Raw genomic sequence first — 124,765 nt, forward strand, 5'->3', positions numbered from 1 at the left:
CATTACAAAACATATTTCTGACAAGTTGAAGCAGATGGCCCTAAGCTGGAGCACTGCTACGGCCAAAGATGCAACAACGCAGCAACTATGGCTGGACACATTAGTGGTGTACAGAAACGTATTTTAGATATGAATTCCAAAGCAGTGTTTGTGCCATGCAACAATCACTCACTCAGTCTTGCTGGTGTGCATGCAAATGGTGTTGGGACACAGTCTGTGACTTTTTTTGGCACTGTGGAAAAGGTGTTCACATTCTTCTCAAGCTCCACCCGTAGGTGGGATGTTCTTAAGGATCATGTACCAATTCATATAAAGCGATCGTTTGACACAAGATGGAGTTCAAAGCATGAAGCTGTACACGTACTTGCTGAGCACACCGAGGAAATAATAGAAGCTTTGGAAGTGTTGAGAGATGGGCCAGAAGAAACCTCTGAAACCAAGGGTGATGCAGGAAGTCTGTTAGTTTGCATCATGACCTATCCTTTTTTCTCATTCTTGCATTTTTGGAGTCCAGTACCAACCGAAGTGAATGATGCTCAGATCTACCTGCAGCAAGAAGGACTTGCACATGATCAGTGCGTGCAAATGTTGAAAGCATTGGCTCTATTTTGCCAGGAAAAACAAGACTGTCTAATGTCAAAGGCAACTGAGAAAGCTCTGCAGATGTGCAAAATGTACGGCATTTCTACAGAGAAAAGAGTTGGAAGATGTAAGAAGATGCCTGGTGAACAGTGTTGTGATGCAGGCTTGACCTTAGCACAAGAAACACGCAGAGAACAACTGGAAGCAGTTGATCAACTTAAGGCAGATATTACAAAACGCACAATATAGATGAATACACTTCACCATACTGAAAAAGATGATTTTATGAATGAAAAAATTGACCACACAGATGAGTGCTGCAGCTATGATCGTCAAAATGAATTGCCTTTTAGCGCCACATTGTGTTGTATGAGGAAGTCAATCCCGATGAGCAGATTGCTAACTGGACGACTTTGGATTTGCTTTGGTGGGTGTACAAGTGGAAGCTGCAAGGGAGTTTGACTAACTTTGTTGTAACATTAAGAATCTTTACAACTATCACTGATTCAACTGCCAGTTGTGAAAGGTTTCTCAAACCTTAAATTAATCAAAATGTATCAGAGATCTACAATGAGCCAAGATAGACTGAGTAACCTAGCATTACTCTTAAGTGGGAGAGATTTCAGTGTAGATTTCAATACTGTTATTGAAGAATTTGCACAAATTAAAACCAGGCAGTTTTAAATATGAGTATACTAGAGTTAAAATCATTTTACTTTAATTACATCAGTATTTTCTTAAAATATAATACATGTGCTTGGAAGGATAAGGGGTTCAGTACTGGACTGATGGAAGTAACAAAGAGAATGTTAACGGTCCATGGGATAGAGGGCGCAATACTTGCCTTTCCATGGGCGCTGACTACCCACACTACGCCATTGCACACACACACACACACACACACACACACTGATTGACAGAAAAATGCACTCCATAATGCTCATGAGAAAGGTACCATTCCGTTGACTACCAACTTGATAAATGATGTAAAAACATTGTCATGTAGCTACACAATTCCATATAAACCTCCTTCGTTCATTTCTGTCCTTTGTCAGTTTCTTCGCTTCCTCAACTTTATACCTCGCTTACTGACGTATAGGCCTGCTTACATTATCCTTCGAACTGAGTCTTAGATATCCTGTAGGTAATCTTTACTCCTTCACCACTGAGGTGCTTTCCCTAGGAAAATGAGGATATTGTGGTAGGATGTATAACAGATTTACAAAAACTTGAAAATACTGAATTGAGACACTTTGCCTCACTTACGGTGATTCGCCAGAGAAATCGTGTTAAAATACTTGCTATGAATAGCAAGACGCGTGTGTTCGCATTCAAAACCCGGGTGGTTACAGAAACCCAACATATTTTGGTCAGGGTAAAGTGAAATTATTTTCAAAGTTAAAACCTTAAGGTATGATTGTGAGGTCGAACATTTTTTAGTTGTATCTCTGTAACATTAACCCATTTTCACAAGAACGTATATTATGTATGCAGGAGCATCTCTTGGAGCGGCCCATTAAGTTAAGCAAGCGCTAAGGATTTTCAGATGCAAAGTACCTCACTCCAGCAGACTTTTAGCGACGCCTCATAGTACCGTCAACATTATCCCTAATTCATCTAGTACTTGTATTCTTGTACGAGCATGTTTTTGCTACTGCTACTCGATTTTGTCTAGCACAAAAGGGCACCATGGTAGTGAAGTGGTTAGTAGGAGCTATATCGGACCCCTCCAATCTGTAAAATCACTATCTGTTGAACTATACGAAATCCTCTAGAGGTGGAAATTATAAAACTGTCAAATGCTTAATTACACTGAACATGTTAAATAATGTTCATGCAAGCTAATGGGTCGATATTTACACGTAGTACTGGAACCAATAAACATATAAATGCAATAATTTTTGTCACTCTTCAGCGAGCTACAATCACAGAGAATTAAGCAACTTGGTAAGAGATAAGGCTACATTATTTTCGTGACCCATTTCACCAGGGTAACTGTTTTTGTCATAATCTCTCCATCGTTTCTCCTTTCTTTAGGGGAGAATATTGGTGTTGCCTGAATCTGTTGGTGGCAGGGGCCGCCCTACTATTGCACTAGTCTCATTGTAACCAGAGAGAAATGAGCCAGACTGAATCCCCCAGGATATCTCCAGAAATCTTCCCTGTATTACCCACGGCTGGGTAATGTTTCCAAGTGATGTGAGTCATATTCACACAAAAAATATGAGCAGAGAATTTTTATAAATACGTTATGAACATGAATTTAGAGTTATCAAATGACCTCCTTTAATTCGTCTTAGGCAATTTTGTTCATTTTTCTCTCAAGAGTCCTCAAAGGTGCGGCAGCAAACGACATTGCTTTTCTATATGATGATGAGGATGAGAATGGAACTCTTCATTTTTAGTCAGTTTTAATCCGACGTATCAAGAAGTTTTCCATAGCATATTAACTTTAGAATGGCATGCCAGGTACTGTATAATGGCACCTATGGATCTGTAATTGATTTTTTTCTTGTATAATTTAATGGACCTATTATCTCCTGTCTGAGTACGACGATTTGAATATTTTCTTGCTATATCCTAACAGTTGTATTCAGCTTTGGATAAACCTCTCTTAGTAGGGAAATTACAAAAAGCCTTCATGAGTTCATAGCTACCAGGCTATTTCCTAAGTTCAGTTACATGTCATGGGGGGGGGGAGAATAAAATACAAATTACCGGTACGCCAGCAAATTGAACGAGTATTAGCCTAAAATGTTGAGTCATGACAAAGAATTACTGCAGCCAGCAAAGAAGAATTTTACATAGGTGTGAGAGACCTTTAGGTAGGCTAAATATAAAGCAAAATATAAGGTCTGTGAGAAAATTTAAAATGGTCTCGGAATAACTAAAATGTTCATCATTTTACTGCCCACTCACACGATATACTCGTATAAGCAATGCAGGCTATGCATACACACCACAATATTACATGTACTGTAGCTATATACGGTACATTAGTTGTCATATACACGACGGGAAGCATGCACGATTACATACGTGCTTCCTCCCTCCCTCCTCGTCCTCTCTCTCTCTCTCTCTCTCTCTCTCTCTCTCTCGACAAAAACTGCTGAGTCGGTGGGAGTAGAAAACCACTGAGTCCTCGGCCGGAAGTCTGCCCAGAATAATATGAGGTTTAGCTTTCGATGTTGGTCCTTGTGTGGGCTGAGATTGAGAGGATTGGACGGGGAAGTAGGGATTATATCAGAGGGGTAGGGAGAACGGAGGGGGTGGAGGGACAGGTGGAAGACAGACGGCAAGCGGGCAGAAGCAGGAGTGTGGGATGGGGGTTTTAAGGTTACGGAGACAGTGGGACAGAGACAGAAAGAGAGACGGATATAGGGTCAGAGAGGAATGGGACAGAAATAGAAAGAGGGATGGAGAAAGAATTCAGGAGAAGGAAAGGGACAGTAATATAAAGGAGGGAGAGAGACGTGGGAAAAAAGAATAGATCGTAGGAAAGGGTTATAGAGATTAGGGTCTAAGAAAGGGAAATGGATAAGATCAGAGATGTAGGGGAGGACAGGGTCAGAGATAGGGACAAGGATAGGGTTAGAAAGAGGCAGGAGGACAGTGTCAGAGAGGGGGAGAAGATTTGGTCAGATACAGGAGGGGTTAAGAAAAAGGGGGAAGGATAGGTTCAGAAAGGGGAAGATTGAATGGGACTGAGAGAGGAGAAGGGCAGGTTCAAAGAGAGTTACGAGAAGAGCGTCGAAGACAGGCAGAGAATAATGTCAGAGAGAGGAACGAGGATAGGGTCAGAGTTAGGAGGAGGATAAGGTTAGAGGATAAGGTTATAGAGAGGGGGGAGGGCATGGAAGGGGGGAAGAGGGCACTGAAGACAGGGGTGGGGGCAGTGTCCGAGAAACAGGGCTTTGAATTAGGGACAGAAATGGAAGAGGAGTTTAGCGAAGACATAAAGGGTAGGGAAGGCAGACGAGGCAAAGCAAAGAGGGGTGGTTGTGAAGATAGATGAATTGGAGGCTAGACAATAGGAACAGAGACGAGCGGGGGGGGGGGGGCAGTGAAGACAGATATGAGGGGAGAGAGAGGCGACTGGGTAGGCGAGAGGTACAATCGCAGAAAGAAGTGATGGCCCGATCCCTAATACCTTTCCCTCAGAAAGTGGTGTCTGGCAACTGCCACTGCTTAGTTATGTACCGTATCTATTATTGATAACAGGAAAGAGCTTCATTAAGATAAATAACACCAAAGGGCAATATATATGTGTTGTTACCGTGTACAGTATATCTCTCATTACATGATCGGGAACCACAGTATCCTTAAGTTGAGGCTAAGCCAAATGAAAGAATGTGAAACGTACTGCCTATCACTCGACGATTTCAGGGTTAAAATAAACAATTCTAAGGGAGAAATATAGCAAAAAATCTGATCTGCAATTGAAAGTCATATCCAAGTCCCCCCTGTGGGTAGGGTTTTTTTTTTTCAAGAATACTCCCCCAGTATCCTGCTTGTTGTAAAAGGCAACTAAAAGGGTTGGCGGAGGGTTAGTGCCCCTCCCCGGAAAACAACTAACTAAAAAGACAAACAAGAAGCCTCGGACAAGGACTGACCAAACGATGATGACCCAGGACCGGACAAAGGACTTGGTAATGGCAACATGGAATGTAAGAGAAGCGAATAATGAGGTGAAAGAGAAAGAGATTGTCCAGGTGCTTGAGGGTGCGAAAGTGGATGTATGTGGAATAACTGAAACAAAATGGAGAGGAGAAAGTGTGAGAGAATGGGAGTATGGATGGGGTATATGTGCAGGAGTAGGTGAGAATGAGAGGGCAAAGGAAGGAGTATGTATAGTTGTGAGTAAAAGATGGAAGAAGAGCATAAGACAGTACGGATCACTTGGGTCAAGGATTGTGTGGGTAAGATTGAAAGTTGGACTACAAATGTGGGCGATTGTGTGCGTGTGCCAATGCAAGATCATGCTAGCAGAGTGAGAGGAGAGTTCTGGACAAATGTGGAAGTGTGAATGGAAAAGTTTGGAAGGAATGAGTGTTTTTGATCGGTGATATGAATGGTAAAGTAGGGAATGTGAAGGTGGTTGGAATAGTTGGTGAGTGGGGTGTGCCTGCTGAGATAGATGAGAATGGAAGTGTGTTAGTGGACATTTGTGCTGGGAGGGGGTTGGTGATAGCCAATACCCTCTTCAGGCATAAAATGATCCACAAGTATACATGGCGAGTGATGAGAAGGGTGGGTGGTGAACTGAATGAAAGGAAGGCAATGATTGATTATGTCTGTGTGGATGAAAGGATGCGAAGATGTGCAATGGATGCAAGAGCTTATAGAGGTTGGGGGAGTGGACTTTCTGACCACTACTTGGTGGTGGCCAGAATCAAGATCCAAATAAGATGGAGAAATAGAAGAAGGAAAGGACGGGAAGAAGGAGTATTTGCAAGGTGAGTGGAAAGATTACAAGAGGATGAGAAAAAGGCAGAATATAAGAGAGAAGTGGAGGAACGATTGGACAAATACGAATTGGAGCAGATGGGGGACGTAGAAGGTGTGTGCAGGATATTCACAGAAGAAATATGTGTGGCATGTGATGTGGTGTGTGGGATGAAGAGAAGACGGAGGGGGGTGCAAGGAAAAACGTGGTGGAATGATGAGGTGGGACAGGCTGTGGCACAATAGAAGAAAGCATACAATGAATGGATGAGAAATAGGGACATGGAAGAAGTTGAGAGGTGGTATTGAGAGTTATATGTAGAAAGAAAGAGAGAGGTGAAAAGATTTGTAAGAGAGACTGAGATGAGAGTGGATGAGGAATTTGGAAGGAATTTGAGTGTAAAGTGGAGGGACTGTAAGAAAATGTTCTGGAAAGAGGTGAAGAGAGTAAGACAGGGTGGAAGTGAAGTTAGTAGGGGAGTGAAAGATAAAAATGGTAGATTACTAGTGGAGAAGGGAGAAAAAGTGAGCAGATGGAGAGAACACTTTAAGGAATTGTTGAACATACAGGATGGAAGTAATGCAAGTACAAGTGGCTGGGAAATGCCTGGGAGAAGGAGGGAGGTGAGAAGACAGGAAGAAATCAGTAGGATAGAAGTTGTGGAAGCAATGAAGAAAGTTAAATTGGGGAAAGCCCCAGGAATTGATGGAGTGTGTGGTGAAATGCTGAAGCATGGGGGAGAGATTGTAGTAGAATGGATGTGGAAGATGTGTAGTTTGGCCTGGGAGGAAGGTAGAGTCCCGGAGGATTGGAAGTCAGGTATAATTATTCCCTTGTACAAAGGGAAAGGGGAAAAAGAAGTGTGTGGTAATCATAGGGTCATTTGTCTTCTTAGTATAATAGGAAAAGTGTATGGTAGGATACTTATTGACAGAGTTAGAGAAAGAATAGAAGAATTAGTTGGAGAAGAACAGGGAGGCTTTAGGAAGGGAAGAGGTTGTCTAGATCAGATATTCATTCTTAGATCTTTAGTGGAAAAGTTTCTAGAGAAGGGAAAGAAGTTGTATGCAGCTTTCATGGATTTGGAGAAAGCATATGACAGGGTGGATAGACAAGGATTGTGGAAAGTATTAAGAATATATGGAGTAGATGCGAAGTTGCTGAATGCTGTGAAGAGTATGAACGATGGTGCTAAGTCTGCAGTGCGTGTGGATGGTGAACTATGTGAATTTTTCTCTTTGAAGTTTGGGTTGAAACAGGGATGTGTCATGTCTCCATGGTTGTTCAATCAGTACATGGATGGGGTAATAAAAGAGGTACAAGGTAGGGTAGTGGATGCTGGAGTGGCCCTGGTGAGAGAGGATAATGTTTGGAAACTCCCTTTACTGTTCTTTGCAGATGATACTGTGTTGTTGAGTGAAGACGAAGGGGAGCTGCAAGGCTTGGTGGATGAGTTTGGGAGAGTGTGTAAGAAACGGAATCTAAAGGTGAATGTAGGGAAGAGTAAAGTGATGGTCTTTGAGAGAGGTGAAGTCAGTGAATATACAGCGAGGTTGGATTGTGAGGAATTGGAAAATGTGAGTACGTGAAAGTAGTTGGGTAGTGTGATGAGTACGGATAGAGATTTGGAAGGTGAAGTGCTTGAAAGGGTACAGCAGGAAAGAAAGGTTGCTGGTTCTTTGAAAGCAGTGATAAGAAACAAGGAAGTGAGCATGGAAGTGAAAAAGTTACTACATGACAGTATTGTGATACCAACAATAACGTATGGAAGTGAAGCTTGGACGTTGATGGAAAGACACAAGTCAAGAGTGGAAATGAGTTATTTAAGAGGAGCCTGTGGGGTCACATGGAGAGACAGGCTGACGAATGAGGATATAAAGGAGCGTTGTGGTGTGGATGTGGATGTGATAGGAAGCGTTATGAGGAACACACTGAGGTAGTTTGGCCATGTGGAGAGGATGGAGGGTGAAAGACTGACGAAGAGAGTGTATGTGAGTGAGATGGAGGGGGGACGAGGGAAGGGGAGGCCGAGGATGAGATGCAGGGATGGGGTGGAGAGGTATATGAGAGAGGGGTGTGTGAGTTGGGAGCAGGGCAGTGAAATGGCGGGGGACAGGGCGACGTGTAGGGACTTAGGCGTCTGGCAATAGATAGATAGATAAAGTATATTCATATCCAGATTTAAAATTCAACGCGGGATGAAATTCAGGTGGGAAAATAGCAAAGAAGAGCACCCACTTAATTTAGTGAAAATTCCCTTCTAGTAAATTGCTCCGCCCTCCTCTCTCTCTCTCTGCCATTATTTTTAGTCTTCTCCTCATGTCCTTCCTTTCTCCCTCCGTGTCCCTGCTCTTCTTCAGTCTATTGGTTTCACCTTTCCACCCATTCTTTCCTTTCGTCCTGTTTCTTTCCTCCCTTGGCTTTTCCCTCCTCATTCTTGCTCTCTGCTTTCTCCTGTCGCTTTCCACTCCATTTTTCTTGAACAGACGTCTTCTCATTCTTCTGCTAATCCTTTCTTTACCGATGGTTCCAAAACCCTTCGTGGTGTTGGTTTTGCCGTAGTCTCCCCTGAGTCTTCTTTGTACAGTTCCTTTCCTTCTGTTGTGTGTGTTCTCACAGTGGAACTTAATGCTATTCTTTTCACTCTGTAGTCTTTGTTTCATTCCTCTTTCTCCTCTTTTGTTATCTTCTCCAATTCCCATAGTGTGTTTTCTTCTCCATGGACTTCTTCTTTCGTCTCATCCCCTTGTCACCCAAATTCCAGAGTAGCTCTTTCATTTTTCTGTGTGTAAGAAGTTGATTAAATTTTGCTGGTCCATGGTCATGTTGGAAATGCCAGTAATGAACGTGCAGACTCACTGGCTTTTTCTTCTGTTCTGTCTCTCAAGTCTTCTCCTCGGCCCATTCCTGATCTTGATTCTTACCTGCTCTTACTCGCCTCTTCCAAGGCCTATGGCAAACTTCCTGGTACTCCCAGGTCACCAATAAGCTTCATCTCGTCAAACTTTCTGTTCTTGTTCTTCCTTGGTCTATTCCACTCATCCTGGTCGTCGATGGGAGACTGTCTTTGTTCGTCTTCGCTTGGGTCACACTTTCCTCACTCATGGTCACTTAATAAGTGGTGGCCAACCTCCACTTTATTCATGATGTAACTGTCCCTTGACTATCAGATATCTTTTTCTCGACCGCCTGTTCATACATCTTGACCGTCGCTCTGCTTTTCCCTTCCTCTCATTATTACCCCGCCCCTCAATGCTTGCTGATTTCCTTGGTGATGCTCCTACTTTTTCTATTTCTAATATATATTCTTTTCTTTCTGCTCTGCGTATTTTGCATCTAATTTACTTATCCTTCATTCTTTGCTGCCTTATTGCCACATGGCCTCTCTTGGCTTTATGCTAGTATCCTAGATTTTCGTCCTTTAGCAGCTTATTTTACGTAGTCTATCTATCTATTGCCAGACGCCTCAATTCCGTTTGGGGTGGCCACAAATAAATCGCCTCCACGCCGCCCTATCCCCCACCATTTCACTGCCTTGCTCCCAACTCATACACCCCTCTCTCATATACCTCTCCACCCCATCCCTCCATCTCATCCTCGGCCTCCCCCTCCCTCTTACCCCCTCCACCTCACTCACATACACTCTCTTCGTCAGTCTCTCACCCTCCATCCTCTCCACATGGCCAAACCACCTCAGTGTGTTCCTCATAACGCTTCCTATCACATCCACATCCACACCACAACGCTCCTTTATATCCTAACATTCGTCAGCCTGTCTCTCCACGTGACTCCACAGGCTCCTCTTAAATAACTCATTTTCACTGCTCTCACTCTTGACTTGTGTCCTTCCAACAACGTCCAAGCTTCACTTCCATACGTTAGAGTTGGTATCACAATACTGTCATGTAGTAACTTTTTCACTTCCATGCTCACTTCCCTGTTTCATATCACTGTTTAAAAATAAACAGCAACCTTTCTTCCCTGCTGTACCATTTCAAGCACTTCACCCTCCAAACCTCCATCCTTACTCATCATAGTACCCAAGTACTTAAATGTACTCACATTTTCCAATTCCTCACCATCCAACCTCGATGTACATTCACTGACTTCACCTCTCTCAAAGACCATCACTTTACTCTTCCCTACATTCACCTTTAGATTCCATTTCTTACACACTTTCCCAAACTCATCAACCAAGCCTTGCAGCTCCCCTTCGTCTTCACTCAACAACACAGTATCATCTGCAAACAACAGTACAGGAAGTTTCCAAACACTATCCTCTCTCACCAGGGCCACTCCAACATCCACTGCCCTAACTTGTACCTCTTTTATTACCCCATCCATGTACAGATTGAACAACCATGGAGACATGACACATCCCTGTTTCATCCCAAACTTCAAAGAGAAAAATTCACTTAGTTCACCATCCACACTCACTGCAGCCTTAGCACCATCATTCATACTCTTCACAGCATTCAGCAACTTCCCATCTACTCCATATATTCTTAACTTTCCACATTCCTTGTCTATCCACCCTGTCATATGCTTTCTCCAAATCCATGAAAGCCCCATACAACTTCTTTCCCTTCTCTAGAAACTTTTCTGCTAAAGATCTAAGAATGAATATCTGATCTACACAACCTCTTCCCTTCCTAAAGCCTCCCTGTTCTTCTCCAACTAATTCCTCTGTTCTTTTTCTAACTCTGTCAATAAGTATCCTACCATACACTTTTCCTATTATACTAAGAAGACAAATGCCCCTATGATTACCACACACTTCTTTTTCCCCTTTTCCTTTATACAAAGGAATAATTACACCTGACTTCCAATCCTGCAGGACTTTACTTTCCTCCCAGGCCAATCGGCACATCTTCCACATCCATTCTACTACTATCTCTCCCCCATGCTTCAGCATTTCACCACACATTCCATCAATTCCTGGGACTTTTCCCATATTTAACTCTCTTCATTGCTTCCACAACTTCTGTCCTACTGATTTCTTCCTGTCTTCTCACCTCCCTCCTTCTCCCAGCCATTCCCCAGCCACTTATACTCGCATTACTTCCATCCTGTATGTTCAACAATTCCTTAAAGTGTTCTCTCCATGGGCTCACTTTTTCTACCTTCTCCACTAGTAATCTACCATTTTTATCTTTCACTCCCCTGCTAACCTCACTTCCACCCTGTCTTACTCTCTTCACCTTTTTCCAGAACATTTTCTTACAGTCCCTCCACTTTACACTCAAATTCCTTCCAAATTCCTCATCCGCTCTCTTCTTACTCTCTCTTACTAATATTTTCACCTCTCTCTTTCTTTCTGCATGTAACTCTCTCTTCCGCCTCTCAACTTCTTCCACGCCCCTATTTCTCATCCATTCATTGTATGCTTTCTTCTTTTGTGCCACAGCATGTCTCACCTCTTCAGTCCACCACACTGTTCCTTGCAACCCCCTCCGTCTTCTCTACCTCCCACACACCGCATCACATGCTGCACATATTTCTTCTGTAAATATCCTGCACACACCTTCCACGTCCCCCATCTGCTCCAATTCATGTTTGCCCAATCGTTCCTCCACTTCTCTCTTATAATCTGCCTTTTTCTCATCCTCTTGTAACCTTTCCACTTTCCTTGCAACTACTCCTTCCTCTCGTCTTTCCCTTTTTCTATTCCTCCATCTTACTTGGATCCTAATTCTGGCCACCACCAAGTAGTGGTCAGAAAGTCCACTCCCCCAACCTCTATAAGCTCTTGCATCCATTACACATCTTTGCATCCTTTCATCCACACACACATAATCAATCATTGTCTTCCTGTCATTCAGTTCACCACACACCCTTCTCATCACTCGCCATGTATACCTGTGGATCATTTTATGCCTGAAGAGGGTATTGGATATCACCAACCCCCTCGCAGCACAAATGACCACTAACGCACCGCCATTCTCATCTATTTCAACAGGCACATCCCACTCACCAACTATTCCATCCACCTTCACATTCCCTACTTTACCATTCATATCATCGATCAAAAACACTCTCTCATTCCTTCCAAACTTTTCCATGGACATTTCCACATTTGTCCAAAACTCTTCTCTCACTCTGGTAGCACGATCTTGCGTTGGCGCATACACACACCCAATCGCCCACATTTCTATTCCGACTTTCAACTTTACCCACACAATCCTTGACCCAAGTGATCCATACTGTCTTATGCTCTTCTTCCATCTTTTACTCACAACTATACATACTCCTTCCTTTGCCCTCTCATTCTCACCTACTCCTGCACATATACCCCATCCATACTCCCATTCTCTCACACTTTCTCCTCACCATTTTGTTTCAGTTATTCCACATACATCCACTTTCGCACCCTGAAGCACCTGGACAATCTCTCTCTCTTTCACCTCATCATTCGGTCCTCTTACATTCCATGTTGCCATTACCAAGTCCTTTGTCCGGTCCTGGGTCATCATCATTTGGTCAGTCCTTGTCTGAGGCTTCTTGTTTTTGTTTTTTTTAGTTAGTTGTTTTCCGGGGAGGGGCACTAACCCTCCGCTAACCCTTTTAGTCGCCTTTTACGACAAGCAGGGATACTGGGGGAGTATTCTTGAAAAATCCCCCTACCCCCTTGGGGGTAGGACACTACTTCGGTTCCATAGTATTTCTATGGCACTTCCTTCTGACTAGCATCATAGTTTAGTTTTACAACTAGGCATTCAAGATGGAGATGAGGGAATTTTAGATCATTAAAGAAAAAACGGCTAGTCATTTTTTTTGGTGATGAAATTTTAACATTTAATGGAATCTATATGGCAGTACCAAGAGGGAAGGAGTGGTAATCAGAAGCATGAGAGACATTGATGAGAAGTACAGACTAATATGTTGATAAAGAGAGAGAGAGAGAGAGAGAGAGAGAGAGCAAGCAAGCATGACATTGAAGGCCAGAAGAGATACTCTTCCTTCATAGCATGCTCATGACTAACAGCCATTCTTGAGCTGCTTGGGCGCTACTGGAAAGGTGCCAGATATTGCATACTGTTTATTTATGTATTGTTTTTAAAACAGTAAAAAAGAATCTTACATTTTTGCAGCAGTAGGTTTCTTCTATTTTCATCAACACCACAACTTAGGTTTGACGGGCAACCAAGTTATGAGAGACACCCCCCCAAAAAGGAAAGAATATTGCTGCCTTGGACTCCCTATCAAGTTAAAGGTTGCCAGATCCAGGGAGTTTTAGTAGAAACTTAAAGACAGCGAGTCATCACTTCCTTTGGCGAGTGCAATGTCAATGTTGCAAACCTCTTAAATTTCTTCGCCCTGCACAGACACTGAACATGCCCTACATTTCCCTTTATCGCTCTATGGCTCAGTATGAAAATATTACACTACAAGTTGGTCCCCCCCAGGGGGGGGGACCATAAATGCCCCCACCATCTGCCTCTCTCCCGGTGACGACTCAAGGTGCCTGGAACCACTGTCTGACTCTCTTCTTCTTCATTTCTGCAACATTCGCGGCCTTTCCTCTAACTTTCGCTCTGTTGAGCACCACCTCTCCTCCTCTAAACCTCACCTTCTTTTTCTAACGGAGACTCAGCTGTCTGAGGCAACACAGCAAACCCTTTTCTGTATCCTCCTACTTTCTCTATACTCATTTCAAAGCCAAAGGTGGCTGTTGTGTATATATACGCAACGACTTATCTTGCCCTCATGTTCCTGAACTTGATTCTTCTGAATTCTCCACACTCTGGCTTCGGCTTTCCTGTCATTCTCTGACTAAATATATCTGTGCTGTTTACTTATCCCCTAATTCTACTATCAAAAATTCTTCGACTATCTTACTTCTACGATGGAACACATTCTATCCATTTCTCCGTTCTCTGAAATCTCCATTCTTGGAGATTTCAATGTTCACCACCACCTTTGGCTCTCCTCTCCTTTCACGGATCCACCTGGTGAAGAAGCCTGCATCTTTTCTATCCTTAATGACCTGGAGCAGCTTGTACAGCACCCTACCCGTATCCCTGACTGCCTTGGGGAGAGCTCCAACATACTTGACCTCTTCCTCACAACTAATCCTTCTGCTTACTCTGTTAATCTTTTCTCTCCGTTGGGCTCCTCTGATCACAACCTTATTACCTTAACCTGTCCTATCACTCCGGTACGGCCTGTGGACCCTCCAGGGAAACGTCGTCTGTGGCATTTTGGAGCCGCGGACTGGGGGGCCCTCAGGCAGTACTTCTTTGATTTTCCCTGGAATGATTATTGCTTCCATGGCCGTGAGCCATCTGAGTGTGCCTTGCGCATTACGGAGGTTATTCTCTCGGGCATGTAAGCATACATTCCTTTCTCATATCCTTTGACTAATGCAAGTAAGCCTTGGTTTAATCATGCTTGTTCTAATGCTGTCCGCAACAAGGAGAGGGCCTACAAAAGGTACCGGAGCCAACCCACCCCTGAATCACATCATCTTTACGTTTCTGCCCGGAATCGTGCTAAGTCTGTTCTTCGCTCTACTAAAAATAATTTCATCCATTCTGAATGCTCTCAACTCTCCAACTCGAATTCTTCCCGCTCCTTCTGGCACCTTGCCAAAAATCTTTCTAACAACTTTACCTCATCATCCTTCCCTCCTCTTTTCTACTCTGATGGTTCTGTAGCTATTTCTTCTACTGATAAAGCAGATCTCTTCGCACAGACTTTCTCCTCCAATTCTACCTTAGACGATTCCGGTGCTGTTCCTCCATCACTTCCCCCCTCTGACTTCCTCATGGCCGACATTAAAATTTCTTCAGCTGATGTATTCTCTGCCATCACTGGCCTCAGTACTAACAAGGCATATGGGCCTGATGGGGTCCCTCCTGTTGTTCTCAAGAACTGTGCTTCTGTGCTTACACCCTGCCTAGGCAAACTCTTTCACCTTTGTCTGTCAACTTGCACCTTTCCTTCTTGCTGGAAGTTTGCTCTCATTCAGCCAGTCCCAAAGAAGGGTGACCACTCCCAACCCTCGAACTATCGTCCAATTGCTTTAACGTCCTGTATTTCAAAAGTTTTCGAGTCAATTCTTAATAGAAAAATTTTAAGGCATCTTTTCTATCACAACCTTCTTTCCGGTCGTCAGTATGGGTTCCGTCAGGGACGCTCCACTGGCGATCTTCTCACCTACCTTTCAGACTCCTGGTCATCCTCCTTTCGGGACCTTGGCGAAAGCTTTGCCATTGTACTTGACATCTCAAAGGCTTTCGATCGAATCTGGCATAAATCTTTAATTTCCAAACTGCCCTCCTACGGTTTCTATCCTTCTATCTGTGCCTTCATTGCTAGCTTCCCTTCTGGTCGTTCTATAGCCGCTGTTGTAGACGGCCATCGTTCTTCTCCTAGATCTATCAACAGTGGTGTTCCTCAGGGCTCTGTCCTATCACCAACTCTCTTCCTTTTATTCATCAATGATCTTCTAAGCTGTACATCTAACCCTATCCACTCATATGCTGATGACTCCACCCTTCACCTTTCCATTCGGTTCCCGCAACGCCCATCTCAACAGTTATTTCAACAAACAAGGGATGAGGCTATGGCACACCTAATGTCTGACTTGGCTCGTATCTCTGACTGGGGTAAAAATAATATGGTTGTCTTTAATGCATCTAAGACTCAGTTCTTATACCTATCAACCCAACAAAATCTTCCACAGGTATTCCCACAAATGTTTAATAATATTCAGCTTAATCCTGCATCATCTTTGAACATGCTTGGGGTTTCATTTACTCGGGACTTATCTTGGAAAGATCATATTACATCTCTTGTAAAATCTGCTTCCAGGAGATTGGATGTGCTAAGCCGACTCCGCTCTTTCTTTACCCCTGCACAGTTGTTGACTCTTTACAGGGGTTTTATCTGCCCCTGTGTGGAGTACAACTCTCATGTGTGGGAAGGCTTCCCACATACAGCTCTTCTCAATAGGGTGGAGTCAAAGGCTTTTCATCTCATTAACTCTCCTCCTCTTACTGACTCTCTTCAACCTCTGTCTCTTCGCCGCACTGTTGCATCTTTATCTCTTTTCTATCGCTACTTTAATGGTCACTGCTCCTCTGAACTGTCTGCTTGCATTCCTCCACCTCTACGACGGATGCGTAGCACCCGTCTGGCAGGAAACTCTCATCCTTTTTCTGTCCAACTCTCTAATGCAAGAGTTAACCGTTACTCCCAGTCTTTCATTTATGCAACAGGTCAGCTCTGGAACTGTCTCCCTCTGTCTGTATTTCCTGCTGCCTATGATCTCCAGTCTTTCAAATGCAGTGTGTCCAGGCATCTCAAAATGATCGGATCTTGAATTTGGCTCTATATTGTATTTTGTTTTTCTCTTGGAGGGAACTGTTACTGCGGGCTCATGGCCTTTGGTTCCTTCTTCCTCGCATTAAAATATATATATATATATATATATATATATATATATATATATATATATATATATATATATATATATATATATATATATATATATATATATTTATATATTCAATGGCATACAGCTATTATGGTTTCTGTTGTTTAGTGCAGGACTAGACCTACACCTTATTTTCCTGTAAAAATAATTTTAATATGTAATGACTGTGTGCACTGTGTGAGCAACTTGTGGCTACCCCCGTCTTGGTGAAGTCAGCTAGGTATATGTATATGTATGTAATCACAACCTGTTGTATTCCTGTTCACTTTACAGTCACATCAGTGGCTCAGCAGCTGATGCACTGTCAACTGCCAGATTCACTCATTAGTTATCATTTAACCAGTTTTTCTAGAGGGTAATAGGGATTATTAAAAACTACTTCCTTTTTTTTAAACTGCCCCATCACGGCCGATTTTCCACCACTGCCCCTCCCCCCCCTAAAATGACAGATTTTGGATTTTTTTTTTTTTTTTGCTCAAACCTCCACTTATGATGAGAAACATCGAAAATTCATAGAGAAATTGCTCACCTGAGGTTTAAAATATCAGATACAGGTACCAGTACCCCTTACCTTACTGTGTTTTATATGAGGCAGGCTCCAGAGACGAGTTCTATGGGAGGGGTAACTATTCCACACCACTTATAAATGGTATTGATTTATTTGGTACGAGTGTATATGTAGTACAAGAGTATATTGGTTTTCACACAGTAATAGAGGTGATATAAGCATTGTTTCACTGACCAAACACATCAATATACCACACCTTTTTTGGTGACATTACCTGATCATCATTTTTGACTGTTTCTTCCTCTAATGGTACGTAAAGTTTGTCCTCCACGTTGTCATCGATTGGGGAATCATTCTGGCCTTGAATTTCGTACTATGGCGCGACATGTCTTTACTGGCCAGGTCACTGGTAACAGATGAATTGCTGAGACAATGGCGTGCAGGGGAGGGTGAGGTCATGTGGGGTAAGGTATTGTCCCTGCCTGGCATCTGGTAGAGGAAGGTTTCCAGTGTATTCTTACCAGAAATCACGCATGAAATTTGAAACAAATGTGCAAATGACGGACCTTGCAATTGCAGCGCGTTTATATACGTCAACAGGAGTCACAGTGACAAAATGTTCGGACGTATATACACATCAATGGAAGTCAGCGGGTTAACATATTTCCTTTCAGCTTATATAATTTATCTTTTCTTGCAAAGTAAATATAACTCATACCAAAAATTTAAAATCACTCTACGTTTGGCTCAGTTTCAGTAAAATCGCCCTATGACCCTACAATCCATGATATGATATTTAATCACCCTAAGCATACGGCAATCGCCTTATGGTTGGCAACACTGTGCAATGTTTGCTGAATACAATCGTATGGAGACAGCAAAGGAAATAGGAAGAGTTCTCATAGTGAAGAACTTATCATTAACTCCTTGGCTGCATTTTTTTCTCTCTGTGAAAAGAAAAGAAAAACATATGGAAGTAGATAGAATCCATTACATAAAATATATATGGTACCATAAAAATATCACCGCTGAAATAGATAATTATAATTAATCAATTTCAGTTGGATTCTCTGACGTAGAAAATACTGACGGGCATTAACAGTCATGACATGGACATATCTCTATTCTCAATCAAGTTGATGGTCAAGACATTTTTAGCAGCATCCTTCAGAGACTTATCTTACTTTCTGTTCTTCCTGCCACCAGACACTTTTAGTTAGCATTCAGCAGAATTTGTACATGAACAGTCATTTTTCTATCCATCTATCTATCTATCGCCCGATGCCCTAATCCCGCAAAGGGTGGCCACAGACAAAACGCCTCCAAGTCACTCTGTCACCCACCATTTGACTACCCTCCCCCCAACTCACCCCCCCTCCCTCATATACCTCAACTCCATCCCTCCACCTCGTCCTCGGTCTACCCCTCCCTCTCCCTCCCTCCACCTCACCTACATACACCCTCTTAGTCAGTCTTTCATTCTCCATTCTCTTCACATGTCCAAACCACCTCAGTGTATTTCTCCTAATCTTCTCAACCACATCCACATCCACCCCACAACGTTCCTTCACTTCTTCATTCGTCAACCTGTCCCTGCATGTCACTCCACATGCTCCTCCCAAGTAACTCATTCCCACTGCTCTCACTCTTGACTTGTTCCCCTCTTGCAAGGTCCATGCCTCGCTTCCATACGTCAGGGTAGGGATCACAATACTATCATGCAGTGACTTCTAAACTTCCATACTCACCTCCCTATGTCTCATCACTGCTTTCAGTGTACCAACAACCTTCCTTCCCTGCTGTACCCTTTCACGCACTTCATCCCCCAAAGTTCCATACTTACTCATCACACTACCCAAATACTTGAATGCACTCACATTCTCCATATCCTCACCATCCAACCTCACTGCACATCTGTGACTTCATTCCTCTCAAACACCATAACTTTACTTTTGTTTACATTAACTTTCAGATTCCTCCTCCTACACACTTTCCCAAATTCATCCACCAAACCTTGCAACTCCCATTCATCTTCACTCAACAATATTGTATCATCAGCAAACAGCAACACCGGAATCTTCCAAATCTCACCCTCATTCATTAGAGCCACCCCCACATCTACTGTCCTACCTTGCACCTCCTTTACAACCCCATCCATGTATATATTAAACAACCATGGAGACATCACACAACACTGTTTCAGTCCCACATTGAGACCAAAGAACTCACTCAGCTCACCATCCACTCGCATCGTAGCCCTAGCTCCCTCGTACATACTCTTCACAGCACTCAACAACTTCCTCCATTCCATATATTCTTAATACCTTCCACATACCTTGCCTATCTATTGTCATAAGCTTTCTCCAAGTCCATGAAGGCAGCATACACTTTCTTTCCCTTCTCTAGATACTTCTCCACTAAACATCTTTGAACAAATATCTGATCTACACACCCTTTTCCCTTCCTAAATCCCCCTTGTTCTTCTCCAACTAGCTCCTCTGTCATATGCCTAACCCTATCAATGAGTATTCTACCATATATTTTTCCAGTCACACTAAGAAGGCAAATACCCCTATAGTTACCACATACTTCTCTCTCCCCTTTTCCTTTGTATAAAGGAACAATTATACCTGATTTCCAGTCCTCTGGAACCCTTCCCTCTTCCCATGCCAATCTACACAACTTCCATATCCACTCCACAACAATCTCACCCCCATACCTAAGCATTTCACCACACACTCCATCGATTCCTGGGGCCTTTCCCAACTTAATCTTCTTCATCGCTTCCACTACTTCCGCCCTATTGATCTATTCCTCCCTTCTCTCATCTCTTCTTCTCCCAGCCATTCCCCAACCACTTATACTCACACTGCTCTCACTCTCTACATTCAACAAATCCTCAAAGTGCTCCTTGCATCTCCTCAATTTCTCTCTCTTCTCCACTAACAATCTATTATTCCTATCTTTCACTCCCCTACTATTTCCCCTTTCACACTGCCTTACTTTCTTTACCTCCTTCCAAAACAAGTTCTTACTCTCCCTCCATTTCACATTCAGATTCCTCCCAAACTCTTCATCCACTTTCTTCTTACTCTCCTTCACCAGTCTCTTCACTTCCCTTCTCCTGCTCACATATACCTCTCTCTTCTCTCTCTCATCTTCTCCCCTACCTCTACTCGCTAACCATTCACTATATGCCTTTTTCTTTTGTTCCACAGCTCGTTTCACCTCATCATTCCACCATGCTGTCCCTTGCACACCCTTGCATCTCCTCCTCACTCCACAAACCACCTCACACGCTGCGCCTATCTCTTCCGTGAATATCTTACATACGTCTTCCATTTTTACCTGTTACCTGTTTTTAATTCCTTCACTTCTAGAGGTCTGTCCTAAGTTTAAAAAATAGCTTGAATATAGTTAGAATAAAATAAAAATATACATTACCGGAGTGAAGAAGTAATTGACCCATTCTGCTAAAGAGATGTGCTTGTCGTTATCGGGAATAAAAATACTATTTTAGTAAACTACACATTTCCCAACTGGTGGTTTAACTTAATCATCACTGTTTATTATATTTTTGATGGTGTCAGTTGTTATTCAAGTTAGAAGAACCCTTAAGAAATGAAGGTGTTAACCCGTAAGCTTCGAAACACACGTATCTGGACATTCCTGAGTGCGTGCGATACACCCACATCTGGCCCAGACCTACTTCCCAAAGTGGGATGGATTGTAGGTCACAGCAACACCTGTCAACCCCTTCTCACCGTCTCCCTGGTCAGTCACCTGGCAGTCACGATGAAGGGTGGATGTAGCAAGCAGTCACTGGAGTATTCTACATCCAACCATACTGTTGCAATACATGCTATATTCTATGTTATATTTTTATGGCTGGGAGAGTCTAAGTGTATAAAAAATAAATAAATAATAACTAAGAAATTATATATATATATATATATATATATATATATATATATATATATATATATATATATATAAAACCATTTCAGGTTCTTCACTCTCGTGTGATTTTCCCGAGGAAAATGAACTCGTGTCATTTTCCTCAGGTAAATGACACGAGTTTGTGAAACAAAAAAAAATTATATCAATCATAAAACAAAATGATAAAAAACCCTCGATGCACTTCCATAACAAATCACCTCTCTGTCATCATTCAGTCGTTAACCACTGAGCTACCACGGCTCTTGGAAATGAAAGACATTTAAACCATAGTTTCCCTTATGCCTTTCAGTGAAAAAAAAAAAAAAAAGTATAATGAGACTCTTCAACCATTTTGCGATTTACAGCTGGCTATTATCCCATGTACAGTTATGTGTCTATATGACTTGACCACAACCCTGTAATCCACATCCATGCTTATTACATTCAGTACTGTACAGTTTGAAATGAATGTGAGGACAGCAGGATAATTTACCTGAACCTTGACCCCGCTTTATTGAAACCACCCTTATATAAGCCACCACAGTATAATAATGACAGTATTTTAGCCAGCTGTTATCCCATCCATATGTATGTGTGCCTAAATGACTTGAACATAACTCTTTCATCCATATCCATGTCTTCCATACCATACAATGTCAAAGGAATGCGAGAAAAAAATGGGAGAAATGGAGTTCCCCCGAGCTAAGCCCTGTATTGGACTATATAGCCCCGCTAGGGTAACAGGAGCGAGCTACCACTCCCGGCACGGCAGCCCGGGCGAGGCTCGAACTCGCAATCCCCCGATTACGAGTCCGGCGCGCTACCACTTTGCTACCGCGCCCCCCTAAAAGGAATGCGAGGAATGCAGGAAATCTGAAACTTAACCCCGCTAAAGTGACAACCCCGATACATCACCCACAGAATTTAAATATTAGGCTTCCTCGACCTCATTCGACCACAGATTGTTAGTCATCTTCTATAATCACATATCATGAGTATGGAAATAGATTTATTACACAAAGGAAATAGGCGGAATTCACTCTGCACACTTTATTTCCGGCCCCGCCTTCGTCTGTGTATCCCTTACCCTCACCTGCCATGTGGTGACTGAGCGAGCCCCATCTTTTTCTCCAATCTCTCTCTCTCTCTCTCTCTCTTCATCAGTACACCCCTTTTTTCCCGCTATGATTTGTTTCCATACCCATATCCACATATTTTTCTTGTGTGTGTGTGTGTGTGTGTGTGTGTGTGTGTCAGAGAACGGGCGTCTTGTATGAGGGGCGTGGTGTAGCCTGTGGACTTTTTTCTTGTTTTTCACAGTACACATGAACTTTTTCATTAGCACTCCCCCTTTTCCCCCAATGGTTTGTGTTTGCACCGACTTACACACGTTAGAGGCTGGTCAGGACACACACACACACACACACACACACACAGGGATTCAATCGAGGCGGACGTTCGACATCGGCGCTCCGTACCGAACCAACACGGCCTGTGGCATTACCTAAAGTAGTATCTTTGTATGAGTCAAGCTCTGTACCAGGTTAGACTAAATGATTTTTCATTATTAAAAGGAAAAAATAATAAGTTTAAACAAGACTTGTTCAAACATGAAAAAGAACCAAGAGAAAGAATACACTGAGTCATCTGAGGGTTGTTTAGACTACAACAACACGAGGATTGTAAGTACATGCTCTGCACTTTTAGTATTGCAAAATGGATACATACTTTAGTAAAGCAATTTGGAAAAGAAAGGGGATAAAGGTAAAAAGCAAAATGATGATTTCTACCAAGAACTGGTTGAAGTGGAGACTCACAATAGACTGGTTGAACGTGTAAACAAACTAGAAATTGCTTTCAAAAATGAAATTGATGAAATAAAGAAGCAGATGCACTTGCAAAAGGAAGAAATAGAAAAACTAGGAAGGGAGGCCAATAAGAAAGACACAACCATCAGTGAACTAACAGTGGATTGAGTACACTTAGGAAGAAAATGAGTGACATGGCAAGTACAGTAATCAATCACAAGAGTGTTATGGAAGAGTTCAAAAATGACACAGAGACAATTAGGCAAGTAAGCAGTCTTATAGACCAGAGCAGTGATATTGAGGAGAAGATAACACAGGTGAATGAAGCTGTGTAAAGCTACAAAAATGATTTGGAAACCACGTATGCTGAAAAGGTGAAAGTAAAGAAAGACTTAGAAACAAGGATGGAGGAAAAAAGCATTAAAAACGAGGTGAAAAGAATAATCCAAAACAACCAAAGTTAGTTAGAGATTCAGTACATATAAACAAATCTATAGTAATCACTGGTATAGAAGAGGAAGAAGTAAAAAACAAGATCACAAGAGACAAAAAGGAGATGGCAAATGTAATGAGCTTACTGCAAGAAGTATCAGAACAAATCTGGAGTAAAGACATAGAGGAACACAAAAGGTTAGGGAAATATGAGAAAAGCAAGACAAGACCTCTAAAGGTGACTTTCCAGAGTGTAAACACTGTGGAAGAGATACTAAAAAATGCAAAGAATCTTATGGAAAAAGAGGAGTTCAAAAATGTATGGATAAAAATATGCCTAACACAAGAGGAACTGGAATTACTGAAAGAGAAAAGGGAGGAAGCAAAAACAAAAAATGAGGATTTTTTTTTTTTTACAAAGTAATAGGATTGCAGGTACGAAAGTGTACACAAACAGGATGGAATAAAAAGGAGGAAGGTAGTAGAACCATGTCATGACAAGTATATAAACAAGATGATAAAGTTGATGTACTCAAATGTGGATGGAATGGTATCTAAATTACTAAAGATGAATGATTATGTCAGAGAAAATGAACCACAAATAATATGCCTAACTGAAACAAAATTAACACCAAGGATATCCAATGACATACTAAAGTTAGAGGAATACAATATATGGAGAAGAGACAGAAATTTAAAAAAAGGAGGAGGAATTATAATATTAACTAAGAAAAATCTAAAAGTAAATGAAATAAAACTAGATATACCATCACAAGTAGAACTGATTGCAGTAGAGATCAACACATCTGAAGGTAAAGTAATTGTAGGCAATTTGTACATGCCACCCAGATCAAACACATGGGAAAGAGATGAATATGAGGACCTGGCAGAGAGTACAATTCAGAGTTTAAGATCATTACTACATAAAATGGAAGAGAAATCAGAAAGAATTATACTAACTGGGGATTTCAATACAAATATAAATTGGAATACTCTAGATATAATTAGCCAAGAAAGCTGTTGGGACCAAAAGCTCCTGGATCTCGTACAAGAGTTCTTCCTAACGCAACATGTGAGGGAAACCACCAGAAAAAGAGGACTTGATGTACCTTCAGTGCTAGATCTAATATTTACTAGGCAAGAAAATGATATTGACAGTTTAATATATCACCCTCCACTCGGCAAAAGCGATCATGCAGTACTAAATTATAACTTCAGGATAGCATATGACATAGTAAACAGCAATGACAGTCACAAAAAGAGCCTAAACTATAAAAAGGGACATTATCAAGACCTAAAGAAGTATTTCTTAGAAGTTGATTGGGAAAATGAGCTTAGAGGACAAGATTTAAATGCTGTATATAAAAAATTCTGTGAATTTTATGAAATAGGAGTCCAGAAATACATCCCACAGCACAAAGAAGCAGATAAGAAAATACAGAAATGGTTCAATACAGAATGTAAAAAATCAAAAGAAAAAGAGATATGTTGTGGAATAGATACAGAAGACATAATAGTGAAAGGGCGTATAATAATTACAAACAGGCAAGAAACGATTATACAAGAATAAGGAGGGAAGCCCAAAAACAGTTTGAGGAGGATATAATAAATAAAAGTAGTGATCAACCAAAGCTGTTTTACAGCTATATCAAAAGCAAAACCAAAGTAAAAAATATAATACAATCAATTACGGACGAGGGAATCACTTATACACAAGAGAAAGATATTTGTGAAGCACTAAATAAGAATTTCCAATTAGTTTTTACAGAAGAAAAAAATTTTGAGACGGACTATGTGGAACATGCATGTCCACACATACTACCAGATATACAAGTAGCAGAAAAAGTAATACAGGAGGAATTAAGTAGATTAGACAGAGGAAAAGCAAGTGGTCCTGATGAAATTTCATGTTGGGTACTACGAGAATGTGCAAAGGAGTTAAGTAAACCATTATTTTTAATTTTCAAGAAATCCTTGAGTCAAAGTAAACTACCTGATATTTGGAAAAAAGCAAATATTGTCCCCTTATTCAAGAAAGGAAATAGACAAAATCCACTCAACTACCGACCAGTATCACTGACCAGTGTTGTAAGCAAGGTATTAGAAAGCTTATAAGAAAAGCTTGGGTAAATCATCTAGAAGAACACAGTATGATAACAGAAAGACAGTTTGGTTTCAGAAAAGGAAAATCATGTGTTACTAATCTGTCGAGCTACTATGACAGAGTAACAACCACAATACTGGAAAGGGAAGGATGGGTGGACAATATCTATTTAGATTTCAAGAAAGCTTTTGACGCAGTACCACTCCAAAGACTTTTATGGAAACTGTACCATCAAGGAGGAATTCGAGGCAAACTGTTTTGTTGGATGCAAGACTTTCTCATGAAAAGAGTAATGAGAACAGTACTAAGAGGAAACTACTCATCATGGAAAGAAGTGACTAGTGGAGTACCACAGGGTTCAGTGCTGGCACCAATCATGTTTTTAGTGTATATAAATGATATAAACAGTAACACTGGAAATGAGAGCTATCTGGATATGTTTGCAGATGATGCAAAAATACAAAGGAGAATTACTAACACAGACTCTTGTAAAGAGCTACAAGAAGAATGAAATAAACTTCATGAATGGAGTAGTACATGGGAAATGGAATTCAGTGTGGACAAGTGTCATGTAATCAAGTTTGGTAAAAGTGGAAAAAGACCTGATTGGGATTATAAGTTGGGAAATAAAACCCTATACACATCAGAAAGAGAGAAAGACCTAGGTGTGACTATCAATAACAGACTATCTCCGGCTGACCACATCAACGAGAAGGTACGGAACATGTATACACTGCTTGCAAATATGAGAATAGCATTCACATACATAAATGAAAACATGCTAAGAAGGATAATAACATCATTCATTAGACCAACCCTGGAATATGCATCAGTAGTCTGGACTCCTCATCTCAAAAAGCACATAGACAAGATTGAAAAAGTTCAAAGGGCCGCTACAAGATGGATACCAAGCTTAAGGGACCTAAGCTACGAAGAAAGACTAAATAAACTGAATCTACCAACACTACAGGAGAGAAGGAAGAGGTGACATGATAATGCTATAAAAGTGCATATCAGGGAAGGAGAAAATACACATAAATGATTACTTAACATATGGAGAAGCATCAAGAGGACACTGCAAAAAACTGCATAAGAAGAGAGGTGATAAAGACGTAAGGAAATTCAGTTTCCCAAATAGAGCAATTGATCAATGGAATGCACTACCAAATGAAATAGTGTGTGCCAAAACAATTCACAAATTTAAGGATATGTACGATAAATATGGTTTAAGACACGGGACAGTACGAGCTTGACTCATTCCTGTAAAGATACAATTAGGTAAGAACAATTAGGTAGGTAAGAACACCAAATTCTTCGTGTCACTAACTAGCTAACTTGTGAACATACCAGGGCATTTTAGCGAGCTATTATCAGGTGTACAGTTATGTCGGTGTGACTAGAACATCACCCTATCACTCATATCCATGCCATATCCATATCCACATATTTTTCTATTCCACGGTCCACATCAGCCACGTACTTTATCAGTACACCCATTTCCCAACGTGGTTTACATTTGTATCGGTGTATTCAGTTTACTTTAGGGTCTGCTCTGATACTCCATTTTCTTTCACACTCGGTAAATGTAGGATGCTTTGTGTCATCAACTTCTCTAACTTCTATTCACAACTTCGCCATTACCGCAGCGTTTTAGAAAAAAAAAAAAAAGGTTTACCAGAGAATACACAGATACCTGTATATGGCGATTACACCGATATATATTTCATGTTGTTTTGCGAGAGCTCAGTTTTGGCGAGATAGCCGCACAGGCGAAGGGTTCTTTTCAACTAAATACCACAGCCAGCGGCTTAATGAATGCTTAACTCAAGGATTCACAAAGCCAGTTGAGAGAGAGAGAGAGAGAGAGAGAGAGAGAGAGAGAGAGAGAGAGAGAACAAAATAATAATCGGACATGAAATAACAATGAGAGTACGTAACATTCTAAATTGAATCGGTAAACAAAGAAAATTATTTTAAAAACTAAAAGAGAATAAGAGGTAAAAATAATGTGTGAAGTTAAGGCAAACCCTGAAATATTTTTCCAACATGCAAGGAGAAAAAAAAAAGGTAAAAGATAGCCCTGAGCCTTCACTAAACTCAGAATATCTCGTTCACGAAAATCTTGCAATAACAATACTGAACATATCCTTTAAAAGCGCTATCTCAAATGAAAATGTCGTAAGAATACCCGTTCAGTAGCCGGTCATTTTAGACTCAAAGGACTATAAATTAATTATCGATCAGTGAAGTGACTGACCAAGAAGTATTTAAATATCTTGAGAGAATGAGCGCAAAGAAATCAACTGGGCTTGGTCGTATCTCTCCACGAGTAGTTCGAGAATGCTTTTGCCAATAAAACGTTCCTATAATTAACACCTTTAATAATCAGTTGATTGTAAAATACCGAGGCAGTGGAAACTCAGTAATAGATATCTTGAAAGAGGCAGATAAAAAATAAAAAGTGCTATAATACCGCTCTAACTGGCATAACTTCAGTACTTAGCAAAATTTTATATATATATGTATATATATATATATATATATATATATATATATATATATATAATAGATAAGCATAATTCTATAACAGAGGCCTAGCATGGGTTAAGAACAACAGAGCATGTTACCAAAAAAATAAAAAGGAATAAAAACAATATATATATATATATATATATATATATATATATATATATATATATATATATATATATATATATATATGGCAGTGGGTCGCAAAACCAACCAATGGGTCTTGTCCATTTTGATTTAACCCCTTAATTTGGGGATGTTGGGAGTGTGCCGTCCCGTCCCGTGAGGATAATTGCGCTCCGACTGACTTTAAAAATATTTACCAAAAATCAGTTACTAGTCCTAGAATATTATAATTATATAAGCTTATGGCACATACCTTCAGCTTTCTTCTGGGATGTTTGTTGAGCCTTCGTCGACTGCCGTAGGACTTGTGGAGACTTCTGAAGTTGGGTAATGAAGTCTCCACTTTACACTTCTCGATACCCCATAATATGGTTACCACTGCTTGATATTATAACTACAAACACTATTCTATGAATTCAAGTAGTTTGGAATCCATATTCCAAAAAAAAAAAAAACACTGTGAAAACAATGTAAATTGCAAGCGCATACGAGCTTTCTGCCTACGCTCGTTCCCCGATGGTATTTTGATGCGGAGCTGTCACTTATTATTCATAAAGACACTTACACTTTATATTCCTAGTACTTTTTTACACTTATTTAGATATACAATATTTATCCATAAGTTTCTTTCAGTACTATGGTCCGTCTATTTTATGAAGAGCGTTTGGGCGTTGTCCCTCTTGGGGAGTCCCCGTCCCACAGTGTTGCCATACTTTGTGGTGGGCAACTTAATCGGATTAGAGACAACTCGCCATCCCAGCACACCACTCTCTCTCCTCTCTCTCTCTCTCTGCATATAGAAATTGCATTATTTATAGTTTTATTTATATAAAAAGTCTATACACTTTTATGAGTTTTTAGAATTTGAGGAAAAGCCTCTAGACTGATTGTCTGTCTGTCTTGTTGCGCTCGTATTCATTCCCTTTCTCCATGATCTATCCCTCGACTCTCTGTTTCTGTCTGTCTGTCTGTCTCTGTCTCTGTCTGTGTGTCTGTCTGTCTGCCTGTCTCTCTCTCTCATTATTTTTTATTATGACTGATTTTCTCCTTAAAGTGTGATGTTTATTTGTGGTTTATAACAGCTTTTGAGGGGACAATTATAGGTCCTCTGTTTCCCTTCTCTTGTAAAAAATACTTATTTACGTTGTAAATAAGTTCTTTTTCTCTATTGTGGAGCATACTAGAGCATGTAGCAGGAGTAAGAACATCCATCTCAGGTGGCGGCCAGCGTGGAAATTACCTGGATTAACACGGTCACTCTACCCTTACAAGCGTGGCAACGTTGGAAAGCAACGGTGCCAAGTGTTGTGGTATTTATAAAAAAGGAATTGTTATTAAAAGAAAAAAAGGAGGCATTTGTAACACTATATAGCCTTATTAAAGAATTATATATATATATATATATATATATATATATATATATATATATATATATATATATATATATATATATATATATATATACTGTAAATAAACTTCATTTAGAAGTAGTAAATAGCTGACATGAGACAGGGAGGTGTACACGTTTGGCAGAGAGGCGGCCTAGGAAATTCCCAAGAGGGACAACGCCCAAACGCTCTTCATAAAATAGACGGACCATAGTCCTGTGTACAGTACAGGTTTCTCTCTTCACGGACCATAGTAGTTTATTTTCACTCCAGGCATTCACTTTCTCGTTCAGTAAACTAGCGTAGAGAGTGAAGTGTTCACTTTCACTTTCATTAATCCAAGTATTTATACAAGCTAGAGCAAAAATTTCATTTTCACTTTCATTACTCCAAGTATTTATACTTGTATTCTTATATTACTAACTACTTACATTTCTATTTACATTCTCTATTTTATTTACATTATTTACATTTCTATTTTATTTACATTGTGTTATGCACTGTCACTTGCAGTAACTTATAAAACTATTTTCCACTGTTCAGTTATATTTACATTTATTCTTAGATCTTTAGTGGAAAAGTTTCTAGAGAAGGGAAAGAAGTTGTATGCGGCTTTCATTGATTTGGAGAAAGCATATGACAGGGTGGATAGACAAGGATTGTGGAAAGTGTTAAGAATATATGGAGTAGATGGGAAGTTGTTGAACGCTGTGAAGAGTATGTACGATGGTGCTAAGGCTGCAGTGCGTATGGATGGTGAACTAAGTGAATTTTTCTCTTTGAAAGTTGGGTTGAAACAGGGATGTGTCATGTCTCCATGGTTGTTCAATCTGTACATGGATGGGGTAATAAATGAGGTACAAGGTAGGGTAGTGGATGTTGGAGTGGCCCTGGTGAGAGAGGATAGTGTTTGGAAACTCCCTGTACTGTTGTTTGCAGATGATACTGTGTTGTTGAGTGAAGACGAAGGAGAGCTGCAAGGCTTGGTGGATGAGTTTGGGAGAGTGTGTAAGAAACGGAATCTAAAGGTGAATGTAGGGAAGAGTAAAGTGATGGTCTTTGAGAGAGGTGAAGTCAGTGAATGTACAGCGAGGTTGGATGGTGAGGAATTGGAAAATGTGAGTACGTTTAAGTACTTGGGTAGTGTGATGAGTAAGGATGGAGGTTTGGAGGGTGAAGTGCTTGAAAAGGTACAGCAGGGAAGAAAGGTTGCTGGTTCTTTGAAAGCAGTGATAAGAAACAGGGAAGTGAGCATGGAAGTGAAAAAATTACTACATGACAGTATTGTGATACCAACTCTAACGTATGGAAGTGAAGCTTGGACGTTGTTGGAAGGACACAAGTCAAGAGTGAGAGCAGTGGAAATGAGTTATTTAAGAGGAGCCTGTGGAGTCACATGGAGAGACAGGCTGACGAATGAGAATATAAAGGAGTGTTGTGGTGTTGATGTGGATGTGATAGGAAGCGTTATGAGGAACACACTGAGGTGGTTTGGCCATGTTGAGAGGATGGAGGGTGAAAGACTGACGAAGAGAGTGTATGTGAGTGAGGTGGAGGGGGGAAGAGGGAGGGTGAGGCCGAGGATGAGATGGAGGGATGGGGTGGAGAGGTATATGAGAGAGGGGGGGGGTGAGTTGGGAGCAGGGCAGTGAAATGGTGGGGGACAGGGCGACTTGGAGGCCATTTGTTTGTGACCACCCCAAACTGGATTGAGGCGTCTGGCAATAGATAGATAGATAGATAGCTTTCACTTGCTAGTTACACATTATTTACATTTCCACTTGCACTGTTTTAGAGTCACCAGAAAGATCGTAGTCACTGTCCATCATTATCATTGATAAATTAGCCAGTTCATGTTCCACAGCAGAGTCACTTAGCCCTTTACCCCTTCCCACACGAGGTTTAGTAGGGGTAGAGATCACAGGGCCCTTGGCAGGAGGGTAAGGACAGGGGCGAATCAGATGTGGTTTCATCTTGAAAGATGACAGTAAACTGAATGATGTGGCCTAGGGGCCGGAAAGGTGTGTGATGACAGCTGCTAATTTATATGTTATGAAATGATTGGTAGGAAATCTAGACAATACATAATAAATTAGGTAGTTCCAGGTGAATGTAAATATCACTTAGGCTTCTCCCTTCCTTATATACATTTTTGTTATGAGAATAGGTCATACGGCATATTTCAAGGGTAAATTAACAGGGAAAATTAGTGAACGACTGTACATGGGGTGTTGCCAGGTGATAATTATCCCATTCCAGACACATGACAGTATCAATTACCTTTTCTCTTTCTTTTATATATCATTGTTTATAAGAATAGGGCATAGGGCACATTTCAATGGATAAAATGAGTGAACAAATCCGTCCAGGATTTGTGTGGTGCAGCGCAGCTCGGCAGACAGGAGGAGAGGGTAATGGAGGGGAGGTAAGGAGGGGAGTCAAGGACAGGGGGAAAACTGGCTAAATTGTCAACAGTTGATGGGAGTGCAGATAACATTAGCAGAACTGAGTATAGCTGGACACCGGTAGTACTGATAGATGATACAAGCCACCACTTCAAAGCCCGGGTTAATTCAAAATAACACAGAATCACAAAAGTGACGCCCCGTGGTATGATCCCTTGCTCCCAAGTGTCACGAAAGTGACTCTTTGCAGTTAAGGGGTTAAAGAAAGTGATTGATATCCCCCACATAAAATTATTAGGAAAATTAAATATTTTGTTAATAGGTCGGTTACCAGCTACCGAACTTCATGGAATGGGTAGGTATTAAGGGTGAATTAACAAATTAGATTGGACTTCCACAAGGCCCAGTTCATGGTCCAATTGCATTCACTCTTCATTTCTGTAATTTTGAAAATTCGCTTCTCTCTATCATAGCAAAATTTGCAGATGACAAGAAAGTCGAAGGCAAAGTAATTCAGAAAAATGACTGCACTAGCGTAAGTGACCTATATATGTCAATAAGTTGGAGCGAAGAATGACTGATGAAATAATGGTTGATGATGTAGATAATTATGAAGTGATATATATATATATATATATATATATATATATATATATATATATATATAAGGGTGTTCAGCACTTATAGGGGAAAACAATCAAAATTGGATATTTTAGTGGGCAAAGTATGCAATCGATTCCACTTTACAAACAAAGGATTCAAGCAAAAATTTATGTTGTTTTATCAATGCAAAGTCGGACCTCACTACCCCTGCATTCTGTTAATCTAACTGATCTGACTACGTTAAAGGTATGGTGAAGAAAGGTAAAAATAAACAATGTGGTACTGTACAACAATATATTTGAGCTATACAACAAGCATAATCAGTTTATTACATGTGAAATTTTTTGATCGAGTTGTAGAGGGCTGTGTGGTGCTGCACAACATGGAAGATCAGCTGTTGTTCTTCTTCATTCTTTTTCAGACCACTGTCGTACTCCATTGCCAGCCTGAGTGGTCGCTCAGCAGCGTCAGTGACCACTTTGAGGTTGGCCATGACATCAGGAATAAGGCAGAGGTCATTGATGCTTGTCAGTGTATCCAGCTTCAAACACTGGAAGAGGTTTTTCGACTTCTGGATGACAAACTTAGATATTTTTAGATGTGATGCCTAATCAATCGTCATGTTCAAACGGCGCAGACCCTTCTTCCTTGGCAGTGCTGTGGTCATATTTTTCAGCTTTTCCTGTTTTTCCTCAGCAGAGACTGTCAGAAAACATGGCTAGTGGAGCCAGGTCTTCACTGAGGTACCAGAGGTGGCTTTTGACTTTGTCCAATACATTCTTTGCTACAACAGGATCCATCTCTTTTAATTCTTCAATCTTCTTCAGGAGACTGAGGTCATTGATTGGAGTGTCGACAGCATTTGGGGCTTCAAACCAGTGCATCACATAAATGGTGACAAGGAAGATGCAGATGTGTTTGATGGCCTCCTTTTGATGCAATGTGAAGGGGAGGGAGGCTGCATCCTTCAGTTGACTTTTGAGAAGGAAGATCTTGAGGTAGTAAAGGCCTTTGGCTATCCAACGTGCTCTGTGATAGGCACCTGGATGGTGAAAGGTCATCCGTGCTGGCTTCTTGCCGAGGAAAGCCAAAGACAGCTGGAGGAACTCAAGGAAGTCATCACGGGGTTGTGCACAATCCATGTGGCTAATTATGAAGTGTTCAATGTCCTTAGCTGTGTTGGCAATCCACGACTGAGATTTTTCATCTAGGTCATCATAGTAGGGATTGAAGAAATCTGTGTCAGTTTTGTTCCAGAACTCTTTGAATTGACGGAGGAGAGGAATTTCAGGACTAGAAGAGACAAAGAAGTCAAAGATCCCTGCTGCTATGAGTTCACACATGTGGTGCCTGCATACCAAGAACAATAGCGGGACTTGGAGACCTCTTTCAATGACAAAGCAAGCTCCACAGTGAACCCCAGTGTTAGATGCTGTAATATCAAAACAAAGTCCTGCAGTCCAGGGCTTCCCTTCCGGCCATTCATGTAGAGTCCTTAGCAATGCCACTCCCATTGCTTCACCCGTTCCAGCAGGGATCTTAGGGATCACCAGGCGATCACTGCGGCTGCTACCTTCGATGTTGGGCAAGAGCTTTCCATCAAAATGAAGACTCAAGGGTGTTTGTGGCTGGAATTCTTTTTGATATTTTCAGCGATCTCAGTCCTTGATTCCTTCCAAACAGAGTCGAGAGATCCAACAGACAATGTCAGTTCCCCCACGTCAATCCCTGCTGTGATCAAGGTGGGAGTTACCACTTGCATATCAACTTGCGTTGAAATGCTTGTCCAATCACGTGACAAGAATTACAGGGTCATCAATAACCCGCCTTCACCTTGGATCCAAACGTGGAACTTTCAGAGTGGATGAAATTGACAGCCCTGGAACTTCTTCACTGTCACCTTCATCCTCAGAATTACTTGATGATATGGACGTTTCTGCCTCTCCTATTCCTCCATTCTCCAGCATATTCTTTACTTCCTCCTTGAACTTCAGATGTCTCTTGTCTTCTTCTTTCTTTTGTCCTTGGACTTCACTCTGGTCTTGTACACTTTGTCTTCAGTACCAATGTACATTTTCCTTCTAGTACGCTGATCGATCAGGAACTCCTTGTCCCCTTGTATTTTCAGCACCGCCAATACGTTACCTTTGGTCAAGTCAAATAGACTTTTCAAGTGGACATCCCTGTAGCGGGCTTCTTTTTGTTTTTGAGTCTTCCCACCTCGAGATGTATTCCGTACCATGTTATAGTATTTCTCATACTCCTTTTTCAACTTTTGTACAGCGTGCCACATTTCAACCATGGGAATGGATGCTTTGACCCATACTGCCTTTGTTTCTTTAACAACCAGTGACAATGATGTTGGTAGATCCTTCTTCCCCACCTTCAGAAAGTAGAGAAGTCGTTGTAGGACGTTTCCAATCGTTGGCAACTGGCTCAAATTCAACAAACTGTCTTTTCGAGCAGCACCGAGCAGGAATACAATGATCATGGACCTTGTACTAGCCATCTGAAAAGAAACAACATGGAGGTGTGGGAGAAAGTATAAATATATATATATATATATATATATATATATATATATATATATATATATATATATATTATAAATTATATAGATAGATAGATATTTATTTATTCAGTGACTTCAGTTCTCTTGACGCCCAAAACTTATCTCTACATTCACCTTTCAATCTCGTTTCCCACACCCTCTCCCAAACTCGTTCACCAAGTCTTGCACTTCCCCATCATCTTCACTTAACAATACAGTATCACCTGCAAACTACAGAATAGGAAGTTTCCAAGCATTGCCCTCCCTCATTAGGACCACCCCAACAATCAGTGCACTACCTTGTATCTCTTTTATAATCCCAGCCATATACAGATCGACCAACCATGGCGACATGACACAGCCCTGTTTCAGTTCAACATTCAGGTAGAAAAATTCACTCAGTTCACTATCCACATGCACTGTAGGCTAAGTTAGCACCCTCATACATACTACTCACGCCATTCAAATACTTTCCATTTCCCCCACATATTCTTATTATTTTCCAGATTCCTTGTCTATCCACTCTGTTATAGGCTTTCTCCAAATCCGTGAAGCCAGTATACAACTTCGTTCCCATCTCTAGAAACTTTTCCATTAAGCTACTGATCCAAGGATGAGTAGCTATTCTACACAAACTCTTCCCATCCTTAAACCTCCCTGTTCTTATCCAAGTAATTCCTCTTTTATATCTCTCTGTCAATAAGTATCCTACCATATATTTTGCCTATTACACTAAGAAGACAAATGCCTCTATGATTACCACACACTTCTTTTTCTCCTTTTCTTTTGTGCAGGAGAATAATAATACCTGATTTCCGATCCTCCTGGACTCTACCTTCCTCCCAGGCCAATCTGCACATATTCCATGTCCATTCTTCTACTATGTCCCCCACATGCTTCTGAATTTCGTCACACACTTCATCATTTCCTGGGGCTTTCCCCATTTTGACTTTATTGCTTCAACTACTTCCATTCAACTGATCTCTTCCTCCCTTCCCTCCACCCTCCTTCTCTCAGCCCTTCCCCAGCCACGTATTCTCGCATTGCTTTCATTCTCTATGTTTAACAGTTCTTTAAAGTGCTCCCTCCATCTGCTCATTTTTTTTGTCTTCTTCACAATCAATCTACCATTTTTATCTTTCATTCTCCTGCTAACTTATTTATCATCCTGTCTAACTCCCTTTACCTCCTTCCAGAACATTTTCTTACATTCCCTCCACTTTACACTCAAATTCCCTCCCAAGTCCTCATCCACTCTTTTCTTACTCTCTCTTACTAATCTTTTCTCCTCTCTCTTCCTCTCTGCATATAACTTTCTTCCATCCTGCAACTTCCGTCATGCCCCTGCTTACAGTCCACTCACTATATGCTTTCTTCTTTTGCACCACAATTTTCTCACCTCTTCCTTCCACCATGATGTTTCTTGCGCCCCCTCTCATCATCTCTTCACCCAACACACCACCTTTCATGCTGCACAGGCTTCCTCTATGAAAATCTTGCACATACCTTCCACCTCCCCCATTCACTCCTAGTCATATTTACCCAATAGCTCATCTACTTCTCTCTTATATTCTGCCTTATGTTTCCATCCTCGTGCAATCTTTCTACTCTCTTTGTATGGCTTACTTCCTCCTGTTTTTCCCTTCTTCTATTCCTCGATTGCACTTGAATCTTGGCTTTCACACCACAAAGTGGTGGTCAGAAAGACCAATCCCTCAATCTCTTTATGCTCAGGCATCCATTACATACCTTCTTCTGTTATCCACATACACATAATCAATCACTGCCTTCCGTTCATCCATTTCATCACCCACCGTTCTCATCATTCATCCTGTGTACCTGTAGATCATTTTGTGCCTAAAGAGGTTATTGGCTGTCACCAACCCCTTCCCCACACAGATGTCCACTAAAGCACTGCCATTCTCATCCATTTCTGCAGGCACACCCTACTTACCAACTACGCCATCCACTTTCACATTCCCAACTTTTCCATTTACATCTCCAGTCAAAATCATTTTCTCAATCTTCTTAAACCTTTCCATGCATGCTTCCAAATTTTTGCAGATATCTTTCACTCTGCATGCACGATCTTTTTATGACGCATTCACATCCACAATCCCCCACGTTTGTATTCCCAAGTTAATCATTACCCACACAATCCTTGAACCAACTGATCCATACTCGGTTACATTTTCCTTCCATATCTTGCACACAGCAATACATAGACACTCATTTGCCCTCTCATTTCCATCTACTCTTTTCGCATATACACCATCCATACTCTCACTCACACTCTAACGTCACCATTTAGTCTTAAATAATCCACATATGTCCACTTTCGCACCCTTAAGCACCTGGACAATAACTGTCTCACCCCATCAATTTGCACCCTTTAGGCCTATATTCCGTACTGCAATCTGAACTATGCCCTTTGTCCTGTCCTTAGTCGTCACCTGTTTGTTAGTCCTAATCTGAGGCTTCATGTATATATTTTTAGTTAGTTGTTTTCCAGGGAGGGGCACTAACCCAGTGCCAACGCACTTGCTGACACATAGGGAAAACATGTTGGTTGGTTATAAGGTTACCACCCAGCTTATCCAATGATTTCTGGATCTGTCTCTGTCTGTCTGTCTGTCTGTCTGTCTGTCTCTCTCTCTCTCTCTCTCTCTCTCTCTCTCTCTCTCTCCCTATATATATACCGTATATGTGGAGCCTCTGTGGTACAGTGATAGAGAGTGCATTTAGCATGCTGGTGGACGTGAGTTAGCCTCCCATCAGAGTTGTAAAAACTTTGGGAAGCATTCACTGAGCCACTGACTACTTTGGCAGCCATAGTGCGGCCAGATTGTGTCCCTCCCTGTGGCGGGGGGGACACAATCTGGCCGCACTATGGGGTGGTACTACTACTCTGCGGCCAGGTTGTGTTAGGAAGAATACTGCCACCGTATTCCCTGCGTGCCGTACAAGGCGACTAAAAGGGGCGGGGTGAGGGGACTAGGGACCCCCTCCTCTGTTTTTTAGTTCCTAAAAAGAGACAGGCCAGAGAAAGGGATGGGGGATGGAGTTATCCCCGTATCCTGAAGATTGGGTCTATGAATGTGCGTGGATGTAGTACAATTGAGGCTAAAAAGGAGGAGATTGGGAGAATGTTTGTGAGAAGAAAGTTGGATGTGTTAGCTTTGAGTGAAACGAAGATGAAAGGGAAGGGTGAGTCTATGTTTGGAAGTCTGAATGGAAGATTGTCAGGTGTTGATAGAGGAAGGGCAAGAGAAGGTGTGGCCTTGTTAGTGAGTCCGGAAGTACAGCAGTGTGTGATTGAATGGAAGGAGGTGTCATCGAGACTGATGTGGGTGAAAGCGAAATTTGAACGTGAGTTGTGAGTGTTTGTGAATGCATATGAGCCTGGTAGTGAAAGGGATGAAGAAGAGAGGGAGTCTTTCTGGAATGATGTTGATGAGTGTCTGCGGAGTTTTAGAGCGAATATGAATATGGTAATGATGGGAGATCTGAATGCTAGAGTGGGAAATGTAGCAGTTGAAGGTGTAGTTGGTTTGCATGGTGTGCCTGGAAGAAATGAAAATGGGGAGCGAATGATAGAGATGTGTGTTGGGCGAGAGATGGTGATTGGAAATACGCTGTTTGAGAAGAAAGATATAAGTATACATGGGTGAGACAGGAGGGTGGAAGGGTTGTTGATAGAGCTTTGATGGACTATGTGGTTGTGTCTAGGAATGTAATAGGAAGATTGTTGGATGTGAGAGTTCTGAGAGGGGAGGGTGGAGGCATGTCTGACCACTACCTGGTGGAGGAAAAGTTAAGAGTAGGTAAGAGATTGGTGAGAGCTAGGAGGGTTAGGTGTGCCAGGGAGGTTTTGAAAGTGAGTGAGTTGGATAAAAGAGAGAAAAAGATAGAGTATCAGGAGAAATTGAAAGATGAGTGGAACGCAGTGAAAGATCGGGAAAATGGCAGTGTGGAGGAGGAATGGCAGTTATTTAAGAGTGCTGTGGTGGGGTATGCAGAAGAGGTGTGTGGTGTGAGACGTGTGGGTGGTGGTGTAAGAAAAGGAAGTGAATGGTGGTGCGAGGAAGTAAGTATGGCTGTGGCTGAGAAGAGACGTGCATATGAAGTGTGGCTGCAGAGGAAGGATGAGATGTCATATGAGAGGTATAAGGAAAAGAGGAATACGGCGAGAAGGGCTGTGCGTGATGCTAAAGTGGCAGCAGATGAGAGATGGGGTAGGCGGCTGACAGAGAATTTTCAACAGAATAAGAAAATGTTTTGGAAGGAGGTGAAAAGGGTGCGAAAGGGAGAGTCTGGGAAGGAAGAACGAGTAAAAGCAGAGGATGGAAGGATGTTAATTGAGATGGATGCAGTAAGGAAGAGATGGGCAGAGTATTTTGAAAGATTGTTAAATGTAGAGGAGGAAAGGGTGGCTGAGATTGTGGCGGATGGAAGGGTGCAAGGAATAAATGCGTTGGGAGAGTTGAATGATTGTTTGATCACGAAGGAGGACGTGGAGAAGGCAATAAAGGAGATGAAAACAGGGAAAGCTGCAGGTATGGATGGGTGTGCTGTGGAATGCCTGAAAGGTGGTGGAGTGACTATTGTTGACTGGTTAGTAAGATTGTTGAATGTGTGCTTTGTGAAAGGTATGGTGCCAGTTGACTGGGCAAGTGCTTGTGTGGTCCTGTTGTATAAAGGCAAGGGTGATAAGTATGAATGTACTAGCTTTAGGGGTATAAGTCTGTTGAGTGTTGTAGGTAAGGTGTATGGTAGAGTGTTAATTATGAGAGTTAGAGAGGGTACAGAGGGAGTGATTGGTGATGAGCAGTGTGGCTTTAGGAGAGGGAGGGGATGCGTGGATCAGGTGTTTGCGGTGAGACAAGTGTGTGAAAAGTATTTAGCGAAAGGCAAGGATGTGTTCTGGGCATTTATGGATGTAGAGAAAGCGTATGATAGGACTGATAGGGAGACTTTGTGGACTGTTTTAAGATTGTATGGACTTGATGGTAGGTTACTAAGAGGGGTGAAAAGTTTTTATGTAAATAGTAGAGCGTGTGTAAGAGTGGGAAATGCTGTGAGTGTTTGGTTTCCTGTGAGAGTGGGGCTGCGACAGGGATGTGTGATATCCCCTTGGTTGTTTAATATTTACATGGATGGTGTTGTAAGGGAGGTGAATGCAAGAGTTTTAGGTGGAGGTCTGAGTCTGGTGAATGTTGATGGTGGAGAGTGGACTCTGAAGCAGCTGCTGTTTGCAGATGATACTGCACTGGTGGCTGATTCAGAGGAGAGATTGAGACAGTTGGTAGACGAGTTTGGAAGGGTATGTGAAAGGAGGAAACTGAAAGTAAATGAGAATAAGAGTAAAGTGATGAAGTGTACGAGGTTGGTAGATGGTAGGGGGATGAATATAGTTTTGAATGGTGAGTTGCTTGAGGAGGTAGAGTGTTTTAAATATCTAGGGTCACATGTTGCTGTGGACGGAAGAATAGATGCAGAAGTGAAGTTTAGAATAAATGAAGTAGGAAAGGTGCTGGGAGGAATGAAAAAAGTGTTTAGATGTCGTTTGCTTAGAATGGATGTAAAGAGATGGCTGTATGATGATGTTGTGGTAACAACTGCATTATATGGGGCTGAAACATGGAATATGGGTGTAGCAGAGAGGAATAATTTGAATGTAATGGAGATGAGGTGTCTGAGGAGTATGTGTGGAGTGACACGTATAGATCGGGTGCAGAATGATGAAGTGCGAGGGAGAACTGGAGTTGTTCGAGAGATGGCTGGTAGAGTTGAGCAGAGGGTGTTGCGATGGTTTGGGCATATGGAGAGAATGGATAATGAGCGATTGGTGAAAAAGATAACTAGATCTGATGTGAGAGGTGTAAGGCTGAGAGGAAGACCACGAATAGGATGGATGGACAATGTGAAGAGAGCGCTGCATGCGAGAGGGATGTCTGTTGAACAAGGAAGAGTGGCTGTGCATGACAGAAATAAATGGAGAGAAATTGTGAATGAATAAGTGATGACACAGCCCTGAGGGAATATTCTCCCACATTTGGTCTGATCAGCTATTTCAGGTCAGGTGCGGGTAAGGGGATGAGTCTGTTATGATGTGGCAGGGGTAAACCAGCTCTGCTGTCGGGCCCTGCTGCGGATGTCACTGATTGCATTGCACAGTTGACCCTTGTGCGGTGTGGTGCGGTGAGGATCTGTCCGTTCTCCCCTTTGGGGCTAAGATGCGAAAGAATGTGTTTGACTGGATGAGTAAATGGGGAGTGTGTCGTCCTGTCTCGGCTACCTCCCTTTCCTTGGGGGAAGCAGCCTAGGTATATATATATATATATATATATATATATATATATATATACCTATAGGCCTTGGGAAACTTAAGCAGTGAATATCAGCGATGAAAAAAAAAAAATTGTCCGTTGAAAAAAAAAAAAAAATCTTTCGAAGTATTATTTCTGCCACACTTAGAATACTGTATACAAAGCAGGTCACCCAAGACAAACTTGAGTGCTGCGAAGAGGCAGTAAAAATTTTTCCGTCTTGGTGAAATTTGTCGTGCCAAGAAAGACTAAAGAGACGGTGTAGTTCAAGTATTTAAAGTATTAGAAAGCCCGATGACACCAAGTACCAAAATTTGTTAGACATGCAAAACGAAGCTGCCACGAGAAATTATGGGAAGAAACTCAGAGACTGAACTCTCATATACAGAAATATTCTTTAATGTAAAGTCACAAGAAAAACTATCGTTACCCATCAGAGTTATGCACTATGACACAACGACGAAGTGTTGTGGAATGATGAGACAGGAAAGTTTGTACCGCAAACCCGTCAATATCAGTTATGTGAGACAGATAATAGAATTTGAGCTAGAGGTTATAAAAGCTAATTAGATCGTTTGGCCTCTGTGCATAGAGACAATACGTTTTATTATCCGGCACTGCCTTCATTAAATAAAAGTATAACGGAATGATGCTGAGTTGGCAACACACATGCAGATGGGCAATGAGTATGTGCACCCATGCCAGACTGCTGATAGTAATCCAGCCGATACAAGCCAAGTTTGTAAATTTCAGTGTAACAGTGATATGTATTGCTTGCTACATATAAGAAATGTTGAGTAGAAGGAAAAAATATAATAAATGTTGAGCAGAAGGAAAGTAATAATACGCGTTCAGTCTCATTGCTTTAATATTTGTATACCCACCCCCATGCTTCCAAAACAGCCTCTAGACGCGATGCATGGATGCCACTAACTGAAGCATCCGTCTGATGCATTTAACCACCCATCTAAAGCAAACAAATGAACTCGTGCACCCCTGCTACACTGTCATAAAAAACAGTCGATGCCTATAGATTTAATACTCTTCAGAATAATTTATTTGATATATTCTATTGATAATAAGTGTTGAATAGTGGGAAAATAATAAACGTGCCGAGTTTCATTATTCCTTGGCGGGGCGCTCAGGGTAAAGCAAACACGTCCTACATATTTCCCCGGCCCGCCATATGGCTCATTCTTGCTCATTATTCCAACTCTTGTAATGGGATTGTGATATGGCAAAACTAGCAGGGGCGAACAGCAAGGATCCACCCACATAGCCCAGCTAACGTTCGTTTTGCATCGAACATAATTGGGGTAATGATAGTTTTTCGTATGACTGTACGAGAAGTGAAACAATGCATAAAATTATCAACAGGCGATAATGCAGATCTATAGTTATATTTAAAACTCAGCTAGATTACAAGTTTAGGAGCATAATATAAGGATTATCAAACAGACTGTTTATTTCCAGGTTGGTGGGTATCCTACGTGAAAGAAACACTTATATCAACATTGTGTGATTATATAGAGTCCCATATCTTCAGGAGAGTTTATCTGAAACTGCAGAGCACATACTATTTCATTTTCTGTCTTTCCTATGGAAATATTTTGCTTATTTTTTTTCCCATAATCTTAGTTTTTCCTATATTTCTAATGCTTTAAATGGGGTGTAGTGGGACGGGGGAGGGGGGAAACTTTCCTGTTTCCCCTCCATACCTCACACACGAGGATTAGATTCATAGTTGAAGCAGTCGTTTCCTGAACAGATAACCCCGTTATTGGTCAGTAGGCCTCCTGTGACATGAAGCTTTTGTTGTTGTTGTTGTTGTCCCCTTATTCAGTGTGTGTGTGTGTGTGTGTGTGTGTGTGTGTGTGTGTGTGTGTGTGTTTCACCTTAGTTTCCTTAAGTTGTGGAGATATCTTTTATACTGAAAAGGTTAATGAAGGCTCGCAAATTGTCCTTAATAAAATCATCACGAGGTAGTCTATCAATCTACAGTATTGCCAGACGCCTCAATCCCGTTTGGGGTGGCCACAAACAAATCACTTCCAAGTCGCCCTGTCCCCCGCCATTTCACTGCCCTGCTCCCAACTCACTCCCCCCTCTCTCATATACCTCTCCACCCCATCCCTCCATCTCATCCTCGGCCTCACCCTCCCTCTTCCCCCCACCACCTCACTCACATACACTCTCTTCATCAGTCTTTCACCCTCCATCCTCTCAACATGGCCAAACCACCTCAGTGTGTTCCTTACAACGCTTCCTATCACATCCACATCCACAACACAACGCTTCTATATATCCTCATTCGTCAGCCTGTCTCTCCATGTGACTCCACAGGCTTCTCTTAAATAACTAATTTCCACTGCTCTTACTCTTGACTTGTGTCCTTCCAACAACGTCCAAGCTTCACTTCCGTACGTTAGAGTTGGTGTCACAATACTGTCATGTAGTATCTTTTTCACTTCCATGCTCACTTCCCTGTTTCTTATCACTGCTTTCAAAGAACCAGCAACCTTTCTTCCCTGCTGTACCCTTTCAAGCACTTCACCCTCCAAACCTCCATCCTTACTCATCACACTACCCAAGTACTTAAACGTACTCACATTTTCCAATTCCTCACCATCCGACCCCGCTGTACATTCACTGACTTCACCTCTCTCAAAGACCATCACTTTACTCTTCCCTACATTCACCTTTAGATTCCGTTTCTTACACACTCTCCCAAACTCATCCACCAAGCCTTGCAGCTCCCCTTCGTCTTCATTCAACAACACAGTATCATCTGCAAACAACAGTACACGGAGTTTCCAAACACTATCCTCTCTCACCAGGGCCACACCAACATCCACTACCCTACCTTGTACCTCTTTTATTACCCCATCCATGTACAGATTGAACAACCATGGAGACATGACCCATCCCTGTTTCAACCCAACTTTCAAAGAGAAAAATTCACTTAGTTCACCATCCACACGCACTGCAGCCTTCGCACCATCGTACATACTCTTCACAGCATTCAACAACTTCTCATCTACTCCATATATTCTTAACACTTTCCACAATCCTTGTCTATCCTCCCTGTCATATGCTTTCTCCAAATCCATTAAAGCCACATACAACTTCTTTCCCTTCTCTAGAAACTTTTCCACTAAAGATCTAAGAATGAAGATCTGATCTACACAACCTCTTCCCTTCCTAAAACCTCCCTGTTCTTCTCCAACTAATTTCTCTGTTCTTTCACTAATTCTGTCAATAAGTATCCTACCATACACTTTTCCTATTATACTAAGAAGACAAATGCCCCTATGATTACCACACACTTCTTTTTCCCCTTTTCCTTTGTACAAGGGAATAATTATACCTGACTTCCAATCCTCCGGGACTCTACCTTCCTCCCAGGCCAATCTGCACATCTTCCACATCCATTCTACTACTATCTCTCCCCCATGCTTCAGCATTTCACCACACATTCCATTAATTCCTGGGGCTTTCCCCGATTTAACTTTCTTCATTGCTTGCACAACTTCTATCCTACTGATTTCTTCCTGTCTTCTCACCTCCCTCCTTCTCCCAGCCATTCCCCAGCCACTTATACTCGCATTACTTCCATCCTTATGTTCAACAATTCCTTAAAGTGTTCTCTCCATCTGCTCACTTTTTCTCCCTTCTCCACTAGTAATCTACCATTTTTATCTTTCACTCCCCTGCTAACTTCACTTCCACCCTGTCTTACTCTTTTCACCTCTTTCCAGAACATTTTCTTACAGTCCCTCCACTTTACACTCAAATTCCTTCCAAATTCCTCATCAACTCTTTTCTTACTCTCTCTTACTAATCTTTTCACCTCTCTCTTTCTCTCTACATATAACTCTCTCTTCCTAAATAATGACGTTTTCCAAATTTAACAAGTAAACGCCTTTTTGCTGGATTTTGCTCGGGTTTGATAGTTTGCTAAAGAGGAAGGAAGCCAAGTCTGCCTTGTATATCGAACTGAGGAACAGATATGAAGTTCTGGAAGCTGAATCTGAAGGACCTGATGCGGTGGAGGAAGACTGGAGGAGAATGAAATGATTGTTTTGAGGAGCCGTGCCGGTGGAGCTACCGGAGAGGTGGAGAAAAGAGAAGCAGAGGTGGATGACAAGAATTTCTGTAGCTATTGATAGAGAGAAAACGTTTGAAGGAAGGTCAAGGAAGGTTTGAGGAGTTCGTTAGGGAAATAAAGAGGAGTTGCAGTGCAAGAAAGGAAGAATATTTGACTCAAAGAATAGAGAGGTGGAGCAACTTGAGAATGTGAATCTGTGTATGTAAAGATGAAGGGTATATTAGGAAGGAGGCCAACGAGGAGTTCAACAGACAAGAATAAACAAGGAAAATTAATGTACAGATGGAAATATCAAAAGTTTTGAAGCTATGGGATGAATATATAACAGAGCTGTATGACGATACAAGAGGTGACAGACCGGAGATGATGGGAGAGCCGAAGGGACCTCCAGTTATAAAAGCGGAGGTACAGAGGAAAGGATTTGGAAGAGGATGAAGCATCATTTGAAATAATGGAAGCAGCTGGTGCGATTAAGAAGATAACAGAAATGGAGAATTAGATATATGGTATTAGCAGTCTTCCAGAAATGATCAGGGAATAGGTTTTTATAACTGTTGCAAAGAAAGAATGGAGAGCGGAGTATGGAAAGCATCGTACGATAAGTGTTACGATTTAAATGGAAAAAATAGTTCTTAGAGTGATCTGAAACAGAATAAAAGATAGCTACATAGTAATGTGGCATAAGAGCAATGTGGGTTGAGAAAGGGTAAAGAGACCATTAATGCAATTTTTTCAATGAGAATTATTACAGAAAGAGCACTGGAAATGCAAAGATATATTTATGTGTGCTTTGTAGATTTTGGAAAAGGACTTCATACGGTGAGTAATGAAGAAATGGTACATATACAACAAGAGATAGTGATAGATGGTAAAAACTGAAGGCTGGTAACATTGGTATTTGGAAGCAAAGGGCAACAGTGAAGCTAGGAGATGAAAAGACAGATTTGGTTGATATTCGGAGAGGAGTAAGACAAGGCTGTGTCCTATCTCTAGATTTATTTTCTTTATATCATCAGAATATATGGATGACCTGGAAGACATGACCGAACTAAGCAGTGGGGGAAGGAATGCAAAAAATATTTGTAACGCAGATGACATGAATTTGTTGGCAGATTATGAGCAGATACAGAGATTGGCGAATGAGCTACGAGATTCATGCAAGGGGAGGGATGTAAAGATGTAAAGAAGAATGAGGTCATGGGAATAATGAATAGAAGAGAGGATGAGAGTAAGGACAAATGTAAAAGGGAGACAAATATAAGCAAGTAGAAAGGTTAAATCCTTAAGGAGTTTAATATCACGAGATGCAGACTGTGAAAAGGAAGTAAAAAGAAAAGCAACGATGAGAACGATGGATGCAAAGCATGGACTGCAAAGAACATGAAGATAATAGAAGTTCTAGAAATGTGTTTTTTACGAAGAATGTTAATAATTGCTCAGACAGCTCGAGTTACAAATGAGGAATACTGAGACGGGCAGGAATGGAAAGAGAGATTATGGACTGCATAATAAGGAGGAGACAATTGAAGTTTGTTGGCCACATGCTTAGAGCCAAGGGTTTTGAGAGCAACTTTTCATGAGAAGAGCAGAGTGAAAAATAGCAAGAGGAAGGCAGAAAATTAAGTTTATGAATGTCACTTGGAACACTCTGGCTGGGAATGGAGGTTGGCAGACCTGGTCAGGATGGCAGATGAAGAGAACTGATGACACTCCATGATCGCCGACGTCATTGACTGGCACTCCAGTAAAAGTAGTGTATATTATTACTAGTGATGTACAAATTCATTCAGCTTAGCGTAGATACTTCATAGTGATGGAGTTAAAACCAAACATTATTAACTCCTAAGGTAAAGAAAGTCTTCAGACAGTAACCTGGAAAGTATTGCTGCGGCCCAAGGCTCATCAGAAGTGTGCAGCCGATGAACTGCAGGCATAAGTTGCCATTCACATGTAGTTCATCGTCCTCCTTTGTGGGAGGAAGGCAGAAGACTAGAGACGTCTGTATAACCTCGGAGCTGAATAGCCCGATACATCAGTGCCACCAGATGCAGGCGTCTCTCTAATGAACCTCGCCTCCTCCCTTCTTCAAAATCGCTCAGGTATACCTTTTTCACCACTCTATTGTTATCCATTCTTTCCACATGACCATACCATCTCAGGACACTCTCTTCGATTCTGGTGTCCACCGACTTCCTCACACCACACCTTTCACGAATCACACTATTGCGTATCCTATCCTCCCTCTGTACTCCACATACATTCCTCAACAGTCCCATCTCCACTGCTCTTACTCTTCACTTTTCATTTTCATGTCTCACCATAGTCTCACACCCATATGGTAGAGTTGGCACTAACACTCCCTCATGTAAGCCTCGTGCAGCTGCAACACTCAAGCCTCTGTTTCTTATCAAGGCCTTCATTGCACCAGCTACTTTTCTTCCTTGTGTCACCCTGCTTTCAACTTCTTTTGCACATTTTCCTCTCTTTTCTATCACTGTACCCAAGCATTTGAACTCTCACCAGTTCCAGTCTTTCTCCATTCACTGTGACATCACACTGGGAGTCTCCTTCTCTCTCAATAACCATCACTTTACACTTCTTTACATTTACTCTCAAGGCACGACGCTTACAGACATCAGCAAAACTCTGCACTAGTCTACCAAGTTCCTGTCCGGTACTTGCAAGCAGTACCGCATCATCATCATCCAACAAATTTGAGATATTCCATCCATCACCATTCATTACCAACGCCATCCCTCTCTCCATTACTCGTGTTTTCACTTCTCTCATCACCCCATCCATATATATATTGAACAACCATGGGGACATCACACAACCATGTCCCACGCCCACACCGATCTTGAACCATTCACTTAGATGCCCATTAATCCCTACACATGCTTCGCTATCATCATAAAAACTCTTGACAGCACCTAGCAGCTTACCATCTACACCATACATGCGCAAAACTTTCCACAATCCCTCTCTGTCTACTTTGTCATATGCTTTTTCCAGATCCATGAATGCCATAAACACGTTATGGTCCTTCTCACAAGCCTTCTCTGCTATCTGTCTCACTGCAAATACTTGATCCACTCATCCTCTGCCACTCCTAAAGCCACCCTGTTCATCACTCACTAGAACTTCTGATATCTCTCTTACTTTCTCTATAATAATTCTTCCATATACCTTCCCTACCACACTCAATAATCTTGTGCCACGATAATTCTTACACTCACTTCGCTCACCTTTATTTTTGTACAGGGGTACAATCACAGCCTTTTTCCACTCTGCAGGCACAGTTTCACTCATCCATGCCTTCTTACATATCTCCAACAAGTACTTCATTCCACTCTCTCCACTACACTTAAGCATCTCTGCATACACACACACACACACACACACACACACACACACACACACACATATATATATATATATATATATATATATATATTGTTACGGAACAGCAAAAGATAATGTACACTTTAAGTGAGAATACTAAAAATCACTACTGTCCCGTAAAGTTCCAGGTTCAAACAAAAGAGTTAGGTAAAATTACAAGTTAAAGTTTAATGCTCAAACTAACAACAAAACATTCAGGAATCATAAGGATAATGTAATGGCAAAAAACAGGTTAAATATATGGTTAACTGCAATAGCCTCTATTAACATGAAATTAGCAAGAGTAAATTTACCTAAGTCAGCCCTGATAAAATGAAAATACACTGGGTAATGCTCAGTTAATGCAAGATAAATTATTACAGATACAAAATAGTATTAAAACTGGCTGACAAAACGAATCCTACACAAATTACAAAAAACTCACTAGGCCTACAAATCAACACAGTGCTACACAGTACAAGAAAAAATGCAACAACACTTATACTCAAATTACACAGCTGCTAGATGGTTGGAGACTTCCTGAGCACTCAATAATAACTGTACAGGGGAGGACAGACATGTGAACAAAATGAGGAGCAGATCTAAGTGGCAATTAATGTAGAGACTGAGCTCATTATATAGGGGCCGGCAGAGCTTGATACAACTTGTAAGAAAGACGCGCAAATGAAGCCATGGGGACAAAGAGTTGACAATCCCGCTCTGAACAACAGAAGGGACGACTTACTCTACTATAACGGTAGAAGGGGGGGACTGAGGCAGAACACGCTCGTGATCAAACATGCAGCATACTGTGCGTTAAAATTACACAAAGGATGATGAAATCATAGGCTATGTAACACCTCCCCACAAAGAAAAAGAAATTTACAAAGGAAATTTCTTATTACTCTAAAACAATCTGTCTAAAGTCTAGATAAGCAATCTGCAATAACATTTTCTTTCCTAGTGTTACAAAACATGAGATCTCCCTAGCACGTTCAGTCATAGGTACTTGCCAGTATCCCTTTAACAAATCAAACTTACTTATGTACCTAGCCTTTCCGATCTTGTCTATGCAATCTTCCACGTGAGGGAGAGGGTAAGTGTCTGTTTTGGTTATCTGATTAACACGTCTGTAGTCGATGCAAAGCCGCTGTGACCCACCTGGCTTAGGGACTAGAGTGACAGGAGAACTCCACTCGCTCTGACAGGGCTCAATCATCTTGTGGTCCAACAGGTAGCCAAGCTCCTTCTGGATGAGAGGAACTTTCACTGGGTTCACACGGTAAGGAGGCAGTTTAATTGGCTTTGTGTCTCCAACATCGACATCATGCATCAACACAGTGGTTCTTCCTGGAGTAGCACGGAACACTTGCGGGTACTCCTGCAGTAATGCCGAAAACTCCTGCCTTTCCTCGGGAGGTAGATGAGAAAGCTTAGTCTGGAGATCATTCATGACATCAGGATTCTTCCCCAAACTATCACTCAGGCACATACTGCATGGGAGAGCTTCACTTGCAGACTCGGGTGGAACAGCTACAGTGCAGACTGGATTATTTTCGTCCCGCCTGTGATATAACTTTAGCATGTTGATGTGACATAGTTGCTTGTTCTTTCTACGATCTGGTGTGGCGATGACATAGTTGACATCACTGAGTTTCTTCTCCACGAAATAAGGACCACTAAACTTGGCTTGAAGAGGTTGCCCATGAACCGGTAGCAGAATAAAAACCTGATCTCCTGGCTGAAAGTGATGTAACCTGGACTTCTTATCATACCAAGTCTTCATCTTCTCCTGAGCAGCTCCTAAATTCTCTCTCGCCAGCTGTAAAGCAGTGGACAGCCGTTCTTTTAACTTCATCACATACTCCAGCAGGTTGACGTCATCTTCCTCCGACAGCCAGCATTCCTTGAGTAACTTAAGGGGTCCTCTTACTTCATGGCCAAACAGTAGTTCAAAAGGTGAGAAGCCCAGTGATTCATTTGGAGATTCTCTTGCAGCAAACACAACGAATCGAAGACCTTTATCCCAGTCTTTCTGATGTTCCAAACAGTATTTCTTGAGCATCGATTTGAGTGTTTGATGATATCTCTCCAACGCTCCTTGGGTCTGGGGATGGTAAGCTGAAGACGTGATCTGGGTGATGCCCAACTCTTTCAGAGACTGCTTGAAAACGTTTGACATGAAATTACTTCCCCGGTCTGACTGTACCTCCTTGGGCAGACCAAACTTGGTGAAGAACCCTAGCATTTCCTTAACCATGTTCTTTGCTGAGATATTTCTAAGTGGAATGGCTTCAGGATAACGAGTAGCCATATCAATCAGGGTCAACACATAAGAAAATCCTGAAGAAGTCTTAGGAAGAGGGCCCACAATATCCACCAACACACGGGTGAAAGGCGCCTCAAAAGGAGGAATGGGAACTAGAGGTGCAACCTTTTTGGTCTGATTACACTTCCCCACAACTTGACAGGTGTGACAAGACTTACAATACCAGGAAACATCCCTGAAGATACCTGGCCAGTAGAAGTGTTTCAAAATGCGTGCCACAGTCTTCCTCACTCCAAGGTGTCCTGCCAAACTGGAATCATGAGCCACTCTAATGATATCCTGCCTACAAACACGAGGGATGACAACTTGATGTACAACCTCCCATTCACAGTCGGCTGATGCTTTTTGGGGTCTCCACTTCCTCATAAGTACTCCTGACTTTACATAATAACAAGTAGAAGCACCGGCTGACTCTTCTTCACTGTAAGCAGAGTTAGCTAGACCTTTCAACTCAGGGTCAGCAACCTGCAACTCAACCAACTCTTGACGAGACAAATTATCAACACTACGGGGTACTGCCTCATCTGGTGAGTGGTCCAAATTAGCAAGAAAAGTGTCAGCTAGGATAACATCATCATCATCATTATCCTCTAAATCACCAGTAACTTTAGACTTAGCCCTAGTGACAGCACATGCAGGGAACACATCAGGGACATCACAATCCTGGGACACAGCCACTGGCTCACTAGACAACTGAGGATCTGGACACACTTGACTTCCACCAATATCATTTCCAAGTAAGAAAGTTACACCTGACATTGGGAGTGTCTCAACCAACCCAACCATAACGGAACCATTAACAAAACCAGACTCTAAATTCACTCTGCACAGAGGGACAGAGAAGTAATTATTCCCTACACCTTGTAAGATTACAGTTTCATCAGAGGAATTAACATTAGAGCCTAGAACACTGGTCAGCATAAGGGATTGGCAAGCACCTGTATCACGATATATTTGAACTGATTTCCTGTCATTACTGTCCAGAGGACTGACAAAACCATCAGGCATGAAATTAGCACATGAACTCTTGAGAGTGTCACCCACGTTACTGCTCAAAAGAGGAGCTCCATCATGAGAATTTAAGTTACCCCTCAAAGCAGGTTCAGTTAACTCAGTTAAAGAATTCTGGGAACTCTCAAGAGTGGACACTAGACCAATTGACTGAATATTTAAAGACTCCTTTTTGTTCACATCACGCTGTCTCCTGAAACATTTCTCCGTAGTATGACCAAGCTTACTACAATAAGTACATTTACTTTTCTGAAATCTAGAGGTGAAGCTGGTATTTACTTCCTGAGAAACATCATCTTTATTCTCTTTCCTGTTACCTGTACTCTGAGTAGAGGCAACGTACTTACTCTCAGCTTTCCCTTTTTCTTTAGAATATCTTTTGTGAGTGAGAACATATTCATCAACTAAAACTGCAGCATCAGACAAATTATCTATTCTTTTCTCATCAAGATATAGGCTGACATCTTTACTAATAAACCTTTTGAAGTCCTCCAGCAAAATCATCTGCTTAAATTTACCAAAATCAGAATCCACATTCTTAGAATTTAACCACTGCTCTAACAGATCTTCTTTGATTTTTGCATACTCAACATGGGATTGCTTATCTTGCTTGTAAGTTGTCCTAAATTTTACTCTATAGGCTTCAGGAACAAGCTCATAGGCCTTAAGAATCAAGCTCTTAACTACATCATAATTATCAGATTGATCCTGAGGCAAAGATGCATAAGTTACTTGAGCTTTACCGGTGAGAACAGTATGAAGGAGTACTGGCCAATACTTTTTAGGCCAATTAAAACCTGTAGCTACCCTCTCAAACAACTGAAAATACTTTGTTAAATCAGATTCATTAAAAGGAGGGACAAGTTTAACATTTTTAGCCACATCAAAATCATCAGAGCTAGATGATCCAGTTCCACCTTGTTTCATGCGATACTCATGGTCTGCCTGAATCCTGGCAAGTTCAACTTGTTCCTGTATCTGTGCCTCCTGAATCCGAGCCTGAGATTCCGCCTCCTTAGCCTGAGACTCAGCCTCCTTAGCACGTGCTTGAAATTCAGCCTCCTTAACACGAGGCTCCGCCTCCTTAGCCTGAGCTTCCTGCAGGGCTAGCTGTAACTTAGCTAATTCAATCTGCGTTTGCTCATTTCGAGGAGTTACATTAAACAAGCTTTCATTAATCATGTCAACAATTTGATCTTTAGAATGATGAGAGCGAACAGCAATTCCCAATTGTTGAGCAACAAGCTTAAGTTCATTCTTTGTTCTGTTTTCTACATCACACACTGTTTGCACATTTGAAAAAGTCATTGGCTTCATCAAGCGTAGTAATAGAAGACATCATGAATAAATCAGTCACAAAATATCAAGCAATATCCTTATGATAATATCCTGAATATCCTGATATGAGGTCGCCAAATTTATGTTACGGAACAGCAAAAGATAATGTACACTTTAAGTGAGAATACTAAAAATCACTACTGCCCCGTAAAGTTCCAGGTTCAAACAAAAGAGTTAGGTAAAATTACAAGTTAAAGTTTAATGCTCAAACTAACAACAAAACATTCAGGACTCATAAGGATAATGTAATGGCAAAAAACAGGTTAAATATATGGTTAACTGCAATAGCCTCTATTAACATGAAATTAGCAAGAGTAAATTTACCTAAGTCAGCCCTAATAAAATGAAAATACACTGGGTAATGCTCAGTTAATGCAAGATAAATTATTACAGATACAAAATAGTATTAAAACTGGCTGACAAAACGAATCCTACACAAATTACAAAAAACTCACTAGGCCTACAAATCAACACAGTGCTACACAGTACAAGAAAAAATGCAACAACACTTATACTCAAATTACACAGCTGCTAGATAGTTGGAGACTTCCTGAGCACTCAATAATAACTGTACAGGGGAGGACAGAGATGTGAACAAAATGAGGAGCAGATCTAAGTGGCAATGATGCAGAGACTGAGCTCATTATATAGGGGCCGGCAGAGCTTGATACAACTTGTAAGAAGGACGCGCAAATGAAGCCATGGGGACAAAGAGTTGACAATCCCGCTCTGAACAACAGAAAGGACGACTTACTCTACTATAACGGTAGAAGAGGGGGACTGAGGCAGAACACGCTCGTGATCAAACATGCAGCATACTGTGCGTTAAATTTACACAAAGGATGATGAAATCATAGGCTATGTAACAATATATATATATATATATATATATATATATATATATATATATATATATATATCACAATGCAGTGCAGTATCACAGACGGCAACCCAACACCCCCAGAAGGACCCTACGGAGGAGCAAATACAGCGTGACTGGACTCTGGGCGACAGGGACATAAGTCTGCCCAGGCTGCATGCCCCTATGACCCGGAGCTTGCCCTCTGCGACCATAGCAGGAAGCGAGACTACCTTCCAGGCAAGCCGACAACCGACAACCATGGGGCGGAGCTATTACTGTAGCTCCAGGCAGCACCCCTGAGACTGCTCGTAGCCGCTCAGCCCTTCTGCAGGAGACTGCCGGTAGCCGCTCTGAAGGTGCCCCTCAAGAGATGGGCAGTAGCCACTCGACCCTCCTACAGGAGATGGCTTGCAGCTGCTCCAGAGGCAACGATGAGATGGCCGGTAGCTACTCTGAAGGTGCCCCTCAAGAGACAGCCTGTAGCCGCTCGACCCTCCTGCAGGAGACTGCCAGTAACAGCTCCAGATGGAATAAGGAGACGGCCAGTAGCTGCTCTGAAAGTGCCATTGAGTCGGCCTGTAGTTGCTCCCTTCCCCAGGCCATGGCCAGTAGCCAGGTCTTTAGCGACGGCTGGTAGCCACGCCCCTAGAAGGCCACGGCCAGTAGCCAGGCCTTACAGCAGGAGACGGCCAGTAGCCACTCCTCCGTCAGGTGCTGACTCCTACCCACGAAACTACGACCCAGAGGGACACCCCAGTCTGGAGGAGTATTGGAGAGTCCCTGTAACTACCGGAGGGGCTCTTCTCTCTGCAGCTGGTTCCTGAGAGGACTCGCCTGATGGACCTTGATGTAGGCCTACTCCGCAGCCCACTCCTGACGGCATCCCCAACCGCCAGAGACCGCAGGCCACAGGACCTCTAGACCACCCCTAGGACCCCTGGGCAGGACATCCCTACACCCCGACGCTGTAGATCTTCGTCTTCCATCAGGCGCCTGAGCGAGAGGTTCAGGCAACTGTTCCACCCCAGGCAAGAGGGCCAGGCTCCCACACCAAGCCCTGAAAGTGCAGGACCCTTTGCCACCAGCAGCCCCGGACGAGAGAGGACTCCCCTACGCATGATCCCATGGCCCCTGAATATGGAGGCCCCTGGCAGAACTCAGCCCCATCAGAAGTGAGGCTGAGTCATCTCCACCGCCCTTGTACCTGACCGCCATTACGCCCAGTCCCGACAATGAGTAACAGTGAAAGCACAGTGTCTGTGACATAGTGAAGTAAGGGCAGAATAGTGAGTTATCAGAATATGGGAAGTCAGTGAGAAAAGCATCAGTAATAATAGACATACACATCCTTCCCACGCTGTATAAGAGGGGTGGGATAAGTAATATCACAGTGAAACAGTGAACACGGCAGGGCAGTGATATAAATGTCTATCTCAGTGAACACGCTACCATATAGTGACACAGCCTCACATTAAGATCATACGGAGGCCCTAGTGCAAGAGCAATAATTATCGACACGACAGATAAACCAGTTAGCCTGCCAGCAGTGACAATAATGCCACAAACTCCACCCGATATACAGATCCTATAATAGTGTTTAGCTTCACTGCCCTAAGACCCCTGATTATAGTGCTATTCACCTTACCCGATCTTGTCCTAAGTAGTATCCTGTGCGATACTAACACCCAATAACTAGGCTTTAGAATTATAATTGTTCAGCATGATTATACTTGTGACATCTACCCGTTCCGCTGTAGAATTTAGCAATACACATGTAAGGTTGTTGCCTTGAGTTTTTATGTCCTGCCTCTCTCTTATTTGTCTAAGCTCCAGTCTACAAAGAGAACCCACCTACACACTAGGCGTTAGACGGACGAGAAACCGACCCTAAAACACCTAGCATTATATATATATATATATATATATATTAGGCTATATAAATAGATATGAGGAACAGAATGCAAAATTTCAAAACACTGCATAATAACAGTTTCATCTCTGTAGATCATATAAAAAATACGTTCATTCCTAATAATGGATATATCCTAAATATAATGATTACTGTTGCCCAACGTAGCATATCACTATCGCGTCCATCCTCCTTCTGTCTCAAGCACTGCTTACAACCTGCCAGGCATGGAGCTTACAGCGCCATGGATGAAGCCGTGTTTGCACCGGCAAAGTTCCCACTGTGTGATTAAGTGGTTGAGCAGTTCATTTCTTGTACCTTCGTGTCCTGGCCGCCAGGTATTAACAGTTTCAGTCCAAACATGTTCTGTTACATTTAGATCGGCCCCTTTGGCGGGCCAGTCTAAGAGTTAAAATGTGTCCTGTCTGTGAAACCACTGCTGTACGACATGTGTGGTGTGGATGGGGCACTTGTCATGCATGATAATAACAGGTCCATCTGGGAATGAGGAACCCTTTGCCTTTAAAGATGGCAGGAAACTTTCCTCCAGGATATAGACGTATTGGTCATCAGTAAAACGAACCTCGATGATTAACATGTCACCCAGGACATGTAGAATCAGGTAGCCCCAGATGTTACAGGTAACGTGACCCGATCGTGCCTCCTCACAAATGTTGACCCTCTCATGTTTCCATGTGAAATATATATTTACTTTTTTGTTGTTGCAACCATTAGACAGAATACTAGTTGATGATATGTGCCCCTGTCTATCCTTTTATTATTGAGATTGGATTCATCACGACTTTCTTTTGGCACCAATGTCTTTATACAAAGATAACAGAGCCAAAGACTAGAAAGAATCATACCTTTTTCCAGGACAATCTGAACAGAATGGGTCCAAACAAAGGGATCCTTATTATTTAGATACAAGTAGAAGAGTGAGAGTAAAGTAGGGGGACAGCAGCTAGCACAACCTGCTATTAAGCATAGGCTATATGGATCACGGCAAGCTCTTAACTTTTATTCAAGTAACTGTCTCACAATAAACTCGGTCGACGCAAATCTGCCTATTTCATCATCCCACTTAACCCGCCCCGTCCCGACCACTTTTTCACCACTGGTACCCCCCAATCCCGACCATTTTTGGACCCAAATTTTTTGGCTAAAACTTTCGCTTTTGGTCAGAAACAATGGTCAATCACCAAGAAATTGTTCACCGGGGTCCATAAGTGGCCTAAACAGGTATACCTTCGTCACACCTGGTACCATGTTCTCTGTAGGTGGTCTGAGCCTCTCACGTTTTCTATGGTATTATAAGTCTGGGAAACCAATGAAAGTAAGTAGATATGTATTTATTACAAACATAAAAACATGTGATAAAAGAGTAAATTGGATTTTATACAAAAATAGAGCTGAAATAAGCATTGTACCATCGTGCGAACCGAGCAAAATCGGGCAGACTGGTCACGATCAATCGCTAACATTCCTGAATCATGATACATATCATTTTTTCTACTTACATAATACATCTACAATAACATTATACCATTTTACATTTTATTGAACTGTTTTTACGTATTCACAGGCCTTTTGATAACATTTAGCGTAATGTTAGCGCTTATTTACGTAGTGAGTGAACTCGCTTTGACTGTTGTTTCAACTCGTATTGTGTTTTTTCTACTTACATAATACTTTCCTAATAACATTATACACTTTTCCACTTTTGAGAACTGTTTTGAGATAGTTTCAGGCCTTACGTAAATATTTAGCGTAATAATAGCGCATAATAACAGAGATGGTGAAGTCGCTCTGACTACTATTTCAACTTACAACCTGTTTTTGTACTTATATAATAATTCTCCACTAACTTTGCACATGTTTACACTTGATATAATTGATATCACATAATTTCAGACCTTACGATTCTACTGAGCGTCATATTATCGCGTACTTACACAGTGAGTGTTATCGCGATATCATTTGTTTCATCTTACACTAGTATTCAACTTATAAATTACCTTACTACTAACATTACACCCTTTTCCACTTTATATCATTCCTATCACATACTGACCAGAATGTTCTACTGAGCGTAATATTTTCACAGATTTACACAGTGGGTGTACTCGTGACATCAATTGTTACAACTTACACTATTTTTCACCTTATACGTTACATTCATGCTAACATTACACCCGTTTCCACTTTATATTCTTGCTATCACATATTTACTGACCAGAGTGTTATACTGAGCGTCATATTTTCGCAGATTTACACAGTGGGTGTAGTTTTGATATCACTTCTTTCAACTTACACTATTTCTCAACTTATACATTACTTTCCTGAAAACATTACACCCGTTTCAACTTTATATAAGACTTAGCACATACTGACTGGCCTTACCATTATAATGAGCGTCATATAGCCATCCCACACAGTTTCAGTAGTGTAGGAAGTTATGGTACTCTTTGAAACATGGCTGAAGGCACAACGCAACATTGCACTCAACACACACGTACCTTGTGTCTTTTCTCTAAGTGGCTGGTCTGACTGTCGGGTGCTTGCATACATGGCAGCAGCGCTGAGGTTTACGACGGTTTGGGTCGTAAGGGATTGTGGTAGGATAGTGGCGTCCTGCGAGGCGTAGGGGAGTCTGGGCAGCCATGGGGGTGCGGGTGCGGTGTGTGGGTCTGTCCTGGGCATGCCTGGCGATTATTTCACGTGCCAGCTCCCTTACAAACCCCTCAAAGGTCTCTGATACTCCGGTTGTCATGGCGTGCATGTAGTGTGCGTTCAGGACCGTGATGTCGAGCAAGTGGAAAAAGAGCTTTTTGTACCACTTCATCGTGGTCCTGGCACAGTCAACACTGGAAATCATCGAGTCTGACTGATCCACTTGCCTCATGTTCAGATTATAGTCCAGTACAGACTCGGGTTTCCAGACGTTGCGCCTCCTCTCGCTACGGTGATCCACGGAGTCTGTGCGGTGCATCAGGGGGCTGTGAACAGTTGATAGGAGGCAAACTTCCCTGTTGTGGTTCCACAGGGTGGCAAGGATGTTATTGGCCTGGAAGAAAACCACCTCGTTCTTGTCAAGTTTCCTCCCTATCTTGACCATATGGCGACGTTTTCTCTTGACTGTACCACAGACTCCGGTGTCGTGTTGGTGGAGGAAACCAAGCGAGAAGAGGGCTAGTGTACCAGTTATCCAGGTACAACACATGACCACGATGAAGGTACACCTCTATCATTGTCTTCACCACGGCCCCTGAGAGTCCTATACTACGATCTTCTGTTATATCTGTCTGTGTGCCCGTGTACAAGACTATGTCTTGCACATAACCAGTCTTACAGTCACACATAACAAAGATCTTGAACCTGAAACGGTGTCTCTTGCTGAGTATGTACTGCTGAAAGGAAATATTGCCTCTCCACAACACAAGACTCTCGTCTATGACGAGGTCTCTGTAAGGATAAAATGAGGAGCGGAACATTTCCCGTAAATGATCAAATACCAGCCTAATTCTCCTCATTTTATCTGTGTTATTTGCATTAGCTGGATCTTCTGCATCAAAAAAAGTGGAGGCAGCCGAGAATATGCTGAAATCTATTACGACTCATCACCTTTCCTAAGAAAGGTGTGAGGATCATTGGGTCAGTTGTCCAGTAGGCAGGAATTTGGTTTTTTCGTACCACACCCATCAAGATAACCAGGGCAAAAAATAAGAACATCTCTGAAATTGTCACGGGATAGTCATATTGTTGGGAATGCCTGCTCGTGGTTCCCAAATGTTCACTTTCACGGCGCTGTGTTCGTGAAAATATGTTGGTCTGTTCCACTATGCGCCCCACAAACGCCTCCCCAAAGAACAAGTGGAAAAAATCCACCCTAGAGGAACCTGCATGCACACCTGGAGCCGTGCAACCAGACCGCCACTCCTCAGTGAAAGGGTGAATGATGGGAGTAAAATTACTCCCATCTTCCCAGTTCCACGAGACACCACCGTCTCCAGCCACGTCCCCATCGTCGCCTTCATCAGGGTGGGGAGGTGAGGGTGGTGGGGGAGGTTGGGGAGGTGGAGAGCGGCGCCTTTCATCACTCGCACTTCTCTTCCCTCTCCCTTTTCATTTACCCTTTCCCTTCCCTTTCCTTCCTTTCCCCACATCCTGAGGCTGTGGGGAGGAAGTTTGGGAATATTGTGGGGCGATAGACGTGCTGGGGAGTGGCTCCACCTCCTCTCCCCTAGGCCTATGTGCACCATGTGCTCGTGCTGCCTCCCTCACACCACTTTGCCTTTCACCCCGCACTCCTGCCACACCACTTTCCCTTTCACCCCGCGCTCCCGTCACACCACTTTCCCTTTCACCCAGCACTCCCACCACACCACTTTCCACTTCCCCAGACAAAAGACTTGCACCATACCTGATATGTCTTCTCGCCCCACCTTCTGATCCTCGGGGTGATATTTTCTCCTTACCCAACCACGAGGCGATATCACGTCCTAAGCCGCCGTCATCGTCATCGTCCTCATCCTCGTCCTCATCAGATTCGGGATGGAGAGAGAGCCGTGCACGTGGTTGGGGTGCAGGCTGGCCTTCCCTTGCCTTACGGTATGTCACATACCGCTTTTTCCGGGGCGAAGGGACCTCTTCATCACTGCGTGTTATTTCTTCCTCTGGCTGGACGTAATCGCGATCCACCACATCATCGTCAAGTGGAGAATCACTATCTCCAGTGAAGGCTTCCAGGGCGGATGCAATTTCGTCGTCTGAGAGACCTTTCCGCGCCATGTCTGACCTGGGTCACTGCTAACAGGTGAGTGACTGAGACAAGGGTGAGCGCGGGTCACGCGGGGTCTGGGATGCTGCCCACCTGGCGGCAGGTAGGGGAGGCTTGGGTACATGGGCAAATCGAAAATCTTGAGCGAATTTTGAAAATTGTGGAAATTATGAACCTTGCAATTGCAGGACGTTGAAGTACGTCAACGGGATTGGCAGTGACAAAACGTGAGGACATGGAAGTACGTCGATGGAACGCCGCAGGTTAATAAACGAAGAGAATAATGGAACAGAGAAGGCCTACACTGATTATCTCCTACACGCCTCACCATTACTCTTTCCTTGCGACTCTCCTATCGACGATTCAACCAAATAACCTTTTCTATACAAATACTTACATTGGTGATCAGAGGTAATAACGAACCGACTACGATAAACTACGCCACTTGAGACTCGTGGCGAGCGGCGAAAACGAACACGACAAACTACGCCTTACGAGTTTACACAACCGTTACAATGGTAAACTACGATATCTACCTCACTACGTTCATTGAGAGTGGTGACGAGCTGTAAACGGAGCCGATTAACGTCTCAATCACAGCAATCTACGACTACGCACAAATTGGCGACTTCACGGAATCAAACAAAAAACAAACAAGCAAAGCAGAGAGCAAGAGCGCCGTCGTCGCATCAACGAAGCTTAATTTCGTCCCTAATCGCTCCTACACTACAACTCCACGATTACGAGAAGCAATATCAACGATAAACTACGTCTATCAACAACTCTACAAGCCTACAAGTTGATGTCAACAAGTAAGGAAAATCAAGCACAACACGTTAAGAAAAAAAAAAAGCGAACAAGGAAGTAAGAAGGACAAACAATAACAAGCAAAAGTGAGAGAGGCGGAAGTGCATCTGTACTGTGCTAATAGTGTTGACTGTTGACCTAGCATGGTCATGTATCAGCACAACTGACCTCCATTCCTCCCTCCTCCTTGAACCTCCACCACCCTCCACCACAACCTCCACATTCACCAACACTACCACCACCACTATCTCCACCACGACTACCAGAGCGAGACAGCTACCCAGCAGTGTGTCATCATCAGCTGGGTGGGGACAAAGACACCGAGTGCTGACGCAGACATACCAGGACCCTGACCTACTTCAGTCAACCTTACCAACACCCTTCAGCCATCATTACTATCATCAGCAGAAGCACGCTAGCCAGTATTCACACCACAGTTAACATTAGTGAGTCGAACATTTACTCTATTAGTTTAATAGTACTACTTCATTTATATACAACCTTACATATATACATAGTGATAGACAAGATCCTTACACCAACACATAATATATACATATGAAAATCAAGTAAGACCAGAAAATTAAAATATAAGTACACATGTATCCTTCATATTACAGTGACAAGGAAAATGAAGTGAAAATGACTAACAAAAATGGAGCTAGCAACAGTGTGCTATACTCAACCACACACTTTAGTACTTGCAACCAATACCTAAAGATGAATTTAAAAATGAGCAAACATATCAAGTTGACTTTACAACCTTTGGAGGACTATAGTGTCAAGTGATGTGTGAAACTAAGTGAACACTGAACATATTGTAAACATTGTATATATAATTTTATATGAAATAACAAAAAATATGGATTACATACAGGTATAATGTCATCTTAATTCAAACTGTGCAACATAACTAAGTCAATACATCCATGGTGTCTCAAATAAACTGTGCAACATACCGGTAACTAAGCTAATACGCCTATGGTGTCTCAAATAAACTGTGCAACATAACTAATACACCCATGGTGTCTCAAATAAACTGTGCAACATAACTAAGCTAATATGCCTATGGTGTCTCACATAACTAATAAACCTATGGTGTCTCACATAACTAAGCCAGTACACCAATGGTGTCTCAAATGATCAACTACATCAAATATGGCTGATTCATAAGATGACAGTATTGCTATTATTGTATTAATTTTATACATATGTATCAGTTATATAGCTACAATGACCACACTTGTGATTCCTACAATTATGTTACACTTGTTATAATTATGAAACTACAAACGCCTGCAATACCTTGCATTACTGCAATTACAATTGCTACAATTATGTAACTACAAACGATAGCATTATTACAATTATGGCCAACACAATTATGTAACAGTTGCATTAACACCATGTAATTACAATTTTAAGGCCAACACAATTGTGTAACAGTTGCATTACCAATATGTAACTACAATTTTATGGCGAACACAATTATGTAACAGTTGCATTAACAATATGTAACTACAATTTTATGACCAAGACAATTATGTAACAGTTGCATTAACAATATGTAACTACAGTTTTATGGTCAACACAATTATGTAACAGTTGCATTAACAAGATGTAACTTTTATGTAACTTTAACTACAATTATGGCCAACACAATTATGTAACAGTTGCATTAACAAAATGTAACTACAATTTAAAGGCCAAAACAATTATGTAACAGTTGCATTAAAAAAAGGTAACTACAGTTTTAAGGCCAACACAAATATCTAACAGTTCTTTAACAAAATGTAACCACAATTTTATGGCCAACACAGTTATGTAACAGCTTCATTAACAAAATGTAACTATATTTTTTTGGCAACAGTTGCAGTAACAATGTTATCTTACAGTCACACTTGCGTAACCGTTCCATTAAAATAATTTAACTACAATAGCATTAACACAATGTAACTGCAATTGTACAATATTCATACAATTATGTTACTGTTACAATATTATGTATTACACTTAAATAGCTTATAAGTTCATTGTAATGTGTATATAATATGAATTAATATGTTATGACGATATTTAATGTCGATGGTAAGCCAGTTTCGCGTGACCGAGTGATATGTAGGCATAATATAACACAATACTGTATGTAACACTATAGCTATAGGTAACAATATGTAAAGCATGTAGTTATGTCTGAGTCCTCAAGGAAGAGTTAAAGAACACATCCTCTTGCCTAGACGAACCAGGAATGTAAATTCACATAATGTATGTGCTTCTGTGCTTACACCCTGCCTAGGCAAACTCTTTCGCCTTTGTCTATCAACTCATACCTTTCCTTCTTGCTAGAAGTTTCCTCTCATTCAGCCAGTCCCAAAGAAGGGTGACCATTCACAACCCTCTAACTATCGTCCAATTGCTTTAACATCCTGTATCTCAAAAATTTTCGAGTCAATTCTTAATAGAAAACTTTTAAAGCACCTTTCCTATCACAACCTTCTTTCTGACCGTCAGTATGGGTTCCGTCAGGGACGCTCCACTGGCGATCTTCTCACCTGCCTTTCAGACTCCTGGTCATCCTCCTTTCGGGACTTCGGCGAAAGCTTTGGCATTGCACTTGACATCTCAAATGCTTTCGATCGAGTCTGGCATAAATCTTTAATTTCCAAACTGCCCTCTCACGGTTTCTATCCTTCTATCTGTGCCTTCATCTCTACGTTCCTTTCTGGTCGTTCTATAGCCTCTGTTGTAGACGGCCATCGTTCTTCTCCTAGATCTGTCAACAGTGGTGTTCCTCAGGGCTCTGTCCTATCACCAACTCTCTTCCTTTTATTCATCAATGACCTTCTAAGCTGTACATCTAACCCTATCCACTCATATGCTGATGACTCCACCCTTCACCTATCCATTCGGTTCCCGCAACGTCCATCTTAGCAGTTACTTTAACAAACAAGGGACGAGACTATGGCACACCTAATGTCTGACTTGGTTCGTATCTCTGACTGGGGTAAAAATAATCCGGTTGTTGTTAATGCTTCAAAGACTCAGTTTTTACACCTATCAACCCGACAAAATATTCCTCAGGTATACCCACTAATGTTTAATAATATTCAGCTTAATCCTGCATCATCCTTGAACATGCTTGGGGTTTCATTTACTCGGGACGTATCTTGGAAAGATCATATTACATCTCTTGTAAAATCTGCTTCCAAGAGATTAGGTGTGCTAAGCCGACTCTGTTCCTTCTTTATCCCCGCACAATTGTTGACGATATACAGGGGTTTTATCCGTCCCTGTGTGGAGTACAACTCTCATGTGTGGGGAGGCTCCCCACATACAGCTCTTCTCAATAAGGTGGAGTCAAAGGCTTTTCGTCTCTTTAACTCTCCTCCTCTTACTGACTCCCTTCAACCTCTGTCTCTTCGTCGCACTGTTGCATCTTTATCTCTTTTCTATTGCTACTTCAATGGTCACTGCTCCTCTGAACTGTCTGCATGCATTCCTCCTCCTCTACGACGGCCGTGTTGCACCCGTCTAGCAGCAAACTCTCATCCCTTTTCTGTTCAACTCTCTAATGCAAGAGTTAACCGTTGCTCCCAGTCTTTCATTATGCAACAGGTCAACTCTGGAACTGTCTCCCTCTGTCTGTATTTCCTGCTTCCTATGATCTCCAGTCTTTCAAACGCATTGTGTCCAGGCATCTCGAAATGTTCGGATCTTGAATTTGGCTCTCTCTTGTATTTTGTTTTTCTCTTGGAAGGAACAATAATTGTGGGCTCGTGGCCTTTGGTTCCTTCTTCCTCGCATAAAAAAAAACAACAACCTTTTTTGTCCAAGACCATCAAGAATCCTTAGCCATACGATGTATCTCAAACTTCCTCATAGTCCAGAAGAACAAGAATTTCATGACATATTGAAACACTTGGAGTAACCAGCCCAAGCCAGTTAGTTCAGGTGATAGGAAATTTGCCAGACATACACATCCTCCCCTCGCTGTATATAATGTGGAAGGGATTCCCTTCAGATCAGAAGAAGGGGTTGGAGAGTAAGTCCGTAAAAACGAGGTTCAGGTACAGTGAGAAGGGGGTTAGAGAAAAGGGAGAGAAGGGCTGGTGAGAACGTCAGACGTTAGTATCACACTCTACTAAACTGTAGCTCACCATTTTTTATAACTTTGTGCAATAAGCTTTGTAATCCAAGAGTGATGTAACTCACCTCGTTGACACTACGTCTCACTACTTAATTCTGGCTGAGCTTAATGATCCTTAATCTAGTGCCCTATCTCACTACAAGTACCTAAAACCATGCTCTCGAGATTGGTGGCCAGATAACCTTCTCTGCATAATTACACCCCTCAGCCACGTCTACTTCCAGACCCTCTCATACTTGCATGTGAAATATATATTTACTTTTTTGTTGTTGCAACCATTAAACAGAATACTAGTTGATGATATGTCTCCTTAGCTATCCTTTTATTATTTAGAATGGATTCATCATGCCTTTTTTTTACACCAATGTCTTTATACAAAGAAAACAGAGCCAAAGACTAGAAGGAATCATACCTTTTTCCAGGACAATCTGAACAGAATAAGACCAAACTAAGGGATCCTAATTATTTTAGATGCCTGGTCATATTGCCTTTATAAGACTGGAGATCAAGGACGGAGGGGTATGCAGACTGCGGAAGACAGTTTTATAGTTAACCTGTTCCAAACATAAGGTCTGAATATCGGTTAACTATTGTAACAGAGATGTGGACAGAAAACAGATGACTGCAAAGAAGAGAACTTGGAAAGGTGAATAAAAGTACCGGTAGGAAATTTTATCAGTAATAAACATGGTAATATCATATGACTGGTGTTGTTTCTCCTCCAGTAGTGAACTCTGCCATGGAAGGTGGAGGAGAAACTCTTCTCATCAGTGAAGATGACTCGCGACCAGAAGTCTATGTTTTCAAGGGGCTTGAGAAAATGCTAACCTCTCTGCTCTGTGCTGTTGTGTCAGGCGTTCCATCATCGCTGGAATTCTATGGTGTATGCCAGCGTCATGCAGCCTTCACCTGACAATCGGCACAGACACCTCTAACTGGAGACTGTCCCTTATGGCCACTGCGTTCGAATGGGGTGTTGCCTCTGCTGCTGTGACAATAGCAGCATCTTCAGCCTGAGTGGTTCTTCGAGGGGCTCCCGTCCTTTCTAACAAGAAACCATACGCTGTTACTAAATATGACATTAATAATTATCAATGCCAAAAATCTACTTTGGAAAAAATTATGTATACTTATGTTAAAATATTGTTACAAGGGTAACAGTGTTGTACTAAACACACTGCTGCCTATAAAGCTACTGTAGTGCCGTAGCGAGAATAAATGCAGCTCAAGGCCAGATATCCTAGTATTACCCCATCATTGCACGGGACAGCCCTGCAGAGGCGATTGTTTGCCTGCGGTTTATGGCTCTGGTCGGCCAGACAGACCAGGGTTACTCAACAACAACAACAACAGCTACTTAAAGAGATGGCTCTGCAGTTTCGTTCATAGAATAGTTAGGACTAATTTGTACGTGGCCGTCATAAGTCAAAACCCTGTCAGTTCCATCCAGTGAAACGTAAACACACAAATATCCAATCTACTGAGTTGCCTGAAAACACTACGTTTGAAATGATGGGGCACTGTGCTTTGGAAAAGGACATACTAAGACATTTCAACAAAGAAACAGTCCTATATATGAAAGATTACCAGTTAACTGTCGCATTCCACAGTGGGTGAGAATGTGTGGCAAGGCTGGTGCCTCGTTTCCGTCATAATGGGGGAGAGATGGAAGCAGAGAATTCAGAGGAACAGTGACCAGAACAGTAGTGTGCATGCGTGTATGTGTGTGTGTGTGTGTGTGTGTGTGTGTGTGTGTGTGTGTGTGTGTGTGTGTGTGTGTGTGTGTGTGTGTGTGTGTGTGTGTGTGTGTGTGTATGTGTGTGAGAGAGAGAGAGAGAGAGAGGCCGAAGGGAGTAAGCACTAAGGAGACTAAAGCTTAGAAATTCAGCCCACTAAGTATTAAACCTGGAGAGTGTGTGTAATCCGCACACTTTGGTCTAACATGAGTCTGACATGCATATTCTTCAAGGGACACAAAACAAAGCCTTAAGAATAAGTACAGTATGAATCAAAATCATAATTTTATGTCGCTTTTATCAAGAAGTATAAATCTTTTCTAAAAATCATATGAATATGAGAGACATGTAGTTCATTGCTTCAGCTTAATACCCATCTCACTCTTGTAATTTCATGTTGTGTCACCGTCATCCAAAAATATACAAACGAACAACTGCCCAACACTACCGTACACCGAGTATCTCGGCAACATTCCCCCTTCTCCAACCAACAGTTCAAATCACAGATGACCCAACACTACAAATCACAGACACAGAGTGCATAAACACGTAGCCATTAGCCACCATAGCCATCCCAACCTTTCAAACAAACAGTATCCTTCATGAACGACTACCAGACATACACGCCTCAGAAGGTACCCTACCCAGAGAGACATGAGTACACCTAGCCAAACTGCGATGTAGTCATCACCGTTCCCTGCTACGATACCGACACAAAAAACAACTCACAATTTACTTTGCCTACACTGCAAGGCAACCCCCCTCACCACAACACATTTATTCACTACATGCACAACACTACAGCAAAACAGTCTTTCAATATAACCACAACCGAAAACTTCTGGAAGCGACCGGTAGAAGCTTCTGGTTTCCACTGGGTTTGCAAAGAGATGAATCTGGGGTTGCAGCAGCAACAACATTCAAACCTCCGCCCACTATGAAACTCGAATTTTATTTTACACCACCTAATCAAGATCCATTCTCTCTTCATGACCATCCCAACTAAAAATGTTATCAAGCTTCCTCACACCAACAGTTTCTCAAATCATAATATTCATTATTCAGGCCACTTTACACACATCAGACACATTCTAAAACAGTCCCATTTCCAATGCATTTACTCCATAATTTTCGCCCTTATTCCATACAAAGAGTTTCAAGTGATTACACACACACACACACACACACACACACACACACACACACACACACACCTTCCCCCAACACCTGTTGCAGATCCATTACATTAGTCACCCACACGAAGTGAAAAAGTAAAATGGAAACGTTGATTATAAAATCAGGATGCAATTTTTCCACCCTCCCAGTGATGCTAGAGAAGGTTGCAACGCCACTCCCACCCCCCTACTGCCCCACTGTACAGTATATAGCTATTGTCACTGAAATCTTCCATATTGACTGAAAACTAGTTTTAGCTTCTATTAGCACTGGAATATAATGGCGAGCTATTGTTAACCGTTATTATTAGTATAACACGACAGTAATACAAAAGACTTGTGCCTTACATTGGTCCTGAAGGTTGCCACCCTCCACCCATCTCTTTATCCACTTCATCACAGATTTTGTACTGAGGCCAAGTTGGTGAGTTATTGCCCTGATGGAAAAGCCATTATCATGTAGAGCGATAATTTGACCTAAAATCTCTAATATCTCGTCTCGCCTATTCATGTCGACTTGGTGAGGCACGTGAAGGTACTGATTTCAACTGTGAGCAGAGGGTAGCCAAAACACCTAGGTTGAACCCCCCCCCGAGAGAGAGAGAGAGAGAGAGAGAGAGAGACCGACGATTATGTAGGGCAGGGGTCGGCAACCTCCGGCCCGCGGGTCAGATCCGGCCCGCAGAGTCCGAAATCATGGCCCGTCACCCTGCTTGATATTTACTGTATATAAAAATCCGGCCTGCAACAGCCTAGCCAACTAAATGAGTAAGTCGGCGCCTCGCGACGTGATCACGGCGGGTAGCGCAGGGCAAATTTGCATGACTGAGATCTTTACCACAGAAGCACCACGGAAAATCGCCAGGGAGAAAATGACTACATGGCAACACGCGATCATGTCGAGAGGCGCCGACGTGGGACTGGCCACTATCGTGGCATCTGGCAACTCTGCATTACATGCTACATGCCATAAGCAGCCTTCCCTCACCAGTCAGTAACGGTCATGCCAGCGGCTAGTCTCTGTGGCGTAGGAGTTCGTACTGAGAAGAGGTATGCATCAAACTTTCTTAGTCTGAAATGTACTTTTATCATTAGGGAATGTGGATAATATAAAGTGCATTTCTTGCTGCTACTCTCTCTCTCTCTCTCTCTCTCTCTCTCTCTCTCTCTCTCTCTCTCTTCATTCACCTACTTCACCCAGCCTCCAAGCTCACAACAACATCCACACTCACTAGTTACTCGTATTGGTAGGTCCTGTCCCGCCCGCCCGCCCAAATCAGACAATGGCTTACTGAGCCTAACTCAAACACATGCGCGCACACTCAAACACGTTCATTCATGTTTTTCAATAAATTTCTTGTAATCTAGTCACTGGTCTGGAGAAGAACAAGGAGGCTTTAGGAAGGGAAGAGGTTGTGAAGATCAGATATTCATTCTTAGATCTTTTGTGGAAAAGTTTCTAGAGAAGGGAAAGAAGTTGTATGCGGCTTTCATGGATATGGAGAAAGCATATGACAGGGTGGATAGGCAAGGATTGTGGAAAATATTAAGAATATATGGAGTAGATGGAAAGTTGTTGAATGCTGTGAAGAGTATGTATGATGGTGCTAAGGCTGCAGTGCGTGTGGATGGTGAACTAAGTGAATTTTTCGCTTTGGAGGTTGGGTTGAAACAGGGATGTGTCATGTCTCCATGGTTGTTCAATCTGTTCATGGATGGGGTAATAAAAGAGGTACAAGGTAGGATAGTGGATGTTGGAGTGGCCCTGGTGAGAGAGGATAGTGTTTCGAAACTCCCTGTACTGATGTCTGCAGATGATACTGTGTTGTTGAGTGAAGACGAAGGGGAGCTGCAAGGCTTGGTGGATGAGTTTGGGAGAGTGTGTAAGAAACGGAATCTAAAGGTGAATGTAGGGAAGAGTAAAGTGATGGTCTTTGAGAGAGGTGAAGTCATGTACAGTGAGGTTGGATGGTGAGGAATTGGAAAATGTGAGTACATTTAAGTACTTGGGTAGTGTGATGAGTAAGGATGGAGGTTTGGAGGGTGAAGTGCTTGAAAGGGTACAGCAGGGAAGAAAGGTTGCTGGTTCTTTGAAAGCAGTGATAAGAAACAGGGAAGTGAGCATGGAAGTGAAAAAGTTACTACATGACAGTACTGTGATGCCAACTCTAACGTATAGATGTGAAGCTTGGACGTTGTTGGAAGGACACAAGTCAAGAGTGAGAGCAGTGGAAATGAGTTATTTAAGAGGAGCCTGTGGAGTCACATGGAGAGACAGGCTGACGAATGAGGATATAAAGGAGCGTTGTGGTGTGGATGTGGATGTGATAGGAAGTGTTATGAGGAACACACTGAGGTGGTTTGGCCATGTGGAGAGGATGGAGGGTGAAAGACTGACGAAGAGAGTGTATGTGAGTGTGAGGTGGAAGGGGGAGGCCGAGGATGAGATGGAGGGATGGGGTGGAGTTATATGAGAGACGGGTGTGTGAGTTGGAAGCAGGGCAGTGAAATGGCGGGGGACAGGACGACGTGGAGGCGATTTGTTTGTGGCCACCCCAAACGGGACTGAGGGTCTGGCAATAGATAGATAGATAGATAGATGGTTAGCCTGCTTTTCTATAAAATTTTTATATATTGTCACAAATTGTTTTCTGCAGTCACTGATTTGCATGTATTTCAATAAATTTCTTGTAATCTAGTCACTGGCTTGCCTGCTTTTCTATATATTTTTTTTGGTATATTGTCACAAACTGTTTTCTGCAGTCAATGATTTGCATGTTTTTCAATAAATTTCTTGTAATCTAGTCACTGATTTGCCTGCTTTTCTATAAAATTTTCGTACACTGTCACTTTTGGGTTCTCTTTGGCACTCCGGCCCGCAGGCTACTCCTAGAAGCTTTCTCTGGCCCTCGCACTGAAAAGGTTGCCGACCCCTGATGTAGGGGAAACATCAGGTAAGCTATTGCATCTTAAAACATATCATTTCCATTATCACTTAGACTCCACCAATCGACTTCCTCTACTTTTGATTATGGACATAAGTTTTAGCTGTTCAGATATTTCGTAAATGTTTGAATACCTTGACTGCATACAAATTATTTTTGGCTGCTTGGTTTTTCCTTGAGGCGGTAGAACTGTTCATAGATACTGAGCTAAGATGGTTAGCTGAAATACTGCCCGTGTCTAGGGATAAAGACATTAGACAACACACTAGGTCGCATAATCACACTAATTTATAACCGGCCTTCTTATATATTGTTATGTGCTTTTCTGCTATCATCATTGTATTATATTTTCTGAGGTAGGCGAATATAAACTTACTTTCATCATTCAATCAGCAGTAAGATTGTCTGATATCTACGAGTATGAAAATGAAATTCTCATTTCATTTAATAGTCGGTGAGCTAATGACACTGCTTTGATACTAGGTAATGATGACGGACTATTATTGATCAAATACTAAACAGAATCGGACTAAGTACACTTTCCTGAGACGCCCCATTTTCCTTATATATATATATATATATATATATATATATATATATATATATATATATATATATATATATATATATATATATATATATATATATATATATATATATATTGTGGTAGGTGGGGGCGCTCACCATCCAGTCACTCGATGTAGTGCTGCTTTCGGGTGTCTGCCGTTTCCTCTCCTCCATCCTTCTTTACTTCCATCCTCTTCTGTCTTTCTTTCCTTCATTCTTTCCTCTTCCTTCTGCCTGTGGGTGACTACACTGAGAAATAAGCCAAATGGTTTCCTGTACACCAGGAAACCATTTACTATGTGGGTGGTAACCATATAACCAAATTTTGGCGCCTGGTGGTTTAGTGGGTAATTACAAATCTCCAATCGGATTGAGCCAGTGAAGGTTTATATCCAAGGGATGATTGGGGTTTATTGCTTAAGTAATGCCACTCAGGGATGAGTGAGGCTGGTCACTCTCATCTTAAATGTCAGGACCAACTTGCCTAGCCCCGGGCTCCTACTCTCCTAATGGGCCAACGTAGGATTGAATGATATATATATATATATATATATATATATATATATATATATATATATATATATATATATATATATATATATATATATATGTATGATTTTACGTTATGGGTCATTTTGATTGAAAATGTTTTATCCCTTAAGACACTGGAAATAAAAGTAGGCAAACTGTGTCTTAAACATAAGCATAGAGCTTTATTAGTACACGATTTTGCGACTTCATATCATAAGCTTTTTCGATGTTCAAGAACATCCCTATCATGAATTCTGTAATGGCAAATGCCTCCAAAATGCTGTGCTTCAAATTCATTAAACTCTAGTGAACTTCTGTATACACAGACGCTACATTCTCAAGCATATAACAAATTGTTCAACTGTAAAACGAAACCTATTATTTACCATTCGTTCCATGGCCTTACATGGACAAGAATTCAACACAATAGGATGAAATGAAGTGTGACTCTTTAGACGACCAGCCTGTTCGGGTATCAGTATGACGCGCGCAAATGCCATTAGTTTAGGAGCGTTCAGGACGCCTAAGGCTCATGTACAATGCAAACGGCTTAATCAGGCTGTCTCAATTAAGATGTCGGATCACATACAGTATGTAATGGTACCTGGTCCTAGAGTGGTGTCTTTACAGGATTTCAGGGTAAGGAGAAGTTCATCTATTGTAAATTCTTGGTTGTACGGAAAGTCTACGTCTTCGGTGGCGAAGTCTAATACTCGTAGCTCATCCTTACATTTACAGTCATGAAAATGTTGGTCATGATTGGCTTAGCTACATACATGAGAAAGCTTCCTGGCGAGGATGTTAGCTACGTCCACGGGATCGTCAGAAATAATATTTACCACCAGCAGAGTGGTCACAGTGTCATAAAAAGACTTTGTAGTTACTTGTAGCTGAAGTTATCTATTAGACTTGTGGACGAGCGGTTGTTATACTTGAGTTGTTTGTAAGTAGATAATCTTGGTTCCCATTTGTCATGCAATGACAGGAGAGGTAAAGAAGAGTATGGGACTATTTTTATTTGTCTTGGAAATATTAACAGTCTCTCACACACGAGTGAGTATAAGTAGAGTCCCGCTAGCTATCTCCCTGTCTCGCTCTCTGTCTCTCTCTTCCAAGTTGCTAAGCCTTTCTCCCTACTACCTGCCGATTCTATGGCCTCTCTCCTTCTGAGCTCTCTTTCCTAAATTCTGGTGAAACAGGGGTCGTGTCACGTGTGTTCACCGTGGTTGGAAAGTTCTAGAAGCCTGTGTGTGAGTATGTGTGTATGTGTGTGTATGGTCACGAGGCGCTGTCGTGTGCCTATAAAGCATTCCTTGAGTTAAGAGTGTGTAAGCATGTTTAGCATTGCTCGATTCTTGCAGACACAGTACCTTCTCATCATCTGACTTCCTGCTTCTATCTGTCTCTCTATCTATCTGTTAATCTATTTATCTATTATGATTTGTAATTATAATATGGAGACCTGACATTGCTCGGCCGCGCAGCTGAAGGTCCTCCGACAGCAATTATCATTGACATATGCTAATCTATTAGTACATAATATTGATTATAATATTGTATACATATAATATTCATCGTAAATTTCACCTAACTTGTATGATGATTCTGGTAATACAGAATTGTGGTAATACATAATTGTAACATTGTGAATTGTTACATAATTGTATTGTAATTGTTACATTGTAATAACATTGTAATAATACATAATTGTAACATTTTATGAATTGTTACATAATATCGTGGTAATGCATAATTGTGTTGGCCTTATAATTATAGTTACATTTTGTTAATGCAAATGTTACATAATTGTGTTGGCCTTATAATTGTAGTTAAAGTTACATAAAAGTTACATCTTGTTAATGCAACTGTTACATAATTGTTACATATTGTTTGTAGTTACATAATTGCAGTTAAAGTTACATAAAAGTTACATCTTGTTAATGGAACTGTTACATAATTGTTACATATTGTTTGTAGTTACATAATTGTAGTTAAAGTTACATAAAAGCTACATCTTGTTAATGCAACTGTTACATAATTGTTACATGTTGTTTGTAGTTACATAATTGTAGCAATTGTAACATAATGCAATCGTTTGTCGTTACGTAATTGTTACATATCGTTTGTAGTTACATAATTGTAATTATTGCAGACCTGACATTGAATCCGATCATGCTGCGGTCGATGATATGATGTGTCATGGCACTAGCTTGTGGAGACAACAGTTTGCTTTTTATTTCACTTATAGAAGGAGTTTATGTGGTATTTTGGCATTTTTAGTAACACGCTTATTTTCATTTGTTTGTTATGTGATCCTACTCTATTTCTTTTTCTTTCTATCTTTTTTTTTTGTGTGTGTATTGATTTTTTATAGTTTGTTTGTCTTCGTTTGTCTACGTTTTTTCGGTATTGCTCGAGGTTGCATAATTGCTGGCTAATTTCCTTGGGACCCTTTTTTAGGGTTTAGTTTATATTGCACAGATATTACTGAAAATGATATTATATAGTCCCATATTTTGTTATTTTATAAAAAATATATATATATACACTATATACAGTATTAACTATATACACTGACTTGTTCACTTGTACCTATGTGTCAGCACTGTGTGGAAATCTTTGTCTTCACGATTGTGTTGAAGATGTTCATTCTTGCTAACGTCATTGGTGTTGGCCATTTTTTTGTTTTTTCTGGTTTTCCTTGCAACTTAATTTATATGTTTCCATTAGGTAGCTTTAATAAGTGTTTAATACAGTTCTTTTAATCGCTCACTGAGTAACTATGATGGTATATTTTCTTTATTACTTTGTAGATGTAATAATGTATAGCTGTATGTATGCAACACGTATTTAATGTAGGTATAAATGGTAACACTCGTTGGTAGTAAATAAATGCTATAATAAATGAATGAATATATACAGTGTAGAATATTTATTGTTGGTGATTATTTAGTGTTTGAGTTATGCCGACAACTGAAGTATGTGTACGTAAGTTGTAACTACTGTATACAGCACGTTTTATATGTTTGTGCAAAAATGTGTTGTCTATGACTGTGTATCGTATAGATGAAGTAAATATGTAACTCACTAATTTTTACCGTGGTGGGAATGGTGTGAGTGGTGTTGCACGTGGATATATCGTTGTTCTTCACGAGTTGATTGACGTGTTGTGGGGTGTCAGACACACGGCTTGGCGTCGTGTCAGCAAACACGTATGGTGACGTCGACATCCCACACTGGTAGCTGTGGTGAGTAAATGAGTAGCGATGAGTAACTTCAGTGAAGATGAGTGAGTAAGAAGAGTTGTGAATATGGACTTGGTATTCGCTTCGTTGTCTTGACCTCTTCACTCCTGCGTCAGCGGTGGAGGTTGGGTGGATGTAGCAGAGAGAGGAGGGTGAGGTCTGGTGGTTGTGAGATGTGAGTTGTGTCTCATTCTTCGTTTGTTTGTTTTGTTCTTCTTGATGTTTTCTAGGTCCTTTTCTCTTGTGATTTACTTGTTGTGGGATGAAGACTGTCGATCGTTACTTGTAGGTGCGTGTAGATTATACAGATGACTCGTGGATTTGTTACTTGTAGTTGATTGTAGATGGTCGTTGATCGTTGGTTCGTCGTAGAAATTACAAGATTGTTTGTATCAGTATATTGTTAAACTACTTGCAAGGCGTCCTGTGACCTCTTCACCTCTACATCAGCATGATGATCGGGGAGAAGGAGGGGGCGGGTTGGAGAGAATACTGTCAGGAGCTGGTTGTGAGTTGTTGGTTGTGAGAGGTATTTTTTGTTTTCAATCTTGATATTTTGTTGGAATTCACTGTTGATTCGTAGACGAGGTTCGTATACGTTCGCTGCTACCAAATGTCATAAAAAAACTTTGTATATACTTATAGAGAAGTTATATATATTAGACCTGTGGATGAGCGGTTGTTATACTTGAGTTGTTTGTAAGTAGATAATCTTGGTTCCCATTTGTCATGCAATGACAGGAGAGGTAAAGAAGAGTATGGGACTATTTTTATTTGTCTTGGAAATATTAACAAAGTCTCTCACACACGAGTGAGTATAAGTAGAGTCCCGCTAGCTATCTCCCTGTCTCGCTTTCTCTCTCTCTCTTCCAAGTTGCTAAGCCTTTCTCCCTACTACCTGCCGATTCTATGGCCTCTCTCCTTCTGAGCTCTTTCCTAAATTCTAGTGAAACAGGGGTCGTGTCACGTGTGTTCACTGTGGTTGGAAAGTTCTAGAAGCCTGTGTGTGAGTACGTGTGTATGTGTGTGTATGGTCACGAGGCGCTGTCGTGTGCCTATAAAGCATTCCTTGAGTTAAGAGTGTGTAAGCATGTTTAGCATTGCTCGATTCTTGCAGACACAGTACCTTCTCATCATCTGACTTCCTGCTTCTATCTGTCTCTCTATCTATCTATTAATCTATTTATCTATTATGATTTGTAATTATAATATGGAGACCTGACAACAGGGATATGTGGGCTTTTACTATTTGGTATTTTGATTGTGGGCCAGACTTGACTGACTCAGTAAAACGATTCACCATGAACACAATAGACCGCCAGGAGTTATGTTTAGCCCTTTTAATTATTTTCCTTGCCACATCCCTTTCTTGTTGGTATGCAGTAAAGCTTTCCTCAGTTCTTAAATTTAAATTTTGGAAGTAGAGGGTTCGAAAAAAAAAAAAAAAAAGGCACGTGTATGAGAGAGACAGATGGATAAATGATCACTTCCCAAGGAGTCGTTTAAAGGTCCCGCGAGAAATCTTGATGCATAGCTGGGGAGGCCAGAGACAAGTCTATGGCCGAAAAATTGCCAGGACGATCACCTACACGAATTGCTCTACCATCGTTCAGAAGACAGAGGTTGGACCCTAATATCGGGTCGGCTACCTGCTCCCCATGACCATTAATCCTAGATCTACTCCACTGTTTGTGATGGGCATTAAATTGACCAGAACTAACTTAATCCTAGTATGGTGTTCAAAAATTTAAGTCAAGACAATCAATGGGGCCATATGAAGGACAATAGAATTCAGAACCACTTCTGTTTGTGACTGTGATTTATGAATGTATATGGCAACTCCATGACCATCGAATCTTCTAATTATTGGTAATGTGTGAAATGCGGAGGATAAGGATGAACCTCCGAGTGTATCTGCTGTAAAATAATAAAATAACGTCTGGCCTATGTACAGATATCAAGATTATTGTGTCATTTATTTCCAAGAGTCCCTCTGTAACACAGTGAACACGATGGTTTTAAGATTTACAACGTGATTCATTGTGCATAATTTTTTTATGCTGCCTGTCACCAGGCAAGTGATTACTGGGAGACCTATCCCAGTGCTTGCTAATGGAAACCTCCATACAATCGTCAATGACAAGACTCCCAGATTCCCCCAGAGAAGAGCTAATCCTCCTCTCCCTCGCTGGAGCTAGAGCAGGAAGAATATGCGGAAGTGACTGCTTGGAAAGAGTGGTCATATCAGTCTTATCAGACTTGTCAGACTTCGGCTTTGGCCTAAAAGAGTAAGTTACTACAAGGATAGCCGTAAGAATATTGGAATGTACAGGGGGGACAGAGGAGGGGGCAGAATAAGTGGCATGAGTGTTGGGTACAAGACCACATTGTCTCCACTGGCACACATTATGGGACGGGACACAACAGCGATGCATAGGAGACATTAGTCTTGGGAGTCGCATGCAACTCCCTCACCTTCTTCCTAGCATCATAACAGGATATGCCCTCCGTTGCCTTCACTGTGCAGACTTCTTTTCCTCCTTCCACTTCGGGCTATCTCCTGAGAAGGTGAAATGAGCACTCTTGCAGTGAAAAGTACCTTACAGACTCGGATGTGCAGTGTACAGGATCATAACCATGAGCTGCACAACGGCCACACACCGATTGAAAAGCCTGACAAGACTTGTCATTATACCTATAAAGCTTGCATGCAGAACAGTAAAGGGGACTGTGGATATACAGTAAGGTCTTATGCTGAAAATTTCATATCCAATAATGACACTCAAAGGCAATGTGACCCTGAAAAAGTCAAGAAAGTGGTTACAATCTTTTTTTCTCATGCATTCCTAGAATCCGGTAATAAATCCGGCATCAACGACATTGTGCTCAGTGAGTTCTCAGCTGTTGAATCAATTGTGGCATGTCATATGATATCAGTAATAATAATGAAAATTGCCTTCCAGTGGTACCAGACTTTTCTCTCAAATAGCCTCATATAGTGAAAAAACGCTTGGCAAGAACACGAGTACCCAAAACTCCCCCCCCCCCCAGCTCTTAAACCAATTTCAGCATATTGTCATGAAAACTGCCCTCTGGAGACAAAATTCATTTTCTCCACAGAGCCAAATATAACTGAATAAATCCAAAAATATAACCCTTCTTGCTCTGACATGTTCCATACTAAAGATGTGAACTCCTATTTCTTTATTAGATTGATTTGCATTGTAATGTTTCACTGAAAATCATATTGGTTATTCCGTATCAGCTCCGTATCAATCATTATTGCAATGCTGAAGCTGGGCAGCAATCTAAAGCTCATAAATCTAATCCAGATAGTATCTGATTTACCGTATATATATATATATATATATATATATATATATATATATATATATATATATATATATATATATATATATATATATATATATATATATATATATATATTGTAATTTTTCTACTTTGCTGAAGCATTAACTGACCTCTCAGACGTGTGCTGATGTTTCATCTTACATTAGATGCAAATGCGAGGAATCAACATTTAATATATGAACGTTCAGTAACAGAGTCAGATATATACCTTCAAAAGAGGTTCGCTGTTATTATTTTTTTTAACTTTTCATTTATGGTGGCCTAAATACCCCTGAACTACAGCAAAAAGTAATGTTCAGTTTGTGTGACGAAAATGATGAAACATACCGGTACATACATTCAACTTACTCAACACCAAGTTTCGCAGTTTGCATTGCCAAGTGCAATCAATATATATTTATTAATTCTGTGTAGTATAGGAGGCAGTTATCACTCAGTCTCTTTCCTGTTTCCCTGATTCGTGATAAATACTACAGATATTCTGTAATATGGTGGGTAGACTGTCTTATATAATACATGCTTGAGTATTTATTACATTCATATATTAATGTGAATGTATGTGTGTGTGTGCGTGTGTGCGTTCCTGATATATATATATATATATATATATATATATATATATATATATATATATATATATATATATATATATATATATATATTGTACAAATGGTTGGCTTTACTGTCGAGCTCAGAAGCTGCCGCTAAGTTATGGGAAGCATTAATTAGCGCATCAGCAGCTATACTTTAAGTCATTTTCCTCGTCTGAAAATTTTTCCTCTAGAGGCAAAAGCATTTAAATATTCCTGTACAACCAGTAGCTTTCATCCGCTAAATAAAAATGATGAAAACCTGAATACCTAAGTGGATGAATGTGTCTAAGCTACCAGTAGTCTAAATACACCATTCCATGCCAGATTGTTTGTTAGCTTGAATTCTTAGAGCGCGTCCACACGTGGGCTAGACCAAATGTTGGCAACATGTAAACAACACAATATCGAACAAGCTGCAAACTTGCTTGGAACAGCGGCATCCAGACCATGTTGGCAACATCATTTTTTTTTTTTTTAATAACAGAGCAGAGGAAGGAAAAACAAATGAATAAAAAAAAAAACTATCCATGCAACAGATTACTGGTGTCCTCTGTTCATAAAATATATGTAACAGTTAGACTTGAACAGCAGTAGGTTGAAGTTTGGAGGGAAACAACTCTGGGGAAGCGAGTTCCAGAGAGATGCAGTTCGGGGAATGAAAGAATTCTGATAGGCAGAAGTTCTGCAGTATGGCTGAGTGACATTCCAGTCATGAGTGCTGCCAGCTGCCCGTGTAGCACGAGGGAAGGCATGGAGAGGTGGCATTATGGACGCAACTTCGTCTGAGCATTTGCTATAGAAATATCTGTAAAATAACGCAAGGGAGGCAACATTCCTTCTTACTTGTAGGGGAGGTAGTTTATTAGTAATAGCAGGGTTATTAATAATTCTAACAGCTTTGTTCTGAATTTTATCTACTTGTTTTAATGCAACCTCTCCACATCCACTCCACAAGGGTGAGCAGTATTCAAGCTGAGAGCGCACATGACTCTTATAAAATATAACTAACTGCTCGTCAGTGAAGAAGTTACGGACTCTGTACAATAATCCAAGTTTCTTTGAGACAATTTTAGTAAGTGATCTAACATGAGAGGTCCAGCTGAGGGCATTGTTAAGCGAGACGCCGAGAATTTCATTACTTTTGGAAATGGGGATATTTGTAGCACTGAAGGTAATATACGATTCTGGCAATACCTGTCTATTAGTAAATTGTATATATGAAGTCTCAGTTGCCACTTGTGGACAGTTATCTTATCACGTCTGCTTCCAGCAAGCTCGAAGCTACACTAAAATAATTATGTTTGCATATATCTGTCCAAATACTGCCTGATACATGTATTCAATCATGTTGCCAGCTGTGTTGTCAACACGTGTTCGAGGGCACGTGTGGACGCGCACTTATATAGAAGTAGTAGGTGACAAAGAATGCTATTGTTCCATCGTTAAGGTTCATTGATATATAAAATTGTTACCGTAAGGTTCGTTGACACGTAGAGTCCGAAGCATTGACAAGACAGGATGTTAACATAGGCTGCTCAACAGTTCAGGGTTTTATTCCTTCCAGGCAAAACTGAGGTACAGTGGCAAAAAACACTGTGGATTCTCTCTTACCTCTGCCCTCACTCACTACTACTCACTGACTCACCTCTACTACCCGACTTGGGCTCACTGTTTGTCACAACTCATTGTCACTGTCCGTCCGCCTTTGATTAACTGACTTGGATTTTTTATTTTTTTTTGCCTATCGACCATTGGGGCCGAAGCCCCTGGTCATTAAGGCATATATATATATATATATATATATATATATATATATATATATATATATATATATATATATATATATATATATATATATATATATATATATATATATATATACTGTATATATATATATATATATATATATATATATATATATATATATATATATATATATATATATATATATATATATATATATATATATATATATATATATATATATATATATACATTCATACACACACATCCATGCATATATACATACACACGTTCATACACACATACACACGTACATATATATGTAATAATTTTTTATTGTAATTATTTTTTTTGTATTTTTATTTTATTTTTTTCATTTTTTAGTTTTGTTAAACCTTAGATCATCTAATAGGAAAAAAAATGCCTAAGAAACCTAATGTCCCTAAAACTAACCACCTAACAGACAAATCGCTAACCTATATAAGTCCTAAAAAGACAAATAACTAAACCTACACTAATGGTAAAAACACCTCGACCAAGAGAACATCACCGACTGCAGATATGTAATGCCTTTCTACATTACATACCTGCACTCATCACCTGCTGACTGTCAGTCGAGGCACAACCTAATATAGGGGACATCAATATATGAAAGGGAACCAGACGAGTCAGGAACATTTCCATATACGTCAGCTGTCGACCCTAATTAGAATAACGTAAGCAAGATAGTATACTGTATTTACATAATTTATAAAAAAAAGTGAAGAACCTCGACCAACAGACCACCATCGACTGTAAGTGCCCAATACCTTTCTATATTGCACACTTGCACTCATCAGCTGGTGACACCTGTCGAGGAACGGGGTTTAATGTAGGGGACATCAATATTAGAAATAGATCAGTGGGAGGAGAAACTATTTCAAATATGTCAACTGTCAACCTTAATTAATAGTACAATATATACATATTTACAGTTGATAAAATCCATAACCATACAGTAAAAAGTCACATCACTCTGATCAGTCCAGTCTCTCTCAAGAAAACCATCAGTTCATCAGTCATAACAATGTCCCCATCACCCAAGATGGTGGAAAGCGTGAAGGGGACGTCTGCTGCGCCGCAGTAATTTATAAGTGAAGCCCTTTCACCAATAATTCGCCGACAGCACTGGATGATATGACTGATAGATAACACCACATCACAGATGTTACAATGCGGTGGAAAGAGTCTTTCCATATATGGTTTCATATGGGTTAATGTAGTGGCATTAAGCCACAAACGTGCCAACACTTTTTCTTCCAGGCGACTGAAGCGGTTGGCAGTGTCCCAGTCGCTCAGGTACAGCCTACACGTTGGAATGTTTAGTCTGGTCCATTGACCTTGCCACAGAAGATTTATTGATTTCTTTCTGAGAGAGAGACTCGACCGTAGATCACGAAGAACGTCCCAAGTCTCCTCGAGCTCTACAGCCAACTTTGCAAGTAAGTCAGCCTGCTCATTGCTGTAGATATGACAATGACCAGGCACCCAGATCAGTGTGAATGACTTGTTGCATGAATGCAACTTATTAACAATGCAGCCCTGGATCTCGTGTGAGTCCGTAGTGCAAGATGCAATTTCCTGAACGGCTGATTTTGAGTCTGAAAATACGACAAATGAGTCATGCCCAGAATTTAGAGCATAGTCTATGGCTTTGTCAATAGCAAAAAGTTCGGAGGTAAACACTGACGTATGAGTCGGCAACCGATACCTGAGGGCACATTTAGTTGACCACACACTAGCACCCACACAGTCACTCGACTTGGAGCCGTCGGTGCACAATTGGTGGGACCCCAAGTGACGAATGATAATATTACAAAACAAGTGGTGGACCTCTGCCTCCTGCGCCTTAGTCTTAGGTGCTGGGAGCCATGATACATCAAAGGTAAAGCTGGGTGGCTTCCAAGGTGCTATATTTTTAAACACCAACTTGTCACAGTCACTGAGGTCCACACCAAGCTCCTGGGCTAGTAAGTGTAGGCGAACGGCAAGTGGCCAACGCACCCACTGCATGAGATGGTGGTGCTGACGCAGGGGGGTACAGGCCACATTGCTAACATTACTTTTTCTCATTGTAGGCACACCGTAGAACAGGGCCAGATGGTCTCGGCGAATACGGAGAGGAGGCACATTCGCCTCCACTTCTATTCAAGCTACACGTGTACACCGGACGGCTCCAAGACACATTTGCAAATTTTTATTCTGTAACACATCCAGCCTCCTCAATGTGGCATTGGATGCCGAGACATATACCTGTGCAGCATAGTCTAGCTTCGATCTAATAAGGGACTTATACACCATTAATAAAGATTTTCTGTCAGCTCCCCATGTAGTACCTGCTAGATACTTGAGGACATTTACTGGTTTATTGCAATGAGCAAGGAAATTATTAACATGAATTTTAAAGTTCAAACGATGATCAAAATGTACGTTTAAAACTTTACAGAAATTTGAAGAGGTTCCGTCTGATTGTCCAAAGTTAAGCACAAATTAGGTACGTTGCGAGTCATAAAAACTACAGTGGCACACTTAGGGATGGAAAACTTAAATCCCCACTGCAAGGCCCATTGGTGGAAAGAGTCAAGGGCTGCTTGAATCCGCCCAGCCGAAATTTGTGCATTATGGGAAGAGTAACATATTGTATAATCGTCAGCATAGAGCGAGTATATAAGATTCCTTGGGATGGGAGCTGATGACAGAATATCATTGATCATAATACTAAATCAAGTGGGACTGCGGCACCCCGTTTTCCTGTATATATATATATATATCTGATGTTACGTTACGGGGCAGTTTGACAGAGAAAGTCCTGTCCTTAAGAAATTTGAAATAAAAATAGGCAAATTTCCTCTTAAACCATAATCATAGAGCTTCATTAGTATACCCTGCTGCCATGTCATGTCATAGGCTTTATGGATATCCAAGAACACCCCTATCATGAATTCTTTATTGGCAAATGCATCTGCAATACAATGCTCCAAATTCATTAAATAATCTAGTGAATTTCTGTATTTATGGAAGCTACATTGTTGATCATTTAACAAATTCTTCAACTCTAAAACAAAAATAAGCCTATTATTAACCATACGTTCCATGACCTTACAAAGACAAGAATTTAACACAATGGGACGAAATGAAGTGGGATTCATAAGACGACCAGCCTCTCTGGGTATCGGTATGACATGTGCAAATTGCCATGAGTCTGGGAATGTTCGAAACGCCCACATCTCATTGTACAATGCTAACATCTTAATCAGTTTGTCCTGATTAAGATGCTGGATCATACCGTACATGAAGGTGTCTGGTCCAGGGCTGGTGTCTTTACAGGATTTAAGGGCAAGGAGCAGTTCATCTAGCATAAGCTCTTGGTTGTACAGGGAGTCTACGTCTTCTGTGGCAAAGTCTGTAGCTCAGCAGTGCATTTATGATGTTGGAAACGCTGGTCATAATTGGTTGAGCTACTTTTACGAGAAAAACTCCTGGCAAGGATGTTAGCAATGTCCACGGGATCGTCGAAGATGGTATTGTTCACCTGCAGGGTTGTAACAGGGAAATATGGGCCTTTATTATTTAATATTCTTATAGTGGACCAGACTTTACTTAATGGTGTAGTACGAGTCACTGTGGACACAAAGGACCGCCAGGAGTCAAGTTTGCCCTTCTTATTATTCTCCTTGCCTCAGCCCGTGCCTGTTTATATGCAACAAAATTTTCCTCAGTGGGCTGACTATCAAAAATCCTGTATCTCCTATTGTGTTTCCTTAATGCTTGTTGGCAATCCGGCGTCCACCAATGTGCTCTATGCTTCACATGAATTGTAGAAGTCTTGGGGATAGCAGCCTCAGCCATGTGTAATATGGATTTGGTTATATTTTCGACCTTAACCCGCCGCGTCCCGGAGATGTGAATTCACGCCCTCACATGATGTGCACTCATATTACGGAGACGTAAATTAACGCGGCAACATTGCAAGGTCCCTAATTTGCACAATTTTAAATTTTCGCGAGTGATTTCGCGAGTGATTTTTGGCACGTATACACGGGACACCTTCCTCTATTCCTCTACAAGATGCCAAGCAGGGACAATGCCTTACACTGCATAACCTCTCCGCTCCCCCCTGCACGCCATTGTCTCGGCAATTCACCAGTTACCAGTGACCTGGCCAATAAAGACATTCAGGGCCAGAGTGATTCCCCAATCGATGACAATGTGGAGGACAAAGTTTACATAGCATTAGAGGAAGAAACAGTCAGAAATGATGATCAGGTAATGTGGGAAAAAAAAGTCATGAATGGTGATGAGTTAGTGAGTGAAACAATGCTTATAATGCCTATATTACTGTTTGAAAACCAATATACTCATGCACTACAATATAAATACTGTTTATGAGTGGATAAAACAGTTACCCTCCCATAGAACTCGTTTTCTTTGGTGCCAGCCTGTTAGAAAGCCCAGTCAGGTAAGGAAATACTCGTACCTGAATCGAGTATTCTAAACCTCAGGTGAGCGATTTCTCTATGATTTTTCTATGTTTCTCACCAAAAGCAAATGTTTGAGCCAAAAAAAAAAATTGTCCAAAAATGTCGGGACTGGGGCGTACCACTGCCCAGAAAACGTCGGGATGGGGCGGGTTAACATCACTGGTCTCCCCAGATATTTCTAAATTGGCGATCCTTGAGAAGGATCCCCAATCTCCTTTCTTATAGTTAAATTTTGGAGGTGGAGGGTCCGAAACGATATCGCATGTATAAGAAAGACAGATGGGTAAATGATCACTTCCCAAGGAGTCGTCATAAGGGTCCCACGAGAAATCTTGATGTATACCAGGGGAGGCCAGAGATAAGTCAATGGCCTAAAAGTTGCTAGTACGATCATCTACACGAGTCACTCTACCATCGTTCAGAAGACAGAGGTTGGACTGTAGTATTAGGTCGGCTACTTGCTCCCTACGACCATTGATCCTCAAGCTACCCCATTGCTAGTGATGGGCGTTAAAGTCACACAACACTAACTTCTTCCCAGGCAGATGTTCAACTAGTGAATTGAAAGCATCACTATCAATGGGGCCATGTGGGGACAGTACAGAGAGCAAATAGACAGATATGTGTTATTAAATTTTACTCTGCACGTGACCGCTTCCAGAGTAGAATTTAGAATCACTTCTGTTTGTGGGTGTGATTTATGTGTGTATATGGCAACTCCGTGACCTTCATATCTTCTATACGAGTGTCAGTGTTTGAACTGTGGAGGATCAGGGTGATCCACCAAGCGCATCTCCTGTAAACAAATAACATCTGGCCTGTGTATAGAAAGCAAAATTGCTATATGATGTAGTTTATTCCCAACACCTCTACAATTCCATTGTAACACAGTGAATGCGACGGTGTAAGATTATCGAGGGCGGCCAGTGCTCTTAGTTTTTTTATGCCCCCCGCGACCAGGCGAGTGGCTACTGGGGGACCTTTCCCGGTGCTTGCAGGTGGAAACTTCCATACTTTTGTCAATGATAAGGCTCCCAGACTCCACCGAGGAAGAGCTACCCTTTCTCTCCCTCACTGGACCAGGAGCAGGAAGGACATGTGACATGCTAGCTTGGTGAGGGTGGTCAAATTAATCTTATTAGACTTGTCGGACTTCTGTTTTTGCCGCACTGACTATGAAGGAGCAGTGGCAGCCTGAGAGTAGGAAGTAGCGACAGGTATGTCCATAAGAGCATTGGATCATACAGGAGGGCGAGATTGAGAGGTAGGGTGTGGTTCATATGGAGTGAAAGTAAGGTCAGTCTGCATCTCCACAGTGCACATCACGGGACGGGACACAACCGCCGATGCATAGGAGACATTAGGCTTGGGAGTTGCAAGCAACTCCTTCACCTTCTTCCTAGCATCGTGAAAGGAAATGCCCTCAGTTGCCTTCACTGTGCAGACCTCCTTCTCCTCCTTCCACTTTGGACAAACCCTACAAGAAGTGGAGTGAACGTCCTGGCAGTGAAATCAACACTCAGTCTCGGATGTACAGTTGTCAGCAGAGTGGCCTACAGCTGCACATTTGCCACACACCACATTAGAAGAGCGACAAGTCTTTTCATGATGCCCATAAATCTGGCATTTTGAGCAACGAAGGGGATTGGGAATGTACGGTCTCACATTGACAATTTCATATCCAACTTTCACATTAGTAGGGAGAGATACTTTGCCAAAAGTCAAGACTACTGTGGCTGTCTTTGTCCTTTTGCCTTCCTGGAAACGAGTTATAAAACGGGCATCAATTACATCTTACTGAGCAAGTTCACGGATGATGTTGTCCTCTTTCTTTACCATGAGGTCCCTGCTGGTGATAACACCTTTGCAGGAATTCATGGAATGAGGGATCCTCGGCACAACATCATAACAATGGAATTTGCTCAACTTCATCAAATCCTTTACCTGGCGCAAGTTTACGGTCTTTACTAGAAGGTCTCCACTAGCAAGTTTTTTCACCTGTTCCACCTCACTGGCACACCCATCTCACCTTCTTGATGATAAAGGGATTGAGGCTGGACAGGGGAGTGGAACCAACCGCATGAAGTAGGACAAAGGATGCGTTATTTACATCAGTGTCTAGTGGGGTACGTGTCTGAGGCCGTTCAGTCTCGGGGCAGTCTGTCCGTGCGGCAGCCGGGGATTGATCAGGACTACCTCCCCCCCCTGAAGAAGGGGGAGGCAGCAGGGGCATCTGCCATAGTAACCACCTCCCCCGTGAGGGGGAAGTGGGAAGAAAGAGAAGAACAAGTAAGAGACAAAGTTCCCAGCGAAAACTCACCTAGTCTGAGATTACCCTCGCAAACCACTCTCGGGAGGACGCGCCTGTGTATATCTCACACCCCAGAGTGATCATTGGGGGGAATGCTCCAGAGGCGAGTAAGCAAAGGCAATCTCAGTGATTAGATATAGACACCTACTATATCTCTAATAGGCCTGGGAGGAAAATGAGAACTAGCTAACCTAACTTTATTGGGTCTATGTACAAAACTATTGCCGGTGAGGCAGCCCTAGAATGCTAGAGGAGAGATCAGCAAATACACTTCTGCGCTGTCCATGACCATTCATCAAAGTCCCTGACTTGGAGGTGGGATGGTCTCTTTAAATACCTCCCAACTACGCCATCAAAACAGCACAGATGAAACAAAAGCATTCGAGGGTCGAATGCTAATCGCCTGACAAAATATGTTGTTGGCTAAGACAAGCTAGCTACAAACGAATCTGAAAATAATTCGAAAACTCAGTGGAATTTAGTCACTGTGTTTTACAAAAAGCCAATCCGTATAAAGAATATATGGCTGTTGGCATTCGGTTGTGTTTAACCACTAAAGGTCTGTCCCCTTTCTGGAACGTGTGTCATGGTGACGTCGGTCCCCTGTTTCAGACCGTTTTGACACTCTTACGTTCTCAGTTACTGCTCTACAATTAATAATCGTAGAACACTTGAACACCACTCATTTCAAAGCTACAGAGCTGTACTTTGTTGGGTATAAAGATTTCTATGATAGGTTTAATGGTTTTCACAGGTGTGACTTTTGAATAATTACACTATTTTTGCTAAATTTGCCCGCTCCTGACGGTCGATTTTATAAACAATGCCCGACCGCAAGAGGTTTATGAAATTCACATCAAAATGAATAGCTATCTACACATCTACATAGTTGCTATTTCCTAAAGTTTTGGTGCAAATTCGTCCGCAACTTCGAAATCTTTTGGCAATACATACATACATATATACATATCAGTACACACACACACACACACACACACACACACACACACACACACTGACACACACACACACTGACACACACACACACACAAAGACAAAAATTTTTAGGCTCGCCTTACTAAAGGCCGGCAGTAAATCTTAGGAAAAAGGTCAGCAAAACGATGATCACAGGCCAATCTTTAGAGCTGGTATACTGGGAGTTCCCTATCACCAGTTTCCTTACCCACCTCGGAGATACCGTACTGCCTAGTTCAACTGATGTTACAGCCTCATGTTCGTTTTTGCCTTTTAATCATAGCTTGTGGGTTTTTTTTTTTTTCATTTTCTATGTTCCTATACCAATAAAGCTGAAAAAAAGGAAAGTTGCACAGGAAGACAGTGAAAACATACTAAGATTTCTATGCTATCAGTATGATATTATATTATGCAAAAAAAAATTATGGTATGGCATGGTGTCTATCTATGGCTTGTGGGAGGTGATGCATGCTGTATGTGTGGTATGAAATGAACGTTGAAGGCACAGTTGATATCAAGCATGCATGGCAATGGGTGAGGTTGGACGGACTGTAACACAGAAGTGTTTATTGTTGTCGCGATTATTTTTCATACTCGGGTGGCGATGGTGTAGTCAGAACCGCACTTGGCATGCAGCCAAGAAGATCCGGGTTCACTTCTCAGACAAATTTAACATTAAAGCAAAGACTATTCTTACTGTGTAAGGCTTGCTCCAAGTGCCCTCGGTAGAACTGCGCAATCCACTAGCGTTAGTACCCTTACCTGACATGTTTTCTAAGTCAAAAGCTTCAGTATTACAAAAGTTGCAGGCAGTGTCCACACGTGTCATTGAAAGGGGCCAGCACAAATATCTTGTAAGCGATTATCACGAATGATACCCTTAAACTGGGTATCTTTTCACCAGACTATCATGTAATAGATCGTTTGTGTACTGTATAAAAGATAGGTAGATAGATAAATATAATATGAGTGTAACTTAATCCAAAAAAAAAAAAAAAATCTGAAAATGAAACAAAAGCACTCGGGGGCCAAATGCTAGTCGCCTGCCAAAATATGTCATTAGGTATACAAATTACTTACATAATAAATTTGAAGAATGTTCGCAAAACTCTATGGAATTCAGTCACCGCGCTCCGCAAAAGCCAGTCCATATTAAAAAAAAAAAAAATGGCAGCTGGCATTCGGTCGTCATTGATCAGATCCACACCAAGAGCAAAGGCTTCTCTACATCCACATATTTGCTTTTTCCCGAAGGTTTGATGAAAGTTCGTCCACAACTTTTCGAGAGATGTTGGGAACACACACACACACACACACACACACACACACACACACACACACACACACACACACACACACACACACACACTGGTAAATATTATAGCTCCGCCTTGCTAAAGGCAGGCAGTATAAAAACACTGACTTACAATGCGAGAGGAATTTCCAATTATAATAAAATCGTCTGGAGGTAACAGAAATAAAATCGAGAATGCGTCCTTGGATCGGGGCGGTTAGTGAAGTGATATGTATTGAATAGCATGGCAAAGAAAATAAATACATGACTTTCAAACGGTTGAATGGGGACAGAATGGCTGTGCGGCTCATTACTCAGGACACTATATCTGTTTGTTTACCCAGGCTCTTTGCAACTGATGTTTCTGGATTCTTGCCTCGCTTGGTATGATGCAGCAGAGTGATGATTATAATGATGATGATTATGATTTTTTAATCTTTATTAGTCATATACAACTGACATGACCCATACATTTTCATTATGCTCTAACGTTCTCTTTTTAACTCACTTTAAGCGAAAATGAAACTATTTGCAATATCGTTCTTCACACTCTCACATGAAAGACTTCCTAGTGGGTACAGATACCATTTCAGTTTTGTACAGATTTTACTATAATATTCATTTCCTTTTCTTCTTAACCAGTAACTCATCTTTTATTCCCCTTCAAATGCAGCATCATTTTTTATCCCATAACATATGCTGCATCATATCTTATTCCCCCACATATGCAGCAGCATCTCTTATTCTCCCTAACTAATTGGCTACCTGTCTTTCATTCCACCACCAGGCACACTTGCTGTGTGCGCCAAAGGTGGGCCTGAAGATGTGGAAGCCGCCTATCCCCTAGCAGGCCCCACGGACCTCACGCCAATCAACAGCACCAGGCTAATAGAAACGCTGGTTGATGGCGAGGAGGAGGAGGGGGAGATCGAGGACGAGGATGCTGGAAGTTTAGAAGATGAGAGAGGAGAAGATGAGGATATGGAAGACTTGGAAGACGAGGATCCATATTTTGATGCATTAATGGTGCCATCCTACACAGCTTACCTGGGCAAGACAGCCACTCTGACGTGTATTGTGCACGCAGCCAAGAGTGATAAATCGGTAAGACGGGATGAGGGAAGGGAAGGGAAGGTGGAAGTAAGGATGGAAAGAAGAGGAGGAATTTTGTTAGAAGGAGAAATGGCTTGTTGGAAAGAGATATGAACTGTTGAGAATAATGTGATGTAGAAGGTATGTTTAGCAGAAGATGAAGTGAGAGAATAGAGAAATAGAAATCTACAGAGGAATGTGAACAACATACAGTCGTGGTCATAAATAATCACCTATCATCCTGTACCCCATGCCTCAGACTGGCTCCTTTATGCGCGGCAACTCACACTGGAGTAAGAGGGGCTGAGAGGGAGTGGCCAGAGAGAGAAAGGAAGGTGGGTGGGGGGACGAGCGATAGTGCTGGGGTGGAGTGAGGGAGGTGAGGGAGGGTAGGTAGGGGAGGGAGAATGAAATGCGAAGTTGTGGCCACATAATTTGTCTATTTTCTTTCATTCAGGGCATCATATAAAGGAGTTACTATTCGGTAGATAAAGCTGCATTACACCTCGTATAGCGGCGTCAGATAACAAGCTTTAGATTGGTGGTGATATTAAGTACTGGCTTGTGAGAGAAATATACTGACCTGACTTCAAACATTTGTGCGGAGCAAGATATTTCTGTTTATCCGTGTATTTTGTCTTCAGACGCAGAATGGAATCTGGATGGCTTTGACTTCCGTAATGTTTGTGTAAGAAACGTCCTCTACCCTTACATGTAATTAATTTTTGGAACAAAAAATTATATGCAATCTTTGACATGGCTGTGTCCACAGTAAATATGATCACTTTCGCGGTATACACTCCACTTACACAGTCACCATCATGTAAATTCAATAATTATTTAATGACATCTCTGTATGACAAGGCTATTTAAAATGAATGTGCATGAAAGGTAAACAAATTTGATGTCTGTGTTCATGGGTGGATACAGTAACCTTATCTCTCATTACCTGTTAGAGGGAAAATGAAACAAAATCCTACCCAAACTCCCAAAATATATCTGTGTCAATGTTTACCGACACTGGTCAAGCCAAAGCAACCAGGAAAGCCTTGATACGTACCGGTAGTCCAGTGGCCTCATGAGTTAAAAACCTCATGCAGGCTTCGCGGCACCGGGGAAACAATGTTGCTGATGGTTTGCTGGTTTCGTCTGAACAGCTCCAATTCGTCTTTTGTGTGCTGGAGGAGGCAGGCCCGTGTCCTCTCGTTCTCTGGCTTCCACGCGTAAGGTGACCAGATTTATTGGAGCTAAAAACGGGACATTGTCACGTCTGTGTGTATGGAGAGAGAGAGAGAGAGAGAGAGAGAGAGAGAGAGAGAGAGACTGACTTAAATGCGAGTGACAGCGACGGCTGCTACGCAACACCTCACCCTGAGGCTGCTAATTAAACACTAATGTCTCAAACGAACTCCAAGGACCAATATACAGTACGGTACGGTGAATGGGCCGACCAGTTACCAGTTAGTAGTACAGATTTTATAATAACAATTCGGTATTTCATTTGGTTTGGATTAGGCATAATTTTACTAATTCATCATAATTTCATAAAAGGAGGTCATATTATATCTACTGTAATAGTAATTATCTAAAGGTGGGATATTTTAGATAATTTGCACAAAGAACATGACATTTTATTCACAATTGAAAAAGCGGGACGGATGAAAAAAAAAAAAAAAAAAAAAAGCGAGATTCCCGCCTAATGGCGGGACTCGGGTCGCCTTATCCATGTGTTAACAATCTGTGTTCAACTCAGTCTCGATGGCTCTGCACTAATATTTGGTCTGTCACGTCAGTATATTTCTCTCACGAGCCAGACCTTGATATCACCACCTATCTAAAATTTGTTATCTGACGCAGCTATACAAGGTGTAATGCAGCTGTATCTATGGAATATTAACTCCTTTATATGATGCCCTGAATGAAAGAAAATAGACAAATTATGTGGCCACAACTTCGCATTTCAAACTCCCTCCCCTACCTACCCTCCCTTCCCTCCCTCACTCCACCCAAGCACCATCGCTCGCCCCCCCACCCACCTACCCTTCTCTCTCTGGCCTCTCCCTCTCAGCCCCTCTTACCCCAGTGTGACTTGCAGCTCTTAAGGGAGCCAGCCTGAGGCACGGGGTACAGGAGTATAGGTGATTATTTATGGCCACGACTGTACAACCAAATGTAATACTGGTAAGACTAGATAAGAGGGAAGGCAATGGAGAAATACTCGACAAATGGAGAGATACTGGTCAGAAGACTGACTAAAAGAAGGAGGAAAACATGAAATATAGAAAATGAAAGAAGAAAGAGGCTGTGCTGCAGAGACGATGGAAGAGGTAAGGCAGAGTATAGCATTCAACCTAGAAGTGTTAAATATAGCTCTTACTCAGAAAAAAAAAAAAATAGCATCAAGAGTGATACATAAACCACGTTCAATCTACTCCTAGGTAACATGGTTGCGGTGGCATGACGTGCATATCCAAAGGACATTTCTCAACACATAAACCATATTACCATGTTTTCCATAATTATGTACTCTTAGGTCTTAGGTGATGTGGCTGCTGGGGTGTGACCTGCTCATGCTTACAGTGGGCTGGTATACGACTATGTGCACCATATGTGCCTTACATGTGTGCTACCATGTAATGTACCTATGGGACAGGTACAGTACCTGTGCATCATGACTGTGGCTCAGTGCACGTAGGGAATAAGATTCTACCATAAGTTTTCGGTATACACTCAGGAGGTATGGCTAGGAGTGCGTGATCTAAACCTGATTGTGGGGCATTACACATACATTATTCTCTCATAAATTCCCTACATACTCTCAGGTAACGTGGCTACGAGGACGTGACCTGCGCATCTTGACAGTTGGTCGGTACACATACACCACTGACCTGAGGTTCGAGGCACTGCACCAGGAGAGCAGCTCAGAGTGGACATTGAGGATCAAGTCGGTGCAGCTGAGGGACCAGGGCAACTACGAATGTCAGATAACAACCAAGCCCATACGTACCTTCACTGTCTTCCTCAATGTTGTTGGTGAGTTACTTTTTCAACAAAGCCTTCAGCATTTTGAGCCAGCTCTTTAGCAGGGTTTTGTAGTAAGGGTGTTTAATCAGAAAACCTGTATGCATCACACTCACTGGCAATCTCAGGGTTATTGGCGAGCTGGTTCTTTAACCATTATTTAGTCTCCACCCACCGTCACTATTTCTTAAATACCATATTCACCTCTTTTCTCAGTCGGTCTGCATATCATAATCATTTTCTGAATTATAACTATTTTGGCGTACGTAGCTATTTTATTGCTTGGCCATGTATTTGCATCTGTATTTGATATCTGTGTTAGTAATGCTCAACATCTCCGTAAACTGCCTGTGGATGTTTGTAAGAGGCTAAGTCTTACTAATGGAGTAGGATAGACATGAAACTCATTATTTTAACTTTTGTAATAAATTCATCACTGGCATTCTACACGCAGCAAGCAGCCTAGGAACCATGAACTGTAATGTTTCACTGAAAACCATGCCAGTACCTAAAGATCACATATTTTACGCCATCAAAATGCATATAACAGCCCCTATCATCCGCCACACGACACACACCATATCTACCATCAACAAAGTGTCTCGAGAGATTTCAGATCGCGCCGGGCTTATAGTCTGGAGGTTAGCTCGCTCTTTTTGAGGCATTTTTCATGGTATTTTATTACGATTTGAAAATTTTTAAGCTTAGTGGAAACCAGTTGTCGTAAAGGGATTAGTGAAAGCTATAGATGATCATTCCATATTGAACAGTCTCTCAAAGGTTGAATAAAATCGGCTGGTGTAATTGCTGATAAAATGTGAATAATATCTACATTAGAGAGGTCAATGGCGTGGTTCTACACTTGGGAAGAGCCCATAAAATTGCACAGTTGAGTTAAATAATGCCTTCATGGGTGTTTCAACAAAGATGCAAGGTGTGTAATGACTGAAGGTTAACTTTTTACCCTCCACCTGACGAAGTCAGAGGAAGGTATTGTTATCACTGGGATCAGCAACAGCAGGTTGCATAGAGAGTTCACTTCTGGGCCAGTACTCAGAAAAGCATTCACTATAGAACCATGAAATTTCACATAGGTATGTGTCTTATAAAGAACTGGTGCTTTTTGATAGGTAGAATGCTGTGTATTAAGTAGTATTTTTTTTCCTTGAAAATAAAATAAAAAAATTGAGATTTCAATGCGATCTGTAGGAGGAATCCGAAGGGCTCAGTTCATTTTTTGTTTTTTGCTAAAACTTTGCAACTATTACACCTAGGAGGCAAAAACTGTGCGTTATAATTATATGATTATATGAATATCTAATTTTGTATGAAGTTTCATGACTGTACCTATTCTGTAATGATAAAAAATGGCTGCCTAAAGGAATAAAGCACTAGTCATAATTTCATCAAATCTACACATAATCCATTATTACCATGGATAAACTACTGAAAATTATACAGTGGTGGGGCGGAGGGGGGGGGGGGCTGAGGGTCATTATGCACTTGGTTAAGTGTGCAGGGATGTGGGTGGGGGGGCTTGGTCAGATGGAGGGTACAACAGCACAACGTTTCTATGTTTGTATATCGCTGACACTGTGAGTACTGTAGTGATCCTAATGCCTTGAAAATTAAGTATTTAAAGACCAGATAATTATCTGAAATGCACATTACTTAATATGAAATAAAATTATTATTTTTGTAATAACTCTTGACTTATCCGAATGTGAACTCAGCGAACTGTAACCCGAAGTTGCCTTGTCGTGCAGTCCAGCATCCATCCGCCATGTACAGGATAGGGAAGTTGGTGATGTGCGGTACAATAGGGTAGGTCGATTCCACCACTTAAGAACGTCTTTCACCAGCACCAAAATTGATGAAAACTGCAAAATGAACTTGCAAAAAGTCTAATGCCTTGAAGTTTCAGTAATTTTTATAGAAATGTAATTTCAAATGAATTAATTATATATGTTTACATGTTTGTACGTATCGATGTATGTCTCGGATCATATCGCCTGTAACGGCTGAAACATGCTTACATGCATCAGCCATGGTCATTTAATGGCCACTCTCCATGCCGTTAAATCTCTGGCAGCCTCTCTATTCATATTCATATCCCTTAGGCCACACTCTATGACCTTGTTCTAGGTCTTTTTCGGCCTGCCTCTCGCAGCCCTATCCCCAACGTTCACACTTCTCACTTTGTGCACCCATTTGTCATCCCTCATTCTCTCCACATACTTATATAATCTCATTTTGCCCCTCCTTATCACAGCACTAATGCATTCCAGTCCCATCTTGCCTCTCAAATCTTCAATTGTTAAATCTAGCCCCTCCCTCCCCTCGTTACCCTTCCCAGGCCTCGCATTCAAGGACGTTTGAGGCTACTAATATCCTCTTTACTGGCCAGGTCTCATTACCATACAGTATCACACTCCTAACACATGCCTCATACATAGATCCTTTAGCACGAAGGGAGACCCCTGTCAGTGTCAGGAGAGGCAGCAACTCCCTGAACTTCCACTAACCGCTCCTTACCCTAGCCACACAGCTAGCTCAAACCCCACCTCCAGCACACAACTTGCTCCCCAAATAACAAAACTCTTCCAAAACTCTGTCGAGGTGAAAGTAGGTCTTTTATCATCAGGTAATGATTTTTTTAATACCTTTTTACCTGCCTGGCTGAACTTCATTCTGTCAGTTCTGTTATCTTCTAGACACTTTTACTTTCCACCTTTCTCCATCCTGAGACATCCATTATCCCTCTTTCTCCTCCTCCTTTGCCTTTTCCTCTTCTGTCTTCATTCTTTCCCCTACCTACGCCTGTACTGTTCCTCCTTTAATCCCTCATTGCACCTCGTCCTTTCATACTTCTCTGTTCATCTTCTATTTCCCACTCTCCATTCCCGTTTCCCCTTCCCATCCTGTCCTTCCTCTTCTCCTCCTCCTCCCCTCCCCTTCCACTCCTCGTCCTCTCTGCTGCTCCTACCCAGTAAACAAGACGAGATATTCTAATCATCACCTGTCTTGTTTACCTCAGTTACTTCACATTCAGACCACTTACGCAATGGCGCCACGTCTGAGTAATCGTACCCGGTTAATGATATCAAGAAATTTAAACTGGCAATAATTTATGTGCAAGAGTGGATGCAAGTTTCAGGTAATGGTTTAGCATCAACGATGAAGTGAGGTAATAGTATGTAATGTCTCTTTTCTAGTGTGACTTGAGCACTGAGGGTGGACTTTGCATTGTTTGTTTCCATGACAGCAAAGTTTGAGGGGCTCATCCGAGTTGTCATATCAGGAGAGGAGGTTGGTTTTGGGCTGGAGGGCCGAAGGGGCCTTTCTGATCCACAAAGAAGATTTGGAGAGTCATTTGTCACTTGAACCCGAGGATGTATTTTACTTTTTGTTGGTGTTGCAACTAAACGATTTTTATTAATTGGAAAGCAAACTTCTTAACTGTGCTTTAGTTAATTTTACAGGGCAAGACACTAACCTTTCACCAACCCACTTTATTTTCACTTGGCGAACACGTGGGGTTTGGTTATATGATTATCCCCCAGTGTTGGAAGTGATTTCCCGGAGTACAGGAAATCCTGGTCACACAGTGTAGTCACCTATGGGCAGCCCAGCATCGAGTGAGTGGATGATGGTTGTCCCCAACTGCCACCAAATAAGGAAACAAGGGAGCATTGTGGTGTCATGTGATTGAGAGTTTTACGAGACGTACAGTCGTGGTCATAAAAAATCATCTATCCTGCAGTACCCTGTGCCTCAGGCTGTCACCTTTATGCGCGGCAAGTCACAGCGGAGCAAGAGGGGCTGAGAGGGAGGGGCGAAAATGAGAAGGGAAGGTGGGTGGGGGGTGAGTGATGGTGTGCCGGTGGAGTGAGGGAGGGGAGAGAAAATGAATGTGAAGTGGTGGTCACATTATTTGTCTATTTTCTTTCATTCAGGATTGATATAAAAATAAAGAAGTTAATATTCATAGATAATGCTGCATTACATCTTGTATACCGACGTCAGATAACAAGCTTTAGATTGGCGGTAACATCAAGGGCTGGCTTGTGAGAGAAATATACTGACGTGTCAGACCAATTATTAGTACGGAGCCAGATATTTGTGTTTATCCGTATATTTTGACTTCGGACGCAGAATGGAATCTGGATGGTTTGGACTTCTGTAATGCTTAATTAAGAAACGTCCTCTACCCTTACATGTAATTAATTTTGGAACTAAATATCATATGCAACCTTTGATATGTCTGTGGCCACAGACACTCCCTGTATACAGTCACCATCACCACCAGATAATTGTGCATAAAAGATAAATAAATTTGATGTCAGTGCACATGGCTGGATATAGTTACGATATCTCTCATAAAATTTTAGAAGGAAAATAAAATCATACCCAAACTCCCAAAATATATCTATGTCAATGTTTACCGACATTGGTAAAGCCAAAGCAACAAGGAAAGCCGTATTAAGTAGTCTAGTGGCCTCCTGCCTCTTAATAACCTCTTGCAGTCTTCGCAGCAGCGAGAAAACACTGTTGTTGATGGTTTACTGGTTTCGTCTGAACAGCTCCCACTCGTCCGTGGTGTGCTGGAGGAGGCGGGCCTGTGTCCTCTCGTTCTCTGGCTCCCACGCGTTAACAATCTGTGCCCACAGTCTCGATGGTTCTGCACTAACGTCTGATCTGTCATGTCAGTATATTTCTCTCGCGAGCCAGCAATTGATAGCACCACCTATCTAAAGCTTGTTATCAGACGCCACTATACAAGATACAATGGAGCATTACCTTTACCTTTTACCGAAGTGCCGGTCATGTGACGTTAGCGGCCATGCAGCGCCATCTTCCTCTATCCTCAGCTATCCTGATTAACTCCAAATTGCTGATTCTTTCTTGTAAATCGCTTCTTATACAATCCATATACTTTAATCATTGTCTTCCTCTTGCTCTTCTTCCCTCTATTCTTCCAAGTAAACAGTCATTTTCAAGTTCTTGTACTCTTATAAAATGTCCCCAAAATTCCATGTCTTTTCCTTATAGTCTTCATCGTTTCTCTTTCCACTCCTGCCCTTCTCAGAACTTCTTCATGTGTTACTTTTTCTATCCATGATATTCGCATCATTCTTCTCAATAACCATACCTCATCTGCTTGTAATCTCTAATTTTCTTTTTTGCTGTCCATCTTTCGCACCCGTATAAAAGCGTCGACCAGACAAAAGATTTCAGCACTCTTATTCGTGTCCTTATATCCATAGTTATGTTAATTAAAATTTTTCTCATTCGTCCGAAAGCTCCTTTATCAATACCAGTTCTTACAATTTCCTTCTCACTTCCTGCGTTATCTGATATAACAGCACCCAAGTATTCGAAACTTCAATGCAGCATTACCTACCGAATATTGACTCTTTTATCACGCCCTGAATGAAAGAAAATAGACAAATAATGTGACCACCAACCACTTCGCATTTCATTCTCCCTCCTCTACCTCCCCTCCTCCCCTCCCTTACTCCACCCTTGTACTATCACTCATCCCCCCAGCCACCTTCCCTTCTCTCTGTGGCCCCTCCCTCTCAGCCCCTCTTACTCCACTGTGACTTGCTGCGCATAAACGAAGCACCCTGAGGCACCGGGTACCGAATGATAAATGATTTTTTATGACCACGACTGTACCTTGAGAAGGTTTGGATATGGGGAGAGGATGGAGAATGATTGACTAGAGGAGTGTATGTGAATGAGGCACAGGTGCAGAGGGGAAAGCAGAGAACAAGGATGAGATGGAGATATGGAGTGGAGAGATATATGTGAGAGTAGGGTGTCAGTGGTCATCCTTATGGGATTAAGGCATCTAGCAATAGACAGAGTCGCACTAAAAGTAAAAGATGTCATTAATGGCACTCTGTATCCCCTCAGATTCTAAATATTTCAACTGGACTTATTAAAATTATCTGGATGTAGCAAGAATGTTTGTTAAAAATGGGTTAAGGAAAACAGCACCGTTAAGAAAGACAGGAGTGAGTTGGTGTATGGCCTTGACAGCTTGAGGCATGATAGAGGAACAGTTAACATACATGCCTGTCAATTTTTACCCGCGAATCTTGAAAAATGTGGTCACAGTGAATATTTTAATTTTAAACTGTTTTGAAATGGCACTGGCACTGACCGCAGATTTTTGTTAGACCGTTTTAAAATGGCACTGGCATGCGGCGGGTTAAAGTAATTGGGCGATAGTTAGATAGCTGGAAATGGTCACCCTTCTTTTGGGCAGGATGTATGAGAGCAAATCTCGAAATGAAAGATCTTGAATTTGGCTCTCTTTTGTATTGTTTTTGTTTTTTTCTTTGAAGGAACGATTTGCGGACTCCTGGCCTTTGGTTCCTTCTTCCTTGCATAAAACAAAATCACATAAGCACAGTTCTTGAGGAAAACAGGAGGGACCCCATCAGGCCCATATGCATTGTTCGTATTAAGGCCAGTGATTGCAAATAATACATCAGTTGAAGAAATTTTAATGTCAGCCATGAGGAAGTCAGAGGGGGGAATTGATGGGGGAACAGCACCAGAATTGCCTAAGGTGGAATTAGAGGAGAAAGTCTAAGTGAAGAGTTCTGCTTTATCAGTGGAAGGAGTAACTATAGATCCATCAGAGTGGAAAAGAGGAGGGAAGGAAGATCAGGTAAAATTGTTAGAAAGGATTTTGACAAGCTGCCAGAAGTATTGGAAAGAATTTGATATAGAGAGTTCAGAGCATTTAGTACGAATGAAATTATTTTTTGAGGAGCAAAGAATAGACCTAGCAAGATTCTGGGCAGAAACATAAGAAAGATGAGATTCAGGGATGCACTGGCTCTGCTATAAGGAATGAGGAATTGGAAGTAACTGTACCTCAGCCAGGGTAATTACAGCACATCTGTGGCCGCCTTTTCTAAGGATTTGGCAGTGGTGAAAATGCTCTTGAAGGACGTACAGTACTCCAGTGTTGTGCTTCACTTAATTCTTTGCACTGTGAGTTATAATTGTTTAACACTTCAATTGTTCCTAACTGCATCACGCCAGTTTCAACCGCCAGTTTCAACTACCAATTTGCACTCCACAGTTGATCCTTTGCACTCTAAGTTCTAATTTCTTAACACTGCACAACACTGTAAATTCCCGTGTGGTCTAGTGGTGAGGTATTGCAGTTTATTCACTGTTTATTCACAAAAAACAAGCATATGTGACTTCCATTGCGACAGGCATCTACTCACCATCGAAGTTAGGCAGTAACTGCTGATGACAGGGAAACAGAGTTGCCAGATCGCAATGGCCACATTACCAAACTCCTCAATTTTCATTAATAAATTTAACTTTTCATTACCAAACTCATGAAGTTAGCATTTATTCATCACTAATTATATATACAAGTGGAAATACATGTAATCACTCTTCTTATACTTAACAGCATGTTGATTATTTTCATGCTATGTAGGCTAGGAGATTAATCAGAGAAAGCAAACAATCCACCATCTCCATCCTGTGTATCGTCATACATGTGAAAAATCCGTTTGGTAATGCATTATTCTGATTCATTACCAAACGAATTTCTCATTACCAAAGTGGCCCACATTTGGTAATGAAAAATACCAAATGGCAACCCTGAGAGGGGAGGGGGGAGGGGAAAGGAAGGAAGGAGTGAAGGGGTCATGGTGTAAACCAGCTGTTTGGCGCCTCGAGGCAATTTCAAATAACGGGTGGGAAAAAATTCGGATGTTGGAGGGATTTTTTTCTTTTTTTGGCCATTTTTGGGTTCCTAAGATCCAGCCCCACAATGTACGGTAAGTGGGGTGTCCGGAAAGTGGGAGTCTGGATAGTACAGGGATTAATATATATATATATATATATATATATATATATCATCATCATCAGCCGTTGAGGTCCACTGCAGGACCGCCCTATCCCTGCCGAAGCAGGGACGATGCAGCCAATGTCTCTCTACCCAGTGGCTTAGGCTGTCTTTTTTTTTTTTTTTTTTTGTGTGTGTGTGTGTCCGACTCTGGACATAGGCTTCACAGCCTGCTTTCAAGGCCCAGTAGTCCTCCTACACACCTCTACATGTCACCACTTCGGCGCTAACACCCACCGTCCATATTGAATACATGCTAGGGCTGTCTCATACAGGACTGGTGTATTGGTATCAGCATGGGTATTTTTACGACATGTCAGCGGGTCTTTTGGTCTGGTAGAGACTGTATGAAGGGTGAGAAATGCTTGTGAGTGTGATTGTATACTCGCGACAGCGAGAGGCGACAGAGAAGCGCCTCCCTCAAGGAGGATTGAGGAAAAGGCTTTCCTTCTCTCGTCCCTGATTGGTCTACAGAGGTGAGCAGAATGGGTGACAGCGCTTATACTTCCCTCTAGTACTGTCACCAAATTGATCGCCATTGATCGAAGCTATATTTATTGGTTACAACAACTAATATGCATACATAGAATATTACCTATGGTATATTACAATACATACAGGTAGGCATGTTAATATTCTATAATATGAAAGACTAGTAAAAATATATAACGAGTAAAATATTAGAAAGGACAATATAGTACTCATCATAAACCAAAATCAGGAATAGAGAGAGAGAGAGAGAGAGAGAGAGAGAGAGAGAGAGAGAGAGAGAGAGAGAGAGAGAGTTAAGAATGAGTGTGCAATGAATGTACACGATCATAAAATAATCTTTGTAAGCTTTGTCTTGTCACTTTAACAATGGACGAAACTTTTGAAATTTTTCTTGAGTAAAATTCTCATGCTTGTGAATCTCAACTGTTTTCCTCAACAAACCATAAAGAAGGATTTATGTTCCATATGACTGGGAAATATTCATTCAGAATAAACTGACTTAAACCAACAAGAACAGGAGCATCGCTTATTGTGAAAACATTGGTCGTCCGTTTCAAGATTTTTATTTTTTTATTTTTTTTTGACTGAGTGTACTGTACGCCGATATGCTAAGTTAATGTTTTAGAAGCAAAGCATAAGATCATAAGAATCATAAGAAGAGAGGATAACTGCAGTAGGCCGGTTGGCCCATGCTAGGCAGCTCCTAGAAGAGTAATTGAACTACTAGAATGAGATAAGGATAGCAAAGAAGAAGGCGGGGGACAGGGTGACGTGGAGGTATTGGTGGTAAATCACCACCCATACACCAGCACAGGTGTTCTCATGAGTGTGACTCACCCGTCTACGTGCATGCACATATGCACACAAGCTAGCACAGAGGTACAGTTTTTGGTTCTTGGTGGTAATAAATTATTACAGCCACTCATATGGCTTTCTATTTTATCAAGGCAGTTTGTGCGGGGCTGCCTGAGACCGCATACCGCTTGCTTTGTTGCCACATCGCCGCCACACACGTGATCCTCTCTCTCTCCCTCTCCCTCCCCCCCTCTCTCCCTCTCCCCCTCCCCCCCCTCTCTCTCTCTCATTTTAACTACTCATTTTAGAAAGGACATACAATATACACCCCAAGCCAAAAGCAAAGCATTCCGTCGGATAAGCAGACAAAGCAGCTGGAAGGTGAGGTGAAGAGACATGGTGCAAAATACAGAGGAAAAAAAAGGCAAACATTCCCTCGGGCTATAAGCTCATGTCCCTGGGGATTTTCATGGGAGGGCTGAAGGGATTCCCTGGCCATGCTTGCCACTCCAAAACCCCTTTCTTCCCTCCGTTGTTCTCTCTCACAGACAGACAGACAGACAGACAGACGACGGGACGAAAGGAATGAGGCACTGTAGCTGGTACGCTACGTGTAAGAGACACTGAAAGGAGTGAAAAACTGGGGGAAAATAAAAATTGAGAGAAAGAAGAACAGTGGAAGTCGAGGGATAGCATATACCGATAATGACTTTATTGACTTCGAGCAGTGTACAAGTACTGGAGTATGACAGACAGACAGACAGACAGACAGACAGACAGACACACACACACACACACACACACACACACACACACACACACACACACACACACACACACACACAAGATTATATTGTCCCTTAAGAATTAGCCTCCCTCCTAAGGTCACACACGCTCTTGGCTACCTTCGATTTTGGCTTCCCTCTTCCTTATGTGTTATGAAACTTATCTACATCAAATCCTTTATCAATACCCCTCTTATGTTTCCTTTTTTCGCTCGACAGAGAGAGAGAGAGAGAGAGAGAGAGAGAGAGAGAGACCAGACAGACAGACAGACAGAGACAGAGACAGAGATTGGTTGAAGGGGGGAGGCTGGTACAGTACAATTAAGGTTATTAAATACGGCGATGAATCACGGATGACTTAATGAGCCTTATAAAGAGATACTAACTGGCAAAGTACATTTTGATAAATCTAATATTTTCCTTTGTATTTCAATGCCATGAAAAAAGAGATTAGAAAATATAATGGAAACAAATTAAAAAAAAGTACAGTACATATATATATATATATATATATATATATATATATATATATATATATATATATATATATATATTTACAAAGAGAGAGAGAGAGAGAGAGAGAGAGAGAGGGAGTAGCACAAGACAAATGAAGATGTCTTTCCACATTAGACGATACGCCTATACTGGTCATCAAATGGACTCCTAACCTCACCCACTTACCTCCCATCCCACCATCCACCAATCATAGGCATTCCAGTGGGAAGAGAGTGGGACGGGCTTCTCCGCCACCTCTCGCTGTCGCGAGTATAGTGTTGTAGTGGCTTTGGATGTGTTATGTGTAGTCTGTGAACCAAGTGTAATCGGCCCGCCTTAAGCCAATTGGGTGCAAGCATACTAGTATGTGACACTGGTTCAAGACAGCACCCCTTGTGTCCACCAAAGTGGCAAGTGGCTTGGTGTACACTTCCTAAAGTTTTTACAAGTCTGGCGAACCCGTGCTCACCAGCGTGCGAAACGCACACTTTACCACTGTACCACAGAGGCTCCTTATATATATATATATATATATATATATATATATATATATATATATATATATATATATATATATATATCATTCGTTGTCTAAAACACATGAACCCTTTTCTTAACTTGGCAGTCAACAGAGTGGCCTATATCATAGTGATGCATAGTATGTGTGGATCTTAATTGGAATCAGCATCTCTTAATGGTTGAATAAAGATTACATGTATATACGGCCCATTCAGTGAGATGTCTGTTGATTATTCCCAAAAGTTTGTGCTTTTCTATGTTTAATTCCGGACTGCCACTACCAATTAGTACGGGTAATGATGTGTCGGATCATTTTAAATTACATAAGTGACAAAACAATTTTGGACACAAGGTCAGAGTTGGGATTATACTAAAGGTGAAAGTGGTCTAAATCTCTGAAAGACTTGAATGGACTTTATCAGTTTTGATTATAGGATTGACTGGGTTGCAGTTAGTGATAATGTAATACCATACAGTGTGTATTATTTTATTATACCGAATATAGGCGGAAATCTCATCGTCTTATTCTGTGTCTGTGTTTGTGTTTGTACTTAAATATTTAATTTTCACAGTAACTTTTCAGTCACTCATCACCGCTTTTTCGAAGCATGACTGGGACAGTTTCAACATAGGAAACTGCATTTTAATTACAGGAGTTATTTATCTCATGGCCGTTCAGTCTTATCCATCTGTTTTGTGTAGTTCTACCCACAAATTTTATCGGCGTGGCAATGAACTCATGAATATCGTATTCGTGTCACCAGCCACCAAAGGCATATTCACTTTTCAGGTATTTTCAAGTGCTGCCACATTTGTTAAAACATTTTCATTAGTTCAGATCGATGCGAAATGGACAGTACTGTAATATAATTGTGACCTTTCATTGCCAACAGCCTAATAATAGGCTACATGTCTATGACTTGACGCCTCTCATGAAAGATCCTTCTCATACTCAGTTATACACCATACTTTGTACACCAATATATTATTGTCTGTTTTTGTAGTCTTTGTTTCAACCTTTTGATGCATCATTAATTGCAGGCACTATCATGTCAACTTCTATCCAGATAAAGGAATGTGGATGCCAAGACTGGAGAAATGCTCTGCTGTTATAATGGATGCGGATTCGATTCGCGACTGGCGCAGAGAACATTATAAAATGTTGAATTTCTTTAAAAGACTACTATTCCACTGCAGGACCAACCGATATGTAAAAACACCACTGCTAATATCAGTACAGCAGTTTTATATAAGACAGCCCATGCGTGTATTCCGCAAGGAGTGTGGATGTTAGCGCCGAAGCAGAGATATATGGAGGACTCTGGGCTATATAGAACGAGCTGTTAAATCTATGCCTATAGTCGTATGCATAAAAAAATATTCTACTCTCATTAGGCCCGGTAATCTTGTCAGTTTAGGAGGTATTCTAGCACTTCATCATCAGTTTATTTCTTTATGTAGCACCTTCATATTCTCATCTATATTTTAATGCAATCTATGTTGCTGTTCCTGACAATCAGATGCCGTACCGAGATACATAAAACTGTTATACACTAAACAGATCCCTGAGGAAAGCCTAATGATACTGAAATGAGATCCAAAGTCTTTACCTATCTCCGCCCCCCAGAGCCGTGGGTGGAGGTGCTGGGCTCTCCAGATATCTACGTCAACAGAGCCAGTATGATCAACCTGACCTGTGTCGTCCATCACGCACCATACCCACCAGAGGAAATAACGTGGTACCACGGCAATCAGGTCAGTCCACATGCACAACACAAAACTAACACATCATTCTCTATCAGTCGTACAGTACCCTGTCGTAAGTTACATACATTATTATCGGTGGGAATAGAGACCAGGGAATTTTTCGCAGCTGGTTTTCTTGTTCCTGAACAAGGAGATAATTTTCCTCTTACAAATAAAAGTGCTTTTGCATTACAGCAGACTAGAGAAAAGAGAAGATTCTATACTCTCGTTGGCTTTCCTGAGAAATAAAAGAGTGGGTAAAGAAAGGAAAGTGATTGTAGTAATATTCATGATTCTTAGTCCTGGATTTCTATACAAATGAAAGCCAGCCTATTCGCATCCACCACCAGCTCTCTTGCCCTGCTTCTGTCTCTTCAAGAATAGCTGTAAAATGAAGGCACAGATGCAATGCCTACATGTAATCTCATATGACAAAACTCATCATCCCAACAAGTTTCCTGACAATTTTAGAGAGTGAGGAGATTCCTAGCTACTCGTGCCATGGAACGGGAAAAAGAAAATCCGAGGTCCATATTCTCAAGTGTTGTTACATCCCTTTAACGAATGCAAAGAGGGGCAACTGGCACCCTATAGCAACCCTGTATACTTGCCTTTACGACACATTTAGCTTCATACAAAAATAAATGAAATATGCACAACACTGGGAAGTATATGTGAGGTTAATAAAGGGAGTAACTGTAGCACCAGTCGAACAGAGCAGTACTTCCAAGGTGGATGGCAAGTTGGTGACAGGGAGAACTGGAGCTCTTGTGTCAGCAGCCCACAGGACCTGTCCCCTTTGCTTAATATTTTAAGTGGATTCATTATCACAGAGATTAGGGCAGCATACTCTCATAATTCCTCTACCTTCAACACTCTACACCACACTATATGCACATTAGACATCACACCTTCTGTTTCCATCGTTCTTTAGCAATGACCGCTGCAGTATATCAGCGAATTCGGTGGCACCTTGGATTGCCACAACCGGCAGAGTAGGGCTGGTGGCGCATAGACCTTCTGGTGGTAATCAGTCGACTGTGCCGACAGCGAATACTGCAAACACAGTTTATGCTCGTCAGTGGAGAAGTGCGGGTTCGGCCTAATATTTTACTAACGTCCGTGGTCGTATTACCATTCTGAATTCTGTACGTTTTTTCCTCCAGTCTGTGTCCTCTCTAGGTCTATTCCCCACAGAAACTTATATCTCTCCCTCTACTGACAGATCCCTATTTTGTTTTCCTGGTTACCGTCACCTCACAAACTTCCGTAACAAAGGTGGCACCTGTTGTTATATCAAATCTGAATATGCGGCTGACACTGTCATGACTTTACTTCAGCTAACTTTGATTACTCATTATACAAACTAAAGCACCTAAATCTGTCTATCTGTCTATTGCCAGACGCCTCAATTTCGTAAGGGGTGGCCACACAAAAAACGCCTCCATGTCGCTCCGCCCAATGCCACTCCACTGCCCCGCTTCCAGCTCACACACCTCTCTCATATACCTCTCCACTCCATCCCTCCATCTCATCCTTGGCCTCCCCCTTCCTCTCCCCCATTCCACCTCAATCGCCTACACTCTACTCGTTAGTCTCTCACTCTCCATCCTCTCCACATGGCCAAACCACCTCAGTATATATCTCCAAACCCGTCCTATCACATCCACATCCATACCACAGCACTCCTTCACTTCCTCATTTGTTAGCCTCTCACTCCATGTAACTCCACATGCTCCTTTCAAATAACTCATTTCCACTGCTCTCACTCTTGACTTGTGTCCTTCCAACATGGTCCAAGCTTCACTTACACACATTACTTGGTATCACAATACTGTCATGCAGTAACATTTTAACTTCCATGCTCACTTCCCTGTTCCTTATCACTGCTTTCAGAGAACCAGTAACCTTTCTTCCCTGTTGTACCCTTTCAAGCACTTCACCATCTAAACTTTCATCCTTACTCATCACACTACCTAAGTACTTAAACGCACTCATATTTCCCATGTCCTCCTCATCCAGCCTCACTGTATATTCAGTGACTTCACGTCTCTCATAGACCATAACTTTACTCATCTCTACATTCACCTTTAGATTCCGTTTCTTGCATACGCTCCCAAACTCATTCAACAAGCCTTTCAGTTCTCTTTCGTCGTTACTTATCAATACAGTATCATCTGCAAACAACAGTACAGGGAGTTTCAAACACTGCCCTGTCTTGTATCTTTTATAACCCCATCCATATACAGACTGAACAGCCGTGGGGATACGACACATCCCTGTTTCAATCCAACATTCAAATCGAAAGTTTCACTCAGTTCATTATTCACACAAACTGCAGCCTTAGTTCCCTCATACATACTCTACACGACATTCAACAGCTTTCCGTTTACTCCATATATCATCAATATTTTCCAAATTCCTTGTCTATCCACCTTGTCATATGCTTTCTCCAAATCCATAAAGGTCGCACACAACTTCTTTTCCTTCTCTAAATACAACTAAATATATCTGTATAGTTTATCTCTCCCCGTAGCATCTTCAGAACCCTGCATATTTGACTCCATATTCACATAGTTGACCGACCTTAAACCCACCCTTACCGCTGAAATTGCCGCTTTGTGTGTGTGTGTGTGTGTGTGTGTGTGTGTGTGTGTGTGTGTGTGTGTGTGTGTGTGTGTGTGTGTGTGTGTGTGTGTGTGTGTGTGTTTGTGTTAATTTTACGTCGATAATGGAGAATGGGTATTGCATTCTGCCAGACCAATGATACTGGCCTTGAATGCAAGCTGTTTGTAGAATCGTTTAATCTCACATAATTGGTCAAACAACCAATCAGAATACCAGATAATCCTGACCGTAGTGCCTATATCATGGACGTATGCCTGACAAACAACCCAGATCAATACATGATAGAGGTATTGTCACCACTTGGATCCTCCGACCACAATCTCATCAAAGCCACTTGAATTAGTTGCCCCAAACCACCCCATTCTGAGCCAGTCAGTGTGATCAGATGGCGCTTTGATAGGGCAGACTGGGATGGATTTAAAAATCAACTTGCTGATATTCCATTGCAGTCTTTCTACTCCACTGCCATCGGTTCTACAGTACCCAGTCTTAATACAAGCTAGTATGGAATCGTTCATACCCAGCCAGCAGTTTACTAAACGGTCAGATTCCACAAAATGGTTTTACAGGAATCGTGCCAGAGCCTGAAATCCTTAGCCTTTCTTAAAAAAAAAAAGAAAAAAAAAAAATCGCTCAGTCAATTTAAAATTGCTAGAAACCACGGAATAGTAGTCCTGGTAATAAATCTCGCTAAATCAAACTTTCTTCACAACCAAGCTTCCAAAATATTAAAAAATCCGAATGACAATAGAATATTCTGGTCAACTCTCAGTTCTCTCAATAATATCTTTGTATGTCTTCACCCATTTCCCCACAAAAATCTTCAGATGGAAACAATATATATAAATGACAGGAATGGAAAAGCGAATATCATTGTCAGTGCGTTTGCCAGAAATTCTACTTCTGAGGAAGTTAGTCAGGTCCTTGTAGTAGAACTTGCCTCTCCCGAAATGGCCTTACAGATAAGATATGTATAACATCCATCCGAGACAAGTTACAACCGACAAAGCTTCAGATCCAGATAGAGTTCCTCCAGTCATTTTCATAAAGTGTTCGCCAGAACGTGCTCATGTTCTAGCTAAATTATTCAAACTATGCATAAATACTTTTTCATTCCCTAATTCCTGGAAAGAAGCCAATATCCACCCAAATTCTGAGAAAGGAATTTCCCCCGATCCCTCTGATTACAGACCGACAGCTGTCACATCATCCCTTGGTAAAGTGTTTGAGATTTTAATTAATAAGCACATTGTTAAATATCTTGAATCCAACAACTTAACTAATGACAGACAGAATGGTTTTCGTCACGAAAGATCCTTAGTTGATACACTTATACTCTTGACTCATACCATGTATCAGTCAACTGGCCAACTTGGAGAAACCCATGCACTAGCCCATTATATATCTAAAGCTTTTGATAGAGTGTGGCACCGTTCTGTGCAGTTCAAACTCCCTAACCATGGCCTATCATCTTTTCTTTCACTGATTTCCGTATATCTCATAGACAGAAAGATAAGAATTAAAGCAGATGATGTATATGTCAATTCCCACTCAATTAATACTGGTGTGCCACAAGAATCCAGTCCTGGCTCCAACCCTTTCCCTGTTTCATATTTATGATCTCTTGTCTATAACCTATAATCCCATTCACTCATATGCAGATGTTTCAATGCTTTACAATTCCTTCTTACTGAAACACTCATTCACTGATGATATATCTCGACAGTCCAACTCAGTACCGCAGTCTACATAAATCAATATTTACATAAGATCACTGACTAGGGACAAAATTGTTAAAATTAATGTTAGGAATGCCAAATATATACGATTACAGACAGACATTGCATAATACGTATTTTTACCTTCAGTGCAACCAATATTCCTACCTCTAAGAGTGTTTCATTTAACAACACCCTCAGTTGGACGTTTCATATTTGATCATTAGCTGAAACTGCTTCAAAAAAACTTGAATCCGTAACTTCCATACTGACGAGCAGTTAGCTATAATTTACAAGAGTCACGTACGCTCTGAGCTGGGATATTGCCCACCCTTGAGGAATGGATGTGGAGAGGCTGAACTATAAAAAGTGGACAAACTTCAGAACAAAGCCATAAGCATTATTAAGAACCATGCATATGCAAATGAACTACTTCCCCTACAAGTAAGAGGGAATGTTCTCTCCCTTGCATTATTTTACAGATACTTATATGGCAAAAACACTAAGTTGCATCCATTGTGTCACCTCTCCATGCCTTCTCCCGTGTTTCATGGGCATCTGATAGTGCTCATGATTGGACTGTCACATTGCCACATTGCAGAACATCTGCTATCAGAACTCTTTTATTCCACGAACTGCATCTCTTTGGAACTCGCTTCCCCAGAATAGTTTCCCCCCAAACATCAACCTAATTCCAACTTAAGTTCAAGTCCACTTGTAACTGATTTTATAATGAATGGAAACACCTGCTATCTGGGGTATGGAAACATATTTTATTTATTTTGTTTTTCTTTCCTCTGTTCATCTATTAATTATATATACATACATATATATATATATATATATATATATATATATATATATATATATATATATATATATATATATATATATATATATATATATATAAAATTACATGCCCAACATAATTACGCTGTCTGGCTTCGCTACAGCCCTTTGTAATAATACTATGCAAAATATTTGAATTAGAGCAAAGTGGCCACTTATATATAGCATCATTATGCAAATATTATATTCAACTAGTCAGACCCTTTTTACTTCGATAGGGAGGCCAATGTAATTGTGTCATGAAATTTAATCGTTATACTGGAGCGGCCTTCTCTTGAGTGACCTTGTTAACAGAATCCTTATCTGTATGAATTATTCCACCCGCCAGAGCATCAATTACACGTCCTCCCGAGGTGGTGTAAGCGTGGTGGAGGAGCGAGGGGAAACCACCACTAGCTTCCTCCTGCTGCAGAATGCCAGGGCCTCAGACATCGGCACCTTCACGTGTCAACCTGAGGGCATGACACCAGCCACTGCCAACCTACATGTACTTGAAGGTGGGCATCAGCACTTGATGGAGTTCCTTCATAATCTGAACAGCGACATCTACTGGTATGAGGTATGATTGTGACTGGGGTCTTAGGTGGTAAATTTGTTCTCCCTGAATTATTTACATGAGCTCATACCTAAGTTAAATAACGTAACCTGACGGATAAGGAATAATACAAAGGTCTATCTATCTATCTATCTATTGCCAGACGCCTCAATCCCGTTTGGGGTGGCCACAAACAAATCGCCTCCAAGTCACCTTGTCCCCCGCCATTTCACTGCCCTGCTCCCAACTCACACCCCCCTCTCTCATATACCTCTCCACCCCATCCCTCCATCTCATCCTCGGCCTCCCCCTCCCTCTTCCCCCTCCACCTCACTCACATACACTCTCTTCATCAGTCTTTCACCCTCCATCCTCTCCACATGGCCAAACCACCTCAATGTGTTCCTCATAACGCTTCCTATCACATCCACATCCACACCACAACTCTCCTTTATATCCTCATTCGTCAGCCTGTCTCTCCATGTGACTCCACAGGTAACGTCATTAATGTGAATAGCATAAGGATTTCAGAAGACTTTCAAGTTTGGTAAAAAAAAAAAAAAAAAGTTGATAGTCACCACTAACAGTTAGTTGGGATAATGGAATATATAAATGACTAACTAACTGGCAACTAATTGAAAACCAATAGTTATAAGACACTCTTCCATTGGAGTGGGATATGTTTATGAGCCTCCTTCCCTTTGACATGAACGTCTGTGGCAAATTATCAGTTAAATTCAAGCGAAATATCAACAATAAGTGCTAAAACAGGTGCGACTCGTTAAAGGAGTGAAGAATGCTACATCTTTTTTAGAGTAAAAAATTTCATTTTAGTTCTCTTGGGCGCAATCTGTTCTAGCTACTTGTTTCCTAGTATTTGCTGCATAATTCTATGTATTTCTTTCATCCATTTTCTGTTTTGTATTCCCTTCATCTGTCACCCTTAATCATTTTAGCGATAAATGACTTCAGAAAAATAAGTAAATGTCCGTCCCCACTTGCCCTCGAAAAATGCTGGCAACACTGATACCAATTTGTTGGACTACATGACGGCAACAACGACTGGACAGTTGTTCGACAACATGTCAGCAAAATTTTGCCATTCTTCATGATGTTAGCTTTTTGGCAGCTTGTTCATGACTGGGCTGTTTAACAAGTTGCCATCTTATGCTCGAGGGCAAGTGTGGACGCATCTAATGCAGTTCTGTGGCCTCGTATCATCTACAGTTTTCTCTGTACCCTTGACAGTGATAATATATTCATGCTATCGTATGATAACCGCAACTTCCCTGCATTATCCTAATGTAATCTAATTGGTGATATGAATGGTAAAGTAGGGAATGTGAAGAAGGATGGAATAGTTGGTGAATGGGGTGTGTCTGCTGAGATAGATGAGAATGGGAGTGCGTTAGTGGACATTTGTGCTGGGAGGGGGTTGGTGATAGCCAATACCCTCTTCAGGCATAAAATGATCCACAGGTATACATGGCGAGTGATGAGAAGGGTGGGTGGTGAACTGAATGAAAGGAAGGCAATGATTGATTATGTGTGTGTGGATGAAAGGATGTGAAGATGTGTAATGGATGCAAGAGCTTATAGAGGTTGGGGGAGTGGACTTTCTGACCACTACTTGGTGGTGGCCAGAATTAGGATCCAAGTAAGATGGCGAGAGGAAGGAGTATTTGCAAGGAGAGTGGAAAGGTTACAAGAGGATGAGAAAAAGGCAGAGTATAAGAGAGAAGTGGAGGAACGACTGGGCAGATATGAATTGGAGTAGATGGGGGATGTGGAAAGTGTGTGCAGGATATTCACAGAAGAAATACGTGCAGCATGGGATGTGGTGTGTGGGAGGAAGAGAAGACGGAGGGGGGTGCAAGGAACAGCATTGTGGACTGAAGAGGTGAGACAGGCTGTGGCACAAAAGAAGAAAGCGTACAATGAATGGATGAGAAATAGGAGCGTGGAAAAAGTTGAGAGGCGGAAGAGAAAGTTATATGCAGAAAGAAAGAGAGAGGTGAAAAGATTAGTAAGAGAGAGTAAGAAGAGTGAATGAGGAACTTGGAAGGAATTTGAGTGTAAAGTGGAGGGACTGTAAGAAACTGTTCTGGAAAGAGGTGAAGAGAGTAAGACAGGGTGGAAGTGAGGTTAGCAGGGGAGTGAAAGATAAAAATGGTAGATTACTAGTGGAGAAGGGAGAAAAAGTGAGCAGATGGAGAGAACACTTTAAGGAATTGTTGACCATACAAGATGGAAGTAATGCTAGTATAAGTGGCTGGGGAATGGCTGGGAGAAGGAGGGAGGTGAGAAGACAGGAAGAAATCAGTAGGATAAAAGTTGTGGAAGCAATAAAGAAAGTTAAAATGGAGAAAGCCTCAGGAATTGATGGAGTGTGTGGTGAAATGCTGAAACATGGGGGAGAGATAGTAGTAGAATGGATGTGGAAGATGTGCAGATTGGCCTGGGAGGAAGGTAGAGTCCTGGAGGATTGGAAGTCAGGTATAATTATTCCCTTGTACAAAAGAAAAGGGGAAAAAGAAGTGTGTGGTAATCATAGGGGCATTTGTCTTCTTAGTATAATAGGAAAAGTGTATGGTAGAATACTTATTGACATAGTTAGAGAAAGAACAGAGGAATTAGTTGGAGAAGAACAGGGAGGCTTTAGGAAGGGAAGAGGTTGTGTAGACCAGATATTAGTGGAAAAGTTTCTAGAGAAGGGAAAGAAGTTGTATGCGGCTTTCATGGATTTGGAGAAAGCATATGACAGGGTGGATAGACAAGGACTGTGGAAGTATTAAGAATATATGGAGTAGATGGGAAGTTGTTGAATGCTGTGAAGAGTATGTATGATGGTGCTAAGGCTGCAGTGCGTATGGATGGTGAACTGCGTGAATTTTTCTCTTTGAAGGTTGGGTTGAAACAGGGATGTGTCATGTCTCCATGGCTGTTCAATCTGTACATCGACAGGGTAATAAAAGAGGTACAAGGTAGGGTAGTGGATGCTGGAGTGGCCCTTGTGAGAGAGGATAGTGTTTGGAAACTCCCTGTACTGTTGTTTGCTGGTGATACTGTGTTGTTGGGTGAAGACGAAGGGGAGCTTTAAGGCTTGGTGGATGAGTTTGGGAGAGTGTGTAAGAAACGGAATCTAAAGGTGAATGTAGGGAAGAGTAAAGTGATGGTCTTTGAGAGAGGTGAAGTCAGTGAATGTACAGCGAGGTTGGATGGTGAGGAATTGGAAAATGTATGTTTAAGTACTTGGGTAGTGTGATGAGTAAGGATGGAGGTTTGGAGGGTGAAGTGCTTGAAAGGGTACAGCAGGGAAGAAAGGTTGCTGGTTCTTTGAAAGCAGTGATAAGAAACAGGGAAGTGATCATGGAAGTGAAAAAGTTACTACATGACAGTATTGTGATACCAACTCTAACGTTTGGAAGTGAAGCTTGGACGTTGTTGGAAGGACACAAGTCAAGAATGAGAGCAGTGGAAATGAGTTATTTAAGAGCAGCCTGTGGAGTCACATGGAGAGACAGGCTGACGAATGAGGATATAAAGGATCGTTTTGGTGTGGATGTGGATGTCATAACAAACGTTATGAGGAACACAATGAGGTGGTTTGGCCATGTGGAGAGGATGGAGGGTGAGAGACTGACGAAGAGAGTGTATGTGAGTGAGGTGGAGGGGGGAAGAGGGAGGGGGAGGCCGAGGATGAGATGGAGGGATGGGGTGGAGAGGTATATGAGAGAGGGGGGTGTGAGTTTGGAGCAGGGCAGTGAAATGGGGGGGGGGGACAGGGAGACGTGGAGGCGATTGGTTTGTGGCCACCCCAAACGGGATTGAGGCGTCCGGCAATAGATAGATAGACTATATTGTTACACATCTACATATCATGTTAACCTTGTTTTGTAAAATAAGACATTGTTGCTAAGGCTGTAAGTCCTTACTTAATTTTACTGGCATCTTCCAATGGCTTACTGTCTGCTAGCATATTCAGTTTTATTTATAAACTTCATTTGCCAGCTCCAGACTAACAACAGAAACTAGGCCTTTCTGAAACATTAGTTGTCAATAAATAATTTAATACCTTAAGATCTGTGGTGCCCTCTGGAAATTCACTGATAATCTAGGCCATGGAAATTAGCATACTATAAAATATACATAAACAGGGACAAACGAGGATCCCTGATTCTTTTTCCACCTGTTTGTTCATTTTCTGTCTATCTACAGCCAGGTAGCTTAGTCCCAGAGAGGATGGTCAGTTTGCCTTGTCTTCTACCATCAGGTTGCCGAATCTCCATGTAACACCACGTTTACGCATATACCTTTCCATTCCGTTCCTCCACTTCATATTCCTTTCATAATTAGTCTCTCATGAGGAAGTAGGTGGTTTCATTACTAATAACAAGGTCTGTTGTGTGACTTCTGCTGGAAAATATTGTTAGGAAGGATCTGGCCCCAGTAAACCCACGCTTGATAATATTTTTTCCCTACGTGCAACTGCTGTACAATTTGTGGGATTTTATTGGATTCAAGGAAAGTTATATTGGCAATTTTATATGTCCGTTGTACCAGTAGCCGAATCAGTTCATTATTGACTTTCCTCCAATACTTCATCATGAACGTCATTCAGTCCAAGTCATTTGTGATATTCTGATTTATCTATTTATATTCGCCTATCTTTCCTATTACTGGTACTAGTAAGTATACTAAGCATAGGCTTCGTGCCACCCATGAATATATACTGAACTTCAGGAACTTTAACTTTATTTTCAGTTTTATTATCTGATAAGTATATTTTCAGGAATATATATTTTTAAACCAATATTCGTAACGTGGCCAGCATCTTCTTTTTGCAGTCCATTTTCTCAATTGATTCATTTTGGTGCATTTGAAACTATTCTTTAGGTTTGACTTTTTCGTCAGTAGCAACCTTTATCCTTAATCTCTTTAGGCTCCTGTCCTGTTTTCCCTGCCTACTTATACTAACAAGAAGTTGTTTTTATTTACTCATTCCCATAATTCTTCTTCAGATTCCCTTTTAACAATTGTCAGGTTTTCAGAACATAGTATTGTTAATGCACCTGTGTATGCATGTATTTTTTATAATATCCCCTTGCGTGTATTGTTTAGGAGAGCACCGGCAGGCAATCCAGACCAACTCCAGCTGCATACGTGTTCCAAGCCTGGCAGCCTTCATCATAGTGACGGCCATCCTCGCCAGCTGTTGTGTCGTCTGCTGAGAGATGGCCAGGTCATGTTAGACACAAGTGCCGGTCAGCAGTTCAGGACGGCGAACAGTTCATCAGTCTCTTACTTCAGTGATAGTATTTTCGTCAGCTTAGAAGTTTTCCAGCACATCTTCCTTACTCCTGTATTTCGGCAGATGACGTTTGAATATTGTTGTGTTAATCTTTACACAATCTGTAAACTACCAAATCCCATTTTACCCGTTTCCGATACTAGAGGCTCGAGGCTAGCCTCAGGTTAGTCCAGAACAGTATAAGGGTAAGAGACCGACCAGTGCCCCTGACAGTGTCAACGCAGGAGAAAAACCTGTGGCCATCTCCTAGACTCCGACCATGGTTTTTAGGCCACAGTACTCTCCGACCAATGTACTCTATCAGTCACACGACCAGGCGTCTGCATATTATACAAGTGAAATTGCTAAGGAAGAGGTGCTGCAAAATCTATTAATCCAATGACAATAAGACCCAAAGACACCACAAAGGGAACTGATCAGTTACTTATCTAATGCATTCAGTTAATATCTCGGTCCTCACCAGTGATATGATCTACTTTTCAGTTATTCAAATGGTCTTCCAAAAACGCTCATACAGAAAAAAATCAACTGAAAGAAGGCAGTTTATTCTTACTTTAAATAAAACAAGCCTTCTGCTTGTCAGTTATGCAACAGTTCAACATTCTGTGCCAGTGCTGAAGTAAGATGTCTAAGGTAACACACCTCTAGTAAGAGACTGACTACAGAAAATTTAAAAATTATTACCTGGTATGATAAAACAAAAGAAGAAGTAAATTTAGAGGCTTCTACTTGCAGATTATATATGTGTCAGAAGTAAGCAGAACATAATCCTGTCTCCAGCAACACGCCCTAAGTGTCAACCCCTACCCATCTATTTTCCTCCAGGGACCTGTTCCTCAACTGACAAATTTTCCCCCATTAAATGACTTTCCTTCAGTTACATATATTTCCCCTTGGGCTTATATTACTTCTTTGACCTAATATACGCCATGGATGCATTTTTTTGCTCTGGGAAACATTTTCCCTGCTGACTTTTTTTCCCATGGAACCCTTTAAATCGCACCATTTCCCCATGGACCTATTCTTTATAAGAGTCCATATATCTTCAAGGGCCTGTTTTCCACCAGACATCTACTCTTCCACATCAGAGACCAATTTTTCCCATACCAGGGACCAGTTTTTTTCTTCCTGGACAAATTTTCCCCAAGGACTGTAATGTGATGGTGTGATGTATGAAGTGTATTATGTTGTGGGGGGAGAGGGACTCATTACAGTGTAAGCATAATGAATTGCATGCGAGTTGCAATTTGTTAGTATTGTGGCTGGAAAGGTTGGTGACTGCATCTCGGTCTGGCTAGGTGTACCCATATCTCTCTGGGTAGCGTAGTTTCTGAGGGGTTAATGTCTTGTAGTGGTTTATGAAGGATGCTTTTTGACTGAAGGTATTGAGGCTAAATGATTATGTAAGTGTTTGTAAAATGTAGTGTTGGGTGAAGGGGGGGGGGGATGATGCTGAGATACTCTGTGTACTGTTGGGTAATTGCTTATTTCTTGTTTCTTTGTGGTGGGTTGTAACATGAATTACAAGGGAGGCAAGGGTCATGACCAGAATTCTTGGAACTTGTGTGCCTCTCATATTCAACTGGACTTCGTATGGAATTATGTGTTTCTTAATGTAGTTCAACACGAATGGAGAGCTACCGTACCTGGTTGTGGTGGCAGGGCTTAAACCAACGTCGATAGCATTCCCTATTTGGGTGGCATGGCTCCGTCTCTAGGACTGTTGAAGGCCATACTCATATCGTTCTCATGGACTAGATATTCCCCCTTCTTCAACAACCAGAAAAGGACACCTCCTGGTGATGTTCCCTGCATCAGCCATCTTTGGTCGAGATTTCCTCCTCCCCCTCTTCTCCCTTAATTTGCTGTGTGCAACTTCCCTAGATGCGTTAGAGGCAGGGAGTCTGATGGTTGAGCGCTGTTATAGGCTTCACTTTGGCTAGCAACACACATTTATGATGCCTGATCTGCCTAGAAGGGCGGCTTGGTGTGATCCAGCCAGGTTAATCTGCTGGTTGTTTTGGGCTAGATCAACTGGGCATTATGTGCACTTGCACTCCACTGGTCGGGGGCGAGCTGCCTTGTTGTTCTTTGCTGGTTACCTCCAGATACTCATCCATTACTGGGGGGCGAGCGGGGAGGGAGGTTAAACCTTTTCTTACCACCATATAAGACAGAATCATCCCCTAGTTTTGGTCTCATATGGCAGGTGGCCAGGCCTAATTTTCTGCCTCATCTGGTCACATTTTTTATTGTTTTCCTGGTTGATTTCTTCGCATTATCGCCTGACTTTCTCTTTCCTGACTGTTCTTCAGATGGCTTCTCCCTAGTGGCCACACTGGTGCCTTCTGTGTTCGTGAACCACCACTCTGCTGAAACTCACTGGTGTATCCGGCTCCATACTTAGCGATCGAGGAGTATTCAGGAGGTATTGCCCGATGTTTATGAGTCTATCTCATTTGTAAAATTTATTACTATCTGTAGTATTACTTGCCATGATATGCTCTGACAAAATATTTTCCAGATGCATCACACTCTGATTCAAGCTTGTAGTTCTGGCTCTCCGTCATGCTGATGGCAGATTACTGGTTGCGGTGAATAGTGCTACCCAGACTGGGCTCCTTCAAACCATTTCTAATGTTGTTAGTCTCCCTATTTCTTACTGCCCTCACTTTTATCTGAATCAGCCTCGCAATGTAGTCATGTAAGGGGGCTCCTTAGCTGTAGTGTGGAGGTCCTCCAGAAGGAACTACCTTCCCTAGTTGTGGTGAAGGTTGGAGGCACCCATATACCGATGGACAGCATATTATCTAAAATGCCTACCCTCATTTTTAATAATTTTACGTGCTTCATTAACCTTATGTTTTGACTTTGTCATGGAATTGCAACAAGATGAAGCAGAATGTAATTCTACAAAGGTGTTTTTATCATAGCCAGTGTTGTGGTCACATTAGTTGCACCTGCAAGAACCTTGTTGGTAGCTTGTCAGAAGTCTGTGACACCTGTGGGTGTGACTGCAGGAGGCTCTAGTGCTCCTGCCTTCCTTCTTATGTTCACAGTGGTGGGTCCCATTCCACCACTTAAAAGACTTTTGACAGGTACAGATTTAAAGCGAGGTTCTTTCCCTTCATGCCAGGGAGAAGATTATATGTTCAGACATCTGAATCATACCCCTGTGACCGTGTTTTTCACTGCTTCCACTTCCTTAGTGGCTGTATGTACCGCTTCGTCACCTTGTGTTGTTTGTTTGGCTTCTACTACACAGTGTCTCGTCACTGTTGTTACTGATATACATTCAAGTGAGGCCCTCTCCGGGGGAACTTCTCTCCTGGGTTCCATCAGTCTCATCTTGGGATAATAAATGCATGTCCGTAGTTCTACCAAGTCTCTTCCCAAGACTACTTGAATTAAGGCTTCACTTAATAGCATCGCATGTTATCTGATTCTCTTCCGGTTTTGCTGCAGAAGTTGAGCCTCCTAATTAGCATGAACCTGCATTTGTAGGTAAGGATGTTGCCTGCTGTTAGCTTGTTCTGGGAAATGAACATGTATTCAAGGATGAGACAGCTGTTTGCAGTGAACCTGCTACTAGTACTAAACTTCGTAATGAATGCTGGTAGTATTCAGCACTAGTGCTATTGGTCAGTGTGACAATGTAGCTGTCTCTCCTGCTGCTAGTAGGTCTGCTCCAGTAATTAATCCTGCACGTGCAACTCAAGCCAAAGCCTGCTGCTGTGACTAAAACTAGTGCCAGGACTAAGTCTGTCTGTCTGTGTTGCTCCACCTAGTATATGCTCTGGCAGCTATTGCTAAAGCACCAGTAGGATATCCCTTTACTAAATCCAAAGTTGCCTGCTGTCATTCAGTGGAACTGATTTGTTTACACACAAGTTGAGAGGAACTCTGCCATCCAGTGGCTCAGTTTTTGCCAGGATGCATGTGCATCCAGGAGAGAATGGTTAGTGATACTGTCCCCTAAGGGCCTCTTAGTTATCATGCCATTTATTCTGATCCCACCCCAGGTCAAGGATATCATGGAGGTTGTAATTGTTTTGGCTTAATCCCATTTTGTCTGGCCGAGGAGACCCGTCAGCCACGAGGAATCATCAGCTTTTGTGGGGTCATTGTTCAGGTACTGTACAGAACCCACTTCATGTAGGGGTCCAGCGCCCCTTGTGGTAACCAACGCCTCACCATGGTCATAATAGAGTCTTTCCCATAGCAAGATGTTTTGAATACGGGGAGACTACCCAAGGTTTTTCTCCTGGCTTCGTCTTTAGGTGATATTTTGTATCTCCATCTCTGGATAAAATTATCTCCTTTCCCTCTGAGGTGTCACTCCCTCTTAGAACATGCCTTCTGTCATTAGGTATCCGTTCCTGTATGTACAGTCGTAAGAAAAACTATTGTTACCCTTCAGAGCTATGCACTATGACACAATGACGAAGTGTTGTGGATTGGCGGGACAGGAAAGTTTGTACCGCAAACCTGTCAATGTCGGTTATGCAAAACACAGATATTAGAATTTGTGCTAGAGGTAATAAAAACTAGTTAGACCGTTTGGCCTCTGTGCATACAATAGATCTTTTTTTTTATCCGACATCGAATTCATTAAATAAAAATAGAATGGTGTAGAGTCGGCAACACACATGCTGATGGGCAATGAGTATGTGCACCCACGCCAGACGTATGACAGTATTTCAGCCGATACAAGCCAAGTTATTAACTTTCATGATATGTACTGCCTTCTACATATAATAAATGCAGAGCGATTATAGCCCCTCGTGCATTCTGTGATGACTCCATAATGCATAACATGGATATACCACACCCCATCCATATTACTCTGAAGCATCCATCTGAAGCATTTACTGTAACCACCCATCTAAAGGAAACAAATGAACTTGTGCACTCCTGCTAGATATCATTAAAAACAAAACAGTTGATGCTTATAGATTTAATAACCTTCAAAATAATTTATTTGTATTCTATAGATAAGAAGTGTTGAATAGTAGGAAAATAATAAACGGGGCGAGTTTCATTATTAATCCCCGGCGGGGTACTCAGCGTAATGCAAACATGTCCTATATATTTCCCCATGATATGGCTCATTCTTGCTCATTATTCCAACTCTTGTAATGGGATTGTGATATGGCAACACTTTATACGGGAGGGGCGAACAGCAAGGACCCGCCCACATAACCCAGCTAACGTTCGTTTTGCATCAGACATTCCTGGGGGTACTGATAGTTTTTCTTATGACTGTACATATGAATTCAAGACTGATGTGAAGGATGGACAGTAACTTTCGTGGTATTTCTTCCGTTTTACATTGGAAATGAATGCAGTTTTGTTTATTCTCTCCAAAACTGCTTTTGTGTTTGCCAGTGGCTCGTGCAGTCACTGTCTGCACTGGACTCTTTTAATTTGTCACATCCATTGGTTTTATCTATTTTAGAGTGGCTTTTCTTCCTCAGGCAACATGGCCATTGAATAGGTTTTGCTGGGTTCCGGCCCATGTAGTGAGATGTCATGGAGTGAGTGAGCTAATCCACTAAGACAGCAGAGGCTCATTCTATTACTGCCTTGGGATATCTGCTCCATCAGCTGTCTGCATCAGATTTTCACTTTAAACAGGTTTGGCATTGTTGGCAGGAACACTGGGTTCCTTAAGGTGCCAAGGAGACGTGGACAATCAAGAAAATATTGGTTTCTTAAGTTACTGGGACATGTCTCGCAGGTGGAAGATGGCTCTGTACTGCTTCTGCATAGACCACACTCAATTCTCTAATGGCTGTTTGATGGACAGGGCTCCCATTTCCTTCTGTGAGGTTTGTTTTCTCAGACACTTGCTGATGGAGCTCCCCAGTTATGGAGAATCATCCTATTGATACCTCTCCCAGCACCAGATGGGTGATGAATTGTATCGTCTCTCTGTGCTTGGGGAGGATGTATGCTTTATGGGAGAGGAAACCCTCTCCTGTGTTGAAGAAGCCGAACTTCCTTGTATGATTT

At 41.6% G+C, this 124,765-nt stretch overlaps 1 protein-coding gene across 1 annotated transcript; it reads left to right on the top strand.

Annotated features, from left to right (window-relative positions):
- Positions 1 to 69,673: 69,673 nt before the first annotated feature.
- Positions 69,674 to 118,670, top strand: LOC145415413 (zwei Ig domain protein zig-8-like). Its single transcript, XM_080284696.1, has 6 exons — positions 69,674 to 69,767; positions 91,661 to 91,977; positions 94,788 to 94,998; positions 107,591 to 107,718; positions 113,233 to 113,401; positions 118,561 to 118,670. Exons 1-6 carry the CDS (start codon positions 69,674 to 69,676, stop codon positions 118,668 to 118,670), a joined length of 1,029 nt encoding a protein of 342 aa, XP_080140822.1.
- Positions 118,671 to 124,765: the final 6,095 nt, after the last annotated feature.

This window comes from Coenobita brevimanus, chromosome 102 (assembly GCF_032717465.1).
Source record: "Coenobita brevimanus isolate Jiangsu-jjx chromosome 102, ASM3271746v2, whole genome shotgun sequence".
Taxonomy (NCBI): Eukaryota; Metazoa; Arthropoda; class Malacostraca; order Decapoda; family Coenobitidae; genus Coenobita; species Coenobita brevimanus.

Coding starts and splice junctions, on each gene's coding strand:
- LOC145415413 (XM_080284696.1), top strand. CDS start 69,674: ATGTCGAGAGGCGCCGACGTGGGACTGGCCACTATCGTGGCATCTGGC. Junction 91,978..94,787: donor CAGCCAAGAGTGATAAATCG/GTAAGACGGGAT, acceptor ACATACTCTCAG/GTAACGTGGCTACGAGGACG. Junction 107,719..113,232: donor CGTGGTACCACGGCAATCAG/GTCAGTCCACAT, acceptor TCCACCCGCCAG/AGCATCAATTACACGTCCTC.